The sequence below is a fragment of the Ciconia boyciana genome, chromosome 21 (assembly GCF_034638445.1).
Source record: "Ciconia boyciana chromosome 21, ASM3463844v1, whole genome shotgun sequence".
NCBI lineage: Eukaryota > Metazoa > Chordata > Aves > Ciconiiformes > Ciconiidae > Ciconia > Ciconia boyciana.
The window spans coordinates 7903726-8022612 of NC_132954.1; the positions used below are offsets into that span (position 1 = coordinate 7903726).

General features: G+C 54.6%; 3 protein-coding genes across 5 annotated transcripts; 1 reads left to right on the forward strand and 2 right to left on the reverse strand.

Annotated features, from left to right (window-relative positions):
• Positions 1-11431: 11431 nt before the first annotated feature.
• Positions 11432-13795, reverse strand: AIRIM (AFG2 interacting ribosome maturation factor). 2 transcript variants are annotated; one of them, XM_072885149.1, is made up of 4 exons: positions 12803-13795; positions 12539-12718; positions 12342-12460; positions 11432-11942 (listed from the first exon to the last, which is right to left on the reverse strand). In XM_072885149.1, the coding sequence occupies exons 1-4, from the start codon at positions 13063-13065 to the stop codon at positions 11875-11877; spliced, it is 630 nt and encodes a 209-aa protein (XP_072741250.1). In that variant the 5' UTR covers positions 13066-13795; the 3' UTR covers positions 11432-11874. The 2 variants fall into 2 exon arrangements, with proteins under 2 accessions (XP_072741250.1, XP_072741249.1); XM_072885148.1 differs by having other exon boundaries at positions 12342-12718.
• On the forward strand, positions 13143-19971 carry CDCA8 (cell division cycle associated 8). Of its 2 annotated transcripts, XM_072885146.1 has the most exons (10): positions 13144-13396; positions 13481-13609; positions 13906-13946; positions 14478-14553; positions 14887-15026; positions 15328-15407; positions 15744-15842; positions 16035-16161; positions 16633-16719; positions 17082-19968. In XM_072885146.1, the coding sequence occupies exons 1-10, from the start codon at positions 13315-13317 to the stop codon at positions 17124-17126; spliced, it is 906 nt and encodes a 301-aa protein (XP_072741247.1). In that variant the 5' UTR covers positions 13144-13314; the 3' UTR covers positions 17127-19968. The 2 variants fall into 2 exon arrangements, with proteins under 2 accessions (XP_072741248.1, XP_072741247.1); XM_072885147.1 differs by lacking the exon at positions 15744-15842 and having other exon boundaries at positions 13143-13396; positions 17082-19971.
• Positions 19972-49104: 29133 nt separating this feature from the next.
• On the reverse strand, positions 49105-89782 carry EPHA10 (EPH receptor A10). The gene is made up of 17 exons (XM_072884942.1): positions 89662-89782; positions 88166-88230; positions 86178-86847; positions 69687-69842; positions 68546-68887; positions 61555-61679; positions 59109-59271; positions 57594-57702; positions 57275-57330; positions 55701-55826; positions 53616-53801; positions 52783-52844; positions 52457-52660; positions 50441-50590; positions 50052-50245; positions 49781-49945; positions 49105-49245 (listed from the first exon to the last, which is right to left on the reverse strand). The coding sequence occupies exons 1-17, from the start codon at positions 89780-89782 to the stop codon at positions 49131-49133; spliced, it is 3009 nt and encodes a 1002-aa protein (XP_072741043.1). The 3' UTR covers positions 49105-49130.
• Between the last annotated feature and the right edge of the window lie 29105 nt (positions 89783-118887).

The following is a 118887-nucleotide window of genomic DNA, read 5'->3' on the forward strand; positions in this document are numbered from 1 at the left end:
GAAAGCATGCAATTTTACCTGCTACTGCCTATGAAGGACATTCTTGTCCTAGACTTCTGATTTCAAAAATAAAGAACAAACAGCACCATCTTGTCGGGGTGCCAGGATCTATCCAGAAAGATTTCAGAAAAGCAGCATATACTTTTTCAGTTAGTTGAAGGAACACTGTTTCTTTCCAGGTGAATAGCAGAATTACCTGCAGATGTGACTTTAACAGCAGTCGTTAACATTTAACATTTGCCCTGCAGCTCAAAATCACTAACTCATGAAATGAAAGGAAAATCAGGCTGGTGACTAGTGGGTGCTGACGTTGGCATGCCTCAAAAGGAACAGACTAAAAAGGGGAGGATCTCCCCTCGAAAGGCAGACCCCTTTGAGGCTTTTTGAGTGAGGACCCCAAATCAGAGACCCCAGAGTCTCGGGGACCCGGGAGCAGGTAGCAGGTCACCGACTGCCCTCCGTCCGTGGGCAGAGGCAGGAACCCTCTTAGCCTGCTCTTCTGTGGACAAGGTCCTCTCCAGCCCCGGCAGATGCTCTGCAGGAGCCAGCGCTCATTTCGGGGGATTTCTGGAGCAGAGAGCAGAGCTCAGCACCCCGGGCTGAGCAGCCCTCCAGCCCTGCCGGGGCTATGGGCCCCATCCAGTACCTGCTTATTTTAAGCACATGACTGGTCTGGCTCAAGATAACTGGATTATCTTTCTGCCTGCTGTTAAATATATATTAAAGTTAAGCATGTTTGGCCTGGGTCGTGGCATTCAGCACCTTGCGGGTGTGCGCTCGCCGTGGGAGGCACGGGCTGGGGCTCTCGGTGGACACTCGGGCACCCGGCAGCTATCATCACACGTTCCTGTACATGCGGAGCCTCTTTAAATCAATGGCTTGTAAATGCAAAGCTCCATCTCCAGTTACTGCTCCTCCGCATCAGCCAGTCCCCTGCCCTACATGAGATATGTTTCAAATGATAGCATTTGTCTTTAATAAATGGTCACTCCATAAACTGCCTCCTATGGGAAACCTGGGGTTTATAAGTAAAACCTGATGTTTCCATTTCATTATAATGCATTCGCTCTAAGATGAATACCAACTCATCCTCTGTTTAATATCAGCCTAAGGTGTGCAGTGGGTTTGTATTACTATTTATGAAATTCATATAGCTGGGCTTAATCTGTTTCAGATCCCACAGCTGTCTCTGTATCTGTATCAGCTTGAGCTGAAACAGGGATGTTCTTCTTTTGCCAGAGTCAACGGCATCACCAACATTCAGAGGAGATAAGGAGCAAAGCTCCTTCCACGGCCACAGAAAGTCTGACTCTAGATTGGAGGTTCTTCAGCCAAATGTTTGCCTCAGATTACCTTCTGGGATGCTTTATTTTTAAGGCCAAATCTGTCTGTTCTTGTCCATACTCTAAAAGGAATCCGAGATGCATTTTCTGAGAAATGCATCTGAGAACAGTTTTCATACGACTTGTCGAGGTAGTGCTGCATGCCACTTGCATGCATGCGCTGTAAATCTGATAAACAGACCACCACGTTGCAGTCTGCAATACTCGGGGTCTCCATGCTTCCCTATATGCCACTCATATACCTCTAGCCTTAAACACACCATTCTGTATGCATGCCACTTGGATCTCGACATACTTCAGCAGAGAAATGCTTCATAGGTAAATTACAATTTCTCAGCCATTCAGTAGACATGGATAGCATCACTTCAAAGTATTGCTCATCAAGCACAAAACTCATCCAGCACAGGTAGTGAGCATATCTGCATCTTTCTTTGGCTTAAACAAACGTAAAACATGCACTGAGCTATCCCTTGAATCCAAGCCTCATGTTTCACACCATCAATCATGTTCCAGTGCTGCATCACTCAGCTATTCCTAACAAAAGCGATGAGATAATCTCTGTCCCACGAGAACTGCCCTGCTGGTATCTCCTGTGGCTTGAAAGGGAAGCAGAGCGCTGCCTCGTCTCCTGCTAACCTTTGCAGAGATCCTTTTTCTGACTCCATCTCACTAGGGACTGAAGATCCCTCAAATCACCTCAAGAGGTTTAGAGATCTCGTTCAGGGAGGCACCATTGATTTGTGCCACTGCTGGAGAAGGAAGAGAAGCTATTATCTGAAGTTGTATAGAGTCATAAACGAATGGGTGAGAAGAAATACGTATTTTAGCTGGATTGCTCTGCTCCCCCCTTTTCCAGGGCTACTAAACAAATACCATCACAGCAGAGTAAATGAGTGAAACCGCAGAGCAATTAGTTGAACTCTCCAGCCTTGAAGATGTCCCGTTTAGGAAAGTCCGGACGAGCTCCACCAAACCACCGCCTGCGAGCATGGGGCAGGTCTGCTGCTGGCGAGCGCAGACGCAGGAAGGTGGCTGCTTAGCATCGCCTCGGCCGGGGAAAGCTGTCTGCAGGGACCCCGTCAGCGTGTTTGCTCACGGGACCAGCTTCTTTCACAAATCCCTGGTCGGAACCTGTCGTTTAGTTCATAGCAAATGCCCTTTGGGGATGGGGGAAAAAAAAAAAAGAGACTGACCCATTTGAGCTCCATCTGTTGGAGTTTATAACTGTTCTCCTTATAATTGCCAACAGACAATGTGAATTGCAATTAGCTAATTGCTTGCTAACTTTCCGTTCTAATAATAGTCATGTTCCAGAGTTATACAAGCTTGGAGGCTGCTGCTGTTCCCTTGCAACTGGCAATAATAAATAATACCGTAGTCTCTCAGCATTGCCCTTTCTTCCAAGTTTCATCCCCATGCAAATTGCTCCAGCATGTACTAATCCCTGACGGGATGGCAGAGGCTTCAACAGCATTTATTTGTAGTTCATAGCACTGGGAGCATTCAACACTTGCACGATGATGTGGCACCGGGAAGCTGTGCCTCCTGTGCGCCACTTGTCCCTTCTGCGAGGTGCCTCTCGACGGGGCTGGGCAGCGGGACCAAGCGCTCCACATCCCTGGAAGTCCAGCCCTCCTGTCAATACGTGTTTGCTTCCAGTATTTTGGGGGGTTGGGGTTTTGTTTATTTTTTTGCTTTCCCTTCAACAGGATCAGATGTGGCCCTGGCCCCTGTAGTGACATGTTTTATTACCGGTAGCTTCAATAATGTCAGCACAGACCTAAACTGGAGCTTTAGAGAACACACGCTCCCCAGCAACAGAACAAGCTGCACGGTGTCACTGCTGCAGCGATAAGGGGGGGCCTGGATCCCGGCGGGGCCCTGGCGGGGACAGGGCTCAGGTTAGGTGCCGAGCCCCGGCGTTCCCAGGGCGGGGGGGTGCAGGGAGCTCCCTTTCCTGCACTTGTCACACGGGTGACCTTTCCTGCACCCCTCTTCGGGCTTTCTAATCTCCAGCTTGTCACTGCTGCGCAGATGCGGCTAATTGAGAAGCAAAGCAACAGCCTGATCCAGCGAAGTCAAGGCCAATGAAATGAGCAACAGCATTCCCTGGCGCGCGAGGAACTACTGAACACAGACCTGCCAGCAAGCTGACATCTCCAGAGCTTACAGACTAATCTTATTAAACTCAACCAAAAAGCCTTTTAGAGCTGGGGGAGTCGTGTCCAGCAAAAGCTGGTCTGGATTATTCCCTTGGTGCCTCTGGGGTTTTTCCACATCGCTGGCTCCCCGGCTCCCCGTGCACCGGGCAGGGGGCTGCGGGACCCCCAGCTGCCCGGCGTGATGCAGCACGGGAACGGGAACGGGAACGTCTGCGCAAACCCCGCGGCGCCCGGGGGCTCAGCCCACCTGAAGTCCTGCTCCTGCAGACGCGACTAACACAAATGGCAGCTCCTTTCCAGGTTCCTCATTAGCAGAACGGTTCTGTCACTGCCTCAGATGCCCTCCCAGCTCCCTGCTCCACACGGATCAGCCACAGGCTCCCCGGCTCCAGAACTGCTCCAGATGGCTTTTCCTTTGTGCGCAATTATCTGGACTTTTCCATCCCTTACTTCTCCCCTCCCCTGCTCCTGACATCTGACTCACGGGTAGATTTATTCAGTTTAAAAGCACTCCCTGTGCAGCCACACTCCGCAGCCCCATCCGCCTCCCCCCACTCGCACAGCCTGCTCTCGCCCTCTTTCCCAGGGTTTGGGCAGAGCTGTACCAAAACCGTACCATGAAACCGAGCTCTCCCTCGCTTGGCACAACAACGTGGAGATTTCTTGAGGGAGGAAAGCTCTGTGGAGAGAACTGGCCTGGACACCTCAGGAGGCCTCTTTCAACGCTTTCCCCTGTCTTGGGCTTGGCGGCACCAGCAGGTATTTCCTTTACAATTCCTGATGGGCCAGCCCCTGATTTTCTGTTTTGCTTTCAGGATCAGCTCTGTTTAAACTTCTTAGTCATTTCAGTTTCTCCATAAGGAGAGGGAGATGGTGGAACCCACTTTTGAGAGTCACATGTGAAGAAGGGAAATGAATGATGGTATTTTATTTCTCAGACACCCAAAGCGATAAAAAATCATAGGATTTATTCCAGAATCACAACTCCTCTTGCGTTACAATGGAGCCACCCTTTCATTTCCAAAACAGGGATGTGATATTCTCTGCCACGGAAGGCAAGAAATAAAACTGCTGTCGCTGCTGTCCTCTCCCCACAGCTCAGGTGCACAAGGCAGGAGCAGGCTCTTCTTGCTCAAACGAAGCGGCGGGACACAACGAGCTGGAGGAATTCAGCCAAAGGAACAGCTTTGCTTACTTCTGCTTTGGCTTCCTCTGCAAATGTTTTTTCTCAGCACTGGTTGATGGGTTTCAGACTGAGGGAACATTAGGAAATGAAAGGGAGAAGGCTGTGACACATTGCACGTGGTGCCAAGGAACGGTGGTGACGCACGGCAGCTGGCGGGGACCCCGGTGCGCGCCCCGCCAGCGCCGCTGCGCAGAGCCGCCCTCCGCGGGACCCTGCCCTCCTCGCCCCCGCCGCCCCAGCACGCCCAGCCCTCGGCCGCTGCCTCCCAGCACGGGCCGCAGCTTCTCTGCTCACATCAGAAGCTGGGGACAATCACCTGCCGCTCCGCGCCTCCCGCAGCGGTGGCACTGGCCAGGGCCGTGCCAAGGGGACAAGCGGCAGAGCCTGCGGCATCTGCAGAAACCTCCCTGTCAAGGGCGGGAAAGGGCGACGGCAGGAAAGCCGTCTGGACCTGGCAGCTGCACAGCACAGTCTGTTCCCGGGCCGCCGGCACGTTGCAGAGAGCAGCACCGCTCCGAAGCGCAGCGGCAGGCCAGGTCACGCAGAGCCGGGGAGGGCGAGGCACTACCGGACCACGCTGCCGTCTCAGGGGGCAGTTGTAGCAGTCACTGCCAGGTGCTCTTGGAAATGACGCCATAAGGTTTGACCAGCTTGAATTCATCTCCTAACCTCGGGAGAAAAGAGAAGAGGTCCTGTTACGCTTAGCGCAGAGCTGAATCTGGTCTCTGGCTGACAAGTGGCTATGGACTACACACAAAAATGCTCTAAAGCTGACTGCACCAAATGTTTCTTCTCCACCTAACACAGTTGTTTGGGATTCAGTTAGGAACAAAACTGCATCTTGTAGTTTTTAATAAAGCTCTTGGCGAACAGTTCAAACGCTGGGGGGGGAGCGGGAGAGAGAGGTTGAATTTATGGGAGCAGGGGGAGATCATTTGCTTTCTTAGGAATTAGAAAAGATTAATAGTGTGCAAAGGCTCTTGGATTCATTCTTCACATAGCAGAATGGTTAGGAGACTTACCGGCTTGATGTTCTTCATTCTGCCTTCCCCAGGTGGCCTAGCAACTGTCTGGACTGTGGAGAAAAAGGGACAGGGAGCCATCCCGCAGCAGCCCTCAGAGAGGAAGCAGCTGGGGGACGCTGGGGGACGGAGGAGCACCGAGTCTCCCACAGGCTTGCTTTGCTGTGAAATTAAAGAGATACTTAATATTTCTGCTAGCGCTGCTTGTGTGGAAGGCAATGGCGACTGCGGAGCTGGCGGGAGCACGGGACAACAAAGCAGGTTCGTCCTACCGGCACTCACCATTCCTGGACCCCAGACCGCTGATGGCACAGAGCCGTTCCATAACAAGAGTCTGAACTTAGGGAAGGTCTCTCTCCTACCACCGGCATTTTGCAATCAACATGTAACATGTTGAAAATGGAAGGAAAAATGGAAGGAAAAAGACAGGAATTGCCCAAGTCCCACTGAACAGCCCAAAGCTTTCCAATAGCCAAAAACCACCGCAAGCCTCGCTGCACACGGAGTGCAGTGGCGAAGGATGAAAAGCCACTGGAGGCACATGGGGAACCACAGGACGTGACTGCAGGACAAGCTAGCAGCTGTGCTGGAGAGGCAGTCTCCAGGATTGCAAACTGGCTCAGGCATTGCTTCCAGTCTTACAGATCTCATCATCCCACTGGCCTTTGGGATGGCAGACAGCCCTTTTCCCCAGAGGCCCATGCCAAATGCAGCCTTTATGGACAAACCATGAGGCTGCGTGCAGCTTGACATACTCAACACCAAAGACGGGATGCACCGGTCACCCGGAGATCGTGAGTGAAAGAAGCCACTAACCATGTCCTCTGCCTGAAGTAACAGTCTTCTCCCCAAAACCAAAGTTATGCTGGAAACTAGATGAGAGGATGGGCAGGAAAACTTGCTTTCTGTTGTTGGGTCACCACTGGAGGAACATCAGACAGGTCTCCTAATTTCTCCATGCTGCTGTCGGTGGGAAATCGCAAGCCAACACCCCTATCACTTGGCTGGGTCCAAGTGCAGTACTGAGTGCTTTCAAAACTTCGTAGACAGCCACAGAGCACAGTCAGCTACGGAAAATGAAACTCCTGTGCTGTTCATGAATATCTGTTGTGCTCCAGTTTGGGGGTAAAAGGCTGCAGTGGTGCTTCATTGCATTCATTGCATTTTGAGGTAGCGACGACTTCTCAGAAGGCCACGATCAGTCTTATTTTTCAAATAATACTAGGAAATATAATGTTTGCTCCATCTGAGAATGAATGAGGAACTTGAGCAGAACTGCTAAACATAAAAGTTCCTGGACATCTGGAAAGGATTAGTCAGGAAGGTGCTTGGGACAAGGGGTTCAGGCAAGTTCAAGAGACACCTACTGTAGATTTGTTTCCACAGAAGGAGGGAGGAGGAGTAAAAGGGTTGAGGGGAAAAGCAGGAAGGGAGGATTGAAATAAGACCTACGCGGGACTGGCAGATAAAGCGAGCGATGAGAACTGCCTGCATTCCGCGGAAGCGTGAAGTGCAGAACAGGCGGCCCTAGAGGGTCTGCTGGAATAGAAGGGGCTGGGTGTAGCAACAAGGGATAAACCACGGTGGCAAAGAGCTGGCCAAATAACTGCTTGTGCCCACCCTTGCAAAGGCAGACAACGGACCCTGCACTGAGCACGTCCGCACTGAGGGAAAGCACATCCCTGCTTCTCAGCCAGATGTGTCCCCACTCAACGCACACCTATAGGATTAGCAGATTTGCCCCCCTTGGAGCTCACCAACAGCTCAACAAGGCAAATGCTGTGATAAAGTCAAGAGCACGAGAGAAGCACTAAAGCGTAGACAGCCGAACGCGAGGAACAGAGCTACACATCCAATTAATGTAGATGGGAGAACATTTGTTTTATTTCTGAGCGGATAAGCACTCATGCAGCCTCTTGGGCCCTGCAAAATCACAAAGGAGTTCTGCTTCAGGCCAAGATGAAAGTCTCAAAGAATAAGCATGAAAACCACAGGGGCTTGTGAAACCCATGCTCGGTTTATTAAATGACTCACGAAGCTTTTTATCACATATTTCTGCCTCTAACTCACGTTACACTTAAATTCAGGTGCCAAATTCTTTGTATTTTTCCTAACTATGGACCCTTGTAGGAAATTCAGTTTTGCAATCTGTTTGAAATCCATGAGCTTATGCTGAAGCAAAGCTTTTAGGTTTCTTTTAAAAGTCTGGAGTTGGCCACAGCGGGTCCTCATTTCTGAAGCAGAACTGCGCAGATGCCACTGCATCAGAAGCTAAGTTTCACCCTACGTGAAAAAACAAACTAACTAGATAGAAGTCAGATGCTTTCTATAAATGTTCGTGGGTATTCAAATTTAGTAACTGATTTTAGTTTATTCTTTCCCTATAAGTGAAGAATAACTATTTTCAAATTAAGTTAGCAGGAGGTAAAGCTGAAAATCAAAGCATGAGCTTTGTGTTTCCTGAAAATTTTACTTTAACAAGGTAGCTCCAGCTGCTAACTTGGTTTTATTGCATTCCTGAAAGACAGAGCTCCATGCAAGAATACTTTAAGAGCTCTGTTCCAAAAATAAAGGCACTCAGATTTATTTTTATGGTTAGGTATATTTTACCAGTTAGTCTCAGAGCCCTTGATACTGCCCTTACCCGCTGGCCTCACTCAGGTATCGCACAGGCTGGAGCCCCCCGTCCCCGCATTCGGCTTCCCCCGGCAGCTGGCGAGGACCCCGCTGCCTGCCAGGTGGATGCTGCTGCTTTTTCATTCGCCTCCCTCCCGTCCCAGTACTCGGGCAGATGCTGAAATCCTTCGCTGATGACAGCGGACATGGTTTGCTAACGGTGGGCCACGTCACAGCTCAATCTTGGAAAGCTCAGGCACAAAAACAAACGCAGAGTGAGCCAGGGACCTTCAGGATGAGGGAGAGACATGGGGAGGAAGAGCAGCACCTACTGCAGACAGCCTGCCCTGGCTTCTTGGAGCCGCAGGCTGGGACGGCACCACCCGACGATATCCCTGCTGTCGGAGCACAGGTATCGAACTCAGCCGTGCAGGCTCCCAGGCATCGGGAGAGGAGGGGTGGCCTCCTCACTCGAGTGCTCTTAAATTAAATGCTTGAAGACTGAATGCCCACGCTGGCTGCCTTCATGGTGGGAACCTTTGAACCCGCAGAGATTCCCCGGCGAATGCCAGCTAAAGGGAGTCTCACACACACAAGGAACCATATTCTTGTTAGCAACTGGGGACCTTGGCAGCTGTCCTGAGCTGTAACATCCAGATCTTGAAATGGAGCAAACGTACAGTTGTATCCAATTAGAGCACTCCTATGCAGAGGTTCAGTCGTGCCCTTCCAGAACACTGCAGACAAACGCAAGTGATGACACGGCCCATCAGCCAGAAACAGTACGGAGTAATTAATCACACCAAAACTTCAACGAGCACCTCCTTCACCCCATTTCAGTCAGAGCCAGGTCGTGGCCCCTTTGTTTCAGAAAGCTCTCTCAGCACTTCTAGCAGGGCTGTCATTAACCCAAAGACAGAGGGCCAAACGTCTGGGAGAAGCAGAAGGGCCACCACCGAACTGAACTGTTCTGAAGACCTTCCAAAATTTAAATCCATTTGTTCTTTATGCAGCTGTACTAGAGACAGACTGCCAGAGAAGAGGGGTGTTGAAGGGCTGTGTCGTGTGTGCACATGTAAACACAATTCTGCATCCACAAACACCACGATTTATTGTTTTAAGATGATGATACCTCAAGGCCTGAGCAGGGATGACACCCCAGGATTCACCCTACCGTCTTCATGCCCTTCAAGCCACGTGTAACGACCACAAGGCTGTACAGCTGCTCTCTGTTCATTTGCCTGCTCTCCCTCATCCCCCACCCCAAAATCAGAACTGTGCAGGTCACTTGTTGCAGTGACAGCCATCGGCACTGCTGGAGGTGCGTGCATGCTGCATTAGCTGTGTAGCTTGGCAGCACGTTCCCAACACAGGCAACACAGCTGCACTTCGGCCACAGGTTCAAAACTGTATCAGAAAAGGAACAGGAGATGGATGAAAGATACTGCTATTACCTTTGCTCTTTGCTGTACCGCAACATTCAACCTCCGTTTGTCAGGTGGATTTCAGGCTGCCGGCCTCAGCAGACACCAGCACTCAGCTGTCAGAGACAGCTAGGAGGGCGTCTGCATAAATCTACTGCAATCTGTGTCATCCCACAGCACACACTCGCCCTTCTGTTAAGATCAGAAGTCAGCGATATCCCTAGGGAAGATGCATGGGTTGAACACCAGCAGCAGGCAATGGCTAATAAAGGTTACCTACACTGCTTCACTGACTGGAACCTACACACGAGAGGTGAATTTCTAGAGTTGGGAGGAGTTTGCGGCTGGAATCAAAGCTCTGGAAAAGAAAACTAGATGAAATTGCTCACTCTGCTGCGGACAGGAAAATAAATGCCTTATACTGAACTGATGCTGTGATGCAACCCACAACATCAGCAGCACGCTGACAAAATGAGTCAGTGACAGGTCATGGTGAGACAGAGCCACTCAAGGCTGGGAAGCGCTTTGCATGCAGAAACGTCTGCATCGAGTCTGCTGCGCAGCCATTTGCTAAGTAAACTGCATTCTTGGCTGATCTGCCAAACCAGTATCTTCACTGCATCATCTGCTTTATCTTAAGCTGAAGCAGCAGGAGCAGGACTCCATTCCTCACTTCCCTGGGAAGGAGAAGGCCAAGTGAAAAGCTCAGAACAGCGGTACGGTGACTCGCAGCACACAGTTACGCCGCGCTCTCGCACAGGGTCTGTAGGGGATGCACAGAGCAGAGGGCACTTGTCCAGTCAGGAGAGCCCCTCGCAGCCGGCTGCAGGACAGGATCAGCACCAGCGGGCATGCCAGGGTCCTGAAGCGATGCGGAGCACGCAGGCACAAAGGGGAACTACCTTCAGCAGCGGAGGAGTAGTGCCAAGCCCGCTGAGCCCCCCACCAGCCCCCCGGCGCCCTTGCCCCGTACATGCTGGGGGCAGAACCTGCCTCACTTCCCCGGGCGTAACACCCTTCCCTTGGCAAATGCTGATTTCATCAGCCATGACGCCCGGAAGCCATACCAGCGCCAAGAGAGTGACGTTATTTTTCTTTGCAATTAAAACTGCATATAAAGCCCCATCCCGTGAAGACCTGCCAGCTGATGGGGAGCACTGGCAGCCCCAGCCCTGCAGAGCCAGCAGTCTCCCAGGCCCCCCCAGCGCCGCTCTCCGCAAGTCGAGCAGTGCCCTCAGGTGGTCAGAGGGACTCCCCGGGTTTGAGACCTGCCTCGCCACAAAAACAGGGAGCACAAGCACATCCACTGTCTGTCCAAGCACAATTCTTTATTTGGCCCTCTCTGGGAAGCTACAGTTCTTACCAAACACGTTATTTAGAGACAGGCATCCTGCCACTTTCCGGGAACGTTGCAGAGGATCGGTGTCATGGCCAATAAAAGATGTCCCTAGAAGCGTCAGCAGCTGCTGCTGCCATAGAGCATGAAGTTTTAAGACTGTGATTTAAACCCGCCCTAGCAGAGGTATCAGAGAAGCATACGCTACCACACTTGAAGACTGCCTGTGTCAGAGCTCCGGTGTCCGTGCACCTCCATAATTACATTTTCAAGCCAAATTTGCTCCTTCCTCCTCAATATACAGGTGGAATGAAAGCAAACACATTGCTCAGAGGCACGAGGTACAAGCTGGTTTTACATCTTTTATTTATTTGTAAGGGTGGTACCCAAACATCTTTCCTACATGGCATCAGTCTGCTGGACCTTACGTTACACTCACTTACTTGCAGCGCACCTCACCATTTCTTTGTAAGTTAGTACGTTTCAACTTTTTTTTCAGTATAGCAAGTACGCATGTCAGGCAAAAGGATGACTTCCGTGGCTGAAGATGACTCCCTTCTTATCTTCAAGGCTTGCTCAGCTCAGCCTTTTCGTCAGACACCACGTCCATTTCCCCTTGAAAATGAAACAGTCCAAGCATTTCCCGCTGAGGCCACATACCCAACTCATTCAGCTTCCAAAAAGCACCAGCAAAGCTTCCTCAACTCATCATCCTCCTTGTGGTCATCTCAGAATGTACCAGACTCTCGTAGAAGCTGGTCAACGTCAGTCCCTCCCGTTCTCTGTCAGGAGCCTGGTGAGCAGCACAGCTCTCGCTGGTTGTCCACAAACAGAGAGATCTTAAGAAGCGTATCTGAGTTGGAAGGAAAAAACCAACCCCATTAGCTTAATGCATTTTATCTGTATTCTGCACCCACAAAAGTTTAGCTCGTTTCTAAAAGCAATAAAGAAAAACGTAAGTAAAGCTGACTTAGCAGACCAAGTGAAAAGGATGACTGAGCCCCTTGTTACACTGCGAGGAAGGATGTCGCTTCCAGCTGTGCCCAGGGTGCGACGGCGAGTATTTACGACTGAAGTCGTTCACGAGATCTCAGAGCAGGTCGCAAAGAACAAGCGCAAACTGAGCAAGGTCACCCCCTGCTACCGAGACCAAGGCAGCAAGCAAGACCGGGCCTTCGTGCTGTCTCCAGGGCTGACACGTCAGCACGGAGCGCAACAAAAGACCCTCTGGCTCTGCTGTATGCGGAACTACCTTGGACGACGCCTTCCTTGTAGCGCTCCAAAATCCTCTCCCAAGACTGTGGGAGGGCTTCCATCTCTGCCAGGCTGTCGCAGCTGGTGCGGCGCAGGAGGAGCTCGCTCTCCAGGTACCTTCGTGCCCGGTAAGGACGACAAAGAGAAAGAGGCGCCCGCCAGCGCTGCCCGGAGAGCCCCACCGCAGAAGGATACAGGTGCCGGTAGTAGCGCTCCACGTCCTGCAGCCCCTCCAGCGCGTCAGCCAGCGAGGGGCAGCGCGGCCCGCGCCGCAGGGCCGCCGCCAGCCCCAGCTCTGCCGCCCGCTCCTCGTACAGCCGCAGCACGCCGGCCACGCCGGCCCCCACCGCGTCCCGCACGGCCCGCAGCTCTGCCCTGCACGGCAAAGCGGGGGCGCTCAGCTGCGGCGCCCGCCGCCCCGCCCCGCCCCGCCCGGCCCCGCCGCTGCCGCCGCCTCACCGCCGGTTGCCGAGCTCCTCCAGCAGCGCCTCGGCCGCGCCGCGCTGCTTCCGCCACAGCCGCGCCCTCAGGCCGCCGAAGGCGCCCAGCGGCGACCCGCCCCACGCCAGCCGCTGCGCCGCCCGCATCTGCGCCGCCAGCCCGGCCAGCGAGCCCAGCAGCGGCGCCCAGGCGGCCAGAGCCGCCCGCCAGGCCGCGTCCTGCCCCGCCGCCGCCGCCGCCCACTCCCGCAGCGCCGCCGCCAGCGCCGCCACCGCCGCCATGACGACCCGCCGACCCGGAAACGCTCCCCGGCCCGTGCGTCATTGCGCCGCGCCCCGATTGGCCGCGCCGCGCCGCGCTCTGATTGGCTGGGCGGCGGCGGCGGTTGGGTTTGAACGCGCGGCGGGCGGCGGCGCTCCCGACACCGGCTCCGACCGACCGACCGACCGACGGACGGACTGACTGACTGACTGACTGACCGACCGACCGGCCCCGACCGACTCCCGGTACCGACGCCCGGCCCCGCCGCCATGGCTCCCGCGCGAAAGAAGGCTGGCGCGAGCGCGCGCGGCAGGAAGCTGGCGGCCTTCTTGAAGGACTTCGACCGCGAGGGTAGGCCGCGGCCGGCGGGAGCGGGGCGGGCGGCGGCGGGGAGCGGGCCCCGGAGCCGCGACTGAGCTGTGTGCGTCCCCGCAGTGAGGAGCCGGCTCGAGCAGCTGCGGACGAACGGGCAGCGCCTCGTCAAGGAGGTGGAGAACCTGTACAACATCGAGATCCTGCGGCTGCCGGTGGCGCTCCGCGAGATGAACTGGCTCGACTACTTCGGTACGGGGCGGGGCGGGACGGGACCGGGCTGGCGGGGGCACGCGCTCCCTCAGATAATAACGAGCGATGGCGACAAAGGGCAGCCGGAGCCTCCCCTGCCTGGAGTCCCCCGAGCAGGGGCCCGGGGGCTGCGGGGAAGCGCTGCTCTCTTTGTCTCAGGCTGCTCACTCGCTGCCGGGAAAACTGGTTTGTGCTGGTTTTTTGCACCCTAGTGGTGACGTACTAGAGCATGTCTACGTATGCTGTGTCGGCTGTCCTAGACGTGTATTGACTTTTTAAAACTATTTTCTTTTTAGCTAAAGGAGGAAGCAAAAAGGTGTTGGAAGAGGCAGCAACGGTAGGTTCCTAGCATAAATATTAAACTTTCCTGATGGCGTTGTGTACCTCGGTAGGAAATGAAGGGTTTCTTGAGTCCCCAGGAGCGTTGCAATAGCAGAGGTTATATAAATACTTTCACAAGCACGGCTTTAAGGCTTAACCGTGAGGGATGCCCCTTGTATCCAATACAGGGTTTGCGTGCTCATACTGCTCCTTGGCAGTCTTTCCTTCCCTGCTTGATTGCACTCCCGGATCCCTGAGAGCACATGCACTTTTCAGTAAATTAAAGCAGTTCTGAACTGGTTGAGCAGCAGGGCGTAGGTGAAGCAGACTTGCAGCTGCCAAATAAGGCACGTTCGTCCTGAATGGCATGCAGACCTCAGGTGGTGGTGTCACCTCCAGAATAACATGGAAGGTCCCAGTTTGAGCACAACAAAACATGGAGGTATTCTTGCTATGAAAGAATTGGGGATTTGCTCTATAACTTGGATTTCTCAGAACTATATGCTACTGATAATCCTAATGGTGTTGTGACTGTTTTTAATTTTAGGCAGACTTGGAAATAACAGAAATAAACAAGTTAACAGCAGAAGTTATCCAGACTCCTTTAAAAATCATCAAGAAAGGTCAGTTTGTTGTTAGCATTGTGAAGAGTTCAGTGAGATGAAAGTTGGTTTACATACTGTGAATAATAATTCGGTTCTTACTTACATCCCTCAATATATTTAAAGACAGGAAAAGAATCCCACTTTTATCCCTACTATCTGCAGTAGCTCACTTAATTTTATTAAGACATTCAAAATATGCTCTGTCAACCATTTGGATTACAGTGGAATTTGGGTTTCAGAAGCAAATTGTTGCCAAAAACGCTTGTGGTTGTTTACTGTTTACCTCCGCTGCTAAGTAATAATGTAAAGTTATTGTTTATTTCCAACCTGGATGACACTTTCTCTTTCTAGTGGAAAAATCTAAACAGGATATTGAAGCTATTGAAGAAGAAGCAGAGCCTCCTTTGCTTCCTCTAGCAAAGAAAGCAAAACATGATAGCCAGTGTCCTCCAGAGCTAGAAGCCGAAAACGTTAATCCGAGAACTGGAAAGGTAAATAGCTATTCTTTGTGAGGACTTTATTCCCAAGACAGAAACTACTTAACTGAGATGATGCCCATGATAATAGAGCTGTCCAGGATACCTTGAGGGGGACTTCAAAGCAGGTATCGCTTCCTGAGACGTCTAGCGATAGGAGAAGGTCACAGAAGCTTGTATGGTGTTTGTTTGTGGACTCTAGTGCCATAAAAAGGAGCCTGTTGAGCCCAGCGTTTTGTATGGAAGCATGTTTGTGGTGGACTCGGCTGTCACATGAGAGCGAAGTAACTCATTTGGTGAGTAATGTGTGTTTCAGGTGAAGGCATCCATGAAAAAAGTGCCAGTGTCCAGGAGCAGGAGAGCTCCTTCAGCAAGAGTGAAGCGCTTGAGTAAGAGGTAATAGGGGATATCTTTTTCACTGGATTTCAGAAATGGAGAATAAGTGTATCATGCTAATATAACTCTTAAATGGAACGGAGTATGGTTTAGTAGGCTGGTTGAGGTAGTTGTGCCATGCTATAGGAAAAAATCAGTGATCTGACAGTGAATGAAAGATGGGCAACCTCCTCTCCTGTGATGACCAGCTATCCCTAGCTTTGAGGCTTACTTTTGATTAATAAGACCTTTGGTTTTCTGTGGTGATAACCTTGTTCAAGTCTTTGATAAGATAGTGCTTGTATGTTTGTTAAAAGTATTCTTATGAGCAGATGTTTGTTTATTTCCCTTTAACAGATCAAGCAAAAATAGCTTGATCACTCCAGCTACTGGTAGAATGGTTGATCTCTGTGCTCGGGGAGGTACCTCCATGATCACACCCAAATTTGATTCCAGGTTTGTATTCCGGTAAATTTCTCTGTTCATCTCTTATATAGGGGAATGCCTTGCCATTTGCTTTATGTATGTATCTGTCATCTGTTTGCAACGTAAGCCTTAGTGACTCTTTGAACCTGAAATGAAAGATTTATAGTCAAAGTGCTGTGAGCAATTGCAGTGAAATCACTTACCTATAACTTTTTGTTTCAGAATTTTCAAGACACCGGGTTTGCGCACACCCGCAGTAAATGAACGTGTTTACACCATCTCTGCCAACGGCAGCCCCCTTGCCGACAGCAACGATATCTTCATTTCAGTCCCTGTTGGAGGAGGGGAGGTAAATCAGAAACTTTAATCTGTAAAATCTGTGCTGAAGGAATAGCTTGTAAGTTCTTGGGGGCCTTGCCAGTTTAAAGTCATCCACTCCTGTCTCTTTAGTTGTGCCACTGCAGTTTATCAGGGGATTGATCTAGCTTAAAAAGAACCTTGAAAGATTTTTAGTCAGAAATGGGAGCTGTTCAAGCTGGTCAAAGCAGAATGTAGAATAATGTTTCGCTGTGCATTTAAGTAACATTTGAAGTAGCTTCTGCTGGCAGTAATGTGTTAATGCACTGCAAGAAAGGTATGAGATGAGCTTCTGGTCAAGCTGAATGTAGTTCTCTGCCTGTACGTGGTCTCCTAGTACGCTTGGGTTTTATTTACCTTTTTTTTTTTTTCCCCCTGCTTCCGGCTACTGCAGCTGACCAAACAGAAAACCAAAGATTTAGTTTTGGTTTGGGTTGTTTTTTCCCCCCCCCCCCCCCCACAGAGCATTCGTTTAACAGCAAGTGATTTGACCAAGAAGAATCTTCTTCACCTGAATCCGGAGGCCCAAGGAATTATGAAGAAGCTATCAGTAAGTCTGTGTATTTTTATCAACCATGACCTGCAGTTGTAAGGCAGTGTTGTCACTCTGTCATTAGTCACTGGACTGTTGAGTTGTAATAGAAACTCTTTCTTTCCCTGCCCCTCGTCTTGTATTTTGGCTCATGTCACTGGTCAAGAAGCAGCATGAACTGAGAAGGGAAGGAGGGGGAGTAGCTTTACATCGCATCTAGCTTAATACCAACTGTGGATGAACCATGCACTTACTGAAAATGAACTATTGTCAATGTTTTTCAAAACTGAAAGTGTCTTCTGCTTCAGGCAGAAGTTGTAAGTGGTTGTGGGATATTAGAGTGTCTCTTAGAGTACTGATTAATTTCTCTTTCTTTCTAGGTTCGTCTTGCACAAGCTTGCAGTGGTGCAAAAACCCACAGATGAAACTCAATGAATGTTGGCATCCCTCTGTAAATACAGAATGTTACATTTAGGACTGCTACCTTTAGTTCTTGTTCTAATTTGTGTCGTCCTTCCATTAATTTACAGAATGGAAGTTAAGAACTAATTTTTCTACCTATAATATATAATGGGATTAGAATAGATTGCATTTTTTTTATTCAGGAAAAAAAATACTTTATTTCCTATTTCCCTTAAGGTTGAGCCCAAGATACAGTTATCTTGGGCTCACAGGCCAGCAAGCTGGGTAGAAAGGCTATTCTGGTATCTTGCAGAAGACATAAGCAGTGGACACGACAAGCGACCAGAGTTCGTATCTGCCTGGGCAAAGAAAGCAACAGGTCAGACTTGTTGCACTTCCTTCCAGGCATGTCCTTTCTCTGCAAATGTGCTTAAAAGGCGGTGACTATCAGTATAGTGCCTGAGATACCTAAAGACAAGTTACTGGTGCCTGGGACTAAATGGAAAGCTGCTTGTAGTTCATGATGCCGCCATGAATAGCAATCCTTTTGTTCTTATAGCAGCCATTGTATTTGTACCTGGCTTTGAGGTTTTTTATCGTGAACTTACGCATTTTATTGTTTTTAAAGGAATAAAAGTTCACAGGTAGTTTAACTTAACAGAATCAGTCAGCTAGACCGCTGCTCAACTAGATTGCTGAAAGTAACCTTAGAGCTACTGGAGTATCTCTAATGCGAGAGAACTTTGCTTTTCCTACACCCCCTTCAAAATCTTTAGGAGAAGCAGTGCTCCTGGAACTGAGTATAGACAGGGAAGAAGAAGGCTTGGACTAGTCAAAACATTGTTTTGTCCTTTCTTCTCATCTAAATTGAGTTGATTCGGTGCATTTCTCTGACAGAGCCACATCCAATAAATGCTGTTTGAACAGAACAAAATAACTTCCTCAGTCATTGATGTTTTGGGGTTTTTTTTCCCCATTGCTTATAGAAAATAGAGAAACCTCGCTCCACTTCAAATTCAGAAAAATTCAATTTTAAATGTAGCCTCTTGGGAAAGGGTTAATGGATTTATATTTTAAAATGTAAGCAGGAGCACTCATCTGGCTTAACACTTCCTTGCAAAATAAAGCAGGGAAGAAGTCTTGTATTTGCTTTCCTACAACCACTGTCTTATTTTTCAACAGCTTGGAAAAGCAGAGCTCTCTATGGAGCACAAGCTTTCTGGGGGAAGATGGCATAAAGTCTTAAAATGTAGAAGACTCCTCTCACTCAAAACCCAGGGTTTCATTTTTATTGTGAATCTTTGTGTCTGGTACAGGATGGGAGAGGACACTTCTCTTGTCTGTTGAACTAAGATATGGAATCCCTTAAAAGCGTGGTTCGCTTCGATTCCTGAAGCATTATTCTGTATGGATCGTACAAAGTCAAACATGTAAAATGGCATCTGCAATAGACAACCTGATACTCCTTCCTCTGTTTCATCAGGGAAGCTAACATGAGAACATTTTCATTGGCATGTTAAGAGAGCATTCTGAGTAAAGAACTTTGCTTCTCTAACTTTGTCTAAGAATTTTTTTCAAAAATAAGCCTGTTTCTTTGTTAGCTGGTGCACTGTCCTTTCCAAAAATATTTTTTTGTCCTTGATTTAAGCCTCTTTGAAGGGGCTGTTAACAAGGATGTTGAGACTTTGGGAATTTTTCTAGGTTTGGAAAAGTTCTGCTTTTGGCAAAAGCAGAGCCTACAGCATGATTAAGGAGGAAGACTGGGAAAAGCTGCTATCAGAGGTAACTTATGCTTTGGCATAAATCTTTGCAGCCTATGGTATGGGAGGAAGTTTGTAGAACAGCATTCAGACATGAATTTCCTTTAAAAAGCAAGCATGCCACTGTAACGCAAACCTCAAATATACCATGTATTTGGAAATCACCATTTAAGAGGTTTTGGCAGCTTCTCAGTCCTAACTGCAGGTGGCAATATTGTAAACTGCTAAGCTACTAGTACACTTGCCTTGCTGTCGTTGATGAATTCTGTAACATATTAATGAAAAACAATTAGCTAAGCTGTAAATAAAACTGTAACACACTTGCTTGGATACAGATGTGTAAGTCTAGATTCTGCTTTAAACATGTCTTTACCAGGAAAAAAATGAGCTAAAAGGCTTAGCTAGCCTGGAGAATTCTTCTGTTAATACTGTCTGCTTTCAAAAGCTCTAGTTACAATTTTAAGGCCCTGCGTTGACACGCTTGTTATGCTATCAGCCATTTTGGCCTGTTTAGTGCTGAGGTATGGTATTATTACTTAGTAAATCCAGGAATGAATGTTTTTGCTAGTACTAGACAGTAGTACTATTCCTCTAGATTAATGAGTCTTGAGCGCTAAGGAGATGCAGATATGACTTGACTGCTTCCACAGACTTCTCCAACGCAGACGTGAAAGCCTTGTGTCCCTGCACGCCTGCCTACCCAGCTCTCCAACAGCAGAGGCACACCTTTGTTTCTAACTCTACACGTATGTGCTATACATTCCTGGTTCTTCTGGAGGATGAAAGACCGTATTAGTGCTATTATTGGGGTTAACACATTATTTATGCCTACAGCAAAAAAAAATGCTTGCAAAGTAATGTTGAGCGCCTGGCTGACTGGAAGAAGCAGAATCTGTAGAACTTGGCAGGGGTTATGGCTGCATTTCGGTTTGTACCCGTTTGGGTTGTCTGTGTGCTGAATTTGCTCTGTAGAGTGTGGAGGCTGCGTAGCTCAAGTTCCCTCTTGGCAGAGGTGGTACTGCCGGAGCATGGTGTTCCCAGCGCAATGCAACCAACAATGCTGTTAATATTCAAGCTTCCTTTTCCAATTGTCAGAGTGAGTTAATTGTATCTGACATGAATTAAAGCCATCTGGCAGCTAATAGTGAAACAGGTTCATCACCTAAATCCATTTTGCATGCTGCCTGCACCATGGGTAAGCAGTAGTTCATTTTTCTGCAGTTTTATTGCTCGCGTAAATTGTTGGCATCACTTCTGGCCCTTTTGCACGTTACACGGCAGTTGCATTTTGTTTAACAAAGCTAGAACCTCCCTCTTCTATTCAGTTCAAGGATTACTGGGGCAACACAGGGAAGCTAGCTGACTTTTTTGTGGATTTGGGGGAGGTTTTGTTTGTATATTATTTGTATGCTAGCCTGGCTATAGTCTGAACTGCTCTTTAAACTGGGTGACGGGAAATAAAAAGCAACATAGGAAAATAACTGTTCTGTCAGGTTGGAAGGGGCTGCATCCATCACTGGCCGGAGCAGTTCGGCCTACAGAAAGAGACTGACGTTAGCTTGTGTCACCTGAGCTGCTGCTAGGTCTGAGACGCTGTGGGCATGGCTTCAGGGACTGTCCTCTCAACAGAGCCAGTCTTGAGGGGAAAGGCTAGAGGACATTGAGATGCCTTCTCAGAATATCGCTTTTGCGTGTGTGCCTCCCAGGAACTGAACTACGTGACCTCCAGGGGCCTGTGTTCTGTGTTAATAGGTGAGGCTCTGCAGAAGGAATTAAGGCCCCCATGTTTTGCGGCTGGTTCCATGAGAAAAAGTGGTTTTCCTGGTTGTAATTTCAGTCATGATGAATATTGCCCAGGGCTGAGAGCTGTGGCTTTCTTGTAGGAAGGGTGGTTTGGGGAGTAATGGCCACGGTGTGCTAACGGATTGCTGAGCACTGACTTTTTAAGATCAAAACTCCTGCCTGAACCAGAGCTCTTTCAAAAGAAGTTTCCCTTGGGACAGAGCAAGCCGCAGAAGGAGAGCTGGTGGTTTCAGCAGCACAGACCCAGCAAGAGCAAGCAAGTAGCAGGGTGTGTCCGTGTTTCACCAGGGCTTTTATAGCGCTGGGTAGCTACAGTCTTGCGGGGAGAAGAGCATTCCTGCCTTCCCTGGCACGGGGCTCAGCCAGCCGACCCTGCAGGCAGGAGCTCCCGCTCGCACCAAGCCGGTGCAGCAGCGCGCTCTGCGCTGGGAGGACGCTCGGGGGTCTCGGTGCTTGTGCTACAGCTTTGCTCTGGGTGCGAGAACTCCAAAGTTCAGCCCAAATTCATAATGGGAATGTGAAACTATTAATCTAGAGAAATAATGAGCAGAATAGGTACGCGGTGAGGTACCTTCCCCAGGATGTGCTGACATTGAACTCCCACACAGGGACTGTGTTAGATAATGATCCTAATAGGTGGCTCTGCCAGGCAATTTGATAGATGTGCACTATCAAGCATTGTCAGAAATAGCTCTGTATACAAAGCAAGCGTTTATCATCATGGACACCTTGCAGGTGGTCACTGATTCGGTGACATTGTAAGAAATAAATAGATAACAATTCCCTGCTTGCTGATAGAAGGGATGATAGTTTAGAAATTAGAGCTGTCTCTAGGCAATTTTTTTCATGCGGGAGTTTTTGATTTGAAGGTGCAGGACAGCACATGCAACTCCTCCAGCTGACCTGTATAATTCCACCAGAAATCCATGTTTCCTGGGTCAGCTGAAGGCATAAGAAGGGGAAGTATTCCTTAGCATCACTGAAAGAGGCATGGAGGAGTTCATAAGTCGTTTCTCTTCTCTACAGAAGTGGTTGGGAGAACTGCAAATTCAAAGGTGAAATGCATACCTGGAAACTCCTGCCATTTTGGTGAGTTTGGTTGAACAGGCTGCATCTCCAAATTTTATGTTCAATTGCAGTGTCTGCAGCTAGCAGGAAAGATATTCTGCACACCAAAAATTCATCCATTTGTGGTATTTGTGAGTCATTTTGAAAACACAGATAAGTCTTCAGGGGCCAGGGAAATAACAAGAAAACGGTATTTTCAAAAAAGACATTATTTGCTTAATGAATAGGACAAATTGTCCTAGAGTGTGCACAAACTGACTTTTCAACAGCTCCCGTATCTCAGCGAATCGGAGAGGACAGTCTGGGGACCGGTGAGAAGTTCAAGCTCCTAGTGTCAAGTCCGTGATTCGTGATACCGCTCCCTTCGATAAGGGCTCAGCTTTCGGTGGCTTTTCTCAGTGGGGACGGGTGCTCTCTCCACTCCATCCCAGCGTGTGTTTCCATGCCACCTGCCTGCAGCTGGGACACTGCACTCTGGCTCCGCTCTGACTGGAGTCCTCCTTCCAGCAGGTCACAGCTGAGCAATGTGCAGTTTTTAATGACGCAAAAAGATAATCTCCATCAGGGAGACGAGTCCATGGATCCCAGGTCTGCTGCCAGCTGCCTTCCTGCCTGGTCCACAAATCGCAAGACGTGGCCGGCTGGTTCCTCACCTTGCTCTTCACCCCCTTCTGCCGAAGGGGAACGCGCTGGTTGGAACCACAGTCAGCGATGCTGATGGCTGTTGGCAGATTGCAACACGGCGATGAGGAGGCCCAGCCGGTGGTGTTCCTTGGCACAGTGTCGGACTCCCGTCGCAGACAGGTAAGTGGTCTCCGCACTGAAGACCTGCGAGTCCACCCGTGGAAAGAGAAGAAGGATGGAGCAGAGGTGAGCACAGGGATTCAGCTCTGTAGCTGCCTCCTGTGGCTCCTCAAACCTCTCCCTCTGTGGCTGCTGATGGAATGGATCCTCGGAGAGCAGAGTTACAAGGCTTGAATTACCCCTTATCAGCAGGGGGCACAGCCTGGCAACGCTGCTTAAGCTTCTTTAACTTGCTTTTTTTATCTCCTTTCTTTGTGGGCTTTTTTGGTGGGAGGGTTTGGTGGGTGGTTTTTTGTTTGGTTGGTTTTTTGCTAACTGAGAAAGATTTAACATTTAATTAACCTGACTGACATCATTTAACAGTTGGGCACTCAATTAGGTAAAATGTATTAATTAGAAGATGTGAGTGGTGGTGGGTTTTCCAGGCTGGCGTCTCGCCGCAGGGAAGCCGTGCTGTGCAGTGTTTAACGATGTCCGCGCTGCTTCAGTCAGCCCGGCTCTGCCCATCACCGTCTGCCGTAACGTGATGTTCCCTGTGGGACCTTACAGCCTTTCAGCTGATCCCGTATCGCGTGTCACTGCGTGCGACGGGGATTCCAGGAAACAAATCAAACGCTGTTGTTTGCCATGGACTGAGCTGCAGCTCGTGTTCCTCTAATTGATTGTGCTGCAGGACTCCGGGTGAATCCTGGAGGTGCGTGGTGGGAGTGCCTTGCTGCAATGCCTGCTTGCCCTCCCGCGTGCGTCTATGCTCAGAGATGGGATGAGTGGTCTCTTGGCAAGTACCTGATGGCTTAGGAGGGAGGGATATGTTGGTTGGCAAGATTCAGTCTTGGGGAAGTTGTATAAGGAGCCAGAGGGGCTGCAGCTTAGCTTCTGGGTAGGAAACTTGTTGATGATACAGACAAGTTCCTGGGAAGCTGTGCTGCTCTGTGGTGAGGCCCTTAGAGGAAGGGGTTGTCCCGTGTGCGGTACCTGCTGTCCTCTGGTCCACCGCTGTTACTCCTGCGTGGCCATGAGCGCAGCGGTAAGGAGGATGGCATCCGGTCACAGCCCGTCCCTGCGGGTCCTGCCCACAGCCGACTGGCAAAACGAGGAGGGCTTTGCCCTCCCTGCGGCAGCGCCAGCCTTTGCTGCCTGGATCTGAGTGAGGGTCTGCCGCCTGCGAGGACGGAGGGGGAAGCTGATCGCCCAAATAGTCCAGCCCTCTGGAAGGGGAACTGTGAGCCCAGCTCCCCTTCGGCTGCGGTGCCGTCCCTGCAGGGTGAGAAAGCCGGGTGTGCCAAGTGCCCTCCGGCAAGGACACCCTTGTGAGCCCCTTCCTGAGGTGTACAGCAAATATTTCCTTCCCTGAGAGGTGCTCATGAGGCAGGCTGGGTCTTGGCTTTCACAGCCTCACAACTGAAAGTTTGAGCCTGTCAGGACACCAAAATAAGTATATCCAATTTATTCATAGATGGTAGCTTTCTTAAAGGCAGGATTTCTTTCACAGCTGTGCTGCAAATCAGATCCATATCGTCCAGTGACTCTCGTTTACAGCAAGATAATATGAAAACTGATGTGGCTGGACCTTGCTGTGGAATTGCAGGGTGCCACTGCTTGGCTGTCACATCGGAGCTGGGGAAAGCATAAATGTCCTCTTAAAATACAGCAGTGGGGAACAGAGCTTACAGGGTGCGGACTTCAGAGCAATTTCATCCCTAGCTCTGATGAGAGTGGGGATGAAATTCTCTATTTATCTCAGAAAATTAGTGCCCGTAAGCCACAGAGCTTTACACTCCTCTCGCCCAGAAGCATTATTACACTGAAAAATGGGATTGGACAGAATCGCTAATTTTAACATTGCACACAGAGACCAAAATCCCAGGCACCATCCCTGTCTCTCCAGGGAAATATTTATTGCCTGCTACAATGTAATTAAACTAATTTCCCGTAGTAAGGGTGAGACAGTTAATAGGGAAGTCATGTCCCCGCATTCGGTTGCCGCCCCTCAGCCCGGCCGTGCCGAGGAGCGTGGCCAGGGCAGCGCCTGTCCCACCAGCCCAGCCCCTCACCCCAGCGCCGGGCCCTGCACAGGGGGAGCGGGGGCTGCCTCTGCCTCCCAAGGAACGGGCAAAGGCCCCTCTAGAGCCAGAAATCACTGTGGGAGAGAGCAAAGGGAAGGGAGCGATTCCCGGTGCCCGACACCCGCTCCCACGGGAGGACGCTCCCGCGTTGGGCTCAGGCTGCTCCTGCCCAGGGTCCCAGCAAGGGACGCGGCCCCAGGGTGCTCCCTGAGTCGCTACAGGTGCAGTCACACTCGCGCACCTCCGTGGAAGAGGGTACTTGGGGAAACAGGAGGGTGCGAGGTGTTTAGGGCATGAGAGCGTGCAGGCTCTGCTCCCAGCAGCTCTGGAGCAGGAGCCATCGCTGCCGAAGTGCTCCCCGAGAGAGGACCTTGAGCTGCAGCCACGATTATTTTCATGAAGAGAAAATATGCTCTTGTAAGATATGCTCTAACAGCGTCTGTTGTCTGCTCTTCTGCTGGTGTCACGCAGCCCTGCAGCAACTGGCTGAGAGCAGCTTTCAAGGGAAAAATCAATATTTACTAGTTGTGGGTCAATCTTCCTTATAAAGTACAAACCCTGCTGATTTTGCACAGGGCTACACTGATCAGGGAAGCTGACATGTTTCGTACACAACTTGAAATTAATTCCTTTGCTGTGAGGTAGTAACTGGAAATGTTAATAAGATCTCGGCTGCTGTTGCAACCCCTTCCCTGGGCACGAGCTCAGGAGCCCCGAGCAGTGCTGGGACCCGGCTGCAGCCCCCGAATCGAGGGGATGGGGTGGGGGAAGTGACTGTCGATCCTTAGTGTCAAGCACAAAGCCAGTGGAAAAGGACAATTTATCCTTGTCCTGCATCACTCATAAAAATAGCATCAGGGGGTTGAGCACTAATTGCAGCCTCTCCCGGCCAACGTTGCAGAATACAGGCAGCATCTGGCAGCGCAGCTCTGGGGCTGCGACGGGCAGGCGGGGAGCTCCTGGCAGGGCCTCATCAGCAGGGAGAGTCGCTGGGTTTAAGAAGAGCCAGCCCATCGCTAAGCACTGCGCGGCCGGGGAGGAGGACGGGCCGGCAAACGCTGGTGGAAGGGCGAGAGGCAGGAGCGTGTTGCAGAGCAGGCAGGGCAGAGGCCTGCCGCCAGCCCGGCGGGTCCTGGGGGCGAGCAGGCAGCACGTGTCGGGTGTCCCTCCTTTTGCTTGTCCCTGCTTGTGTCACCGGAGCCCCGCACCTCTCGTACCCGCCGTCCTGCTGCGGCCCCGGCCAGCCCTCACCCTGACACCCAGCTCTGGCGGTGCCCAGCCGGGGCCGGTCCCCGTGGCAGGGCTGGCTGGCAGCGAGTGGTGACGGCAGAGCCTGTCCGCTGCCCCGCCGAGGGCTCTGTGCGGTTGCTGTTACAGCAATTAAATCCGGCTTGGGAGATTGTTTCTTTGGTTTCCTTTAGGAAACACGACTGCTGCGCTCTATCTTTCTAGGCCTTCCCTTCTGCAAAGGGCCTCAGTTCACCTTCATGAAGAACGCTAATTGCAGAGTAATTTGATGCGATGGGCATCTGCAAGTGATGCCTTCTGTGAGCAGTAAGTGGATTTCGTTCCATTGCCGCAGCGTGCATTAGTGACGGAGGCGTATCTCGCTCAGTTCAGCCTTCCCGGGTGTGCAAACGAGGAGGGAAGAGCTGGCTTGGGCGACCCTGTTTGTGCCTCTCCCCGCTGTCGGGTGGCTTTGGCTCATCCACGCAAACAGCGAAGGACGGATCCAGACCACCGGCCGGTTCATGGTTCCTGGTGCCGGGGCTCTGAGCAGACACACGGTTTGCAGGAAGGGCTGTAACCAGGAAAGGTGGTTTTCCCTGGAGGAGGGAGGTGAGTGAAGCTCAGCAGACCCCGAGCTCCTGCTCCCAGCCCCGGCGCGTTTGGCTCCTCGCTGCCTGGGAGGTGTGGGAGCTCAGTGTACGCCCACATCAGAGAAATTAATGCAGCAGGAAACAGTCGGGCTTTAAATCCCAGCTAGAGAAGCGATGGGCTGAGTTCGTGCCTCGTGGCGGGTTGCAGTTCCGGGTGTTCTCCTTGCTCAGCTGCAGCGGTGGAAAGCTCTCCGCCGAGAGGCTGAGCCAGTGCTGAGCCGCCGAGCAGAGCAGCCCCTTCCTTTAACCGCTTGCGGCTTTCCCTAAGGAAAAGCTGCTGCCGAACAGCCGAGTGCCAGGAGCCCGAGAGAAAGGCTCATGCTCCCCGCTCGGTGCCAGGCCAGTGTGGCCACTTGAGCGCTCGCTGCCCACCTCCCTGCCTCGCGCAGGGCTGATGGCTTTCGCTGAGCCTGACCGGCAGCCCGTCCCCGGCGGGGGGACGGCGGGGATGTGTGTGCCTGCCTGGCGCTGCGGGGAGAGGGCACGGCCCCCGCCCTGGCACGCGCCGGGAGAGGTGCCTCCGCGCCGGCCGGCGCACCTGTGAGGAGCGGGGACCCGAGCACGGTGCCCTGGGTGTAAGCTGGCACTGTGGGATGTTCCTGTGTGTTGTCTCACTATTTCCTGAAAAAAAAGTTGTGAATTTTCTTCCCGCTTATCCCCGAAACGGTCTGTCCGGAGGCGGGATGGAGGGGGCAGCGAGTAGGGGCAGCTCGCAGGTCGGTCTCCTCCCCGCCCGCCGTGCAGCAGAGCCGGGGGTGCGGGAGGAGAGGGGCGTGAGGAGGGCTCTGCTTCAGACGGAAAGCTGATTTCCCACCGAGGGTGACCTTGTGGCCCGGGAGCCTGGGAAGCTGGATCCTGATGACAATTGATTGATGGGATCTGAGGAGTCGTTCCCCCTCAATGTCAGTCAGCCTGCCTCTGCTGGCTCAAATGAAGGTACAAGAAATTGGACAGTAATCAATGCCAGATGGAAAGTGCAATTGAAAATGCTTCTGGCTGGAGCACGCGGCCCGGGAGGGAAGCTTGGCCAGGGCAGGGCCGAGCACTCGGCTTGTGCACGCTCACAAACGCTCCCGCTTTCTCTTTCTGCTGTTCGATTATTGCACACAAAGATGACGGGAGATGCAGCTCCAGAGGAACCTGCCGGACAAGGAAACCACTTGCCAAGAGCTGCCAGCTCCAAGTCCTGCCAGCTCCAAGCAGCTCTTGCAGATAAAAAAAGAGATGCTGTTATCCCACCCGACAGAAAGGGGCAGAGACCTGAAAAGCAAGAGCTTTGTGCTTTACAGCAAGCGGTGCAGAGCAAAGTCACCCTTGTAGCGGTGAGAGCACCGTACAGGCCCGCAGCGAGCGGCGGGGAGCAGAGCTGCTCAGAGGCTGCATCGGAGCTGCTGGACATCGGACGCGTCCTGAGGTCCCGGGACAGCAGCAAGGCCTTTCTGGGCCCTATATTGCGGCAGAGCCTTCACCGAGCGTGAACCTCCAGGATGACGGAGGCACGTCCCCTCCGGGGCCGGCACGGCTCAGCCCCGTAAGGCAGTGCAGGCGACGGTGGGGAGGTCGGGTGGTGCTGAGCATAAATTTCAGGGTCCGCAGTGCTTCACGCATGAGCGCCAGATTAATTTCTGTGTAAGTGCCCAATTAGTTCATATGTGAATGCCCAGCTACTTCAGACATAAACACCCAAATAGTTCCCGCCCGGGTGCTCCTTTAGAAGATGCCCGCGCCCCGTGTTAGGCATGCATGGCGGGGCGGTGGCGGCCGGGGACCCCTCTGGCATCGGTGTAACCCCCATCGCACACCAAAATGCCAGCCCGGCCGAGGAGCCGGCAGCACCCCGAGGCAGGCGGATTTAAGAGCGGGTGGCCACAAGGGAGGAGGCAGGAGGAGACGTGTGGCTGGAGCCGCGGAGGTGTTCCCTCCGAGCACCGAGGAAAGCTGCTGCGGGGCAGGGTGGAGCCGGGGGTCCGAGCCCGCGGCAGGGAAGGGGCCGCTGCCACCGCTCTGCGCTGAGGAGGCACCAGCTCACCCCTGCAGAAGTGAGGAGCACCCAGGGTGCTGCCCGCGGGCGTCCCCTGGAAGGACGCGTCCCAAGCCTGTGCCAGCACGAGGTGAAACAGCGACAAGGCTCCTCCTGCTCGCTATAAATAAAAGCCCTTGCAAGAGAGAATCAATTTCCCTTTCCCTTTGGGACAGTGCCGACCGATAGTAATCCCATTATTTTTGGCAAATAACCCCTCTGGTGGTTTTTTGCTGGTTTGAGGAACCAGGCATCTTGCTGTGAATGAATTACAGGTTCATTTTCTCATCAAATATCCAGCTCACCTAGAAATGAGGAGGCCCAATGGCAAAGGGAGGAGAGAGGAAACTTTGGAGAGAAAGTTTGATGCTAATAGCCTGAGTTAATTGCTGATTGTTTGGAGCAGGATCGTTGGAGCCTATGGCTCACTCCACGTAATGACATCTCCCTCCTCAGACACCTTATCCATCTGGCACTTGCCATCTGTTCCCCGCAGCACTCCTGCCTTATCGAAGGTCTGATGTAGGAAGTTTCTCCGTGCAGAGAGCTGGAGCCTCGAGAAGGGCCCTGCCTGCTGCCCTGGGGGAGGCGAGCCCCGGCCGCGGGCAGCAGCAGGCAGCGCAGGCAGGAGTGCAGAGGCAGCACAGCACAATTGGTTTCGGAGGCTGGGTGCTCCCGGTGGGCCCTCGCGCCCCGAGCAGAGCACCTCTGCCCTCACCCCCTACCAATTCATTGTGTCGAGACACCCCAGACGCCTCCCGTCCTAACAAAGTGTTAATGTTTCTGCTGGAGACCTCTGCTCCTGCCCCGCTGCCTGCGCTGCCGGCGAGTGCCCCAGCCAAGGGCAGCCACCCCTCCGCGAGGAGGAAGGGGTTGGGACGCGGGACAGTGCACCTCGGGGAGCCCAAAGCCTCCGCTGGCACGGGTGGTCTGGAGCACATCTGCCTGGTCCAGAGGGGACGTGCCGGGGCAGGGGCTGCGGCTGCGGCTGTGGCTGTGCCGGCGGTGCCAGGCAAGAGCAGCACCAGTGGGACCCGGCACTTCCAAAAACGCATCCCGCAGCCGAGGGTTGTGCTCCTCGGGACTGGTGCCGGTGCTGGAGGGCAGAGCCCGCGGGCTCTCGGGCCGAATCCTGCCTGCGGCAGCTCTACTGGGCTTCTCTCGCTGAGCTTTGCTCCGGACAAACCTGGCCCAGGGTGCTGGGTGTGCGGGCAGGCGCGGGCAGCCCAGGGGCTCGGCAGCGTACAGGCAGGGCTGTGGCCAGGGTGGTCCGAGGACTCGTTAACTAATTGATCCAGGCAGGGACTTGCAGGCTCCAAGGAAGATCTCTGCTAAGCTTTTCTTCTCTGACTGCATCTGGTAATGACCTGGCATTACCTTCTCACCCCTTTTTCTGGCTAAACCTTAATGCTGCAGTCAGACCATTTCTCTTCTTTTTTGTCTAGTATTGTATTAAAAAAACCAACAATTTGCTTTTGGTTAGAAGTAGAAATACTCTTTTAAATACAGAACCACCATGTTGCTTTTCCTGCTTCCCAAGATCTCCCTGCGCAGACAGTATTCTCATCCCGTTCAGAGGCTGAAATTATTTGCTCTAGTTATAATTGCCTTTTGGCTCCAGAGATTACTGATGCCTCTTTCTCTGCAGGTGTTCCATGGCAGCGCTCTGCTGGCCACACGTGCGGTGTCAGCCGCGTTGCAGGGTACTCCCTTTCCTGGCTAATTCCTGCCTGCGAGACTGGCAGGGGGAGCGCTCCTGGCCACAGCCTGAAGGGCAGCGTGGGGGGCCCGGCCCTCGTCCCACCTCCCCTGCTCCGGGTGGGAGCACCGGCACCACCGTGCCCCAGGCAAGAGGGAACCGTCACCATCCCGGCGATGCTTTTCATCAGCCAGTATGGTGAAAGGGAATCGGTCACGTTAAAGGGGAATCGTAAAGCAGCTTTGGAAGCCACAGGGCCGTGCAGAATTGCTCAGCTGGGTTTTTTCAGAGCCCAGCCATTTTACGGTGCCATAAACCTCCTGGCACGTGGGCTGAGGGGTGTAAATCCTGTGCTTACTCTTCTACGCTCTGGCTAATGGCAGGGGCACAGTGCAGAGTGAGATGAGCTGACGTGGGGACCAGGGCGCTGTGTTGCCATGTCCTTGGTCTCGCACAGCTAGCCCGACGAGATTTATTTTTTGCTGAGTGGACAACTTGGCGCTCCCAGGACACGACAGATGTTGCAGCTTCACCATCTCTGCAACACTCATTGTAATGCAGCTTGCTGAGTTTCTCAGGCTTCGGTGATTTTCCTCTTTGTCACTGCTCCCCAGATCGTGTCGCTTCCTCTTCTTGCTCTCGGCTCTGGCCCAGGGCGGGCATCGTGGCTCCTCATCTGACCTGATGCTTAGGCCTCTGCTTACAGCGAGGTTTCTTGCAAAGCTGGGATTTGCTGTAGTAGTTGTTCTAGAGGAGCCGCTGCTGCAGCGGGCTCTGCCGGCAGGTTCATCCCCTGGGCCCTGGGGTCCCTGACCGAGCACCGTCCGTCTCCTGCACGGGGCTGTCTCATCGCTCCCGGTTCGGTCTCTCCAGGGCTCGGGGACGGGAGGACGCGCCTGCACAGCCCCAGCGCATCGCCTCGGCCTCGCTGTGCCCACGGGGGCTGTGGCCGCCCCCCACGCTCACAGCCCAGCGAGCAGAGAAAGGGATCCTGGGCAGGAAAAGGGCTTTTTAACTTCGGCTCTTCCCCATCACCTCCCCGAGGCTTCTGGAGCAAGCCCTGCTCGTGTGTGGGGGACGGCGGCATCCTCCACCCGCCGCGCTCTGAGCGGGGCTGTTCCATCCTGTCCCGCGGCTTGAGGAGCCGCCGCGGCTACGCGGGGTGGGGACCGGAGCCGCCCGCAGCACCCGCTGGGACCGGGTGACAAATGGCCGGTAAAGTTGTTGTGGGGAGCATGCACAGGCAGTAATGGAGTGGTAATGAATTAAGTGCTGTTAAAATAGATGCAGGGCTCCCGTAATGAATGTGTGTGTGTTGTGAGGATTAGGACGCAGGCGTGATGAATATTGTCTATCAGCTGTGATAAAAAGCCTATCATCCTAATACATATTTTCAAAAACTAATTTAAGGCCAAAAGAGATTAGTAAAAATGAGGAAAGGAAATTGTCTGGGATATATTTAGAGTCCCTTGGTAGGTAAGATGAATTCCAGAAGTCAAAATACTGCCTGTGGGGTGAAAAGGATAGATGCGGACATTGTGGTAGCTCGTGATAAGAAGACAGGGCTGAGGCGATCCTTCTGCTGGAGGAGCGCGTCGGGGAAGGAGAGCCCTTGGCTGGGACCCGTGTGCTGGGCCCCTCCCGCAGCGCGGGGACCGTCCAGGAGCCGCCAGCCCTCGCCGGGGAGCGGAGCACGGCACTTTTGCCGTCCCCGCGCATCTCTGCCCCGGGTCCAGGTCTGGCCAGTCCCTTCCCACCTCGGTCCATTCCCTGAATCGAGCCCATTTGCAGCTGTGCAGGGGGACACGAGCTGCTGTAAGCACTGATAAAGGCACCCCGGGGCTCCCCGATGGCAAAGAGCGTCTGCAGAACGAGGTCTAGGAACGGCCTTTGCCCGGAGCTGCCGAGGAAAGCAAGCCCCGGTGCTGCTGGGAGCGGGTGGGCTCTGGTTCTGCCAGGCTGGTTTTATTCTCTTTCATTAGGGGCACCTGCACACGTAGGCGCACCCTGCGCTGCTGTGCCCGGTTGGGCCCAAGGAGACGGAGCACTCTGGACACCCGGAAATCTGAGTTTTGATCTTGACTGCTCCCTCAGTCTTTCATTTAATCTGTCTGTGCTGTTGACGATGACAAGATCATTAGAAACCCAGTTCCTGTTGCAGAGCTCTTCCTCCTGAGCAGTGTATAACCATGCGGACAATGCCTGCAAGACGAGGCTTAATTGTGTTCTGCCAGCATCCAGGGGGATGTCAGCGAGTCAAATTTAAAGCCAGGCTGGCTGGGGGTGGGAAATGCACCTCCATTACTCAACCAGCCTGAATGAGGTTTCGGTTTTATTATCTCCTGAAATAGCCGGTGCCTGGGAGGTGCTGATTGAAGCCATTTGAAAACATGACAACATCCTCAGGACAATAGGTGTCTAATCTAATGAAGCCAGAATGCATTAGCTAAGAGCTGCGTAAAGCAAAGAAAATGCAATTAAAGCATTCCTGAGGACAGATGTCGACCTACGTAGGGGACGCTGATATGAAGACGTCGGCAGAAGTCTAATGAAAATAAATGATCTGTTCGAAACATTCCTCAAATCAATAACAGAGTCAGAGCCACCACCGCTCCCCCCCGGCCCTCGGTGGCTGCCACCTCGCTCCTTCCTCCCCTGCACTTCGCCACGTCCGGCGGAGGCTGGGACAGCTCTGGGACAGGCCAGGCTCCCGCAGGACGGCAGCTCTGGGCGAGCGCAGGGGCGAGCTCAGCTGCAAGGACAGGCAGGCGCTGCCCTCTCTTCCCACCCCGACACTTCCCCCAGAAAACCCATCGGCCGTGCACGCGCGGGGCCGTCCCAGCCCAGCCCGGTCCCCGGCCCTTGGCAGAGCGCGGGGGGCACAAGCCACCGGACCCGCCTGCGGCACCCAGCCTGCGTCGGTGGCTGCCGACCGGGGAGCAGCTTTGCGCGAGGTCTGCGTGCTGCGGTCGGAAGGGCAGGAGCTGGGTCAGGGCCGGAGGCTGGCTGGGGGCTCCGCTGCTCCGACGCCCACCGGGGCTCCGGCTCGGTGGGTCCCGCTGGCAAATTTAAAGCCGGGCTGGGTGGCCCGGTGGGTTCCACCGGCCACAAGCTGGTGCAAGCGCTTCCCACGGGTGGTTACCCGGGCAGGGGCCTGCCTGCGCGGCACCGTGGTCACGGCAAGAGTTTTGTCTTCGCGGTTTTGTCACCGCCTCGTCATTCCCCCGTGATTACAGGGCTGGTGTAGGAACGAGGGAGCGGCCGTGATTAGTGACTGCGCTGATCAGCATCGCCAACAGAGCAGGGCTTTTCCCAGACAAATGCCCTTCCTGAGGCTGGGAGACTGAAATCCTTCTCACAGTCTGTTGACGAGACAGGATCCCGTCTCTCCCTGCAGAATTTTGTAAGTTTTTGTCTCTAAATAACCATTTAAAATACCTCAGGCTGCTGAATTTTAATCAGCTCTTCCTTAAAGACTAAATCAGAGGAGCACACAGAATCTTTCAGTGCAGTTAGATGTTGATGCACAGGAGCCAAATTTCAGAGATTTCATCATCAATAACCACGGCTCCTTGCTGTGTCTTGTACTTTAGGTTCTCAGACTCTCTCTGACAGATTTCCTTTTATTCCCAGCTCCTCGCTGACACGGGAAGTCTGACGAAATTTTGATCTGAGCCCATACATCTTGCTGTCTTTTTTCATCTCTCGACGCTGGTTTAGAAGGCAGCACAGAGCCACTGCAGCCCTACATCAGGGTACGCTCTGCCCGGCGGCTGTCAGCCCGTTCCCTCGCCCGCCTGCTTGCTGGTTTTTCCATGGAGCTCCATGCGGGAGGGGCAGCGCGTCGCTGAGCCTCTCCGCACTTATCCGTGATCAAGGCCCTGTAAACGAGGGCTGTAATCTGGGGAAATGCATCTTCCCGTTGCAGCGTGACCAGTGTAAACAGGTGAATAATTCAAAGCTCTAGACCAATATAGTTCTTATAAAACAAAAAATCCCGTTTCAGTTCACCCAGGTGAGCTGCAGACCCTTCCCACGGGCCGGTTGCCGGCAGCAGGGCCCCCTCCCCGCAGCCCGGGGCTGCCCGTGCCAGGCAGGGCCGCCTCTGCCCGCACCCCCCGCCTGCGCAGACCCCAGCCCGTTCCTGGGGGAAGGCTGCCTGCCAGGGCCGGTCCTTGGGGGCCGCCACTGCCAGGCACCCCCGGCTCCGCGGGCCAGGCTGGTTCCCAGCAGGAGCCAGCACCTGCAGGAGCGGGGCTGGGAAGGGCCATCTGCTCCCACCTCCTAATCCCGCCATCCGGCTCCCTGCCCGCTCCCTGCCCGCTCCCTGCCCGCTCCCGGGCACTCCCCTGCCGCAGGGCACCCGGTGTCCCCCCAGCTCCTGCACCGCTCGCTGCGGGGGGCGTGCGGCCACTGCTGGTCCGTGTCCGGTAGCCGGGGAGCCCGCCCCGGGCAGGGGGTGATGCTCCGGCCGGGCGCAGGCAGCAGGCCCGGGCAGAGCCTCCCCACTGGCGGCAGCCGCTGTCGCCTCCATGGGTGTTTGGGTGAGTGGGAATGGAGGAAATGTTCCTTTTCCTTGATTGCTCAAAGTGGGTTGTGTCGTGCTCTCTCTCGCAAGCTCTGCTATACTGGAGCTACAGCTGGGATCTGGGCTTTCTGTTGCACGGCCAATGCATGCTTGGATAGAGACGCCTTCCTCTCTGTGTTTAGACTCCTACTCGTGTTATAAATAGTCATTAAAGCCACCCACTTCTGTAAATTGCTGGCAAAAGTAACTCACATCAAATCACGATTCTTTGGCAAGAGTTTAAATTGACGGTGACAAGTTTATTTCTAGAAGAAAGTTTTATTTTTGGATGTTTGATTCATTATGCCATATCACATTTTGATGCAGTGTGATGTGATACCTGACACATTGCATTTCCCCGCAAGTCAAAGCAGAGATTTATATATTGCTCTGCTTTGTGCTGTGAGACAGCACGCCGGCGTCTGAGAGCCACCCTGCTCTTATTAGGCAAGACAATACTCTGTTAACAATAATTTGAACAGACTCAGGGAAACTCTTATCCTTTTGTGGGCAAATGTTACAGTCATAACAGAGCTTCCTTATAAAATAATTTAAGTGGAAACCAGTACCTGCCCCAGCTGCAGGCACTGTAGACCCTAATATGCACTTAATCATGATTAGGAAATCAAAGATGTTGCCGAGCTGACTGCAAACGTCTTTCTGCCCAGCTCAGCGCAACCAGCTGCCCCGCTAACACAAGCACTTTAGATGAAAGGACTCGGGCACATCTGTGAGACGACCAAGACGGGCGCTCCCGTCGTGCCTGCTGCTAGGTCAGCTCCCGTCTGGGCACCCACCGCACGCGAGTGTGCAAGGGCTCCTCAGAGCCGCCGCAGCCTCCAACACGCTGCAAACTCAGCGGGGTGTCTGCCAAACCGGTGTTTGGTGCGATGGTTTTAATCTTCAGCCAGCAAGGATTTGGCAGCATCTTTACTAACACAAGAGACCCTTTTTTTGGGTGGGAACAAGCAAATGCATGAGGGGGAGACTTGCAAGGAAATGTGCGAGCCTGACCCGCAGACGCTGGCCGGGCTCGAGGCTGGCTGTGCAGGAGCACCCGCCGTGCAGCAGGAGCGTGGCAACACGCAAGGCCACCGCCACGGGAAAACCCCCTGGGTCACGCACACGCACGTACAGACAGCACGAGGATAAACCAGTTCCTTCGGGATTCCTGGTGATGAAATGGTGGAGAGGGAATGACTCTGTTGCTGTTCCTCACATGAACCGCTGTAATGAATTCTGCTTCTCCTGCAAGGCTGCATTATATCTTCACGTAATTTAACTTTCCCAGAAACAGCCACAGTGACAGCAGTCTGGGTCCCTGAGCCTGTTTTTCTCCAGAGACGTACAGCATTACCAATTTACATACCACTTACCCCGGGAGCTTGTATTTACAGTCACAAACCACTATTTATCCAGCACACCAATTGCCATCACCCCAGAGCACCTAAATCTCACAAAAAGCATTTTCATTGCCCTATTAATCTCTTTGCCTCCTGGAGTTTAATAGAATTCACTTAAAAATATTTAACAGCATAAAACCCCCATGGCTGAGTGCCATCCCTATGACTACCTGGAGAGATTGCCCCACCGACTCCATGGCCAGGACACCGGGAGCGCGTTGCTCCGCTGTGCTCTCGTCCCTGGCCCTGCAGCCACGGGGCTTTATGAGCCAGCGCGGGCTGGCAGAGCTCCAGCCCCAGAGCCGTGGCCAGACAGCCCCTGTCCGGCTGCGGCAGCAGCGCTGGCAGCGGCACCGGCAGGGATGCGCTGGGTACCAGCGTCCCTACAGGGTCCATCTGTCCCTCAGACGCGGCGATTGCGCTGAGGCTGCGGGCTGGCACGAGGATCAGGCCAACAGCTTTTGGTTTCCAAGCTGCACCGGGACCGGAGCCTTGGGATCGGACTGAATGCTGAAATTCTTGAGGTTCGCCCGGAGAAGACGGCACCTGAGCAGGACGGGGAGCGGCACTGCCAGAGCCCTGGCACAGCCCAAAAGGAGCTGCAGAAGGGATCGGCGGGAGATAACTGCCTGCGTGCTGCTGCCCCGGTCCATCGTGGCACTCGTGACATGGTGGGATGTGGCAGGACAGGGCCACTTGCAGGAAACAAATTAAGCTGAGCTACCTAAACATTGCAGCGTGTTTTAGTCATTGCTAATAAACACGGTCCGCAGCAGGCCCCGTGCTGCTGTGCCCCGGCATGGGACTGTGCCTGTCTCTGCCCTGACTCCTCCTGGCTTCATGCTTTCGCTTTAAAAAGCAGAAGACCCGTTCCAGGCCTGTGGTCCCCTGGGCTGTCCCTGCTGCCTCTGCCCACCCTGCGCAGCTGTGATGAGGCCAGCTCGCCCACCACGGGGTGCGGAGGGCTCCGTGGGACGCACAGCACGCGAGCACCTTGCCCTGCGCTGCTGCACTGGGCTGGTTTTGTCATGTCCTTCCTCTGGTGCTCGTCTGGCACCTGGGGGCCCGTCCAGACCTTTGTTTCTTTTGTCAGAAAAATGCAAAAGCCCCACCACTGCCCCATCCATTGCTGCCCCATCGCGCCCGAGCACTCTGTTACGCATCCAGCTAACAGAGACACAGTATTCCCCTGGGAAAATGCCAGCGAGAACGGCCTTCGTTAAAGAGAAGGGACTTGCAAGAAAAACCTGAATTGCCCAGTTCTAAGTTCTTATCCAAACGTGCAAGGTTTCCCCAAAGTGCCTCTGTGCCTCTTTGTAACAGATGATCTAGGGCTCCAGCGGGGATAAGATGCTGCTGCTTTATTTCAGCTCCATTATGGAATTTAAATACTGTGCAAGTTAATGGAGATGTTTATGACCGTACATAAAGCAGCGAGCTGCGCTGCCATCGCGCTGCGCAGAGAGCGAGACCAGCTCTCCACACGCTGCGGGTGCCGGGGGGGTTCATCGCAGCACCCGAGGAGGTGCCCAGCCTGCGACCCCCCCCGCCCAGGGGTGCTCCTGCCGCCTGCCCCTCCGCAAACAGCTCGCGGCTGCTCTCCAGAGCACGGGGCTCCGTGTGCGGCAGAGCAGGCAGGAGGACGTCCCCGACCCCGCTGCCGCAGGAGCTGCCACAGCGGAGATGGCGTTCACAGCCGGGCAGCGCTTTGCTGCTCATCTGTGCTAAATGTCTGTGGGTAAATATTTCATCGCCCATTTGTAAAGCGTGACTTAATGAACATCCACGTTCAGCGGCACCCCCAAGCCTGATGCGGCTGCATCTCTAATAGCTGCGTTAGCTCAGCTGTTGCCAATTCCCAGCACTTCATGGAGTTTCTCTCGTCTAATGAAAGTTTTATTGGGTGTGATACAGACCCATGCACGCAGCCTCTGCAGCACTCCAGTCGGGCTCGCCGGCTTCTGCAGCTCAGGGTGCCCCGCTGGGCACAGGAGCCTCCAGGGGCCGCGCAGCGGCGAGAGAGAAGGTGCTGGCATTGGCAGCGGTCGCGGTGCCTGAGTGGTCTCAGGATGCCCGCTGGTCACTTGGCCTGCTCCGCCGCGCTGAGCACTGAGGACATCTGCTTCTCCGAGAGGAGCCAAGGCCGCTCGCCCGCTCTCGCAGCCCACCAGCTCGCCTCAAAAGTGCCTGGTTTGCACTGAGCTTTGTGAACAGTTGTGCAACACTCCTGGCACAACTGATTCCTGAAAGTCTGGTCTGCTAATAAACCAGGACTCATTAAAATGGCCTTTTAATTACTTACATCCTCTAAGTCAGATGCCACCCTAAAAAAGGGGAGAGCACCTTACAAGGGCTCTTCATTGTAACAGAAACAGCGGAAACCCTCTAAATGACTTCCCGTCCCTCTTCTTTCCCCCTTTGCCACCAGCGACCTGCCACCAGCTTGCAGCAAGCAGCTGGGTAAGGACACGTCCCAGCCAGCAGCGCCAGCGCCATCCCCATCCCCCTCTGCTTTGCTTCCAAACACCGAGCAGACCAAGCTAAAAGGGGGGGCAGGGGCAGGGGCGCAGCCCCTGCCAGCCTGTGGGCTCCTGCTGTCGGGGCTCCGGATGTGGCGGGTGGTTGTAATGCAACAAAAGCAAGGCAGGATAAGGGCCAGCTCAAGCTGCCCGAGATGCGGCCGTGCGGCAGAGCCCGTGCCGAGGCGGTGGCTCAGGGACTGATCCGGACCCGCTGACTCAGTACGGTTCCTCTGCTTTTGTTTGTGCCCCTTCAGCTGTGGCTGCTGCCCAGGAAGGCAGCCACTGCACGGAGCGATAACAGCGTCTTTGTCTGATGCTGAAGGTGCTTGTCAGCCTCGGCAAGATAAAAAGGCCAAAGACATTTATAATTGTGTAATTAAACGGCTCCTGTGCCTTCCAGGCATCTCTTGCTGCTGGGCAGATGGCTCTTTTGTCAGCAGACAATGGTAAGTGCAAAGGCAGCTAAGGTTACCCGCAGGCGGGTGCCGCTGGCAGGCACCCAGCCCTGCGCCAAGGCCACCGCAACTGGGACGTGCCGCAAGCCCCACCACTTGCTTCAGCCCCGGCGCCCATCGGTGGGTCCCTGCTGCGCGGCGGGCTCAGCCAAGCCAGAGCTCCACGGCTGCTCCCGCCGGACGAGCCCGGGACCGGCACCTCCGTCCCCACCAGCGTGACCAGCGGCAGGGCTGGGTGGCTGCGTCTGACCCCAGCAAGGGATGGGGGGGGCAGAAGGAGCGGGGCCCTGCAGCCTCGTCTCTGCGCTGGGTGGCTGAAACTGAGCCTGCGGCCTCGGCTTTAATTAGAACTGGTTGAAGCTGATGGTATCGGGCCAGAGCAAGAAGGAAAGCCAGAGCCGATGCAAGGCAGGCAAAGTCCCGAGTAGCTGAATGCATCCCCAACAACTCTCTCTCTTAACCTAGCTCATCGCGCCTTCGATGACTGTGAAGTTAATACATTACCTTCAGTGCATTTTCAGCTTGTGCAATTAGCAAAATAGCACGAGAGCTGGAAGTGCTGCAGCACGCAGGCAGGCGCAGGGAGACCTGGCTCTGCTGCCTGCCTCCCGGCCCGGGTAACACACGCTCTTCTCAGGGAAAGCCCGAGAGCTGTAGGATGCGCTCCCCTTGGCCGTGCAGCCTCTCTTTTTCCCAAATGATGCGCTTGGCCGCTGCCGTGCTCCGCGGTCCCTCCGGAGCCGCCAGCTGGCTGCAGTGCCCGGGGTATCACTCCACCTGCGCATCGCCCGCAGCGCCACTTTACGTCCTCATCAGTCATTTTGCTGCGGAAAAGGCTGACGAGCCCCATGTGGGTTTTTAGCCTTCCCCGGAGCCCCGGCTCGTGCTGATGGTTAGCGAGCAGAGCTGTTAAGTGCATCAGAGCGTGGCTCTGAACGCGCACGGGGCGGACACCTTGTCCCTCGCTCTGCAGGACGCCAGGTCTCCGTAGGGCAGCTCCGCTGCTGCTGCCGCATGGCCGTGCCCGCGGGACAGCCGTCCCTCCATGCCACCACGCAGGCCTCGTCCCAGCCACGGCGGGCAGCACGCGGCACCGCCGGCAGCCCGGCACAGCGGCAGGGAGGGGACCCGTCCTTCACAGAGAAGTCCTGGCGGGGACGTGGGCGCTGGGGAGGGGCAGGAGGAGCTGCGAGGTTTTGGCCGTGCCCCAGCGCGTGCAGCACTCTTCTCGTGCACAGAGGCGGTGGGAGATTAATACGAGGAGGAGAGATGCATCCGTCCTGGTGACACTTGAACTGGCAGATCACTGATTATGATGATAGATGGCACTGGCTCTTCCTGATAATTAGCAGTCGTTCATGTTTAAACGCTCTTCCTCCACAGCCAGGCTCTTTTTAATATTCCCTGGGCATCGCTCTCCTCCTGCCCGTCTCCTTCCCGCGCTCATCCCAGAGGCAGCGCAGGGAGGACGGGGGGACACGTGCCAGAGAGGCTGGGCTTGTCTGACCCCACCGCGCTGCTGTCATGGGAGCAGTGGCTCATCCCAGCCTCGTCAGCCATCACAGCAGAGACGGGGCCACGCAGCCTCTCTGCAGTAAATGTCCAAAAGAGGAATGGGGAAGGTGATGGATTTCACATCTGAGGCTGCTAAGTGGGAGCGAGGGGCAAGAGGAGGAGACCCCGCTCTTCCTTTGCTCTCCCCGAGACACGGACCTGCCAGCGGGGCTGGCCGGATGCTGCAGCCAGCTGCTCTCACGAGCACCATGCAATAAATGCTTTATTTAAAAAATCCTCCATATGAGGCAGCACCAGCCAAGTGCTGAGCCCTTCCCTGACTGATCGCTGCTGCATCTTGCGTTTACTGGGTGTCAGCCATAACAGCTTATTGATCCCTCCCTTTGTCACCAGAGAGCAGCGTCCTCCGTTACAGCGTGCTTTCCGTCAGCGCTGGGGGTGAGCCGGGGGCGCGAGCCCGGGCTGGGCGCACGGGGTGCAGGGCCGCTGGCGGTGGGAAGCTTTCCGGGGCACAGGAGCTGACACCAGCACCGCTCATTTGCGGGCCGGCTGTGCACAGTGTGATGGCCATGCTGCTTGCTGTGATTTTGCAGACATTCTCCAGAGCTAGTTTTCTTCCCCAAAGACGCTGCATGTGTCAGAAGCTGGTAAGTCCATTGCTGGATATACAAGACACATGCACAGTTGCAGACCAGGCTGTAATTTTCCCCTCAAACCTCTGGATCAGGGAAGTAGAATTGGAGAGAGGTTTTCTCTGGTCCGTTGTGCAGAAAATATTTGCAGTCTGGTCAGCTCCATCAGCAGAGGGTGGGGGAAGAAGGAAGCAGCAGCTTCAATGTCAGCCCGTGCAATCCATCACTGCAACAGGGCAGTCGTAAAACTGCGAGCACTAAGTTACAAGGACAAAGCTTCCAACTCAAACAGGGCAGGGAGACGCTGACACTGCTCAGTGCAGCAGCTCGACCCAATAAGCCAGAAAATTCACCTCCATGGTAGGCAATGCAGTGAACTGCTCGAGTGCCGACCTGCGGTGGGACGGCTGGGAACTCTGCTCCCGGGGCGGCAGAGGGGAAGGAGCCCTTTTTGTGCCATGAATTAACGCCAGCTAATTATACAGGTGTGTAACAACTCATTTCTGGGCAATTACCTTCCTTTTTTTTTTTTTTCACTCTTCACAGAAAGCCTCAAGTGAGATGATCTCAAACTTGCCAGGGCAGACAGGAGAAGGGCTCTTGGGTCTGAAAGCCACGACTGAAGCTTCAGCCTGGGAGGGGGCCCAGAGCTGCTGGCTCTCACGTAGGCGGCCGCGGACCTGGGGCCGGGCAGCCGTGGCCGGTGCCCGCTCTGACCGCCTTTCACGCTGACCTTTCCCGGTGCTGCTGCTGCTTTCTCAGCGAGCTGCCGCACACAGCCTACGGCAGACTTGTCGCCGTATGACATGATCTCAATTAGTAACGGCTCGATGTGCAGGGCACGCCGCAGCCTTCGCCTGGCACATTCCCTGGGGGAGCTGCCCCTGCCCACGGGAGCGCCGCGGGGCCGAACGCGCCGTACCTTTGCCATCGCTCCCGCCGGCCCCGAGGGAGGGCAATGTCTGCGGCTGGAGGCCCCCCCACCCCCAGCACCACCCCTGTCCCCCGTGCACCCCCCGTTGTCTCTGCGGGGGGTAAGCAGCCTCCCCGCAGCACAGGGGTCCCCAGCCAGGACGGTCACAGAAGAGGGGTAAACCCATCACCCGTGGACCGCAGGAGGCACGAGTGCAGGTAACTCTAGGCAAAAAATACATCTGCTTGGCTGCGACTTGCAATCCACTATTCATAACCCCACTTCAGAGCTCTAATTATTTCTTTATAGAGCCAATATAGCCCTGGCCAGGCTCCTAGCGAAGACTGGCTGAATTAACTGATCGACAGAAGGCAAATAGACTTCACCCATTTTAAGCACCCATTCAGTTCCTTTTCCCTAGCAGCTGTCACTGTTGTCAGCATACTGAAACAAGACCTCTGTACACGTTCTTTGGCATTAAGCAGCCTAAGAAAAAGAGAAGAAATGTGAACTAGTGAAAGAGCCGCATCAAATTATTTCTAAATATTATTGTTTGTGCAGTGTGTGCATTTAACATGCTGGCCATACACTGCTTTCATTTACTCAATTAAACAATTAATTACACGCCTTGAGCACAGTAACTCTGCAGTGTTTTCCCTCCGCTCAGCAGCATCCCCACGCTTACACAGCAACGCGTGCTTTAGACCGACAATTGCACTCGTATTGACAGCTCCACGCTGCGAGCACTTCCAAGGGTACCTGGTCCTCAGGGGGACGGGAGGGATTCCTGCCTGCCCCAACAGCGCCTGCCTGACAGGCCAACCGCGGGACCCTTCTCTCCACAAAACACGCGCGCTGTACCGGTTAAGCAGTGTTTTCCTTTCCCCCAACAAAGTGTCAATAGCGAGAAACCACCATCCCGAGTCCCACCGTTGCTGCCACCTCTGCAGCAGGAGCAAAGGCTCTCACCTTAGCACACGTGCTATTTAATAAAACAATGCATATTTTCACACCTCGCTGCTACTAAAACTATTCTTTACCTGATACCTGCTACCCTTGCTAAAGTGGTACTTTTCATCAGAACACCTGAAATGACCCACACAGACAAGCCAGGGCAGAATTAGTGGTCGTTTTTACTTAGGTATTTAGGTATCTCATTATTGCAATGTTTAAACATAATTCAATAAATACAAAATTAACAAAAATGTTAATAGATCTTTATTACCATTTTTATTATTATTATTAATTATTCCAAACCAACAGTGATTCCCTGGAGATGTCTGACTATAGTCCAAACGTGAAATGCACACAGTGTCCCTTATGATATTATATTACATTTGTTTCAAGCTTATAAAAATATATATTGACTTCTCAGGTATGTATTTACAGTATATAACACGTGGTTAATGAATATCAAAAAGCATCTGGAGCTGAACCAACGTGATTCCAGGTTTAGTTTCACGCGAGGGGCGTTGCAGGGTGCCGGCGATGGCGAAGCCGCGTGCGCCGCCCGCACCGAGCAGCACCGCGTGGGCTGCAGCCGGAGCTTCCCCAGTCCTGGCTCCAGCCCATCGCTCCCACCCGAGAGCTGCCCCAGGCCTTTGGCCGTCCCCGGGGCTGGCACGCGCGGCCCACGTCCCCACTCGCTCACACCCCCATAGCGCCGTGGGCTCTGGCACGCCCAAGGGCCTGATCCTGCAGGCGCTGGGCCTCGCGGTGCAGGATGTGGCGCACAGGCCGGCCGTGCGGTTAGAATCCGTCCTTCTGACCTCACGGAAAACAAGACACAACACAGGAGAGGAGGCTTCGGGGACCGCAGGCGAGGGAGCTCGGGGGAAAGGGCCTCTCCTGCCAGAGTCCCCCTGCAGAGGGGAGCTGCAGCGAGCAGCAGAATCGCTCTCCGGCCACCCCAGGGGAGGCTGTGCCGTGCCTTTTCTCACCCGCAGAGAGGACATCGAGTGGAGACGTTCCCAGAAGGAACATCGAGCAGAGCCCAGAAACGGGAGGTTCCCTGCTACTGCATCGGGGCAGCAAAGCGCACTGTCCAGCCTCCCAAACGCCGGCTCTGAAGACGCAAGGCCGGACGCCGGGTCCGTGCCGCCGCCCCCCAGAAGCGCCCGGCCCTGGGCTGCTGACACGAGCGGCCGCTGCGCCGCCCCTCCAGAGGACACGCAGCAGACGCCGCGCCCTGCTTTACAGGCGCGAGGCACCGGCAGCCGACGGGAGACGCCGAGGGGTCGGTGTGGCTGACCAGGTGCTTCTCCACACAAGAACGGCTGACGGGACGCGTCCGCGCGCGAGCTTAGACACACGCGCTTGCTCTGCTCCTCGAATTCACGACTGGCCTCCACTCTGCGCGAACATCTAAAATCTAATCATCTCGTAACTGCATTTATCAGCTCCAGCAAAGCCTGCAGATTACAAAACACTCGCTCTTTTTTCTTCTCTGAACAAGCCAATTGATGCTAATGCTGCTGCGGCGAGGCCGAGCGTGCTCGGCCAGTCCTCAGCCCTTATCAGCACCGATGTGATCAGGGCTTCCCCGCAGCCAAGGGAGGAGGAAGGAGCCTTGCGCCGTCTCAGAGGCTGGATGGGCAAAGAGACTGAAATCATTTTGAGGCATTTCCCTCGGTCGAGCAGCTTCAAAACAGTGTTGCTAATTAACGTAATTATAAGGCATTGAATACTTCCCCAAAGAGAGGTGCTGAGAGGATATAAGCTAATTTTAAAATCATAACAACAATCTATAACTTAATCTGCTCATTTTATTATCTTCAGTGTCGATGAGGAGCTCAATTAGAAGTGTTTATTGTTGCAACAAGCTAAGCTAGAAAGCATACTGCCATTACATGCTTTTTTTTTTTTCTTTCTTTCTTTCTTGAAGGAGAGGCCAGGAAAGCAAATACGTCTGGTTTCTGCTGAGTTAGAGCACGATCCCGTCCACAGAACCATACTGTCTAGAAGAAACAGCTTTCTGAAACACCACATCTGAGTCCCTCACCAGAGTAAGTCAGAAAAGTAATTAAACACTGAATTTCTTTTGGGAACAGCTAGAGAGACTCAGAGAAATTACGCCTTCAATTCTGATTGTGCTAGAGAATGTAGTACGGGAACCTAACTCACTGGGGAAACACTAAAGGAATGACTGAAAGATGGTTGCATTTTCACTTGGAGTACTCTAGCACAGAGCGAGCATCATACGGTGACACAAGCAAGCGGCATCGGGGGCTGCGGGGCCGCCAGCCCCGTGCAGAGCTCAGCTGCTGTGGGAGGGCAGGCAGCCCTGCCCGCACAGCCACCGCAGCTTCCCAAGGGACCCACGGCTCCCCGCAAGCCATCGGTCACTGGAGCCCCGGAGAAATTGCCATGATACTAGATAAGCTGTGCTGAGGTTTTTCTCTCTCCAGCTGGGCAACGCTCAGAGGGACTAAGCAGCAGAACCTGGCAGCTCCGAGAGCAGCCGAAGGTGGACGGCACCCAGAGCTGGCCCCTCCTTGCATCCCTAACTTTGGAGACAGGGTCGATTCTGGGAGTTCAAGAGGAACGTGTCGCTGTGTGCTCATGGCCAGGTCTGTTTCCCAGACTCTGAAGCACTCTGTCACCTTGTCACCAAGCCCTGGATTTCCCCAGACCTCCTTGAAAGCAGCTGCAGCAACCTGGAGCCAGCCCCTCCGGCAGCAACCTCCCAGCGAGGCTCCCAGCATCCCAGCGCAGGAGGCTGCTGGAAGCCCCAGCGGACAGGACAAGAGCAGGGAGAGGGGAAGAGGATCTGGAATCAAGTTGGTTCAACTCGCTGCCTAGAGAACTATAATATACTTTCTCTATAGATAAAATGTAAACATAAAGAGCATACAAATTGCACTTGATCCTTGGGATCTGGCATTTCTACCAAATGAAGGTTTCGGTTCACCATTATTACTCTTCTGGGTGTGAAACAGCAGGATGGCGAGTGACCAACCGGACCGGACACGGGCCAAACTTAAAGACAAATTATTTCCGTTAAAAAAACTAACCAAGTGACATTGGGGAACGTTATTTAAACTGCAGAGGTGGCAGGAAGGAGAGAGCTTGTTTACCCCAGAGCGCAGCAAACTCCCCGGAGCGTGCCCAGCACTCGCACGCTGCCGGGGCGGCTCCGTCTGCGCCCGCAGGCCGACAGCAGCTCCCGGCCCCGCAGGCGAGGGTTCCTCTCTCGAGCTCTGCACAGGCTCGTCTGTGCTGGCTCGCGCTCCCCTTGCGTTCACTACCAGGAGCCCAAAACCTGCGCAGGGGAAGGTGCCCTTCTCCCCACCAGCCTGCAACGCGGCGGCCGCGGGACCTGAGCGTGGATGGGAGCGCGTGGTGCTCACCACGGCACCGCCTGGGAACACCGGCACGAGGCAGAACATTGATAAACCAACATTAGCTGGCACCTTCTTGAGACCACTGGTCAGTGAAGTTCAGGCAGAGAGTTCTGATCTCTGATGCAATCAAGCCAAAATATCTGAAAAAAGTGAAATCTTGTCAGTCTTGAGCGCTCCTGGACCCAGCCTGGCCACGCAGCCGAGCCAGAAGAGCCCAAGGGCCGGTGAAAAGGAAGCCACTGCAAATGAGGCTTTATTAAACAGAAGCTGGATCCCTACGGTAACGCGTTCTGCAAAGGCCAGCAGACCCAGGACAGCCACCAGCACCGACGGTCGTGCCGCTCTGCTTGGCTACATGACCCGGAGAGAAGGAAGATGCCCGGGCAGGGCAGGTGCCACGCCAGCCCCACAAGAGGCTGCCTTAGGGCCCTTCGCTCAGTCGTCACTGAGATCCCCATCCCCTCGGAGCAGGCTAATAGGAGGATCTGACTCGAACAGACTTCCAGCCACACTGTGAACATCTCCCACAGCAATCACTCCCTTTGTAAATCTTTGCCTTTCATCATTAATAATTCACTTGCAATACTTACAGATGATAATAAAAGGCCTACGAAAGTCTGTACAAGGCTGCAAAGACCCATTTAATTAACTAACTTCAAGGAAACTTGTATTATTAAGCAGATGCTATTTATGTCTTCCGTCAGGGATCAGGCCTGCATCAGTGGGAACTGCCAGCATGCAAGGCAGGCAGTACTGCACTACCATCCACAACAAAATAAAGTGCTGATGTGCCCCGGTTTGCCTGGACTGCACAGCAGGATGTCAGGGATCCCACAGATGCAATGGTCAGTTCTGCCCAAGCCCCAGCATCTGGCTGGGGTGCGCGGTCCCTTCGGCACAGCCTCTGTAGCCACTTCAAACACCCGGACCCGGGGTGCACCCCACTGCAGAGGCTGTGGGTGCTGCGGGGCGTGCTGGCACTGCAGCCCTCGGGCATGGGCCTCCGGCCAGCCGTTAACCTGCGGCGGAGAACTGACGCCCTGGCACGGCCGAGCTGGACGCTCCAGGCAGGCTGCTGCCTTTCCCTTCCCTGCTCCAACCAGGCACAGGGCAGCCGGAGGAGGGGAAGGGCACTCACCAGAGCTGAGGTGGTCCTTCCGGTGGCCAGGGCCACGTTGCCAGAGCAGACATGGGAAGCATCCACCCAAAGCACAGCCGTGCCCGCTGTCTCTCTGACTCCAAACCAATTCCCAGGTTTTCATCCCATTTCTGGCTGAATTGGGAAGTTCCTTTCTGCCGCTGCGGGTTGAATTAGTGCTGTCCATAAAACCTTTTCCCCTGCAAAAGCTTCCAGACCTAGAGAGGGAAGAGCACTCATCCATCTACTGCTCTGAGGCACAGCGGACACCTCTGAGCAGGACGCTCCAGCTCGGCTGACAGCAGGGAGTGCCCAGGCTCTGGCGTCAGCCCACGGCTACGGGCACGCAGCGACGCTCCGCCTGCTTTGCTCCGCAGCCTAGGGGACAGCAGTCAGAGCCCATCACAGCGGCCCACGAAGCCAGCAAAGGCAAGATGCAGGACGCTCTGCCCACAAAACTGCAAGGCAGGGAGCAGGGAAGAGAGGCTAAAGTAGCAACAGATGCTTTAGCACCAGTCCTGCACGGGTGGCAGGTCTCTGCCTGCGGGATCAGTCTGTGCGTGGGCAGCAGAACGCTGCCTGCTGTTGCTCTGGTCTGTAAGCTCCCACCCCACTGCTGGGCTCCAGCAGTAAAACAAGGGACCGGGACCTGCGCAAAAGGCAGCGAAGGCTGAGAGCATCGGCAGGGCAGCCGAAGGGCTCCACTGCTTGCCCTCTCTTGGCTGTGGCTCTCTTCATCAAAGCTTTTAATTTATTCCCCTGAAATTGTCTTGTCAAGAGAGCCTTAGAAACATTCAGCACCATTTGCTCTGCACTTTAGTGGAGAATATTTGCTTTTGTTCACCAACTGTGGTGTCAAGACTCAGTGAAGTAATTCTTGGAGCGGAAGGGGGATGTGGCTGGGAAAGAGTTTCCTTCAGCAGAGCAGATGGGGAAAGTCACCTTCCAGAAGTTGGGCGCTGGGTGTGAGCTGTGCTCTGGTCTCTAAAAATAAAAGCAATAAAAGCTCCTTGTGGGGTAGCTAGAACATGTCAGCTTGTATAAAAATACCCATGGATTCCACCAGTAGGATGCTAGATACGAAAATGCTGTCAGCTCTGGATTAAGACAGTGCACAAATGTCCATCCACCCTGTTAACCTAATTACCATATGAAATGGCATCATTACAGTTTGACTCATCTTACAAAACAGTGCTAGGGAGAGCCACATCCACCTAGGCACACCGCACACGTACCAGGAGTCCTTGCCTTCCCTGGCACAGGGGACGGGAAGCCCTGCTCTCTTGCCACGTGGAATGACTTGTTTGGCAGCAGCCCAGCGATTCCTACATCCCACCCGAAACCACAAGGTTTCAGAGATTTGGTCCGGTTTGGGGCCGGCTGCTGTCTCCTCCCCCGGCGCGCCGGGTCAGCGCTCTGCACCTCTGCGGGGTGCTGCTTCACACCTGCACCCCTCGGCCATGCATTTGGATCACCTGGGCCCGGAGAGTCTGGATCCCACTCAGGATGGTCTTCTGGTGCTCCGCCAGCGTGATCCCCAGGCTGAGGACATCTCTGCAAAACGAGCCCCGCATCAGCCATGAAAAACAAGCCCTAACCGTAAAGCGCCCCGACACCGACTGCTCCCAGGCAAGCGCAGCGCAGGTTTCAGGCTATCAGGCTACTGTGGACCTGCTGGAGTGAGAAATCCCCAACTTGCTGTCCCAGCCAGAGCAATACAGACCCTGACTGGGAATCCAGGGGTAACACACGCCTGCTGCACACCAAGCATGAAATGGCTCCCGGCCCTGCCGCCCTGTGCTGCCTGCGTAACAGGTTATCAGTAAATTGCATTCGATTTGACTCTGCTTTCTGGAAGGGACAGGGAACACTACTCTTGTCAGAAACTACAGGTTTAAATCTCACCTTCAAAAACCAGCAACTGAGATGCGCAACACACGCAGCCCAGCCCACGCCAGCGAGCTCTTACCAACGTGTTTTGGAAGACCTGACCTCTTGTTTAGTGACACCTGACTGTAACTGCAAAGCGGAGCTCGCTCACGCTGCACCCAGCAACATGAGGTTATAGCCAGGAAACCAGTTCACTTACTGGGCTGTCATCCTGGCCACCGATTCCAGGTAGCAGTAGCCCGCAGCGGTGAAGCTGTCTTTGTACCTGCCCATTTCTATCGCTTCCAGCCACTCGCCCACAGAGCTGAAAGACGGGAAGGCCGAGAAGGTACGCTCGGTGAGGGGGATGGACGTGCTGTGGGACCTGCCAACAAAACGGGGCGGTGAGGAGGGAGCAGGGCACGGCACACCTGAGGTGGGAACCGGCAGGCAAAGCAGAACAACAGGCAGCGAAGCAAGAGGGTGGTCACCTGGTGCACGTGGAGCTGGGGCACTTCGGGGGCTCCGGGCTCTGCACCATCTTGCTCAGGATGTTGTGGATGTGCGAGAACTTGGGTCTCTGGCTGCGGTCCTTCTGCCAGCAGTCGAGCATGAGCTGGTGGAGGGGCGGCTGGCAGTTCACTGGGGCGGGCAGGCGGAACCCATCCTCCACGGCCTTCATCACCTGCAGTGGCAGAGGAGGGCGGAGGGGATGGGGTCAGGCGCTGCGATGCAGATCGCAGGCAAACCCCCGGTGCAAACCTCCGTCCTCACACCCCGCCTGGGGAGCGGCAGCAGCTCCTCTGCGCACCGCGGAGCCACCTGCACACCATTAGCAATGACAGCATCGTCATCTACCGCACAGCCGCCGGGGACTCACGTCCTGGTTGGACATGTCCCAGTAGGGTCTCTCGCCGTAGGACATGACTTCCCACATGACAATGCCGAAGCTCCACACGTCGCTGGCTGGACTGAAGTGGTGATACTGGATGGCTTCAGGGGCCGACCACAGCACCAGGCTCTTCCCACGCTGGACGGGCAGAAGGGGAGAAATGACATGCTCGCACAGCAGGACGTAGTCGATGCACGTGATTCCTGGGCGGCCGTTCGTCGTGCCCTGCCCAGCATCGCAGGGGGGAGACCGAGCAAGCCCGCGTGCCACGTGCAGATTTAGTACTAAGAGAAAACTTTGGCCTCAATTTGTTTTAAAATGGCCATGCAACCATATGCTGCATGGGAGTGTGAGTGCTGAAATATTAATGGGAGAGGAGAACGTCTCTGGGAAGAGCTGATGGCATTTTATACATTAATATTTAATGAAAACCATTTCAGAGCTGCTCAAACACACAGTCCCTCCACCCTGGCTTGCTCTCCTGTAATTAGCAATCCCCACCTCAGCATCTGCAGAGCCCTCTGGATGCACTAGGGGAAGCAGGTGACAGACACCACAGCTAATTGTAATTAGCAGCAGGGAGACCTTGACCCCTAAGCCACAGTCCCGCTGCACCACAGTGGGAGAAGCCAGGGCTCCTGCTGGGCTCTCCATCCCCCTCGCTCAGCACGCTGCTCCGTACCCAGTGGCATGCCAGCACCAAGGCAACTCTGCTCGAGAGCTTTGCGGCGTGACAGCCACGGCTGAGCTACAGCTCTGCAGGCAAGGCTCGCCACGTCCGGCAAGGGGGGGTTGCACCGTGCCAAGGAGTCTTCGGGACGGCGGTGCTCTCCCTATGGAGCACACCGAGCGTGCCTCCCTGCAGCTAGCGGTAACGGCTCAAAGTTTTCCAAGATTCTTTCTGCCACTGGCCTGCTCAGAGCTGGCAGATGACTGCGGCTCCTGGCAGAGCGCGGGCCAAACGCTGCAAACAGGCTCTTCCCCCCGGGACGCCCATACCCCGCACTGGGACATAGGCACCGCGTCCCTGCAGGCAGCGCACATCAGCTGCTGCCTCCTTGGCGCTGCCCAATGCTCCCTGCAAACCGTAAGTGCTCGTTTGATTGAGGAATCAATGCTCTTTAAAATATTAATGTCTGGTGAATGTGATGCGCTAAGAGCCCCAGCTGATACCAGGCGGCTGTGGGGTACCAAATGAAATACCTCTTGTTGCTCTGCAGTTAAAAACGCATTGATGCACCCTCAGGTGAAGAGCACCGAAGCGGTGCGTGAAAGCAGCGGAGGGAGAGCCGGCTCCAGCAAGGGGCTGCAGGGCCTCGAGGCCCACGGGGTGCCTGCCCAGCCCAGCAGGCAGGGGCAGCCCCCCGGCCCCGTGCCCGAGGGCTCCCAGGCAGCTTCTCCAAGCGCACGCAGGCACTCGGGAGACACGCTGGCTAACAGAGCTGACGAGGCATAAGTGTGAATGAAGCAGGACTTAAATTCTTAATTGAAAACCATGAATTTCATTACAAGTGATAAAACAGACATAAGGAACCCTGAGGCTGCCAGGGCTGCCTCCAGCCACCCACCGCCTCTCCGCCAGTTTGCGCAGACGTGCAGCAGGGCTGCAGCCAGAGGAAGAGCAGTGCCAGGCAGCTGCTGTGAAGTTCCCTGGCTAAACGCATTTGATTTCTAGCTGAGAAAGAAGCTGTTAAGATGCAGAGCCTGCATTCATACATGAGGAAGGAAACGGGAGCCTAGGAAAAATACTGGTTCTAGAGTAGGATTGCTATATGTCTTATTAACTCAACCTCTGGAAGCTGGCTGGCTTTGGATTTTACCCTAATTCAGCATTCAGAGCAAGCTGCAAACCTCTCCAGTCACGCCAGGCCCGAGTCTAAGTGCTCCTGGCCATGGCCATGCATTGCAGCCAGGGAGATCCACCTCTGCGGAGGTTTTGTGGCCATTTTGTCAGCGTTTTGCTTTTGGGGAATGTTGACAACAGAATTTGGAAATGCATCTTACCATGGTGGAGAAGATGGTCTCCATCTTATCTTCTTGTGGCTGTCTGAAACCAGTTATTTTGCAAGCCAGGCTGCTGTTCACAAGGACTTTGTGGGCAGCAAGGCTTTTATGTATGTAACCCATCTCTGCCAGGTACTTCATACCAGAGGCAATCCCCTGCAACATGCAAACGAGCTGGGTGGCCGTGAACTGTCCCTCATGTTTCTGTAAAAAAAGAGGAGGAAAAGCCAAAGGTGAGTAATTCAAGTAGTTCAAGGGGGCACCGCCAGCAGAGCCCGAGTGGGTGGCAGACCCCAGCAGTTACCACCAGCTCCCACAGCACTCACCCTGAGAAAAGAGTCCAGCATGCCGTTCCCCATGTACTCCATCACTATCATCATGGTGCTCCCTGCACGGACAGAGAAGGGCACTGTGTGAGTCCTGCCCGTTGCTCAGGCAGTTCTAACACTGCAGGTGTCAGAAATCCAGGTGCTAACCTCCAGTGTGGTCAGCCTGCACTGCCTGGCTGTTAAGGGAGACAAGGACTTTATCTCAGACAGTTTGCAATGAGCAGTGGGTCCGAGGCTTTCCTGTCGTTCCCAGCCGGGATCCCACTGGATCCCAATATCAGATGCTCCTTTTACCAGGTCACTGAACCGCATCACAAAGGAGGACAGCACTACCCAGTGAAAGCAAAAGCAACCAGCTCAGCCCAAGACTCAGGACAGAAATACTTCCTTACCTAATAAAAAGCCTAGTTAAAATCAGCACACATGCTCGTGTTTCTTTGGATTTACATGAATATCCATTTAACTACAGCATCTGCAGACTAGTTCCGCGCACACACTCCCACAAGAGCCCAGAGCAGTCAGAGTCATCTGTTTTACTGACAGAACCTCACTTCAATTTGCTTTTATTAAGAGTGCACAGTTTTGCTGCTAAGCCGGTCCTACTACCTGGATTTATTAATCTAGCTGTAAGCATTTTATTAATCATCAGAATGCTAGAATAGCTAATACCTGAGGAAACACCTGATTGCCAGACAGCCAACAGTATTGCACCTCCAGCACCAGGTCATCGCTCCAAAGCGACAGCTCAAGCACATTGCCTGCACAGGAGCCTTTCTCCACGGCGCATGGCTCAGGCTGCCCCGTGTCGTAGAGCCCGGGACCGCCCTCACCTCTGGTGATGACCCCCTCCAGGCGGATGACGTTGGAGTGATCAAACTGGCCCATGGTGCACGCCTCCGCCAGGAAGGAGCGCTGCTGCTTCTCCGAGCACCCTGCCCGCAGGGTCTGGATGGCCACCGGCAGCTCCCGCTTGCTGGGCAGCTTCAGGCATCCCCGGCAGATTTCTCCAAACTCTCCTGCGCAGCAGAGAGATGAGTTAAACAGCATCCACGGCACGACGTCCCTCGCAGCCCGCTGCTCCGCACCGTGCCTTCCCAGAGGACCCCCTGCAAGGGCATTCACGCCGCTCCTTTGTGCACTGTCACAGATCCCTCTGCCATTTCCAGACCACGAAAGGATGAGCTACCTGCCAGCTGACCTCACGGCTCTCTCGCAGCTTTCGGTATCGTTGTGCAAGGGCAATGTTTACTGAGCTGTTGCAAGGCACTATAAAGACAGGTTATATATATATGTGTGTATGTGTGTGTATATATATATACACATAGACACACACACACACCCCTCCTACAAAGCAAAGGGCAGCAGTCCTCTTCTGGGAAGTCAGCTTCCCTTTAGGGGATATTTTCTTTGCTTTGGGACCATAAAGTGCATTTCTGTAGCACGAGTGACATGTCTTGCTGCGTAGACAAGCAAGACTTTCCCATCATTAATCAGAGGACTTGCCAATCCATAAACTCAGAAGTGAGGAGCCCTGTGTGGCTGCGAGTTTCCCCCAGAGCGTCTGTTTTACCACCTTCCCCCACCTTTGCTGAACACACAACCCTTCACACAAGTTTAGCATCAGCATGTGATACTAAAATCGTGTGATAAGGCAATGCAATTTCTTCTTCCTCTTCCTACACCTCTAAGCCATTCTCTCCACGCTCTGCTCAAGTGCATATTGCGCTTTTTTCCCCAGGAGAAGATTAACCCCCAGCCACCAAGTTCATGCTCTCTGGGCCTGGCCCATTCTGCTTCCAACCTCGGCACACGCAGGGTCTGCTTCTCGCGGGAAGAGCACGGCAGGACCAGGAGGTTTCTGCAGTCTTTGAGGCAGAGCATCCCACTCTGCACAGCCACCTTGTTGTCTCTTGACAACAAGAGCTACCAAATTCATAACATAAAAGGCCAATATTGGCTTTACAGCAAAAAATGTGTAGCTATGAAAAGCTTTATTGATTTGAAAGCCAGGTACTTGTTAGGTCAGCAGTGAGACAAATGCACTCCCGAATTCCTTATATTTAAACATCTTCCTGACTATTTTTTCTTGATTTTTCAAACACCAATTTGCTTCTGAAAGGTATGTGGGATTAGTCCCAGCTGCTCCACTCAGCAGCTACAAAGATAACCTCCTCTTCTCCTCAGTGTCCTCTTCCCTTCAAGACTGCCCTTTAAGCTCATGGGCAAGCCCTTCCTTCTTCCCTTCCTCCACCTCTTCTTTTTCTGCAGCTGAATTTATCTTTAGGAAAAGAAATGACAAAGAATAATCATGTTTTCCATGTTCTGGCACACATTAGTGATTAAGGCTCTAGGGGCCAGTGAGGGGATTTTAATTTGCTTTTAAGTTTTAGGCAGTGAAGTTGATGAAAATCAATAAATCATTAGGTTCACATATTTATAAACAGTTTCCATGCTGCTGTCAAACTGCCCAGATGCAGACAGTTGCTGATGCTTTCTGGTCCGCGCCTCACTCGATTGGCTGTACTTAGTGCCTCAGAAAAGCCGATGGGAATGCAAAATCAAGCTCCCGAACAAAATACTCACCAGCCCCACTCCCATCTCCCCGCTGCGAGCATGCACCCCCCTGAGACGAGAGCAAGAGCAAAGGTCCATGGCGCTGACAGTGCCGGACGACGAGGAGCTGCCTTGGGAGATGTCAGCAAGGCAGGCAGAGCCCGCAGGGAGCAGCGGGAGGGCCCACGGCACTGCGGGCTGGGCAGGACCGCAGCAGCAACGTCATGACCCTACCTGCGTGCCGGGAGCGAGAGGGGAGCGCTCCAACTGGGCACGAGCACAGCCCGCGGCACAGCCACCGCCCCGCGGCACAGCCGCCGCCCCAGTGCCCACCGCTGAGGGGCTGGCCAGGAGGAACTTGCCTGTCCCAATGATCCTCTCAATTTTAATACTAGCGTTATCCAGCTCTTTGGCAAAGAGGTGCACGGCCTGCATGGGGTCTTCGCAATTGTCGGGGTCGATGTACATCCTCCTGGTTGGTATTTTAACTGCAGGAAAGCAGGAAATGCACAAAGGGCACGTGAGAAAGGTTTGGCGGAGCTCCTGCCCGCCTGTCCCAGGAAACGCTCTCGCAGGTTATCCATCTCCAGGTCCGCTGGCAGGATTAACTTCCTACCTTTTATAAGCAAAGCAAAAGACTCAACTTTAAGGTTGGTAGGAAATTTCTTGTGGGATTAAATGAACCTCATCGCTCTGCTCCACTGACACAACCCCTGGGTTAAAGGAGAGCAGCTCCTTCACTCTAGTGCAGCTCCCTCCCAGACTGAGCCTGCCTGCCATCCACGCTCATCTTCCATTATCCAAATCATCTCCGTTCCCAAGACCTCTAGGAGAGATAATTATAATAACGAACAACAGCCATGTTCCAGGTCCCCTCGATTAGCAGCATGGGCAGCAAAATACCTCCCACAGGCGCCTACCATCTGCTGCGCAGCGAGTGACCCTGCCCGGGAGCACGTCCAGGAGACCTGCGTGGAACAAGGCTGAGCTGCTAACAGCAGCCCCTGCAAAGCTCCGGAGGGGAAACAGCCGCCCGCTTGCTGGGGCTTCCTCAAAACCCTAATTCACATTTCCTGAAAACAAACAGCCAAAACAACGGCCGAAGCACATCAGCTCTGCCGCTCACCAGGCCCCTGCTAGAGCACTGCTGCGTCTCCTCCTCTCCCTGGGCAAGGCAAGGAGGATGACAGATGTTTCGCACGAGCTGCTTGGCCCATCCAGGACCAGCGCACGGGCAAACGGCAGAGCCCTGCTGCCCCCGGGAAGGGGTCAGGCCACGCAAGGCTTCCCTTCCACCTCGGCTCCATTCGCCTTCCCGAGACCAGGCAGCTGCTGCGCTCCCCTCACTCTGCGCAGAAAACCTTCGGCAAACTCCCAAGGGCAGCTCAGCAGCACGAAGCCCTTCAAAGCCAGGTGAAATGGCCAGGCTGCATCCGAGAAGCACGCAGGCTCTGCTGCTTCTGAAATGCTTCGGGGAGCAGAACAGCATGTGCGCGCTTCACGGGCATATGCCAGGAATCAAATAAACTCATCAATCCTGATGTCTGAATTTCCTTTGACAACCGTTGTCTAAAATTATTACTGCTCAATAATCAAGAGTAGCCCCAGAAAACAAAGCTGTATTCTCATGTAGCCGTTTGTGAAAAAGCTGACAGAATAATTCATACGCCCCGTGGAAAGCAGAAAGCATCCACGCTTCCTTCGGCACGGCAGTGACCTGTGTGCGGGAAGGATGGACACTGCCTTATGAAGCTGTCAAGCCCGCCATCCCCAGAGAGCCTCGCTGTGCTGAGCCCCTGCTCTGGGATAATGCGGGGTGACAACACTTCAAAAGCAAGGATTCAGGGCTGCTTTGTCGGGAGCTTGGTTATTAATAGCAATACATACAGGCATCCCCACGCAGTCGTACCGGCCACGGTGGCCAGGCTTCACTTACAATGGAAGTACAGCTCCTCGTCCCCATCCTGGCTGGCTTTGCTGTACCCACATTGTCTGCAACGAGAATGAGGATGCACACCATTACCTGGGCACCTCTTGCTGGGTATAAAAGCCTCAAGTCGCAGCACTCAGGAACAGAGCACAACCCCACAGCACGAGGAGCCAGCAGGCAGTTCGACCCAGCTCCCACGCTTAGAGCAGTGCTGCCCCACACTACCGAGAGCCCCTGCCACAGGGCCTTCACTTTGGTTCTCCTCCTCTGCCCCAGCCCCAAAACTCCTCGGTTCGTGCCCCGGCTCAGCCGCGGCTCCGCTCACCTCCTCCAGACCATCACGCCGATCACCATGGACACCAGCACCGTCAGCCCCGCGATGGTCACCACCGCGATGATGAGGACGGGATTCTGCTCGCTGGAGGCCACCGTCACTGGGGGAGGGAAGTAGAGCCGGTCAGCAACGTGCCCTGGGGCAGCCCCAAGGCATGGGGCAGCCCCGGCTGCTCCTCCCAGCGCCAGCCTGCGTCCTCCAGCAAGGCTGTGGGACAATTCACCCACAGCACCAGGCTACTTTTCACCATCCTCACAGCAATTCACTTTCTGGTTCAGTTTTAAAAGCTTGAGCTGGTGCAATCAGACCAACGTGCAGGGCAGCGCTGCAGGTGCAGATGGAGCAACCCCAGCGCTGCCACACTGGGCTCCTGGTTTCGTTAATCTGTGCCGAGGAAAGGTTCCTGTTTATCGGAGGGACATATTAAAATTTATGGCTTACAAATAGTTTTCCTTCATCACATTAATCCCTTCCCTTCCTGCTTTTGCAAACAGGGGTATTAGAAAGCCACATTCTATATAAAATTTTTATTGGCTTCAATTCATTCTGAAAATGTCTTCTGTGTGGCAAATGGATGCAATTTAAAGCCCTGTTAAACACAATCTGTGAGACTCATACTGAGCCAGCCATCTCAGGGCTTTCATTTCTAGCCAGGGTGGGTTATTAAGCTGAAGCCCTACCATCTCTCCAAGTCCTCTTTTAGTCGGTGAAATAAGATGCTTCTGGACTATAGTTATGAACGGAAACTGTGAAAAGGAAAAGCCCCAGCAAATGACTCTGATGCTGGCTGACCTTATTCAGCCAAGCAGCTAACCAGCCGAGCGCCTCATGAGCCAGGACAGCAGTGGGGTAAGCGGTCATCTCCTGTCTGGGGCACGCATCCAAGGTGAGCTGGATCTCCAGGCTGGGCTTGCCTCCTCTGCTGCAGCCTGTGCAGCTGGCCACCCCATCTCTGCAGCACCCGCTGTGGGCCGCACAGCTTCACAGACCCGGGCAGGATCGTGCCCTCAGCAGTTACACCAGCAGGGACCAACACTCGCTCCCTTCCAGCACCTGTTTGGTGACCCCACAAAAGGGACCTGGTGAGATCTGTTCCAGCACCGACATCACGCCAAGGCAAAACAACCCCCAGTCGCTCTGGCAAGCGCTTTCTTGGGCAACCTCAGTCAAAGAGCAGAGACTCTGTCCCCAGGCTCCACACCAGAGAGGAGCCAGAGGCTGGCTGCCCTCACTGGTGCTGCACTGAGAAGAGCGAGGGCAGACACCGCCAGACAGGCAGGCCAGCAGTAGCAACCTTGTTAAAATCAAACAGGAAAAAGCAATTAAAAGCAAGTCCTGGGAAGTACCTGCTCTTCGACCCAGAGCGGCAGAACCAGAGGAACAGATGCTGCTCCACGAAACCAAGAGCGTCCGGGGCAGGAGCAGCAGCATCCCCACGACTCGGCTCAAAGAGCCTCATGTCTGCAGGGGCGTGTGTACGAGACTACAAGCCTTGCCAACACTTACACTCTGCCAGCGTCTCCACTTCGATACTAGGGCTGTAGTTTCCATAGTCCGGCGAGGAAGATGTCCGAATTTGGAAAATATAGAGGGTGCCAGGCTTCAGGTTATTGACCGTCACGGCCGTTGATGTGGTTTTCACAGTTGAGTAACTTTGATCTCTCTGATCCTGTAAAATAATGAGATACCCAAGATCTAGCTGGGCTGACAGCTGTGCCACGGAACAGGCACAGCACAGCTATGTCCTCGCCTCTGGGTCCCATCAGGACAGTCTATCTAAACATAAAACCTTCAACAGAAAGAATACATTTACTAGATGTGTCATTAATAGAAATTACATGGAAAGGTCACATGAAATGACAGACAGAGCCAGATGATGCGCTACGAAGACAGGCGGAGGGTGGGGTGGTGGGGAGCGGCTGTGCCACCCTGCACAGCTCCTGGTCTCCCACCTGCCCCCGTGCTGGGGCTCGGCTGCTGGCACCGTCCGGCCCCTTCCCGCTCCCCTGCCGCGGCCGCTCAAGCCCTGGAGTAAATACACGTGTATTGGCACACGCTGAATAATCAAAGCTGGCAGGTGGGTTTGCCAACAGTCATGGTCCCCGGGATCTTATTCACTTGCCCAGCAACCTACAGATCCCTCTGCTTCGACTAAGGAAGAGCACGACAGGCAGCCCCCCTCCTGCAGCCGCTGCCGGAGGCAGCGAAGGCAGGGTGGGCTCTGCCCGGCCAGGCGGCCGGTGGGACCGCTGGGCAACTCGCACCGCTTTCATGCGCCAGAGCAGCAGATCCCCGTGCCTCTGCTTCCTGCGGTTTGCAAAGCAAAACAAGCCCCAGCCCTCCCGCCAGCTCCCGCAAAGCTTCCTGTGCTTCTACGCAGCCGCCATCAGAGATCCTTTCCTCAGCCCTGTTGGGTACTTCTGAACAAGTTCCCCGGTGAGAAGAGGAGGCCGGTGCCACCGTGGTCCTGGGCCAGGGCTATCTGAGGCTACTTTCCACCAGGAGCAGGGCCGGGCCATGTCTCATTGCCTCAGCATCGGCCTCTCTCGGGTCCCACACGCACGTGCTGCACCCTCGTTACGCTGGGGACCAGCCCCAACGAGCGTCCCAGCCCTGCGATCTGGCACGGGCCAGGCAGCAGCCGTTCGCTGCACCGCTCCCAGGGCTGGGGACATCGCCGTGAAATGTATTTTCCATTTGATATGCTTTTCCCCTTGAATCTCCATAGTTAAAGTACAGCTTTAAAAGCAAAGATTAGGAACTAGGTTGATTTTCATGTCAGCATCAAGAGCCTCATTTCAATGAATAATTGCTAAACTATAGTTTGAATTCCCTACCCAAGCAGGACGTTTCCTCATTTCACATGCCCTGAGTATCTTGTTGCTGCAGCCCATTTGCACAGGAATTACCATCTCGGGCTTCAGCGTTCGCCCTCACCCACAGATTCCTCCTTTCAAATCTATCAGATGCTGAAAATCACATTAGTATGAATCAGCTTCAAGGTAGCTTGTTTCTAAATACAGAACGCCAACATGTCACCTGCACAGTTTGCTTGACATGTAATCAGTTTCGTAACGAGCCTGAGCACACGCAGATAAGGTAATTTGCGGAACTGTGTCATAAACTGCATTTATTTTGATTTAGAGCATTGTCCCCGCTCTCTACCCACGGGTATTTCTTCTAAAATTCTCAACCCACTGCACCTGTCAAATACCAGCTATTTTTAAAATTAAGAGACTGTCATAAAGACGTTTGCTTTTGTCCCCTCCTGCATGGAAGGCCTCAGCTCACCGAAGTCACAGGCTTGGCGGCCCTCGGTCCTAAAACAGCGAAGACCACAAGGGCCAACACTTTCCCAGAGAGGAGGCTACGAGTACAGGTGTCATCTCGTCAAAGATTTAGAAACCCAGTATGGTTTAGCAGTCCCTGTCTAGTGGCTAATGGCAAGCACCCAAACCTCAGATTTCTAATGTCCTTGAAAAAAGCCATCCAATGCATTAAAAAAAAAAAAAGGAATGAATTAAAATTATTAGCTTTACTCTTTCTCCCAGGGACATATCAACATTAGGACTGGATGAAATCTTGCTGCACAGATGGGGGACAAAAACCCCACCCACTAATTAACATAAACTCTACAAATAATCCAAATTTCCTAAAACTTGCATAAGCAGATTGCATAACTGTCAGAGAAGACAAGACCTTATTGGCCTCTTACTTTCAGGTGCCAGTAAAACCTTCACAACAGCACTGTCGGCAGACACGCGCTCCCTCCCTTTCCCACCACTCGATCTTCACGCGGCGGGTGGTCGACTGCGACCGGGAGTGGTGGCACACGCAGCACCCCCCGCGCCGCGCTCCCGCGGGACAGACCCGGCTGGCAAGGGGAGCACCTGGGAGTCGGCCAGGGAGGGCTGGGGCACGGCGAGAGACAGAGCCAGTCCCCAGAGCCTACCTTCTCGTAGTACTTGACCTCGTACTCGGTGCCGTTGGCGGTCGGGAAGCCGGGCTCCTGCCACGACAAGGAAACGCTCTTCTGCTCGACTTTATCCGTGCGGATGTCGGTGACCGGAGTCGGCGCTGAAAAAGTGGAGAGGAAAGCAGTGGGTGATGGGGGTGCTCCTGGGGGCAGAGCATCCCCCTGCTCCGGCAGCACGCCCTGCGCCCTCCCCACAGCCAGCAGCACCCAAAGCCCCCGTGCCAGCCCAGCACAGCTGGCCAGGCCTGAGGCAGAGCCCCGGGGACACAGCCAGCGACGCTGCATGCCACCACGCCTTGGTTACTTTGGTTCTGAACGGCCAAGTAAGCGCAACCAGGAGATCACACGTCACAGGGAATTTTATCTCTATCCTCGTATTCATCTCGGCTGCGAGTCCCATGTCAGCACGAACGTGTTCAGTTGTGGTTGCTTCATTTCTGCTTCTGCCCTGTGATGCCACGGTAAAAACTTTAACAATTTAAACAGCTGAAGAGCATGCTTCTTTTGCTGATGCCAGTTTCCTCTCTCTGAATCGGGACTGAAACAGGGCAAGCCCCAAGCTGGTGATCATCCAATGGGAGATGCCGTTGGTATTTTACCATTGTCTTTGTAATCTGCGGGCAGCTAGTAACGCTCTGACCAAAACCAAGCACAAAATGCTAACGTCCAGTGCTCTGAACCTGCTGCTAATGATTTCTGGGAAATGCAAAATACAATCTTTGAGCAAGAGGGCTTGTAGGACATACCAAGGCTTCTCCAGCTGCCTCCAACCACCCCGGCACAGGCTGTGCCCCACGCCACCCCAGACGGCTGGGAAGACGGGAGAGCTGCCTGCCCTACCCGCAGCCGAGCACGCAGCCTGTGCCCAGGAGCTGGCTGTTTATTTCTAGTTAGCACATGCTCCACGCTGAATCTTCCTCCCTGGCATGTGTGCTCCCGTTTAGTTCATCTCACTATGCAAGATGCGCTTGCCAACTACTCCCATTTGAACCAGGTTTGGCTCCAGCACGTGGCAGGCAGCTCGCGGTTCCCAGCTATCTGCAGGCTCTCTGCCCGACGCTGACACCTTTGCTGTTTGCGGCAGCAGAGGAGGGTCTGCCTGCCTTGCCCTGCTGTGCTCATCTCCGCTTTCCCAGAGCCTCCTCCACGCCATCTCCTCCTCTGACCACCTTCTCCTGCCTTCAAGCCGCTGAGCTGCGCTCAGTGCCTGTACAGCTCCTGCAGCTGACAGCAGCAGCACTGCCTGCACCGGGCTCCCTGCCTGCAGGCAGCATCCCAGCAGCTCTTCCAAAAGCCTCTGCCTCCCGCACCAGCAGAAAGCCAGCTGGACCTGTCAGACTGTCTGCAGCATCTCAGGAGCCAGCCAAGGACACTGCACCCCCCGACTGCCCAGAGCAAGGCAGCAGCAGCTCAGACGCGATGATCTGCCCACGGCCAGGGCATCCACCAGCAAGAGCAGGGAGGAAGGGGCTGCTTGGGACATGCTAGGACATCAGTGTCTTTGCTGCAAAGCTGCTATTCAAGAAAGACACCAAATATTTTAGTAGGGAAAATAAAAGCTTCTATTGGAGCCCCTTCTGCTTTGGACTGATTAGAGAAAATTAGGATTGATTAGAAAAACTGACCTCCCCAGTGGCCGAACACATCAAGTAAGGTCTTCACAGCTCTCCTGGGGCTGTGCCACGAGCTGTCCTGGTTGAGGGGCATAAAGCCTCCTCTCTGGATGAGGAGGGAATGGGGAACGGCAGAAAAGCCTCCCATAACTGTGGCTCTGGGCTGCCCAGCCTGCCCTCAGCAGCCATCAGCCTGGCCGTGGCTGGATGGCACAGTCCTGGCACAAGGAAGGGTCCCTGGATCACCCCGGTAAGCACCAGGGGCCAGAACACACCAGGGTGAAGGGGCTGCAGTGGCCGATACACCCGTTTACACCAGCGGCCCTGCAGCAGGCACAGGGAAAGCTGCACAGGAAATCGGTTGTTTCTAACTTGACCTGCTTTTCCATCAAATCAGGACGTTTGCTGGACCCTGACTATCCCACAGAGACTCCTGTGGAGAGGAACAAGTCCCTGGAAAGTAAACTTAAGTATCTGTGAAATTTTGTATTTATTACTTAGCTCATTAATCTTTGCTGAAGAAAAAAGTCCTCCTGATGTTTTATTCATGATGATTTGCTCCTTGAGTCCAAGTCCCTCTGGCTTCTGCTGGAAGAGCGAGAGGACCCGAAGGGCAGCCGGGAGCCCCCGCGCTTGTGCAAGCTCACAGCCCCTGCACGCAGCTCCCTCTGCTGCAATCTGGCTGCGTGTCATTTGGCATTTCTAAAAATAATCCTCTGAGTAAATACACTGGCCCCAGAGCTGACCTTTAAGGGGATAATGAATTGTCCATGTGTAAAGAAGGGGGAGACAGTTCACCCCGGCAGCAGGGAGCAAGGCACAAAGGACCACCAGGCCAAGCAGGACACAACCCGCAGGGCAGCTGCACCACGAACCCGCGGCACAAGCGCGTGCCAAGGTCTGCCTCCTTCTCGGGGATCACGATAAAAGGCAGGACTGCAGAGACCTTCATGGGCGCCCAAGGAGCGAACCTCTCCTGCCCATGTCAGACTGCCAAACGCTTCACAGCTTTCGGACCTTCCGCATTTTTTGCCAACATTTTTCATGCGAGGGGAGGCCTGTGACTCCTCCAGCACAGCAATCCCGCGGTGCGCAGTGCCAGTGCCAGCAGCACCCGTGTGCGGCAAAGGTTCCCCTCCTCTGCCACAGACCTTCAACCCCATCAGTACCAGCAGGAAGCCCCCTGCCCTCTTGTGGCACTTCAAACACCAATAATGAGTATGACCGAATTTGCACTAGTTTGGCACGCTTTTGCTCCAAACCTTGCAAATTGCTCCTTATTCCCACTTCATCAGAGCCAGGTTTAGGCTGGCACAGGCTGTAATATGGCATTTACTGTTGGGGCGGAGTGGTGAGAATGGTTTTCATATGCAAGAAGTGTTTCAATAAGATTAAAAAAAAAATATATTCTCTAACTTCCTTCATCAGTCTTGCAAACACACACTGACCCACGTGCACAAACAGAAATGCACACACGCACGCTCACAGCTCTCGTCGCTGGGACAGCGGGGTAATCCCCACCATGAGCCTGCGGCCTCTGCATGAGCGCACATCACTGCACGTTTTACAAAACGACAAGCGATACAGGCGGCTGAGGCCAGCCTGACACTTAACTTGGGTTTTGCTCCTGTGAACTAAATTAAGTGCTCCTTGCGGTTTTATATGATTCCCATCAATAAAATATCACACAGATGCCCTCCTGTATCTCTGAATCTAGCAAACGGACTGAAGAAACCTGAACAAGTGGTCCTGACTGTTAACAAAGTCATCAGGAAAAAATCACACTCGCTTAGTGATGGGCTGTAGAGCAGAACCCATGGTACATGCCAGAAAAGCTGGCACTAGCCTCAAACATGTTTAAAAGGGATTAAAGAAAATCACACAGACTATAAAGCATTTCACACTGTGAAAAAAATGTGTTTCCCATCAATATTTTAAGCTCCCCTAACATTGCCTCTATTCTGAAAAAGCAAACATTAAATTATTCACCACTCTGCCTGATTTTATAAACTCCATTCCATTGTATGTGGGTTTACTCCTCTTAATTAACCAGTGTACCAGCAGAAAAGGCATAAAACTAGGTGCGGGCACCATGTCCCACCACCGAACGACCCGCTACATCCAAAACCCAAAGGGGTTAGAGAGGGACAACAGCGAGTATTAAAGGTGGAGTTGAACCAAGAGAGCCTGCAGAGCACGCGGCAGGAAGAGCCTCAGGTGCCCAGCCCCAGCTCCCGCGCTCGGCTGTCCCCAGGAACGCTCTCCCCACACCTTTTCAGAGTCAGGGCAGCCAAGCAGACACACAGCAAGTAAGAGCAGACCAAACCCCGTCCACCGTGCCGTCTGCTGCCCCCGCACGGGGTGAGCGGCCATCGGATGGACAGAACTTGCCATTGCCCTCGACCACCTCTGCCACCCTGCACCACGGCGCTGCTCGTGCTGGGGAGAGCAGCCTCTCCCCTCCGTCACCAGTTATTTACACCCCAACGCAGAAAACGCACCGGGCACCGTCCCAGGCAACTCCTGCCCCAGGGTCCTTCTTTCCAAGCCAGAGAAGCGGCCTCAGCAGTTACCGTGCAGCTCTTCCAGGTCTGGTTCTCACTGCGTGGAAGGCAAAGACCCCGCGAGCGCGCGCCCTCGCCCCGGAGTCAGCTCGTCCTGCAGCCCCTCCCGGCTGGGGCCGGGCTGGTGTTGCTGCATCAGCAACAAGCAGGCACAGAGAGGTCTACTTCAGAGGACCTAATTCAGCACAAACCACTTCTCCACAGTCTGAGAAAGGAGAATGCATTTCGGCACTGGCTGCATTATTAATCTGCAACAGATTTAAAAGCCCTTTAAGATAGGAGCTGATCCCTGCCGGGAATATAAATGACATCGTCGCGGAGTGTACATTTACATAGCTAATGCAGCTCTGCTCCTGCAGGTAAACAGCTCCGTTTGCTCCTCAAACACTTTTATTTAGTCCCATGCTGGGGCCAGATTAGAAAAAACACAGTATTAATTTTGCCTCCTGCAGACTAAATAGCATCTTTTCTTTTCCCCTGCAAATACAATGAACAACTGCTAATTCCCTCTTGTGACTGCTGAAGGGGAAGGGCAGCGCGAAAGCTGCACTCAGGGCTATATTTAGAGGAGCAGGGATCTGACAGCTAAATAGGGTCTTGTTTCTTTGTTTAATTTTTCCTCTGAACCTGCATATCTGCAGCCAGAGCTTCCCTGCTGCTGCAAATGACTTCCGAGACCATCGCATCGCAGCCGCCAAGAAGTCACCACTGCCTCAGGCATCCCTGAAGTCTCCCTTTCTCCTGATCTCCGGCCCCATCCAGCACTTCTGTGATGGGCTTTTACGATGAGGGGCTCCAGAGCTCAGACTCGCTGGAGACGGCACGCTCCACGGAGCGGCTCCGCACGCCGTCCGTGCCAGCCACGGCTCCGCGTCCTGCCTGCACAGGGACCCTCCCGCGCACGGCCCTCCTCGCAGCGGGCTGCTCTCGCCCGAGAGGGGCCTTACAGGCAAACCGGACCGAGGAGCTGCCTCCCCAGGAGATGGCCTTCTCCCCCTCCTTGCCGACAGGCGCAGGTTAATCATCACTGTCATTTCTTGCCCACAGTGCCAAAGCGAGAGGAACTGGGCCACCGGGGCACCTGCAGACGGACAGAGGAGGTCCGGCCTGGCACTGCCCCCAGGAGGGGACACCTCCAGCAGCAAAAAATGTGTTTCAAGAAACTTCCTGAGCCTCAGCTGCTCAGCGAATTCTGAGCCACCATCTGCATCCGGAGACTCGACAGCTCAACAAGAGACATTGATTTTGAACAGATTACAAGATTAATTATGCCATATTCCTTATGCGTATTTCAGTTCCTTCAGGAGTACGCAGCGTTGAGTAAGGCGCTGAGATTCCCACTTACCCAGGAGAAAAGCTGTATTAAACAAACAGCTTCGGCATGGGTTGGCATCACAGACTTGGTGCTTCACTCCCTACAGAGGACGGGCGCTTGCTGCCCTTACCCGGCCCCTTGTCCCCAGCCCAGACCTGACGCTCCAGGCGAGGAGGCAGCTCCTGAGCACCGGTCCCCCTGCCCTCTGCCCGACACCAGGCAGGAGCCTCTGGAGGAGCAGCTCGTTATTGGACCTCGTTAAGCTCACCCCTCCCTAGCTTGTACTCTGGCTCAGGAACAGCCTGAGCTCAGGAGACAGAAGATCTTCCCAGAGCTAAATCCATCCTTGAACAGCAAAGATCCTAATGAGGAATGACACCTCCGCGGAAGAGCAGTCTGCGGCACAGCATCCACCCAACGGATTCACAGAAATTATTATATGAGGGAAGAGAAAGCAACAACACACGGAGAAACATTTGATCAAGCGGTGGGAAAATTATTTATAACAAGACCAAAGTTTAATCTCTTCAGATGGAATTGTCGGCCAATTCCTGCCACAAGGTATGTGAGGATCATCTGTCTCCATTAACTGTGGCTTGGCAAAGGGTTTTCATGCAAATTAATAACGCAGAGGAATAGACAAGGACACAACAAGCCAGAGCTGATTTCCCTTAGGCACAGCTAACAACTGAGCAGGGATCAAACCCCCCCGGCTGGCCAGGGGCCCCGTGCGTGCAGGCAGGCTGGATGCTCGCTTCCCCTCACGTAAGGGAATACAAACACGAAACGTGAAGTGGAAAGGGACAATTACAGTAAGAAATTGTGCCACAGACCAGCAATAGAAGAGAGATTAAATCAATCCTTTTGTTTCCGAAGGAGAGCCAATATTTGAGTTATCTATTTTAAGGAGGGGGTTTTGTGAATGGGCTGAAAGTGTTGCTTCTTTGAAGGTGCTTTTTTGTGATCTGTAAATTCAAACCGCAGCCGGATCACAGAGCAGACTCACCCCTGGGAGGAGCCCGGGATGTCACCACATTCGCTGCCACCCCGCTGCGAGCCAGCGCAGCGCAGCGGGAGACAACGGGGCCACAGGCTCCTCCAGCACAGCCGGCTCCCCGCCTCCCCGGGGCACCAACCAAAACCCCCTCGGGAGTGTCGTAGGCCTGTCTCCGTCTCCCCCTCCTGCCTGTGCTGCCCGCCATCACTGAGCACCACGTCTGTGCCACTGGAGCAAACCAAGAGGAATCGGGGCACTGCCATGGCGTCAGGCGGGCAGAGCCCGAGGACGATGCCCACACCACCCCCAGACACCGCATCCTCCCAACGATGAAGCCACAGAACCGGCCACTGAGCAGACCCACAGACCCCAGAGGTGACACGCGAGTGTACGCAGCGCGGGTGACCGTTTTCTCGGTCCAACAGGGGCGAGGCACCGCCCGCCTTCAACTGTCGCGTGCACTACGCAGCAGCCGTACCTGCGAGGCCAGTGGAGACGTTGACCTCGGCGTACTGCTGCCCCGACAGCGGGCTGACGCCAGAGACACCGTTGACAGCCGCCACACGGATGGTGTAGTTGACGTGAGGCAGCAGGTTAACCAGGGTAACAGTCCGGTCCACGAGCCCTGTCTGCTGTGGCACAAAGCCCACGCCGCTGCCGCACTGCTCACAGCGGCCCCGCAGAGCCACCGGACACCGGCCACACCACAGGCTGTAGGTCAGGTCACTCCGGCCACCCGCATCAGCGGGAGCGCTCCACTCCAGGACTAGTGACGACTGCCGCAGGCTGTAGACCAGGTTCCTCGGGGCGGAGGGTGGACCTGGAAGCAGAAGAGTGTCTGTGCACGGGCGCCGGGACAGCTGGGCTCTGCCTGGGAAGGAGGGTGAACCTACGGGTCCTCTGGGAGCAGCCGCACGGGCACCGGCGGCGGAGCGAGAGCGCGCAGTCCCAGGCAGCCACAGCACGTGGCAGAGCAAGGGACATGGACGCACTGATGCACGCAGCGCGGTGGGGACATCGGACAGAGGATCCCCACCGGAGGGACACGTTATACGCAGCGAGCTGCGGCTCACACAGCGCGCAAAGAGCGCCCAGCCAGACCCGGCACCTCCCCGGGGTTCGGCTGCAAGGGGCCCAGGAGCCCTGCCACTGGTCTGACGCTGCCCAGGCACACTCGCTCTCGGGCTAAGCGGGAGGGTTTCCCATCACTGTGCAGGCAGCTCTACGGCATCCATCACTGGAGTAGCTGGGGTCCAATCCAATTAACTAGAGGCCATTTAATTAAAATCTGTGAACTATATTGACTAAATGACTGCCCTAGTTTTACTGGGGAGTCTGCAAGCCCAACCACACGTCTGTCTCATCAGATTGCAGCCTCAGCCTGTGAGCTCCGTGGCGTAGGGACAGCCCCTCCATCCCCTCCCCACCGCAGCAGTACCCTAGTGCAGACAGGACCGCCCAGGGACACGCGTGCCCAGGCGCAGCTCCCATGGGCTAGCAGGGGGACAGCCTCGGACAGCCTCCAGGGCACCCGCTCGGCTCTGCGCTGCAGGACAGACACAGCGTTTGGATCCCCATACCCTCGCTTTACAAAGAGCCAGCATTTCAGCAAGACGTACGTGTGCAGGAGGCAGATGGTGGGTCTGACGGGGACCTGGAGTAGTTCTTCTGGCACGAACAGAATGTGGAGGCTTCCTCATGCGTGAAGCTGTGCTCAGGGCAAGGAGAGCAGAAAGGGAGACGGAGGGAAAGCTTGTAAAATCCAGGAAGGCAAGCTGAAAAGACAGACAGAGGGAGTTATGGGAAGAACACCACAAGAGGAATGAGGCATACGTCTGATGACTGCAGTTCCCCATTTCCTGGGACATCCTTTGCCTGCCACTGGCCAGCAGGTAACTCCCTCCAAGCTACCTTCCCTGAGCCTGTGTGATCCTCGTACCAAGAGAGATGTGCCTGCGGTTTGACCCAGAATGGACATTTGGATGCTGCAGCTCTGCACTGACTTCCAGGCTGGGGGACCTTTTCAGGGGGCTGGAGGAATGGTCAGACATCAGCTAGAGCAACACGTGGAGGGAGCTGGAGGTTCTGGAGGGACATAGGGGACAAGGTGGCTGCGGAAAGATGCAGGATATGGAAAACGCATGGCTTAGGGTTTAGAGTCAGGTGAGTGGAGCAGAAATGGGAGCCACAGCAAGACTCAGCAACAACCCCAGAAGGGGAGGAATATTGAAAACTGAGAAGTTGGAGACGTCATCAGTCACCAGAGCTTCAAATACAAACCCAAGCCACAAGGCCATGTCACTGGCAGCCACGGCTTTATCACTGTGGATTATACAGCAGTCACTGCAAGCAGTGAGGTACGTGCTGAAGTTAAACAACAGTAGTATAAACTTGCTTTTATAGGTCATACACAGGCTTCCCTTATCCTTTTAAAAGTACTTTGATACGCAAACAAAGAAGTAATTCACATGCTGGTCAAGGATTTGCTTGATCTTTACTACAAGCAGCACGCAGCCTGCGAGCAATACCCCTAGCAGGACACCCAGAAGCTAGTTCTGCATGAAAGACTTATTACCTTACAAAAACAACAAAAAAGGCCGCAAAACTCCATAAAGCAGTTTGCAACAGCTTCAGTTTGACCCTAAAACATCTGAAAAGGAAGCAGCCTGCAATGAAACGTGTGCCCGTCACTGCTGGGTGCCCCACAGGGGATGGGGCAGGCGTGCCCCACGCACACCTCCTGCCTGCCTGCCTGCACAGGGGTCCCCTCGGCCGGCAGCCCCTCCGCGCCGAGGGCTGACCCCCAGCAGGGCCAGCCTGAGGGGCGGGAGTTTGTCTCGGCTGGATTTCAAGCCAAACAGAAGCACCCATGTTTTGCTTGGCTTCTTCATCTTCTTGGTGTGGTGCTGCTGTCTGCTATCCCTTCATCAGCTCCCTGAATATTTAAACTCAATCACTTGTGAAGTTCCTAGATGAACGACTCCACTAACGCCATCCCCCCTCTTACCATTTTTAAAGAGTTGGCTGCTGAGACTGTTCCTTTTAAAGCAGATTATTCCAGTGCACTCTGGTTCATTAATTTTTAGCATGATATAAAACTGGCAGCTACAGCTGTGATCTGAGGACAAAGCACCAGACATAGCACAGGGCGGAGAGGATCTTTCCCTGGGATGCTGAAAATGGGTGAACATTTAAGGGGAAGTTATTTCATCTACCACAAGGTCTTTAGAAATTCAGTGCCCTGCAGTCACACACGGGGAGGGACCGCAGCACCGTGGCTGAGGTTTGTACTCCCAGCAGTCCCTTCATCCCCCGGCCGCTGGCACACGACAGACAGCAGCTTGGCAGAGCTGGGAGCAGCAATGCACACGAGATATTTTTGCTTTTCTTACACAACAGATACAGCCTTTCAAGAGCTGCCTAAAAGCCTTGCTCCTTGCCAGACAAGATCTTCTGCTGTCGTGTCACCCAATGCGAGCAAAGCCTGCGGAAAGCAGCCGTTTTGGACTCCTCAAGCACTTTCCAGTCATGCCCAAGAAATGAAGAGAGACTTCCTTGTATCTGGAATGGAAATTACAACTTTCCAACTGATGTGGACTCAATGTTATATTTCCATAGCAAAACTGAAGAGTTAAATTGTTAAAGCGGAGAATAAAAAACCCAAACCTTTTAAAAAATGAGGGAACTACAATTAACAGATTATTCCTGGGCCCCTCTTGGCTGTGGTCCCTAGCAGAACCGGACAAGACAAAGCATTTCAGCGCACGCCGCAGTCGCCCAGACGCGAAGGGCAGCCTCATCAGTGGGCTCTGGCCAGCTGAGCTGGTGACCAAGCTGGACGTCGGGACCCCGCAGCAGTGACCGGAAACACACAGGCGTTTCTCGTCTGCCTGACCTGTCTGCGATGCTGGCGCTGGTGAGGTGATCCACGTGCCAGGAGCCCTCATTGCTCTCGCTGGCTGCAAGGGGAGCCCAGACACCTTCACTGGCTGTCAGTGCCTGCCGGACAGCTGGAGCATCCTCTCCTGAGCGGTGCTGGAGGTGGGATTTCTAGGAAAATATGTGTGTCTAGGAAGAAGAATAAACATTTGCTCCTTGATCTTGCAAACTGGGCAACAGCTGCTGCCAGGATGGCACTGGAGAGCCTGCGGTTCTAAATTCACCCCTCCCGTCTCAGTTTGCACACCTCCAATACCAGATAAAGCTAACCTTTAAAAGCACGGGCTTGACAAACAACAGAGAAGTAAGATTAAAACAGCGAGCCACAATGCATAGTAAATGTCATTCCCTGCCTAGGGTGCTAGATGAAACAGGAAACACTAGCAAGTGTTTAAATTACTCCCAAAAATTCCAGCTTCCTCTTTGTATTCGAGAAACCAAACCAAAACTAACGTTACGTTCATATAACGGAGACATAGTTAGCTTGCTTTTGCTTTAGTTAGGCAGCACTGACCACAACACAGGGCAGAAATATCTCCAGTGGCCCGCTAAACGTCCCAATGCCCCGCACACCCAGGGCACAACCACTTCCAGAGAGCAGAAGCCTGAGAGCACAACCTACTGCAATGGAGGAGGCAGCCAGATCTGAACAGAGAAACCCAGCACAAGCATTGAGCACTTGGAGGTCTCTGCTGAAAGAGCCACCGACAGCGAGCCGAACATGTGCTGCACCCATCCCGAAGAGATCAGCAGACCCCCAGATCCCGCAGCAGTCCCCGCATGCCGGGGACGTTTGAACCTCCCCAAACGCTCGAGCGTTTCCTCCCAGCTCTGCAGGGAGCTGACCCGAGCGCAGGCCCAGAGCCAGGGCTCGCATCGCCACAAAACCGGCCCTTTCCCAGCGGCTGGAGGACACGGGGAGACGTGCGCCCCGAGAGCAGCGTCGGGGCACGGCCGGTCCCCTGGTGCCTCCGGGCAGACAGCGCCGGGATGGGACAGGGGCCCATGGGCTTCGCTGCTGCACGTCGACCGCAGCCTCTGTCTGCTGTGGCCCCAGCTCAAGCTCATCGCCCCCCGCGGGGAGAAGCCTATCTCGCAACGGCATCAAAGTCTGAACACTGGTGCGAGATTCCTGCTCGCACCCTCTGTCAGGCAGAACAGAAAAATCAATCTTGTTTACAAACTTGATGGGACCTGAGCACTAAACCCAGAGCATGCTGCTGCCATACCTCGGATTTAAAGGTGAGCCTGACAGTCACAGAGATTTGACACCTCGTCATAGGAAGCTGAACGTTTTCAATTAGAAGCATCTTTCAGGCTGTTCCTCGCTGTTTTCTAATAACTAGAAGTAAGTTTACAAAAGTGTCTGTCAGAAGATATGTCGGTTAATAACTGTACAAAATGCCTCGATTTGCATTTCCCAGAAACACAGGCACGCCGACCCTGCACGAGCACATCCCAGGAGGAGCCTGGGCATGGCTCAGCCGGTGGCTTTGTTAATTTTGTTCCTCAGTTGTCTGAATCTTACGCTTGAGAATAAAAAAAGTGCCCCAGCGCATGTGATGCATCATGTGTGCATCTCCGTTTCTTTTCTCAGATAAACTCCCACCCTCTTCCACCTCATCCTACAAGCGTTTTTCTTGGTCCCCAGCTGGTTTAGGTGTCCCTGTTATTGTGCAGTACTCGTTTTTGCAGTGGGTATGTGGCAGCTCTCAAGAGATCGGGCCATCAATTTACAGAAAGAAATTTTCTTTTTTGTACACTACTTTCTATCCTATTCCTTGACTCCTCTGGTACTACCGCAACTTAATTATTAAATAATAAAATTCAATAATACATTCTCCTGGAGCCAAAGAGAAGCAGCTGGATGGGTCAGATAGATTAATGGCCTCTCTCCAGCTCCATCATCGCTGCCCACACAAGCTACTCCCTGTTCACCAGGCATGCCTTTTTCATTTCACTGACGGAGAGAGCACATGTTCCCTCCTTGATATAACACTGTATGCACACACGATCAAACTAGTAGCAGAACAAGCAACGTTGATTTGTGCTGCAGCTTGGCAGATTACCCAGCACGATGCATGCACGGGAAGGGTTTCTCTTACTGACTCATCTGCCGCAGCTCCTTGGACAAGAGCGGATGGCTCTGTCGAGAGGAGAAGGCAACGTCCTCTCTCACACTCAGCCTGTGCCATAGGGAAGGCAGGGGCAATTGAGGATGCAGAGTTGAAAAATGCATGGCTTCCTACTCAACTGGCATGGGACAGCTTTAATTTTCCCTCCCCAGCAGTTCAGACATCTCCATCTCACAGCACCATGAAGCCTGCCAACTAGGTTTTTCCACCAGCAGCTCCTAGGCATAACCTTCCTCTCCAGCCAGGGGCTCGGAGTCACAGCTCCAAGGATGCTGAAGCTACTCCTTCACCAGCAAGGATCTCAACGTTTTCTAAGCTGCAGTTAGCTGAATGTACAAGTTTTGGCTTAAAAAATGGCAGAAGAGATCCCCGGCTGTAATCCTGATTAATCAGCAAAAGGGCATCAGAGTTTGAGCAGCTTTATCTTGTTAAATCAACGAACAGTGATTAAAAGTGACTCGCTATGTGCATCAGGTAGGACAACCTGACTGCAGGACACAGGCTCTGTAAGCTCCAGGGTTGATCATAGTTGCTGTTCAAGTGAAGCATCGCCAAGATTTTGCATGCAGCAGTAAAATGAAGTTATTAATCACCCTGGCAGTATTTACCAGCTGGTCAGCAGCCTTTTACGTTGTGCACTTATCATACCCATCGCTGCAACAGTTGACTACCTCAAACAATTAAGTTTGTTTTGTTTTTGAAGTATGGAAACATTAACTGCACTGACAAGCAGGAAACTGGGACAGAACCACCGTATGATTTGCGCAAAGTCATACAAGACAAATAGGACCAAGAACAGGACTCTGGTCTCTGGAGGTCTAGCCAGCACGCTGACTGCACAACTAAAGACAGAAGTTGACCCTTAAGGATTCACAGCTTTCCTCTGCAAATGCCCTGCATGTTGGTTTATGCACATGCAAAGAAAAAAAAATGGCTTTTAACCAAGTGAGAGCAAAGACTGAATTCTCTTCCAGCAGCCTCTCGGACAGGCGCTGCTCCTGTTAGCGTTCTCCCATGGACCGGTTAAGCTCAATGCAAAGCTTCTGTCCAGAGAGCATCGCCCCTTCCCACAGACCCACGGCTTCCACGTGCAATCTGATCGAGAGCAGGGCCAAGCAGCACATCTCTGACTGTAATTGCATGGGCAGCAACTCGCCTCCTCGGAAAAAGACAATCTTCTTAAAAAGAGCAGACAGCCTGGGTGAGCGAGCGAAGGCGCAACCCTGTAACTCATCAAGTTTAAAGGAAATTCCCCCTCTGCCACCCGCCCCGGGGACTGCACGCCTGGGGACCAGGGGGCCACTAGCTGTGGCTGTGCCCCGGGGGAGACGCTGCAGATGCCAGCAGCAGTGGGAGGAAGGGCAGGACCCCCCCAGTGCCGGCTCAGGGGGGAAGCCTGCGACGGACACACTGCAGAAGCAAATTCTACTTCCACAGCGGAAGACGGAGCAGAGGCTCCCCAGCTCCATCCTGGCTACGCGACCCTCAGCCGTTCAGCCAGCACACCTCCTCCGATGTGACTTTCCTGCGCCCATACGTGGTGTTGATCCGCCGGGCCCGCTGCCAGCTGAGGCAGTGAAGCCGTCCGTCCTTCCGCAAGCCTGGGCGAGTGTCCGGCTGCTCTGCACAACGCGGCTGCATCAGCTGCAAAATGTTCTGTAAATTAGGCAGTGGGTTTCAATAGACAAATGTGAGCAAAAGTATGGGAGCATTCACCGCACTGCCCCAGACACATCGCAGGGTTCAGTGAAACCAAAATCCATTTCCTGCAGCTTACAAGTCTCTTCTAATTAAAACGTGTTCATCATTTTGCAGAGGAAGGGGCCGAGACCTAAGTAAATACTGAAGCTTAGCATAAAATATTATGAGAATGAGCACAGATGGAAAATTAAATACTAGGCTGAAATTGCTTCATAACGTGGATTTAGGAATAAAGCTACTTAACCCAGATAACTTAATGTTAATGTAAACACAAAAACCAGGCAAAACCCATCCAACATACTTCCTGCCCATCTCCATAGCTGGAAAAATCATATGTGCCTACACGTGTTCCCTTCTCCGCTTCTCCAGTCACGCTGTGCTATGCTACGGACAGAGAAGGACTCACCTGAAGATCCCGCCCGGGGTGCAGTTCAAGAGGACCCTTTTAAAGACCTTTTCAGGATGCCGCGCTGGGGCGGTGCTGCTCAGCCCACCCGCACAAAACCAGTGACGGACGCCGGCACGGCCTCCCCTCGCCTTCGGTCACGACCCTGCCCTCCTGGACCGGGATGTGCATATGGACCGCCACGACTCTCACACCCGGGCTCCAGACCCGCCCCACGCAACGGAGATGCCACTTCGTAATGAAAGTGTTATGAGCGATTCTGTACGCATCAACGCAGTTTCTGTTAGGAGCGACCATGCTGAGGCACCACAGCCAGCCCGGGGCACCAGGCGGGGGGCCGAAGGGTCCGGCAGCGACCCCGCTGCTGGGCAGAGGGGAAGGGAAGGGGCACGCAGCGCAGCCGCAGCTCTGCACAAGCACGCCCGTGCTAGTGTCAGCGCCCGGCAAAGACCACGGCCTTGGGTCCGCTCCTCTGCCACCACAGGATAAACCCCTCGCCAGCTGTGGAACCAGCTCGCTGTCTCAGCGGCGAGCTCCAGCAAGGCCTCGTAGCCACGCTTACCCCTCCTTGCTGTCTGGTATAATTTTCTTCATATCAGAGTCTGTTGGTTTGTTTACACCCCCAGGATTTAGTCTTAATGCTTTTGATGGGTTCTGCCCTTTTTTTTTTTCCCTCCCCAAACTGTCTCAGGTCAGCTTGTTGACCCACAAATCTTGCAGATATCTTCGAAGAAAGAAAAAACCATGAAGGACACTGCCTGTGTTAGTACTATTGAACTTCTTCACGTTGCTGAACTCCTGCAGATAGCGGAAGAGCCGCGTGCGTGCCAGCATGAATCAATAACGCCTGCAGTTTCACCCAAAACGCCTATAGAGTCATTTATAATTAACACTACAATTCAGTTGTCTTCCAAAATCAATGCCTTTCCATTTTTTGTCATGAAATTGTATTCTACAAAGTTCATTTGCTTTTAACATGTGTTAATTTTCTCTGCTGAAGTAGGCTTTCATAAAAATGCCATTTAGGAAAGACAGCAGCTAGGGGAAACAACCACCCGGTGCCGAGGGGGTGCCGCAGCGAGAACCCTTCCAGCACCTGGGGGTCAAGGCCAACAGACCAACAGTCCCTCCCGGCGAAGGACGGGCTCAGAGCACAGAATAAAGTTTCAATGGTGTATTGACCTGGTGAAAGGGCCTTGTCCACAAACGTCCTCAGGTAACAGAGAGGCTCCTGTCTTCCCCTTACATGCTGGGTTTGCAATCTTGCCTTGTCTTATCGCAAAAACTGTAATCAATACTTTGCAGGCAGAGCGCGATGCTGTTACAGAGCCCCACTGTGAGGAAGGGAGAAAAATCATGTCCAATCTCCACGCCTGTGCGAGAGGGACAAAGTCAGCGTGAGGGAGCGATCAATACAAGCACTGGATCGGGTCTCCAGCTCCTCTTACTTTGGTACCTTGCCTGTCAGGACGGGTATTTCAGGCTGTGAATTCAAAGGCAGCTTGTCTTCCGCAAACTTTTTTTTTTTTTTTAATAACTGGTTTTCAATAATACTTTTCAGCAGCCTACAGTCCAACACGTTCCCAGCATCTCTGAAACCTTTAGGACAATGCTACTCTCTAATTTTTGCCCTTGTTAAATAATTTGAAGAGCACTGAAATGAAAACCTGTGTCCAGAGGCTAGATCTTCGTGCACCTCCAACAATGAGCTCTTAATAGCTGAAATTAAATTCAGTGATTTAGTCCAGAAGAAAATTAAATACCCAAGAATTAGTAAGACAGTCTTGAAATATCTAAAAGAATGCATTTGCTTGAATTCAGTGCTACGACAGCACTGAACAGAACCTCATTGCTATTTATGCAGGAATTTTCCTCAAGGACACACTAAAGTAGACGCATCCACTGAGCCAACTGCAATTTACTGTTGTCTCTTTCAGTTCCCTAATGTATCTACCAAATGATTCCCTGCAAAGGACCGACTGACCTGCATCTCCAATGCACCCTACTCCTGCCAAGTGCTTTATCCCACACAAACTCCCTTAGCCACGGGCAAGATATGTTTCCCCCTGTATTTCAACAGAATAACCAGCGTGTCCATCTAGCAGCCAGGGATCTATAACGTTAAGCCTGACAAGAATTCTGCAAACGCATTGTGATGCTTGTAATTTTCTGAGTAGTTTGCTCTAAAATTAAGTGTCACAGAGTAATTTGTGTCTGGCTCTGCCACAATTTCCATAGCCGTAATTATTTCCGACACACTGTAAAACAGCAATATAATATGCAATCCCAAATAATAAATATCTCCAAGCTTGATCATTACTCCAAAAAAAGACTGAAGAGAAAGCATATTTTACATGGGTGTTTCATATGCATGACTGATGGAAAGCAGCATCTACCATAAGGCATTACGGCTACCACGGGGGCTGCTAACGGGCGGATGGAGGTGGATACTCCAAATTCATTCAGCGCGAAGCTCTCCACACCTTCAAACTGTCACTTTGCCCAGGTCACGAAGCTGCTCCAGCCATGTTCTGCTGGAACACAAGACCCAGGAGGAGAAATAATTCAGATTCTTTATAATTATTCGTAATTCAGAACAGAAACTGAAGCACAAATTTCCTGAGCGATAATTCCTTCAGCAGCAGGCACAGATTTACTCCCACAGCCCCCACTTGATGTGCAGCCCCTGTTTCCCACCCCACTACCACCCAGCGCAGCCATGGCGTGCCTGGCTCCAGCCCTGACAAGCGCTGCTAAACCTGCGCATCAGCACCGGCGCCGCGAGTGCAGCGTCTGTCTGTGCGGGATGCCGGTGGCTGCATCAGTGATGAAAGTAAAACCTGGTGCTTTGTGTAACTTACAGAATCCCAGGAGAAAAAATAAACTTATTATGCATAATACTCAAGCATCAGTCAGAAGATAAAATAAACTCCAGAAGCACATACAGGTTTGTAAGCTAATGTATAAAAGATGAAAACAAATCAAAAGCCCCAAGCACTGTACATTTGGATCCATCTTTTTTGTATTTAAATGGAAAAGCAGACCTTAGGCTTCAGGAGGTATCTTTGCACTAAATGACAAAATACTGGAATTTATTATTCTAAATTTCTTTAACTTTCAATTGAACTATTTCTTTTCCATCTAAGGACACTGTATGACATAATGCCTTGACGGGACACAGGCAACGCACAGGAAAGCATCTCACCAATACCGCTTCCCACTCCCGCCCCAAACTTTTGCTCAGCAAGAGCAAGCCCTGGCCATGCCCAGCACACGTGCACTCGATTTCCAGAAACATCTTCCAGGAGGAGACAGCCTGCTCAGGAAGTCTCCAGCTCATACGGTCTTCAGATGCTTTCCTTCCTCCTCCCCTGCTACCAGGCAAGTGAAGCGGCCGAGTCCCAGAGAAGCAGGAGGGACTCGGGCGGGTGTAAGGCATCGCCCCTCCACCCCAGCAGCTCTCCCCAGACCGCAGGGAGCGCGGCCTCTGCCCGCACCCAGAGACAGCCCTTGCACGTCCCTGCCAAGCCGCCAGCCGCAGCAGGAGCATCGCTGCCCGCCGGCCCCTCGCAGCAGAGAGCTGCTGACGCGCACGGCAGCCACGCAGCCCTTGAGACTTACAAGGACACAAGCCTCGCTCACAGCTTGCTGTCATTAAGAGAAAGATGGTGTCAGGAGCTCTCAGGGCCAGGCCACTGCTTTTGGACTTTTTTTTTTTTCTTTTTTTAAAGTCGATGTCTGCAATTCATTGGCAGGAGGAAAGGCACGGTCACCTCCGAGGCACCAGCCCAGCCTGGCAGCAGGGTGCGGGCAGGAGGGTGCGGCCAGGGCACTGCCGCTCCCCAGGCAGCAGCTGCCCGCTGCTCTCAGGAGCTGCCCGCTGCCCACGGCCCCGCGGGACCCCAGCCCGCGCTCTGCCGGCTCCCGAAGCAAAATCTCGGCCCGGGAGGCACCGGCACGCGCTCCTCTGCCGAAGTGGCCTGGGGCTCCTGCCTCTGGCACAGCCCCCTCTCTACCTGCATCTCTGCTCGCCTCCCCGCCGCGGACACGGGGGCTGAACGACTGCATTCCCCTCTCCCGAGGAAGGGGAGAGACAAACGCTGCCGTCTGATGCCAGCAGCCAGGCAAAGGCACTCGTCGTGGAAGTCTCAATGGACGAGCGTAACACAAACGGGTCCAGCACCAGAGCGATCTCTCTCCCCACATTCAGCTTGTGATGCTCAGCAGCAAAAGGGCAAGCACTAAAAGGGGAGGTACAACAGGACAGAAAGGGAAAGACTGTTTTTTTAAAAGGCAAGCACTTTCTCTATTGTAGCACTTCCCTTTGGAAAATAAAAGTCAAGGACTTTATCCAAATCCTCTTTTTTACAGAAAAACTTCCTTTGAAATTTGCTCAAAACGTTGACCAAGTTTACATCCAAGTAATGCCTGGCAGCAATGAAGAAACGGCTCTATTTCACAGTATTTACAGCCGTGGTTTTGTCCACAAACCTACTACTCGCAACAGGCAGGATGATCTCCTCAAAGCCTTTGCTTATCCGTTTGTTCTCCTACTATTCCAGAAGCCAAGCACAGGAGAGATAATACTGGCTTTCCTGAGATACCCGTAGCAAGACACAATCTGCTAGGAGAGCAGTGTCCTCACGGCTCACTGGCGCTAGGACAAGAAGTTATAAGCCTAAGTGACTGCAAGGGCGGAGGAGAGCAAGGTGCCAGGACAGACTGCCCAGGCAGGCGGCAAAGGCATCGCTGCAAGGCTTTGCGAGGAGGATAAACACTTGCCAGAGCCAATCCCAGGGAAAACTGCAGCACCCGAGAGCCCCAGCCATGGCAGGCAGGAGAGACAGAGCAGCCCAGCCAGCTGCCTTTGCACGGGCACATTTTGGTGAGGAATTACTGGCGGGGCAGGGGGGGCTGAAAACGGGTTCGGAAAACAGCAACAATGAAGGGCCACATCAGAATCCAGACTGTGCTGTCACAAATCTTGTCTCCTCTTTCACAGCAACAATTATAAGCTGACATAAAGTGTAATTATACTACACACAGTGGTAGATTCATCGGGCAATTACAGCCATTAATAATGCACCCCAGCCTGATGAGCAGAGCGGACTTGCAGTCTGGCGTCCTCCGTTTTTCAGCAGGCCACCGATGAATCCCACAGTAGATCAGAGAAGCTATTTCTTGCCTACTGCACAGCGTCAAGCGTGCATTACATTTTGTATCACTAGTAGTTACCATTAGCAAAGACTGCTTTCTTCTAATTAGCATTGACTTGTGCCCTTCATCTTATCCCTACGTTTCGAGACCAGCAGCTGTGCCAGCTCGCCTTGTAAGGCCCCCAAAGTCCCTTAAGCAGAAGTTGCCGGGGACGAACCCAGTACAGACCGACGACAGTCCACGTCAGCCTGAGGAAAAGCCCCCGGATGCAGATGCGCAGGCTTGCGCCAACGGCCTCGCGTGCCGGAGCCTTCTCCAGCGCGCGCCCGCGCCCTCCCGGGAGAAACGTACAGGGATACCCAACCCAGTGGGACGAAGCGTGCAAATCCGCCCAGCCGAGCCTGGTAACTCACGCTGGTCTATCACAAATGCACAGGAAGGGGGCAGGAAAAGGAAAAATCCACAACAGAAACCCCTTTCCCCTCTCTATCCTCGAAGTTTCCTTTCAGGAGAGCCCAGAAGACCAACAGGCTTTATAAGCAAAGGTGCAAAAGAGCGAGTCTAAGGGCTATCATCTTCTCTAGCTTTCTCCCTAAGTGAGATACAGTAAATCTTCCTTGTGTCCCGTCTGTGGCATGTTGAATCCGACACGCTGCTCAAAAATCAATTCAGTAATGCAGAAAAGGGGGGGGAACTTCTTTTCTTCCCCTTTTCAAACAGCCACCGTGGACATCAGCAGCTGCTCCTCATGCCCACAGGCTGCCACAAACAGTAAGTCGCTGATGCGACTTCTTGTGTGAGGTTTTCCTTCCCTGCAAAGCAGCAACGCTTGCTGCTTATTGCAGGGGAAGAAAAATGCATGCACGTGTTCAGCTGGGCCACAGAAGCAAAGCGGCACTGGCCAGGGACCGGCCCGAGCACCCGCGCCCCGGCCCTCCCTCACTGCCCGCTCCCTGCGGGCCCAGAGCACCCGAGGTGTCAAACCTGGCCCGGCCGCCCACACCAAACGCACTTTAAAACATCACTTAAAAATCCTGACAAAGCACTAGAAACTATTTCCTCCCTAAAACTGGTTTCAGTAATGTCATCCTTGCGCAGGCAAGGGATACAGCCCGCTAATTAGACCATCGTCCACGGGAACGAGCGCAGTGCCCGGCCGTCCCGCGCAGGCGATGCCAGCGAAGGGAAGCAGAGCGCAGGGGCGTTCCCCCGCACAACGGCAGCGCAGAGCCGGCTCCCGCCGCTGCTGTCAGAAGTGGAGGGAAATAAATTGAGAAGGAAACTTAACTACAGCACAAATTTACGTTTCTGTCAAAGAAGAGTGGCTGTCAGCTATTTTTGGAAACTGGTCTCCATCATATTAATTCAACGTCTGGTTGAAGTTGTCTCATTTGCAGCAAATCTGGCTGGTAAATATTAACCTTGGGCTTTGTTGAAATTCTCCTTGCAGCTATTACAAGGGATTGGATGGAAAAGATGAAGCAGAAAGAGACAACTTTACAGCAAATGTCAGGCAGATCCTCCACATCACAGTTTCATTTACACGAAAGCTACTGCAATACACCACAAAGTAAATGGCATGAAGGGGCCACAGCTCACGTCTGGTAAAATTAAGGGTAAAAAGACATCAGTGCTGAGAAGCCCACCGAAAAGAAAATAGGGATAGACAGGTGATCATCCACAGTGCAACAGGACCTCTCGCTTGCCTGCCGTGCATCCGCTGGAAATGGGCTTTAAGATCAGAGTAAGCGCAGACCAGCATCTGGCTATAGATATACATTAGACAAGAAAAGCAGGCTAAATGTATTTACAGTGACAGAACCTCTCCTCTTATTTGAGAGTAGATGTTAAGCAGATGCTAAAGCTGCTCGGTTCCACCCTGGAGATGGCTGCATTTCAACCATCAGTGAAGTGATTCATCAGAAACGCGCAAACCCATGGAAGCCGTCAGGTACCTTGGGGTTTCTTCAGAGAAGTGGTGCGATACAGAAAGATGGACAGTAAAAAGGCTCAGCTTTCTCGCAGCAGTAATTAGCAGTGCCATAAATCCTATTAGTCTTTTTTCATCTCTCCTAATTTCAGTGTGAGGTTACAAATGTTCTCTCGGCAGCAGGATGATTTCAGCACTTAAATCACGGTCACAAGGATACCAGCTTTATGATTTAGTTCAAACAGCTTCACCAGGTCGTGGGAAATAAAGCTCGTTCTTCCCGCAGAGAAGCCCACACCTCCCACACCTCGCGGCTGCTCCGCGGCTGCCGCCAGAGCTGCAACCAGGCACAGCCCTGCCCGGCTGCACCGATCCCGGCCCCGGCACCGCGCCAAGGGCGCCGGCAGCACCGAACCCCACCACCACCCCCAGCCAGCCGGGCCGGGGTCAGACTGGCCGAGGGCCTCACGCAGCCCCTCAGCCCGGCAAGCGCAGCCCTGGGGCACCGGCCGGCCCCCGCAGAGGACACCGTCGTGTGCCCCAGCTTCAGAGCACAACGGAAGGCAGTGCCCAGCCGTGAGATGGCCCGGGGAAACCTCTCCTTCGCTTCTGCCGTCCGATCTCCTTTTGATTTAGACCCGAGAAGCTGCGCCACGCACTTGGCCCTAAGCACCACCCCAGATCCATCCCGGATCCGGCCGGCAGCCGGGCCCCGCAGGGTCACCGGACACGCAGCCACCCCAGCAGTCGGTGGGGCGAACAGGCGACTGATTTCAGACACCAGCACGTCCCGTGCTGCAGGCGCAGCCAGAAAGGCCTTGGAGAAGATCGAAGGATAAGGGAGAGCCAGGAGCTGCGAAGCGGCACCTGAGACAGCCTGGAGAACCGCCAGCCGCCCCTGGCACGGGACGGGGGTCAGCCCCGGGCTGTCCCTGCTCCCAAAGCGGTCCTTGAACAAACTCAGGGTCCAACCTCTCATGGCCACAAGGGCTGCGACAGAGACTGCGGCCAAGAAGTTTCACAGGCAAGGAGGATCCAGCAGACTCGCCCCCGCTGAGCCCTCCAAAGCCACTGCCACAGGGCCACGGCAGCGGAGCCAGATTTGCTGTGCCATCACCTGGCTGTTTTAACATCCCCAAACTCCCACCATATTTACCTGCCTCCAGCTCAAGGGCTTTTGTCCTTGCTGAAGAACTTCCGCAGCCCCGGATGCTTTCATCAGAAATCTATTATTCACTTAGTCCTGTGCTAACGCAGGGCTCTAAAAAAACCCCAAAACTTTCTACCCTTAAAAACTATTTTTGGATATTTGACCAGACATCAGATGCTGCTCCACAGAGAGTGACTAATGGCCTGCTTTCTGTGAGAGGGGGGAAAAACTTAATTACGTCCATTAAATTACTTCAGATATTTTTCCTTAGAGAATATGAATTATTTAAACTCAACACAGAGAAACCTGAAACATTAGCAAAAGCCTTCTGGGACTCGCTATGTAAATTCCCACTCCAAACAGATGGGGAAAGCATGGCGAGCTGCCACGCAGCCACTGAAGCAATGAACAGCACTGAGATTTCAATTCGATCGTTTTAATAAGGTCTTCTTAAGGAGGACACCAAGCAAATAGCCACCACCCGGAGCACCGGGAAGGGCTTCCCACACGCTGGAGGAAGGCGGCACAGCTGGCACAATTTAAATCTGAAAAGCCTCAAGTAGCTCCTGAAGGACAGACCTGATTCCTCAGGGAAAGCTCGCTCTCCTACCGTACCTTATGCCTTAAACGCGAGAGAACTGTACCCATTTGGGACTTATTTAGCTAATTTCCTCTCCATCCATTTTCTAGCAGATGAAAAGCTAGAGGTCCAAGGTATCACCTGGACACCAGGCATGGGCAGTGAAGGGTGTTTTCAGGAGTATCCTACTGAAGAAAGCATCTCCTCTCACACATCCCAGCTGGTGGTCTGACCTCTCCTCTGCCCCAGAGGAGCTTGGCTAACAGGGTGGCCATGCACACCACCAGTTAGTAACGGATAGCCAATTACACTCTTCAGAGAAGAAAAGCCCCTGGGTGCTGACGGACAGAGAACAGCCCTTCCTGGGGCAAGAGATGCACACCCGCCGCCCCGCTCCGCTCGCCGGAGACCACTGCCGGCTCACGCTGGCACCTGACTCGGCGCAGAGGCAGCTGAGACCACGCTGAGCTGGGTCTAGGTCCTGACCACAGCTCGAAGCAGGAAGGTGCCCAGAAGGAGGCATTAGCCCGGCACCTCTTTCCTTTCAGAGGCTCACACGCTCCGAGAGGAGGAGCACGGCAGCCCGCACTCTCAGGGCTGATCCCATGCCTGGCTCTCGCCTGCCTTTGAAAGCGAGACCGAAGTGGTCACAGCACCAGGTTCATTAGAGGGATACCCGTTAAGGTAGAGGTTATATCCATTTTTACAGCTGTCATTAGACGTAACCTTGCGAGCTGTAAAGTCACCGAATTATTAAGTTGTGTCTAAAGCATGACAATGGGGATATTAATGTTCTAGAGTAATTTTATAGTTACAGATAAAGCTGTGGGAAATGCCTGACAGTATTCAGAGCTTTGGCCCTTCTGCCCGGCCAACACCGCGCTGCAGAGCAGCTACCGGCAACACACCCCATTTACCCAATTGCCACCCTTCAAATTAAGGTCTGGCTGTTAGCTGGAGAGCTGCAATCAACTAAAAGAATCATATTGCTGACAAAAGGCAATTCCACTTGTCTGAGCTGTGCTCAGGCACCAGACAGACTGGAGCAGTCTGGCAGCAACACGGACTGACACAGACAAAAACTGCCAGAGGACGCCAACGGCCACTTTTACCTCTGCATCCCCCGTCCTTCTCCTCGAAGCCGGGACCACACGTGCACTTCCCGATGGGGACCAGCCACTCGCCCTCTGCGCTGCAGTGCATCCTGGGGGGATTATCCACGTCCACTTCGGCATGAGCGACGCAAGTGCCCTTAACCTCCACCAAAGTCGCGAAGGCCGTCTCCGCCACTGTGTCCGGAAACACGGCCAGGTTCTGCACGGTGGCGAGGCACTTCTTGTAATAGACCCGCACAGAGACCAGTGCCACGCAGGCGCCCACGTCCTGGAAGCCCAGGTGGAAGCCTCTCTTTCTCAGGTGCCCAATCTCCCTCAGCTCGGTGTTCAGCTTCATCTTACGCTCACCCAGGTCCCCCTGCGTGAAGCTCTCGTCAGCAGCAATGGTGTCGATCTTGGTGTGCTTGCTCTCATGGACGCTACGGCCCAGGTCGGAGTCAGACTCGACGTAGTACAGATTGAAAGTCTCCTTGCAGGTGCCTGTCACGCCAGGGATGCTGTTGCAGTCCCGCAGGGTGAACTTCAGCTCGATGAAGATCCTCTGGCCATCACGCCTGGCAATCCAGCCTGTCTGCAGCCAGTTGTTCTGGTTTGGCTCCATGACGTTGCAGACCTGGTACGTGCGTATCGGCTTGTAATTCTCATCCACGCCGCTGATTTCTTCCCACTGGAGAAAGAACACAAAGAAAGGGCTGTAACAGCTCGAGAGCTGCCGTGAGCAAGAACCAGCTGCCCTGGCAGAAACACACCAATAGCTATAAATACCACCACCACCGCAAGCCTCTCCACCTACAGGCCTTTATATCATGGGCACTAGAAGTCCTCAGCCCACCAAAACCTCAAGCTGTAGTAACATAGCGGTGCTGCCGGACCACCTAACACCTGAGCTCTTTGCAGAGGTGCAGACAGAGACACAACCAGAAAGAGGGCGCTGGGCATCAGACCTTCTAAAACAGTCCAATATGAAACTGGACACATCATCTGCTGCAAAGCCAGATCCTTTATCTCCCACACGCTCCTCGATTTTCTGTCCCTGGGAAGGTGCATCTGCACAGCATTACCACACAGGGTAATGCCAGATGGGGTTGGGCTACCCCAAGAAGATGGCCAAGGAGATGTGACACCAGTCACACCATCACACAAGGACAAATATCTTCATGAACAGCAAGCAGCAGCTTCTCTGTCAGGAGAAGTTTTAGCTAGAACAGGACAAATCCTCTGACTGCAAGTGAAACAGTATTTCCCCAAAGTTACCAGCAGAGATTCTGATCAATGAAATGATGATTCAACCCTCACAGCCCTAAGGACAAGCTGGCAACTTCCCAAAGCTATTCTTTCTGGGGGTAAATTTATGCAAGATTGCCAAATGTACCCAAAACAGAGTTTCTTCTGCAGACTAACAGCTGGGCAACGCAGATGACTCCAGGATCTATCACTACTCCCTCTGAATAGTTTTTTTTCCATTCTGGAAAACAAACCCAAAGCAGCAAGGAACACAACTCAGTTTCCTGACACACTCTCCTGAAAGCAGCTATAGACCGACCCGGGCAGCAAAGCAAGGACCTGATCAAACAAACCCTACGTGATGCAGAGCTCCTGACGATCCCACCCCAGCCACAGCCCGCTTCCAAGAGCTGGAATTGATCCCCAGGAGCTCGCGCTGGCCTGCAAACTACAACACGAAGCCTTAACCGGCTGGTGTTTATTTGCTTACTACAGGAGTGTAAAATTCGTTTTGAGGAGCTGTTCCACACCAGTTGTACCGCTCACATAAGCAGTACTTCACTTCTCGCTCTGCTCCCCGGGATGCCCAGCACTGATCACACGACAGCTCGTGCCGAGCTGCCCACCTACCGCAGCTCAAGCAGACCCCGTGGCTGCCAGCCCCCTCCACCGGCTCCACGCGTGGACTTTAAACACTGCTGAGCACCAAAAGGCAGCCCCTCTCCAGCAGCGCAGAGGGACGGTCCCACCTCCGCACTTACCCCGTTTGACGGGTGCGAGGTCCAGCCCAGCTCCGCTTGTGACTCCTTGGAGTCCAGCAGGACAACTGCAGGGAAGACAACACGTTAGAAAGCAAACTCGCTAACGCAGGAAACGCCAGTAAATATCCACCCGGCCCGCCCGTTGGGAAGCTCGGTGCCGTGCGCCCCTTCCCGGACACCCGCCTGCCCGAGCGGTGGGCCAGGTCCCAGGGCGCGGGGAGCAGCTCCCGCCCCACTCCACCAGCCATCGCGTCATCGCGTGAGCACCGAGCAGCACTCGCGCTGCAGAGCTCTAGGCTGCGCGTCCAGAGCGGACCTCGCGGTTACGCGATTAGCACCCTAACCTAACGAGGACGACGTCCCAGGGAAGGCTGCAGCGCTTCCCAAGGCACTCTGCAGGACAATCCCTCCGACACCACCAGCCAATGCTGCAACTGTACCGTGCCCGTGGCGTGTGTATCTCCTGGAACTGAAAGGTACCGGCCGCTGCTTTGGAACAAGAATTTCCTTGAAAGACTACATCCTTTCCCCACACACCCGCTAATTCTCTGTTCGACTGGGAGAGGTATTTCCCCCAAAGTCACAGTTTCGCGACCCTTCCCCAGCTAGCCAGCAGAAGCAATCCCCGCCCGGCAAGCTGGGTCTCATCTCGGATTCAAGACCCCAGATAACGCCCGTGGCGGAGGGCGCATCCCGGGCCGGTCCCTCCCCACCGAGCGCTCCCGGACACCGGTCCCGGTGCTGCGGCAGGACAGCTCTGCCCGCGGCAGCGCAGCCCGGGCGCACGGAGACCTTCGGGCCTCGAACCGCCTCCCCGCGCCACGGCCCCGGGGCTCAGCGCTGCCCCCGGCCAGGCTCCCGCGTGCCGGTACCGGCAGCGCTGCGCGGGCAGCGGGCGCCGCAGGCGCTCGTTCCTCCCAGCGCCTCTGGGGACGGCGGGGACCGGGACGCCCGAGTCCCCTCGCTCCGGGACCCTCCGGGCTGACCCGGCCACCCCGCGGGGACCCGCCGAGCCCCCGCCCGCCCCGGCCCGGCCCGCCCCGCTCCTCCCGCGGGTGCCCGCTCCCCCGCGCCCCGGAGAGCGGCGGCACATCCACCCGACGAAGCCACCGCCGCGCCGCGCCCGCGGGGGCCGGCGGCGACACCGAGGGGAGGAAGGGGAAGCGCGCCCGAACCCGACCCGCCGGCACTGGAGCGGACCCGCCGGCCCTGCCACCGAGCCGCGCCGGCCTCTCCCGGCGGCGCCGGGCACCGCAACGCGCTGCCCGACCCGCCGCGGGCAGCCGACGCCGGAGCCGAGGCGGCGGCACCGAGCGCCGAGGCCGCCGGGCACGGGGGGCACGGCGCGGCCGGCGGTGCCGGAGCACCGGGGACACGGCACGGCCAAGGAGCGCCGGAACACCGGGGACACGGCACGGCCAAGGAGCGCCGGAACACCGGGGACACGGCCACGCCGCTCCGCCCGCCCGGTCCCCGCGCGCCCCGCCGCGGCTCACCCTGCTCGGCGGCGGCGCGGGGCAGCACCGGCAGCAGCACCAGCACCGGCACCAGCAGCAGCACCAGCAGCAGCGGCGGCAGCGCCCGGGAGAAGCCGCTCCCGCCGCGCGCCGTCGCCATGGCGCCGCCGACTCCGCGCGCCCCGCGCCGCCGCCGCGCTCCGGCCGCCGCGCCCCGCCCCCGCCCCGCGCCGCCAACCGCCGCCGCCAGCCGCCGCCGGGGCGTGGCCGCGGGCCGGCACGGCCAATCCGCGGCGGCCGCCGGGGCGCTCGGCGAGAAGGGGCGGGGCGAGGGCGGGCGCGGGCTCGGGGGCGCCGTTCACGCTGAAGCCTACTGACGGCAGCTGCAGGGCAATCCCCGACCAGCTGTGTCTCTTCGCACGATCTGTAGGGCAGGCGCCTGCCGGCACGGGCTGAGCACAGCGCTGAGCTCTGCGCTGCCTGGTGCCGCTGCCGAGGGCAGGGACTGCCCTCCCCGTGGAAGCCAAAGGACCGCTGGGGCACGGACAGCCCTTGCTGATGCTGAGACGCTGCGGCCTTGTGGTCACGGCCATAATGAACGGTGCTGTGAGCCCCCCAACCGGTTGACATTTGCTCCCTGCTGCCATTAACAGGCAGTCAGTGGCGAGTCAGAGCCTTATTTCTGCACCACAGGGCGCAGGAGAGCAGCGGGGCAGGTCTCCTTACTGCCCTTGCCTGCATGCCGCGCCCAGGAATGCCAGTTTTATGACAAGCCCTCTGTCCTGCCTTTCTGGGTTGAAATTTGCTTCCCAGCTTCCTCTCAGGGTCCTCCAAGCCCACCGCCTGCCACAAAAGCCAGAGTGCCCAGCAAGAAACCCCAGGAAAAGGCAGCCCCGGGCAGGGCGGGTGCCACCAGGCCCGCGCGCAGGGCAGCGCTGCGGCGGCAAGCACAGCGCGGGGAGGCTGCGGTGAGGTTGGCTGGGCTGGGGGAGGCAATTCCCAGCTCGCTGCAGGTGAGGTGGGTGCCGCCAGGCCCACAGCCTCCTGCACCGGGGGAGGAACTCAACGAGGTTTGGTTATCGCTCATTGTAGGTGTTGCGGGTCCCTGCAAAATTTAGTCAGGCTGAATGCCCCTCAGTTTCCCACCTGATGGCTGATACCCTGACGCCAAAGCTTGCTTATGTAGCAACACTTGCTCCTGTGGGATGTTCCCTTCACTGTGATTACCCGCTGTCAAATGTAAAACATGGCAAATCTGGAATAAAAATACTGAGTCTCCATCTAACGCAGCCTGGCCGGGCTATGGCACCCCGTGCACGGCCCCTGTTCACGGGGGTGGGTGCTCAGACCACAGGCCAAGCCCTGCGTGCAGCCCCGCAGCCCCGAGGAGGGGCACCCCCAGCCCTCACCGTCGCTGCTGGATCCCCGCTGCCGCAGCTGGCAACCCCCGGTGAGGGCGGTGCAAGACTCAGACGCTGGCTCGGCATCTGAGGAGCACCCAGAGCAGAGGGCTGGGTCCGGACACGGAGAGCTGAGGGCTGGGTCACGCCAGCAGCAGGACTTGCCTAGCTAAACCAAAACCCACGCGTGAAATGAGAGGTGCGGCGAGGGCTGCGGGGGGGCAGCAGCCCAGTGAATGTGCCCATGCGAAAGCTGGCGGGGGCACGGTGCTGCAGGGGAAGAGCAGTGCCGTGTGTGCACAAACGCACTGCACTTAAACACCTTGAAGCGTCAGACACTTAAAGCCTGAATTCTGCGGTGCCTCACACATGCCTAAGTTTACTGGAGCAGGTTTCCTATTGAAGCCTGCTGCCAGTCAGACTCAGATTTGCACATTGCATAATAAGATTAATTAGGTATGGTGATCGCAGTTCATTTGCCTCCTGCCCCAGCTTCTAAGTGCTCTCTTCCTGAAGTCAATGAGACTACCCATGTGAATCCCTTTAACCATATGTGAAAGCCCCTGCAGGATCAGGAATCCTGAGCAACCCAGGTACCAGCTGAAAACCCCGAGCGCGATGTTTCTTTAACCTATTCCACAGGAATCTTGCCTTTCCAAGCATTTTTTTAACACCTAAGGCATGTTTGCTTTCGAGAGGTTTGGGAGGCATTGCATCTGAGTATAAATCTGTTGGAAATCTGGGGCTCTTGGCCAGTTTAGGGGAAGATGCTGCTGCTGTGGCCATTCTGCAGAAATGGAGGAAACATTTTTTCAAGCACAATGAGGATTCACAATTGGATTTGACAATATATACCTCTAATATTTCTACTTGCTCTCTATGTCTTCCAGCACTCCCCTCCCATCCCAAAGCACTGGCCCCCCATATTCCGCTCCAGCCCCCAAAACTGCTATTCAGCTACCACGTTAGTTGTAGTCTGGCAGATCCGGGGGACAGACCCGTAACGGGAGGCAGACGGCCCAGCTGGACGCCTGAAGCCAGAGGGTGTTTCCAGCTCTCCCTCCGTTTCTCAGCTGCTCTGGAAGCGCGGCCCCTACCTTTCCTCTGTGTTAACTTGACCGGCGAGAAAATCCCTGTCCATTTATCAATGCTCTTTCCGTCTGGGAGAGCTCAGCTTGGGCCGGTGCTTTGCTGCGGTGCTGCCGCAGCGCTCCGGTGCTTCGAGCCCGGCCGATGCTCCCGCCCCGTGCCGGCAGCCCAGGAGCTCCCGGCGAGCCAGGGACAGAGCCCTGGTGACTGGGCTCACAAGTTCATACGGTTAAAACCCTCCCTCCATCCCATTACAGGGCAGGGAAGCAAAAGACAGGGTTTATTTATAATCTTCCTCAAGTGGAAACCAGAAGAAGTGACCCGCTATTACTGGAGATTTCTCAAGCCACCCAGGAAGAAAAGTGACATTTAGTTGTCATTAAAGGCTCATAACTGCATAACAATTTCATGCTATGTTAACTTCTAGGTTTTCCTTCGCATATAAATTTTTAAGGAGTAAAATAGAAAAACCCAGGCACTTGACCTTTAATCACAGTTATTTGTGTGATCAGTCAAGTGTGGGAAAAAGCTAGTTTGTGCTTGAAAGATGCCCTTTAAGACTAGATTGCTCTATTATGACACACGACTCACATGGTGTAATATACGGGATCTCGCTTACCAGCCTCTGGGGCACAACAGCCTCCCATTTAGTATTCATGCACAGGATCTTGCTGCTGGTACACTGGAAGGTATTAATGTCATGAAGCAAATCGATACAGACCCCTGGGAGAGCTCCATTCACCAGCGAGACCCACGGGAGGTGTACGCATTCACGTCATGGAAGAGTGACACCGGGAAGAGTATTTTCAATGTATATGGAGGATTTGATGTTAGAGATGTTTCACTAGAAGAAGGGTATGTCGTGCTAATAGAGTACAAAGCTTTTCCCTTTTTCTGAAATATTATTCCAAGCGCCTACGAAAGCTTAATATTAGAACAGCCAGAGGTATTTTAATTACGATTTTGAAGTACCATGCTGTTTTGGGGAAGCGATCTCATGAATTTTTCTTTGGCAAGACTGGATGACTAAAAGCCATCGCTGGGGTGAAGGAAACAGAGCGGCCTTTTACGTTGAGACTATCGGATTTATTCATTATCAGCACAGCTGATGACCAGGGACGGGCCTCTGAGCCCAACGACCGCGGCACAGCCAAGCCAGCGGCAAGGACATGGCCCACGAGCTCAGCAAGCAGGGCAGGGGGATGCTGCCCGGGACGGCACGGCAGACCAGCTATCTCCTCGAGCACCGGCGGCGCAACAAGGGGCCGGTGTCTGTAAGCGAAGGAAGAGGAATACCCCCGGGCTGTCTGGTCACCCCTCACATCCCGCACACGGGCAGCTTCCCTCAGCCGACTCCCGAGTGCGGCCACAGGCACAGGGTGAGCCTGGAGAGACAAGAGTGGGAACACAAAGACGCGTGGTTATCCAGGCTCCCGATTGCCAGGGGAACTTCTGCAAAGAGCTGGGGCCAGCACGGCCCAGAAAAATGTGTAATTCGCCGAGGTGAGCTATTACCTGCTGTAAGTGGAGACAGAAAGATAGTTTTGAAACCACAGTGAAAATAACCCTCCTGGAAAAAAAAAATCAATACAAACACCAAGGAAAGAGGATCAGAATCCGAGACCATCAATTCCTGAGATAAAGAGTTGAAAGTCTCAGTGGGAGGACAGCCAGAGCTGGACTGAAAAACAAAACTTTGTTTCTTTTGCTGACAAATGACTTTTTATGCTAAAGGACAAAGGAGCCAGGAGGATGTGGGCCTCGGTATGTGGCTGTAAGAGCTGCCCTTGAAGAAAGAAGGAGCAGGCAGAAACCTCACAGAAGCTTTTGCACCTCTCCTTTCTCTTCCACACTTGAAAGGATTTCCTGACAACAGAAAACAAGGGATTTGTGCAATTTCGTGCTGTTTTGGGCATGTCACAAAAACATGCTCCAGGACGAGTTTTACCGCTTCTGCTGTGACGATACCAGAGCCAGAGCAGGCAGCGGCAATACAGCACAAATGTATCTGGCATTAAGTAAATATCCCACACGGGAAAGCGGCAGAGTTAGTGCGACTCCAGCGATCCGCACCGGGTACCATCGGCGCCCCGCCAGCCCGCCGCCCCGGCTGAGCCCGGGGCTCAGACACCGCTTCCCAGGAGGACCACGCTCCGTCGCAGCCAGCGCTTTCACAGCCTGCTGCCGACAGCGCCGCCTCGTCCCTGCACCATCTCCTCGCCGCTAACTGGTAGAAATCACAGCAAAAAAAAAAGTTAATGTAAAGCTTCCCCATAAATCTCATGATCAAAGCTGCACAGCCCTGCACCGTGGGCTGCAAAAGGAAAATACTCTGTGTATTAACTCCTTTTACCTTCTATCTCTGAAAATAAAAGCAACCAGAGCTATGCATTTGTTTATAATGGCTTAATTTTTCTGTCAGATGTGGACTCTTTGCTTCAGGATCTCTGTACTAGAAATGTTTTGCAGCAGCTCTTTAGCTTTTAAGGTAATCGAATAAAAGATCCTTGACTACGTAAAGGCAGCTAATCTGGGTAAATGCCTTTAAGCATCTTTACATTTCTTGCTAATGGATTTCTAGGCAGCCCACAGAGATCCACGTTCTAGAAAATAATGTAAAATATAGTAAGTGCCTAATTTTTTTAAATGCCTCACGTTCATCATATACTGAAAAATCCAGAGCTCCAGATCATTATACTTATATAAGTAATACTCTGTTCTGTCATCATCAATATGAAACCCAGCCTTTCACTGGGGGCAAGGATCCATTCAGCGCTAACTTCCAACTCCACCGGAGACAAATTATCACATGCTATTAATTAGAACCAGACAGGAGGGATCCAGGCGCTGCAATCTGGTGACAGAATCTGAAGGGCAAACCAAGGCACTGACTGAGCTCAGGAGTCGTGCGTGGAACACATTACCCTCTCCCCACCTCGAACCGCGCTCTGGGAGCAGCAGGAGGGCTGGCGGAGGGCGATGCCGTGCCGTGCCGTGCCTTCTGCTGCGCGGAGCCGAGCCGCTGGCAAAGGCGCGAGGCGAGTGCAAACCACTGCGCAGAAGCGGGTCTCCCCTAGTGCCCCGTGCCCTTCCCGCCTCTCCGCCTGCTCCCCTCGGCACGGGGCAGGACCGTCCGCGCACAGCAGTGCGGCAGCCCCGCGCCCCGCCGGGCAGCGGCCCCGGCCCCTACTTCCCATCGGGGTCCAGGGCTCACCGCGCGTGGCCCGCGGCCCGCAGCAGAGCCACGGGGACCCAACGCCGGCAAGTTAACGCTCTGTCTCACCTCTTCTGGCGTCGAGGGGCCACGAGGGGCCCCCGGCCCAGGCAGCGCCGTGCCTGCTCGGCAGCGCTCCCGGGACCCAGCCGTGCCAGGGTGCCCCAGCCCAGGCTGGGAGCGAGTCCTCGTGCTGCCTTCAGCTCCAGTCACAACGCCCCTGTAAGGGAAAAAGCACCTATTTTATGAGCTATCTGATGTAATTAACCCTGTGGAGGAAGAGCCGACGGATGCACAAGTGCAGACGGGCCACATAATTCTGCAGATTTATTACATGCATTAATTAGACTCCCTGTGCCGTTCGCGGGGGACTCAGACCCACAGCCGTGCAGCTCGGTGTCAGTGGCACGTGGGGACGGGGGTGCGTGGCAGAGCTGTAGCCAGCGCTGAGAGCACAAGGCCAGGGAAGCCCCCAGCTGCTGGGGGAAGGCAAGCCCAGCGCCCTCGGGCTCTCCTTCATTGCCATCCAGGGCAGCCGCAGCCCCTACAGCTGCCGGGGGTCTGCCCGGGCTCCCCCAACCCCTCCTGCCCCTCCACAGCCATAATCGGGCCCTGCACGGGGGGCCAGGCAGAAACCCACCCGCAGCGGGGGGCTGGCCAGGCAAGGGCCCCAGACAGGTAATTAGTATCAGAAAAGAGATGTCGAAGGATTACAAATAAACAAAGGGAATCAATTATCTGATAGGAGGTTTGCGTCAGTACGCAATGGTGTATAAATCACTGAGGCCGGAGAGCTGAGGGAGCCCAGGCTGTAACAAAGCCAGACAAATCCGATCCCATCCCAGCCCGCAGCGGCACTCAGAGCCTCGCGCGGGGCCGACGCAGGGCTGGAACGCACAGAGGAGAAATAATTACTTTTTAATTTTCCCACGAGAAAACGACGGTTTGCATTTGCTCAGCTCTGTCCCAGCACGGGGAGGGTTTGGTTCATTTTGCTCCTCGCTGAGTGAAGCGGTGCTTCTGGCTCCGCTCTCAAAGGTCACTCCAGCCCCAGCGTTGCTCGGCCAGCACACAGAAAAGGCGGTGCGAAGGTGCAGAGACCTGGCATCACCTGCTAACGGCAGACACGTCGGAAAACTGCAGCAAACCCGTCCCGGCAGGCGGGTGGCTCCGGCATTTCGCATGGAGCAGTGGGGGTTTGGTGGTCGCAAGGAGAGGGGCAGAGGAGCTCCTCTCCCAGCCGGTCGTGGTGTCCGGCACGGCCCCCGGCCTGCTGCACTGGAGCCTGCCCTCCCTTGGCCATAGCACGGCTCCCCCCCCCCACGCCCCGAGCACGGCAGCCAGGGCACCGGCACGTCCCCTGCGGGTCGTGGCAGTCGCCACTAACTGGCCACTGGCCGTGGCTCCCACACTCACCAGGGCGGCATTGATCAAGAGGAAACCATTTGGTGCCAATAGAAAAGTAATTTAGAGCTCCAGATGAATCCAACTGTAATTTAGTGCTAATTATCGTCCAATTACTTAAGCATATTGAATTTGGGACTGTGTCCTGCCCCACCCATTCAGTCACTTCTGAGCAGCCGGATCAGAAATACCGACCTGCGCTCCCACAGCCGATGAGCACAGGCGCAGGGGCCGACACCATCCCATGCCCAGCAGGACCCTGGAGCCGCTCTGCCCCTTTGCTGCTGGCAGCGAGCGCAGACCTTCGCGACGAAGGCGTGCGCAGCGCAGGTATAACCGGGCTGTGGGGGGTTCCCGGCCAGAGAGACGCCCCAGCTCCCCGGGGCAGGCGGCTCCTGCCCTGCAGAGATGCTTTGCTGGTGGTGCCGCATACAAGGCAGGACACCGCACCCCAGTCTTTGCACAGACGGGCTTCTTCACGCTCAAACTGCCCCTCTGCTGCTTCTTCTCTTACTCCGGTTGGAAGACAGAATTGCAGACTGAGAGCTCAGGTGTCTGAGCCTCTGGGAGCTGAGGTCTGTGATAGAAATGATTATATACCTCAAGTATAATGGTGCAAACAACCATTATCATAATTTTGATACCAATTACGTGTAATTTGAACAAAGGAGTTGTCCTAGCTTTGATTTGCTCTCCTTGTATTCCTGGCTGGTTTCATTAAAATCACTTACAGAGATTTGCAGCAGTTCTGTTTGAAGTGCTGTCATTAGGATTTTCATTTTCAGTGGCGTTGGAAATAATTTCACAGCAGGCTGTTTATGTTTTACAAAAGGATCTGCAGCGTGTGGCCATCACTCGTGGTCAGACGCGTTTCAGACAGACGGGTACCGCTGGTTGTATGGCCGCGTGAGGCAAGTGTCAGGCCTCGAGAGCCAGGGAAGGGTGCTCCAGAGCAGCTACAGCAGAGGCCGGCACCTGCCCCGGTGCCGAGCTCTCACCGCAGCCCGTGCTTTTCCCAGACCTCCCTCGCCTGCTCCAAGCAGTGCTGCACTGAATTTGCAACCCGAACCTTTGTAAATTTGAAGACTAAGTAAGTGCCAGGCTGGTTCCCGCTGCTCCCAAGGGGACCCACAGCTCTGTGCGGGCACCCCTGCGTACCCCCAAGAGGGGACCCCAAAGTGCCAGCGCACCTCGGGTGTGGATTTCCCTGTTTCACAGTGCTTCCTCTATTTGTTAAGAGCTTTTTTACGTTTAAGTCTTTGCACTGATCACCATTTAAAATCAATTACCAAGATTTCTAACTTTATTGGCCCCTCAATGAAGTGGCAGTAAACATCCCTTAACACCGAGGGCACTGAAGTTACGGCACTGAGCTATAGTGGATTTCCTTGGGGCGAATGCTGCTCTGGCTCCTATTCATTAGGCAATCAAAGATGCAAGTTGCATGACACACTGATGAAGAAGGACACCTCAGGACTCGCTCCGTAACTCAATCACCACAAGGCACTCGCCAATTATCCGTTAGTCACGGGGTGAGGGTGACAGGGAGGTCACGCAGAGCGAGCCTTTTTCATTTGTCCGTGATAAAAGAGGGTAATATACTTTGCAAATGATAATTAGCAATTTACTCCAGCTGGGGCTAATTCCTAGATGCATTTTGCACTCCAGGACTCGGCACTTGGGCAGACTCTAAATAAGGCACCAGCACGGTCTGTCCAGCTCCATTAACGCTCTCCAGTAATTACGGAGTGCTCGGTGCACAGCAGAGAGCTGGACGGCTTCCCACGCCCGCGGGTGCCTCCGCTCCGCCTGCCACCGTGCCGGGGCTGGATGCAGCCCCCCGGAGAGGGACCACCAGCCATTGGCCATGCCGTCCCCGGGACGCCTGCCACGGGGGTCCTGCCATCATCTTCGTCCCAATGATGGCGAGAGGGACCCTCCCCGGCCCCACGCTCTGCCTGCTCCCAGTCCCTGGGTCCACCGGTGGAAGGGGCGTTGGGGGGAAAGGCCTGCAGCTCAGGGAACCAATAAATTCAGCTTCATTATAACCGTGCACTCGCGTCCCAGGGCGAGATTGCCATGCAGGTTCGCAAAAATACTGCTTAAATAAACAGAAAGGGAGGAAATGCTGGCGAGAGTGTCCAATCTGCATTATAATTAGGGGAAAGAATAACAAATGGCAGAAACAACCTGTTCCCATCTGCAGCTGCAGTTTGTTCCTACTGTAGCTGAAAGGCCATGCACCATCCGTACCAGGAGCTTTCTCTGGAAATGTATGAATGTTTCATTCAGCAAGAGTGGAAAAAGAGCATCTTTTTGCGTGTATTGCAGATTCTGCTGTAATGAAGCATCAGAGAGAATTTTATCAACCCAGACACTTACTGCTGTCTCCAGTCTGGCAGCAAAAGCGGAGGGCTGCATCCCTGAAAGGGTCTCCATGGAGAGAGCCCACATGGGCACAGCAGTTAGGCCCCGGAGCTGGGGGTCACCCTGCCGCGGGACCGGGGCTCTGCCCCACGCAGCCGTTCGGGGTCACCAGAGCCAGCACCCGGCCAGCCCGAGTCGGAGGGTGCGGTGCTCAGTGGATGCATTTGAGACATTATTCAGTCCCGGACTGACTAATTTATCCGTAAACCTTCCTAATGAGGCTGATAGTGTAGGAATGGAGAGAAAGCAGCATTATTATCTGTAAACAGCAGCAGCTGACAGCATGTTTAATCACTGGCTGCGTAAAGGTGGAGGACAAGATTAGACACTTCTCCAATTAGTCGTACACCAAAGGCACGAACGCGGAGCCCGAGAGGCACTCGGCCCGCAAACGGGAGGAGCACATATCAAAGCTGGAGGCTGCCCGGCGAGGGGAGGCACTCGGGGCCGGGGCAGGCAGGGCTGGAGCCATCCCCGACACCCCGGCTCGCAGAGCCTGCGAGCGGGGAGAGCCCCGGCACCGCTGCAGAGCCGAGGCCACCGCCCGGCGTCGAGTGCCCCGTGCCGCCTTCCAGCTCTGCAAGCTGCCTGCTCGTAGCAGGATTTTGCAATCTGCGGTGAATGTGCTAATGGGATAGAGAGGTAAAGAGTTCATCCTACTCATTTTTCTCTGGTTCTTTCCTTTTCTTCTGAGCATCTCTCTCTCTCCTGGTTGTCTCTGGCTCACCTCTCCCTGCCTGAGTGCTCCTGAGGTCTGCAGATTAAAAGCATTAATAAGAGCCAGAAATTATTATGCGAATCCTATTTATCACAAAGCAAATGGTATCTAGCGGGCTGCAGCCTTGGGACCTGCGGCCATTGGTTTACAAGAAATGCTGTCAAGGCCATGGGGTTTCTCCTTCCCCAGCCCCTAAGTCTGGGCAAGGCGGCTGCGGGCGAGCAGGCAGCTTGCAGGGCCGGGGCCAGCGCGGAGGAGAAGAAAAAGCAGCTACAGGAGTCGCTGCCAGTGGACCACAGCAAGAGGGAGTGCGGTGACGGCGCAAGAGGCAAGCTGGCGGAGGCCGGCAGGCTCTGCACGCACTGCGGGGAGCACTGGATGTGCCAGGCACCACGAGGCAGCAGGATACGGCCCCGACCCAGGATGACTGGGGCTGCGGCATTCCCGCTGCTGAGTCTGCTTCCACGCAGACAAGATTTTAGCACATGCCCTCTCTTCTTCCTAATCCCAGTATCTTGGGTTAAACCAGTAGCTCCTCTGTGGTGAAATCCAGGTGTTTTGATTTATCCGTGAGATGTCATTATCAGCCGCAGCAACAGAGACTCTGACCTTTCATGTCAGGGCCCCTTTGAATTTACTTTCCGCCCCAAGGTACAAAAGAAACCATGAGAAATCAATTTTCTTTCCTCCAAGACCCCCTAGTTTTCAAGAACTTTTAAAGGGCAGAGAAACCATAACTGGGACATCTTCTACCTTTAAAAAGGTCCTTCATCAAGTTAGATTTTGATTAATCAGCCTCCTACTCTCCCGTCACTTCCACAGGGAGAGCGGCGGAGACCTCTCCGCAGCCCCTCTCTGCAGAGGGAGAGGGAGAGGAGGGCGGCTTCGGCGGCGGGGGGAGCCGCGGCTGCCTGCGGGGAAGGCTCCAGCCTCGGTGCCAGCCTGCCCTCCTGGTCCTGGTCCTGGTCCTGGTCCTGGTCCTGCTCCCGTCAGCGGGGAGACACGGCATCGCACCGGGCGCAGGATGCTCCGGTGGGCGCTGCCGGTTGCTGATTCCTGCTCCCCCCGTTCCGCTCACCACGGCTGCCTCCAGGCTTTGAGACGGTTCCTGGGGCTGCAAACGCTGAGCACCCCTGGCTCGCTCCAGCAGGCGCTGGGCCCTCGGTGCGAGCGTCACGCTCGCAGATGAGCCCGACACCGTGGGGGACGAGGCTGCTCGCCCCGGCCCTGGTCGGCGGGCGCTGGGGCCCGGAAGCCCTGCAGACTCTGACTGGCAGCAGGCAGCTTCCTCTGCCTGCCAGATGACATGCATAATTCAGGCAAAATATTCATTTAAGACCGGCTGAGCCATGGTAATAAAGCAGACATTATGACAATACAGATCAATAAGTCCAGAGAGGATCCTTCTCTGAAACATGCTGCAATTGTTCAAACCAAGTCTTAATTGTGACAGGAATTGATTTCTCTTTCCTAATATCCCTGACTTTTAATTAAAAGGTAGTTAAGTAGACGATACATTTCCAGGATCATTTAGAGGCAGGACAACATCAAGGAGCACGCACTTAAAATGCAGAAATGGTGCCTTGTTAATACAACAAGACTGCAGCTTGGGGAGTTGCTCCGTGCTGATTCGGAGATGCCCGTGGCTGAGTGGGGCCCAGGGACGCCGGGGCCCCCGTGCCAGCTCCCGCCGCCTGCGCTCCCCTCCGCCCCGGCCTCAGCAGGGACATGGGCACGTCCCCACTTGTTCTCTCCCGCTCCCCAGGGGCCTCCATCCATCTGCATTTCACACCCTCTTGCACACACGAGTGCCTCTGATAGCCCTGATTACCCCGCAGACTCCAGCGCTTGGCCTTGCCCTTGGACGGCGGCACATGGCAGAGACTGGCAGGGCGGGCAGCGCGGGCAGGGTGGGCAGGGCTGCTCCCACAGCACGCCGGGGAAGGCAGCCGCTGCAGCACCAGCTGCCCCAGGAGCGCAGCAGGGTGGGCGCAGCCCCCGCACAGCCTCTCCCCCGCTCCCGTCCCACGGCCGCGCGCTCCTTGGGACGGTCCCGAGACGTCTCCGCAGCGAGGAAGAGGCTGGGAGCAGGGAGCGCTGGAGCCCCTGCGAAGGGAGGGGGTGAGCTCCTCCAGCCCTTTTGTTTAATTTCCAGGAAGCTTCTCGTCAGCAGCGGTGGCAGCAGCACGGCACGGCAAGACGCGCGAGGAAGCCAACTGTGAACCAGCCAGACGCTTCTCAATCATCCTCTATTAGAGTAAAACAGGCCAAAGCACCTTAATCTGACTGGAGGGAGGCCATTAACATCAGAGACTCCATTAAAAGAAGAAATGGGCCTTTTATCTACTAATCAAGAATCATAAAGGAGAAAACCCTGGAAGACACCCATAAATCCCCTGACGCATCCTCAGGGAAACCCCAGCACTGCAGCTTGCAGCACGGCACGGCGGCGGCGGCTCCGGTGACGCAGCTCCTGCACTATCCCAGGCAGCCAACCCCGCCAACATGTCTGTGAGGCCAAGGCATCCGCCAGAGGGTTTAACGCGACAGGGCCGCAGCCATCCGTGTTGGAGGCAGCAGCATCGCACCGCGCGTCCGAGGCATCCCTAAGGGTGGCCCGTCCCTGCCAAGCGGTCCCTTGCCGGCGAGCAGAGCTCCTGGGCAGCGTGGGTGCCGAGACGAACGCTGGCTGCGCATCCCCGTGCCCCGTGGCGCTGCAGCGCTGCCCTGCCTGGACCAGCCCACCCAGCCCGGTGGAGCCGAGCAGCCGGCAGAATCCCCTCTCCTGCCTCCGGGACGAGGGGCTGGACCCAGAGCCAGAGCTTTGCCAGGTTCCCACTCCCCAGGCAGATGGGCCCCGAGGGACCGTTACCTCCCATCATTTGAGCTTTAATAACAGAGCGTTAACAGGAGTAATCAAATCTCCCCGGCCTTACCACCCAGTCTGCTCGCCGCTTGGAAAACACGGGTGAGGTAGTCAGGAAAGTGGCATTTGGACCAGGTCCACAAGAAACCGAGGAGTAATTTAGCAGTGATTTAGGGCTCTCCCTGGCACCTGGAAGCCAGACCTGGACTAGCGAGTCCTGGCCAAGCAGCCTCTGCCTCCCGTCCCCGTCCCTCGGCACAGCCACCCCTCCGCCCCACACCCCACCGCTCCGCCGGGCTCGGCCGCACGGCTCGTGAGGAGGAAGGGGCTGTGCACCCCTGCTCCGATTCATCGGAGCCCCTTTCCCCGCAGCCCTCACAAGTGGCATCTGTGCAGCCGGCTCAGACGCGGCCCCCGCAGCACGTGATGCGTGTCACCTCCTCGTGAGCTCCGGCCATGGAAATGGGAAACACGGCTGGAGCAGGCGGGTGTCTGGACCGCAGCTCTTAACCTGCGGGCTCCGAGGGACAGGAGGGGGACAGGCTGCGTCCCGGGGAAGCAGCCAGAGCCGACGCAGAGCTTAGACCCGCGGAGGAGCAAAGCCACGTTCTCAAAACTGACGTTTTTAACCACAGTGGTTGCAAGCATGTCTTGTCATTGGACTATGGTCACGAGCAGCTGTTCATGCTCTTTGAAAGGCTTTTTCTCTTTACCCTTATAAACATACACAAGCACCAGTACAGAGCTGTGTGGTGAGCTGCTGACCCAGTCCTCGTCACAGGGCTTTAGAGAGGACAGTAATTACTCCTCGATGCTGGAGTTCCCTGTGTACGTATCCTCCTCTGTATCGACGAACCTGCCTGCCGGAGTCTTGCTCAAAGCCGGCAGTGGTGGAATTTGGAGCAGCAGCACAAAGCAGGGAGAGGTCCAGGTTCCAGAGACCCTGTCTCTGCATTAAAAGGTGCTGGGATAGCTTTTGGCCATTCTCACAGAATACATCTGGTACTTACGCTGCTGGTGGGTACCTAAGTGGTCAGGCACTGCAGCAAATCCTGTTTCCCTAGGACTGATTAGATTAGAGAGCAGAGGTGCTTGAGAGCTTGCTGGTGTTGCCGGGAAAGAAGAGCAAAGACTGAAGAAGATTCTCAGAATCATCCACGCCCTGCTATTCTTCCGCAAAGCTGCTTGTTCATGCCAGTTAGAAATGCAGAAGCATCACCTTTGCAAATACAGTCCATTTATTTATATTATTTGGCTCATCAAATATAAGCCAAAACACAGACAGTGACAAATGGTCTCCCGGCTTTTTGAACCCCCCCAACAGCCCCACCACACTGCATCCCTGCCAAATACAGCAAAGACAAAGTGCAACCCCTCCGCCGCTCTGCCCGTTCCCTGGCTGCAGCGTGTCCATGAGCAAGGCACCCCTTCTCTGGCCGTGGGGACGGGCGAGTTCCATCCCCGTGCCCGACGGTCACGCCGGGGAGCCGGGGCAGGCGGGCAGCTGCCGCCTGCAAGGAACGGGGCAAGCAGCAGCACCGCCACAGTCTGCCCTCCCCCAGAGCCTCCTTCCTAGAAAGAAGAAATCCAGCAACGGAGCATGTGAACAACCCCCAAGGGAAGGATAACGCTGTCTGGCAGGGACACCAGGCTCAAGAAGGGGTGGGATAGCCCAAACAATTTCCTGAAGAATCCGCAGTGCTATAACTTCATGCTGTTAAGCTTTTAATTCATCCAGCTTTGCTACCTTGGATATTTTGTTCTCTAAATCAATGCAGCCCCCAGAATGATAAAAACCTTCATTAATACCACTGGGCTATTGCCTAAAACAACAGCACACGATCTGGTGCTTTTTAGTTTGATTTTGCTGTCGCTTGGGACAGGATTAGAGAGAAATATATCTACTAATTCTTCCAATATCCTTCAGCAAACATCAGCTCGGACCAAAGAGGACATGGGATGCCAGGGCTAGTAATTGGAAAGAAGCTCTTCACTTGCAGATGGTCGGAGACCCTTGATGGCACCCCAGGCTTTGACATAATTATCTCAGGCACAGAGCAGCTGCCAACCAGCACAGTACTTGAGTGAAAAGGAAGAGAGCTGCTTAATCATACAGCCTCTCTTCCTAAAAGGGGGCTTTCATCCTTGTTCAAGCCCTTTGCAGGGGTGCTGCGTGAAGCACACATCAAATATCACAGAAGGGGCTTACATACAATTAGCGGCTCTTCTTGCTCACACAGAAATTAGCATTTTGCCTCGGAAGGGGTGGAGGCAGTGCCACCTCCTGCTGCAGAGGTGGGGGCAGATGCCGGCGGGACCCCAGCCCCGCACCACCGCCAGCAGCAGGCGGGTCTCTCCTGCCACCGTCCCTCTGACACGCTCTCCTGGCCGCGGCCGTGCCTGGGGATGGGACCCAGCCCTCCACCCGCAGCAAGGCGAAGGCGTCAGAGGGCGAACAGGCACCCGCGACCCAAAGCGCGATGCTCGAGCCCCTCTGCGCAGCCCTACGAGACCACTGTGCGTCCGCTGGAAAAACCTCCTTGTGAAGCAGCTCGAGCCATTTTCCGCAGGCCGGAGGATGGTGATATTGAAGGCCAGAGGGAATCACCTTACGACGCACCGATAAACTCGGGTCTTTCTCCAGCGCAGCCGTTTCTAGCTGATGAACTCCGCGTACAGCAGGAAGCGTTGCCAGGCCTGAAGCACAGCATTGCACTTTGTCATAACAAATTTCATCCCAGTTACCTTACTCCTGCATTTTTCTCTGAAACATTCCAGCACCCCGAGCCATCGGTGCCCTGTGCCTGCAGTGCATTTCCCAGCCCGAGGGGTGCCCCCAGCCGATTCCCCACACCGCTGCCCCGCGGCTGCCATCTTCACCCAGTTCTTGCTCGCCTTGCTGTTCTTGCTCCGATCTCAGTTTGCTGTGTGCCGACACTTGTCTCATGTTTGACTGCAACGCGTGCGGTTTAGATCTCCTGCGCTCCCGTTCTCTGGCAAGTAACTGCTCGGATGCCTGCCTCGCCGGGGACAGCCTGCCCGGATCACTTGCCGAGGAAGCCGTGGTACATCTTATCCCACTTTCTATTTACTGCTGGTTTTTTGGAGCTGTTCGTAATCCAGCTAGATCAAGCGTTGCAGCATCGCAGTGGCCTTTCCCAAACAAGCCAGAATTTTCTGGCCGGACACCTCTGGCTTTGTGTCAAGTTCCAGTTTCCCCAGCCAGCGAGTCCCATTGCCTGCCAGTCATTAAGTTCACCTCCAGTCATTAAGCTCGCATCAGCTGTCGGCCCGTCGTTACAGCGCCAGGATGGCTGCGGTCAATGCTGACAGCTCTCCGGGGCTGTTTACGCGCCTGCGGAAAGGTTTAGCCTCACCAAACATCCCCACAAGGGAACGTGGCAGTTGGGTCTGAGATGGCTTCCCATCCGTCCCTGCCCCGCAGGAAGGCGCGAGGAGCATTGCCTTTGTTTTCACTGGCAGCGAGCGTAATTAACACGGGGCCACAGGCAGCCCCAGGCAGGCAGCGGGGCTCTGCGCATCCTCCTGCTGCCATATGCCGCAGGACCAGAGCCGAGGGAGCAGCCTGGCCCTTGCGCTCGGCAGAGGGCTGCAGTTTATGTTTTGTTTTCTCTTGTGACTCTCTATTCCTGACCTTGTAACTGTTAGCTCTCAAAACCTGACCTTAAGCCTTGCTAAATAAATTTTTCCTCTGTGTTACCGTAAGGGCTGTGCGATGCCGGGAACAACGCTCAATCAAGGCAAGCTGGAGAAGCAAAGGGTCTCCGTGGGGCGTGCCAGGCGTGCCTGCCGCCAAGCTGCACGGGGATGGGAAGCTTTGCCAGCTGCCAGCACAGACCCATACCTCGTAACGCGTTTGCCTCCCTGCGGAACAGAGCAAAGCAGAAACCCCAAGGAGTTTTGCAGGGTTGGGAAGCAGCACCAAGCGGGGTCTGTGGCCGGAGCCCAGAGCAGTGCAGAGGCTCCATGGGAAGGAGCCAGGCAGAGCTGGGCCACCGGCGCGTGCCGTGGGATGGACGGGCTGGGTCAAGCGCGGGGCAGGTCCGCCGCGCTGCAGGCACGGACCGGGAGCTGGCTGTGACCCACCACGGCACATCAGCCCCGCGAGACACGTCCCCCTGCCCTGGCGTCCCGCTCACCCTCCGGCCACTGCAGAAGAGCAGCCGCAGGTAAATCACAGCAGTGACGATGTCAAGGGAGGGGAGCACGAGCAGAGCAGCCAGATGCCACACAGACTTCAGAGAGCAGTAAAGTAATTAAGTATTGACTGAGAACGTCCTAGGCGAGCCCCGGATGCACATTACTTTCTGCTTAATTCAATAATTATCGTATATATTATCCCTTTCCGCACTCTATCTTTATTAAGCTAAAAGGTCTGTAATTAGCTACTTGGTTTAAGTGTAAGACTTTATTTAATTCATATTATGAAATATAATTGCTTATTAGAGATAATGTTGCATGTTCTATCACACCAGTATCTCTCTGTAATATTTTAACCAAAATACAATAGTTTGTTACAGTGGGTGAGCAGAGGTTTTATTAATCAGGCATTGGAATGCAAAACATCCCCTACAAAGCCAAAAGAAACCAACAAATCGGTAAACGATTTGGTAAAAACCCACTCTCAGGACCATTCTCCCTTCCAAAACGGGACGCGTGTGGCCACTGTGGCCACACAGCCGTGTCCCCTCCGCCCAGAGGGGAGGCTTCGTCCCTGTCGGACCAAGGTCTGCAACAGCCCCGAACACACGTCCGCACACCGAGCACGCAGGAACGCCCGCGCCGCGGAGTGACACTCCTGCCGAGAGCCGCGGTCACCGACGCGGACCACAGAAACACGAGCAACAGACGCCACCTCCGTCAGCAGTCAAGAGATTTGCCCAGCGGCGGTTTCAGAAACAGGCAGGGCTGGCAACACTGCGGCCCCAGAAAAGAGGAGACGGTTTCGCGGCGTCCCCTCCATGGGAGCCCCATCCTGGCAGCGGCCAGGCCAGACCGGGTGAGCTGGGGAGCAGTCAGCAAGAGGGGAGGCAGCCCGGGGCTGTGGGTTTTGTCACCGCTCCCAGCTCTCCTGGCGTCCAAGGAGCGCAATTTGCAGAGAGCCGTGTTCTTCGCTCGCCGAGCCTTGTTAGGAAACCTCACCTGAGCTCGTACCTGCAACTGCGTATTCCCTTCGCACTTGCTGGCGGCTGCAGAGGAGCCTGGCTCAGCCAGGAGGCTGCAGCTCCCGCTGCCGAACCCAGCCCCATCACCCACCGCCAGCACGACGGCCTGGCATCTGCAAATGTATTTAGCTGATGATTTAAGCTTTGATTCCATTTAATTTAGATGTTAGAAGAGTTTTATTTTAGGACTTAATATGTTATTTATGAAGGTATGTCAACACAGCATATCAATTTAGCAGCTGTTGCTAGTTTACTATGAGACGCTGTTTAAGGCAGGACAATCTGTCTCGCTATATAATGTCAATTCTGTGGCACTTACACAAATGCAAAATCACTACAACGTTAGAAACAAAAACAGCCATACTAGAGACTTAGAGAAATACCTTGTAAACCGCACGATAAATTATTGACTGCATGGCATTTGGTGCTGAATTAAAATGATAAACTGAAGTTTTTATCTACCGAAAGCCGTTTCCATGGCGTTGAAGCGGCAGATGGTCTTTCCGGGAGATAAAGGACTCCAAAGCTTTGCCAGTGCAGAGAAGAACTGGAGATTTAACATATGTATTGTAAAATTTAAGAGGAGAGCACCTGGCGGTGCAGCCTGACACGGCTCTGCCGCGCAGGTGGCAGCCTGCCGAGCCCGGCCGGGACCCGCTGCAACACACAGCCCAGCCCAGGGCGCGTGCAAAGGCGCTGTGGCCCCAGCCAGCTGTTTGTCGGGGTTCCTTGCTACTAATTCAGGAGGGAAACCCCAACGGTCACAGCCTTCCCTTCAGGCACGCTAACAGCCTGTTCTGGCCCCGTTTTATGAGTCATTAATTCCTAATAAGTAGAAAACTGCATGATGGGCTTTGGATATGAATAGTTTACTGTATCAGAGACAATCCATGATCTAAAGTACCAGCTATAAATCAATTTTTGAATGTTGACATATCTTTAATAATGATAAATGAAGAATTTATGGATGCTGCTAAAGTTCACATCAAGATTTTGATTTATGAGCACGCCGAGCTCAGGTGGAGCCATCAACCCCAGGTCCAGCCCCTTGTCCCAGACTTGGACACCAGCGTGTCCCTCACCTGCACTCCGGCGACTGCCAGCCCCCCCAACTCCCTCCTCTGCTGCGGGGCTGGAGGTCCCCATGGACCATGGCCAGGCAACTGCAGGTGGGTCTGAGCTTCAGCAGCTTCTGCTTCCTTTGCCAGCTCCTGCCATCCTCACCTCCACGCTGCAGACAACTGGGACAGCAAGAGGTTTTCTTTATGTGCAGTGAAGGATGCTCCCCCTCACCCGGAACACGTCGTTATCAGGTGGTGCTTCTCCCTGCCTCTCTATTTCTCTTGACTTCACCTGCAGACACCCGCTCTCACCGCCCGTGAGGGTCTGTGGGGGGACAGACACTAGCGTGGGGCAAGCTGTGACCACCTGAGCTTTCGCAGAACTCGGGACACCAAACTGGGGCGGGCCTGCTGCAAGGAGCTGCCAGGCTGGAGGGAGAAGGGCTGGAGCAGAAATCTGGGAGCCAAGAGACACTGCGACATTGGCGGCAGGAGGCCAACAGAGACCAAAACATGGCTTGGCCCCCCGCAAGGCTGAAGACAGTCTCATTTTGTAATAGCACCATGGTAATGGTAGTAGCTCCACCGTGTACTTCACACAAACAAGACGTGAACTACTACAGACACAGGCACAGCCCTCCTCCGTCCGTCTGTCTGCTGGTTCTGCTTGTCTGTTTATGCTGCCTGGTGCTTCAGGACGCATGTCCCTGGTCGGGCTGTTGTCCTCATGCACATGTGCCAGGAAGGCCTTCTGGGCTGGAAAGCTGCTTTTCATTTGATTTCAATTTACTGTTGGACTTAAGCTGGTGTAAAACAGTGGGTGAAGAGAAAAATTACCACGTCTGTTTAGACAGCGTAGGTACTATAATAGGTACTTAACTGTTTGACCACTTAGATGGTGGGGTCCAAATCAATTTTCACCCAGCTCACGTCCTGCCACAATTAATACGCTGAAAATGATGCTTGTTAGAAGCAAACAGTAAACCATGAATAACCTCAGTGCCTGTCACTCCTCTCCTTCAGGCTCGTACTCTGCCTTTCTCCTCCTGCCTCGCCTGCGCCCTGGCTTGCACCCGCAGGGCGGCCATGAGCGGCATTAGCGGGAGCCGCAGCTCCCGGGCTCAGGGGCTCGGACTGCGCGGTGGGTTACAGGGGTGCTCCCTCTGAAGATGGCGGCCCGCTGCAAACCAAAGGCACCCGCGGCGCCCAGCCCTGCTGCGCTGGTGCAGGACAGGCCCCGGGAGCGGGCGCCCCGGGGGTCCCTCCCAGCCCCTTCCCCCTTCGCCGAGGCCGACGGACAGAGCCCCCGGCACCGGGGACGGAGCAGAAGGGGGCTGTGCTTGCCAGAGGTGCTACACGCATTTCAGATTAAAAGCAAAATTGCAAAGCAACCCCAGTGACGTGCCTCTACCACGCACGGTGGGACCTGCCACCCCTGAGCCCTCCCACGCTCTGCCCGCGCTCTGCCTGTCAGCGCCCCGGCCGCCTCCATCGGGAGCCAGCCAGCCCGCCCCGGGCCGCGGCAGTACCCCGCTCTGGGCAGCGGCCTCTCCTTCCCCGGCCTCTCCTTCCCCTGATCCATCTTTCTGGAGTGAGTACTACATACAAGTTCCACGAAAAGGCAAGGCAAGACACGACACATGGATTAGGAATCAGCTTGTTCCCGCTGTAACGAGGGTGAGAGCATGATGGTCATTACCAGCATCCCCGCTCCGGCAACCAGGGGTGCACACCAGCACGCCCAGGAGCCCCAGGACCACGGCAGCTCTGCCGGGCCAGCACCCTCCGGCTCTGCGGCAGCGGATGGGCGACACGGAGGGGACCGTCCAGTGCGGCTGGGGCTGCTTGGGGTCGAAGTCGGGGGCTGATCCCCTCCCCCACCCAGCCCCGCATTTAACAAAGTCTGGAAGCTGTGCGACGAGAGCACCGCGCGATTTGTCCCAAGCCAAGGCCGTGACAGCTCCCCAGCCAGCCAGAGAAACACTAATTGCTAAGCAAGTAATTAGTGGCTACGAAATATGACCAATACAGTTACACTGAGGTTTTTTTCCTCTCTCTGTCCAGAGTCTTGGCACTGAACAGTCTTATAATTAGATGACAAAACTGACAGGCAGCTCCAGTGAAACAGCCCGTCCTCGCCTTCTGCAGAGGCTCCCCAAGTGTTCTGCACCAATAATTACTAATCAAGTTATTTCTTTCAGTATTAAAAAGGTGTTCCACAGGTAATTTGTCCATAATAGCACAGGCCCGGTGCTGGCAAGCAGCCCCGTACCTGCAGACCCCAGCGGGGCTGGGACGGCTTCAGCTCTGGGCTCACGGACGCTCCCCGAGGCGACCCCCCCCAGCCTGGGACCCTCCCGTGCCCCCCCAGGCTCTGGGCCCTGCACAGCCGCTCCGTCCCCCGACATTGCCACCCAAGGGCACTCGGCGTGGTGCAGCCCCCGCTGTTCAGTGCGCACGCTCCTCCGGCACGTCGCGACAGGAGCCCTCTGACGTGGCCGGGACACGAACGCGGGCGAGTGACGGGGCAGATCGGCGAAGAAGCAACATGCGATGAGCCCTGCTCCCTCTAGCCCGCCGTCGGGCACAAGGATAAACGACGCAGGGGAGGACGAACGGGCATGAAGGCAGCGGCACGCCCGAGCCACCTCTCCGGAGGTCCAGCCGGCTCACCCGAAGCCAGGCTCACCCAGTCCTCGCCTGCACGCGGACATGGCCCCTCGGCACCATTTCATCCCAGATGTTCACAGCTGCTGGTGGCGGTGTGTCCTGGCTCAGTGGCACTGTAATGATGTCATCCATCTGCATTTTCTAAGACTATTTGGAAAAAAAGCCCACGACTCTGTAATTTGTCATTATAATACAGACCTGGAGAACAGCTGAACAAACCACTAATATTGAACAAACAAACAAACAAACAAAAACCAATAATGGCTTCTATCGAGCAGAGACCCAAAGCTGATGGATGACCTGTAGCAGCACAGAAGAATTATTTGTGAATTGCTATTGATTTCCAAAATCAAAATTTGAATTTTGCCCCACAATTGAAGTATTGAGGGAAGTATTTCTGCTTTTAGAAAGTCTTTTCTCTCCCTGTGACTTTTTTGGGGGAAATAATATTCACTCCAGCCAAGCCCACATTATTCTCGCAGACACAGAGCAACTCAGGCACCCGCGCCTGGGGGCTGGCCTGGGTTTGAGCATCGCAGGGCGTCCTCAGCGTCCTCCTAGACACTGAAATGCCGACACAGGGGCAGAGCATCCGAGAGCAAGCAGGGTGCGACTCAGGACAAGGGCCTGCAGGCCCGGCGTGGCACCAGGGCAAACCCCGTGAGCCTCCACATCTGCGTTAGCACCGCTGGCCGCTCTCTCGCGCCAGCGCTGGCAGGAAGGGTCCCAAGCCCTTGCTGCGTTTTGGCACAGAGCACCCCTGCTGCCAGGGGGAACGGTGCAAGACTGCCCAAGCTGAAGCACCGAAACCTGTGTTTGAGACCCGAATAGGTGCCCACCGAGGTTTCTGAAGGACCGAGCACCCGCCACTCCACCATGGCCCCAGTGCGCGGCTCTGGCCCACGGCTTTACCCCAACGGCCCCTGTCTGCGACCAGCGAGCTCTACAACTCCTGCCCTGTCGCCTCCAAACTTGGCTCCACATTTGGGCAGGGGCTCAGCAAGTCGCTGTGAAATCTAAAGCCACAGCGCTCGCCCTGAGCTGTTCCGTGTCATTAATGGAACATCTGCCACGCCACAAACAATGCAGAGCGTTCAGCGCTTCTCCCATCACTTACCACTAACAGCATTAGTCTTACCGCTATGAACAGAGTGCGCAGCAGAAGGCCAGAGCCTACTAATGCACAGCAATCTCAAAACGTTAGAAACAACCTCTCTCCGTCCCCGCACAGAAGAGGCCCTGGTGCCTCTGAGCGATCCTCCTGGCTCTGCAGACCCAGCAGCCCGGGACGGCACGCCCCACATCGGCAAAGGCCGGTGGTAGCTGCCGCTGGTGCACGCGCTGCTCTGCTTCCAGCAGCTCAGTATCTGCCGTTCCCCTACATCCCCAGCCTTTTATCATGATCTAACCCATGACAAACCCATTACGATGCTAAAGGTTGGAATTACTGTGATCCCAGGCAGATGCCCAGGAACTGGCCCAGAGAAACAGCAGTGTTTTGCACAAGGCAGTAATAAATTACTGAAGGTCACCTATGATTTATCACTGCTTTGGATTCCAGACAGTGACACCGCTTCACCCAGGGAAGCAGCCTTGTGGGTGCCAGAGCATCTGCTCTGGTTGAGTCTCTAACAGCGATGTTTTTGCTTATTTTATTGGATTGGAAGCATCCCCAATAAGCACGCCGTCTGCTTGTTTGAGCGATGCCTTCGCCATACAACACTGTGAATTTACATCCCATCCACTGCGCACAACTGCTCTGACAAGTGGAAACGCGCCGTCCGGGGAGAGGACCGACCCCAGGAACCGCAGGCGGCTCCCGCACAGGGCGAGCTGTGCTCCACCAGCCCCACCTGCGCGCTCCCCTCTCCCGCCCGGCGGAGCGAGCGGAGGACGCGGCCGCAGCCAGCTTCACTCCAGAGGAAAGCGGCACCATTCAGCGTGATCCCGATTGTGAGGGAGACCCTCAGCGGCGCAGGGACCTGCGGAGCTGGCCTGGCAAGGGGTACGGATGCAGACCCTTCCTCCCGTGCCTCTCCATGCGCTTGGGCCACCTCCCCCCGGGGGTCTGCTTCCCGCTGGAGCATCCCCATCCCAGCTCCGAGGCTGGGTGCCCTGAGGTTTCGGCAACGCTTTAGGGGCTCTGAGACCCCTGCCAGCAGAGCCTCCTTCTTGCTGGCTGTTTGCCTGCCCAGTGGCAAGCAGCCCCCAGGCTGCCCCAAGACGAGTCCTGCCCGCAGCGAGTGCAGGCAGAGCGCAGCAGCACCGGAGGGGCAGCCGGGGCAGCCCCCCGCCGCTGGGCACAGCCTCTCCGACAGCCGTGGCCCCGCACAACCGACCAGCCGCGGGTGCTCCCGCTGCCCAGGCAGCTGCAGCGGGTGCGAGACCCCAGCCTGCAGGTGCTCCTGTGCCTGCGCCCCATCGCCCCGGGGCTGTCCTCTCTCCTCTGGGCTCCGATTCTGCCTCTCCCGGGGCGGGGAGAGCCCAGAGCAGCTGAGGAGGAGTCAAGGGCACAGAAAAGCGCTACTCGCAGCAAGACCCTGCCAGTCCACACTGGCAGTTGCAACCTCTCACTTTAGAAGCAGGAAAAATAATTACCAGCAACTTCTGGAAGTAAGTAAATAGTTGGTGAGCTGAGCCGCTTGAATTATTAATGGTCAGCTCAACTGTTCAGACACCTCGGTCATTACTAACAAGAGTATCTGATGCCAATAAAACTCTTTGCCTATCATGCTGCCAACAGAAAAAATCCGATGTGTTGTATTAAACCAGCTATCCTCAAGCACAGAGAAATGATCTGAAAGACAAGCTCAGAGGCTGGCAAATCCCCCAAACGCATCCCTGGTGCGGGCTGGGTCATTATCAGCAGGACGGGGTAACTGTGCACACAAAGAGGGGAGGCAGGGACCAGGCTGGGGGACAGCTGGGACATCCCAGCAGCAGTGGGGGACTCGGAGGACCCAGAGACATTAAGAAAAGCTCTTTTGTTGCCAAGTGCAAGGGCTAGACAACAGCACGTGAGCTGCCTGCCCCAGCCAGAGGCTGCTCTGCGCCCGAGCGCAGCAGAGCTGCAGGAGACACAAGACACGCTCCTAGTTTCAGCCCTGCGACTCCCCAGACTCGGTCCCAGCAGGGGTGAGTCTTTACCGTGCTCGTGAACGCGCCAGAAATGGCTGCAGGTGACAGGCACTGCCAGAGAGATAAGGCTACGCAGCACCGCACCGTGTTTTCATCTTCAAAGAGTTTTAAGATGCTAAGAAATTAACAGCAGCTTCTCCTGGGCACAGCTTTTGTCCCTGCGTGAAGGTCTGAGACACCAGGCTGGCATCGCGCTGCCGGAGCCTGTCTGCAGGCTTGAGCTGCTCCGATTAGAAACAATGAGACAAGAGGGCAGAGGAGCCCCAAAGGGAGCAGCTGCCTCTGACACGGGCTCTCCGCAGGGCTCCGGCTGCAGCTGCCAGCGGGAAAGGCCGAAGCGGCACTTCTGCAAGCGCCGTTAATGCTGCTGGAGCCTCCGCCTCGCTGCAAAGGGAGCAAGGGCAGACCGCTCTTAGCCAGCCCTTCCTCCGCCGTCACCCACTTAATGGGGCGGGGGACATCAGCAGGGACAGGGTTACCCCGGGGTTTGACACGCACAGGTTTTCTGTGCAAACAGCCCTCCAGCCCCCTGGTGACACCTCCAGCCCCCTGGTGACACCTCCAGCCCCGGCGCCAGGGGCTGCGGCAGCCCCAGCAGCCTCCCTCCCTCGGGCCCTGCTGCCTGTGCCCCGAGGCGTGATGGGGACGGGCAGCCTGCCACCGCCAGCAGCGCCTGGCCCCGTCCTCACGCCTGGCTGGTGGCAGCGGCTGCGTTTCTAGATATCCCTTTCATCTCATCAGAGGCTGTTAGATTTAATTCCCTGCACTTTGGTATAAAGTCAGGGTCCCATCCGGAAAGCAATTTGTGCCTCCCGGAGCAGGCAGTTGTAACATTTCCCATTAAAATGTAAATTTGGCTAAGTTTTCTGGCATCTCTTTCCCTTCCTTAAGGTAAGAAGAATATGAACTTGTATTATTTTTTCCATCAATGTTATCTTCCTCTCAGTTTTGTGCTAAGTAAAAAAGCTGCCCGATATACACCTTCCACAAATTAAATTTGAATTGAGTCTGACAGCGCAACAGGGATCCAGATTACAAAGAGATGTGCTAGCCTAATTGGAATCATTTCTAAGAGGTTATTCGCAGAAGCGTTAACCATGGAAGGCACAAGTGGAGCCACACGTGGTCTCTGCACCGAATGCTCATCTCCGCCGAGCAGCCCAGCGCCGCTGGCGTTGCCCTGGCAGTGCAGGCAGGAGCAGGGTGGCTGCCCGGCTGGCCGCGGGTCCAGCCTGCTCCTGACCCCAGCAGCACCTTGCCAGCGGCATCGCCTCTCGGGAGCACGCTGGACGCTGAGTTTAGTTCTACTGATGACTGCAGCCTGCCAACCAAAACCAGCCGTCCTCAGCCAGGCACTGCCACACACCGTGGGCGTGCCGCAGCCACGACAGACCGCAGGGCTCTGCGGGTACGTGGAGCCAGAGCCCACCTGCGGCTCGGCCCAACAGCAGGGCCACTGCGGGCCACCTCTGCAGCAGGGCAGGCGGTGGTCCCGGGCTCGACCTCCCCTGCAGACCCCATCAGCTGCTCCTCCCGCCAGCCCCTGCGGCTCCCGGGGCCAGCCAGATGCCGGTGGTCCCTGCCCCACCGTGGTCCCTGCTCCGCCGCTTGCCTCCCCAGCAACTGCAGCAACGCGCCGTGCCCGCCCGCCAGCAGAGAGGGGAAGGGACATCTTGTAACGGGCACAGGATTTTGGCCAAACACGCTCAGAATAATTAAACCGATTGTCCTGCTCACACTGCAGTTTTTAAAAGATGAGCTTTCAAGATTAAAACCCCAAATCCCTGTAGACTGACCATTTCTTTTCCCTTCAGACACCTGGGGGCAGGGAAGTGCTCTCTCCATGCCTCGGGAAGCTTGTCAGAGTCTGAAGGGTATTTAAAGGATACGACTATACACCATGGGGAAAAACCTGAAAATTATCTTTTGATGGTCAGCTACGCAGAAACCAACAGGGACCAGGCTGCCCGTCCCAGGGCTCCCTGCCCAGAACTGCTGCTTGACACGGCTCGTCAAAGTCACGCTAGAGCAGAGCGGCTGCAGAATTAATATGGGAGCACGATGAATTAATTACTACTTCCAACTGCATTACTAGTGGGGATAATTTCAGGTGCAATGGTTTGAATGACATCGTTTCAAAGAAGAGTCTCCCATTCTCCTGACTAATTTAAGGTTAACTAAATTTGTTTCTCACCAGGAGACAGCTCATCAGCTCAGCCCATGGCAATGACAGCTCTGCAAGCTCCCGCATGTCCCTGAGAAGCAGGAGGCACTTTGGGTTTTGTCCCCAAGAAGAAGCAGGGTCAAGTTGTGCCATACTCTTGCTTCTCTCGCAGAGCCCCCCACGGGGGCTCCAGCACCCGGGGCTGCAGCCGGCAGCCCTGGCACTGCTGCTCCTGCGCTGTCCCATTGCCCCACACGTGGCCGCTGGCCACCACGTCATCCTAAACGCAGTTTGCCACAGTTTGCCTCCCCTGAAGGGCTACAAGAGCTGCCCAGGTCCTGGGCGAGGGGGGGAGAGGCTGGTCGCTGCAGGGCAGCGGACTCCCACGGTCTCGGTCCCTCTCTGTGGGCCAGCGTGCCCTGTGCGGGGGAGCACCGCTGCATTTCATTTTTCAGTCCTGTCTCCAGAAACCGTGGCCTCACCACTCCGGCTGCCTGCGCTCGGTGTGAGCCATCCCCAACAGTTGCCTTTCCATGCAGGAACGGCCGCTTTCGGCACGCGGCGGGGCCAGCCCCGACGGCCACCGGGGCCTGGGGCACACGCACCATGACACCTCACGGCACACGACGCGCGGACGGCCCACGTCGCACAGCGATGGCTCACATCGGGCGGTGCGTGGCCCACGTCGAGCAGCAAGCTCCCACAGGCTCAGGAGTTCCCGCTTCCCCAGAAATCTCGTCAAAACAAGCTGTGGCTAATGACAGTTTGCGTCACGGCGTAATGAAGTAATTGCGCTTGACAGAGCTGCAGCCAGCCCACTGCCCAGCTACTTGTGGGCAGAGTTAATGGAGAGCATCATCACAGAGCCAGGGGAGAACAGGCTCATGAATAAAAATTGATAGCTTCGTTGCAAAGAGGGGTCTGATCCAGTGCTTCCCTGTCCCAGAGACCCCCAGACCCTGGGGACAAGAGTGCTCCCTGGGGAGCCCCAGGACCACAGCGTAGCTTTGCTACAGGGCAGCTCCTGGCCCAGCACAGGCAGCACCGGCTCAGACTGTAACCGAAACCTCTGTTCCCTCAGCAGCAGTAAGTGAATTAGCAGAATCAGCCAGCATTAATTATGCAAAGAATCATTTGCTGGTGAAATTAAAAAAAAAAAAAAAGAGGATCTAATTTAATCAAAATATAATTAAATGAATAGTTAATTTAACAATTCCGCAGTGAAAACCCCTTGACCTCTGGAGCTATCTTCCCTGCAAGCGCAGGCTGTTCATGGCTCCAGCACTCGGCTCTGGCAGCGGTGGCACCCCATGGCACCCCCGTCCCCCAGCACATCCCTGCCTCCGCCCAGAACCCTCTCCCCAGGGACTCACCCCGCAGCCACCTCCAAGGTGGCAAGACCAGAAAGGGTAAATTACAGCCTTTTTGAAAAAGGGAGGAAAACAGAGAAGAGATGGGCGTACACAGACCACATTACCTTGAAGTGCCTGAAAAATTCCAGTCCCAAAAAATATTTTTTAAGGAACTGGAAAATAGGAAGAACGTGAGCAGCAGCCAGGTGGAATTTCCTCCAGAAAAGGGAGCTGAGAGCAAAGCTGACAAATGTGTCTGGAGCGACCTGGGAGAGGGGATGCTGTCTGGGGAAGGGGACTCTCCAGATGGCCTCAAGGTCCCTTCTGTCTCTATCGTCCATGCGTCTACAGACTAATTCTTAAATCAGCATCCTGTGGAAATTTGCCAGGCATCCTGCCAACTCTGGAGCTGGAGGAAGGGCTGGAGGACAGTATAAATGGATATGCAGTGTGTAAAAGGAAACTGGGTTTTTGCATTAGGCCCCTATAATCTCCGGAGATAAACCCAAAGGAGCATTTTACAGCAGCCTCCTCTCGAGACAGCAGAGCCCTGGCTCAGAGACGCAAGGTGTGTGT

Excerpts from the sequence above, each read along its gene's own strand:
- EPHA10 (XM_072884942.1), bottom strand. The coding sequence starts at position 89,782 with ATGGCGACGGCGCGCGGCGGGAGCGGCTTCTCCCGGGCGCTGCCGCCG. Across the intron at positions 53,802-55,700 it reads TGAGAGGATCATTGGGACAG|GAGAGTTTGGAGAAATCTGC; the intron begins GCAAGTTCCTCC and ends TCTGCTGCGCAG. Across the intron at positions 52,661-52,782 it reads TGCTGGACTCTTTTCTCAGG|AAACATGAGGGACAGTTCAC; the intron begins GTGAGTGCTGTG and ends CTTTTTTTACAG.
- CDCA8 (XM_072885146.1), top strand. The coding sequence starts at position 13,315 with ATGGCTCCCGCGCGAAAGAAGGCTGGCGCGAGCGCGCGCGGCAGGAAG. Across the intron at positions 15,408-15,743 it reads GTGAAGCGCTTGAGTAAGAG|ATCAAGCAAAAATAGCTTGA; the intron begins GTAATAGGGGAT and ends TCCCTTTAACAG. Across the intron at positions 16,720-17,081 it reads GAATTATGAAGAAGCTATCA|GTTCGTCTTGCACAAGCTTG; the intron begins GTAAGTCTGTGT and ends CTTTCTTTCTAG.
- AIRIM (XM_072885148.1), bottom strand. The coding sequence starts at position 13,065 with ATGGCGGCGGTGGCGGCGCTGGCGGCGGCGCTGCGGGAGTGGGCGGCG. Across the intron at positions 12,719-12,802 it reads GAGGAGCTCGGCAACCGGCG|GGCAGAGCTGCGGGCCGTGC; the intron begins GTGAGGCGGCGG and ends TTTGCCGTGCAG. Across the intron at positions 11,943-12,341 it reads CAAGGAAGGCGTCGTCCAAG|ATACGCTTCTTAAGATCTCT; the intron begins GTAGTTCCGCAT and ends CTTCCAACTCAG.